The sequence below is a fragment of the Podarcis cretensis genome (genome assembly GCF_951804945.1).
Source record: "Podarcis cretensis genome assembly, chromosome: 2".
Classification (NCBI taxonomy): Eukaryota; Metazoa; Chordata; class Lepidosauria; order Squamata; family Lacertidae; genus Podarcis; species Podarcis cretensis.
Window position 1 is genome coordinate 54,647,333 of NC_137171.1, and position 144,179 is coordinate 54,791,511.

The window sequence follows — 144,179 nt, forward strand, 5'->3', positions numbered from 1 at the left end:
CATTATGCGTGTGGATGGACTTAATCTCTCTCTTTCTTCCCCACCTCCTGCACCACCACCAAATCTGTTCCAGAGGGATGAGGAAAACCCAGAGGAGATTTTGGGGAGAGCATATGTGAGAGAAGGAAAGGGAGAGGAAGTTCCACTGTGCTAGCACAAATAATTTTGTATGCGCCATTTAGTTGCACAGTTGGACCCTGCTAGAGTCACCAGTTTTAGGCTCCTAGCTCTTTACGTAATGCTGGTGTTAATCATCATCAACAAAACAAAACAAAACAAAACAAAACAAAACAAAACAAAACAAAACAAAACAAAACAAAACAAAACAAAAACAACAAAGCAAATTACAGTAGCGGACTGCAACAGCAGGAGGTTCAAAATATATATTATGTACAGGAAGCACCCATTTTAATGTGTCTGACAGCAGACTTGGATAAATTAGTAGATGACTGCATTAGCTGGTTAACAATAGACCAGAAATGAAAATGTAAATTTTCATCAGAGCTGTCATCTGTAAAAGGACATTCATTGCTGATAGCATGGATGTAAACCAAATGCTTGTAACATTTAAGCCAGGCAAGGTGTTTTCTTCAAATGCTTTTCCAGAAAAGTGACTGTCAGTGCAAATTAGTCAAATTACAGTGCAAATTAGTCAAGAAATTCTGGTATCTCCAAAAAAATTAGTCTTTTTATCTCACCGCTTCCCAAAGGAACTCAGAGCAGTGCATGCGTTTTTTCTTTCCTTTGCCCACACAACAAACTTGCGAGGTGGGTTGTAGCCACAAAGTGTCTGCTTTGTGGCTGAATGATGATGCAGGGGTTACATTCCAAGACACTGCACATTTACCGGTAAGTGAAATTGCGTATATTTGAAACACCATGGAGAAAGCCTGCAAACACCCCTTTCCACCCCTGCTCCATCTCATCCCTTTTTGTGATGTTTTTGGGTCACCTCTGGGTTTGGCATGATGCACATGTGCCTAAAATGGCTACTGCCTATACTTATTTCAAACAGTCAATTAGTTGACAAACGCAAGGTATAAATTTTCATTAACTATCACGGAGGCACAGAAATCAACCAAATCAATCAATAACAATTAAGAGTGCACTAAGGAAGTACCACCCTTGGTGGTACTTGTTGCCATGCAATGGTCAGGATCATCCCTGCCCAACTCTGAGGCTTCAAAGTTGGAAGGAAGGCTGGGCACTTGCCAAACGTGCTAGAGCCTGGGAGCACAAGCTGCGTTGATGTCAAAGCTCGGCTCTCATTGAACCCCACTAAGCACCAAAGGCTCTTCACACATCAAATTTTAGGTGTAATATTTGGAAATCTAAGGGCGGACCTGAGAATACAATGTATGAATGTCACAATCTGGTGTTTTTGAAAATGTGTGTGTTATCCAGCTACACTAATGAGAGAGCCAGGATTGTCTCGGGCTCCTTGCTTATGTGTACTCTTAATCTATATTTATTTCTGTGCAGCCTGTGAAAGGGCCTTTGGACATACATCAGAAATTGTATTTGGTTGTTGTAGTTTTGGAGTGTGGGGAGCTTCTTAGCACCTCCTGTAACTTACGATTCTTAATTCAGATTTTTTTTTTTTAAATAAAAAAGGCAGCCATGACAGTAAAATTTGTGGTGCAGACATGCTCCCTCTTTTTGTCCTTCTCTACCCTCCCCATAAACTTTCAACATATATATATATATATGTGAGAAGGATGGTATGTATATCAAACAGTTTGGACTGAAACCATGTATGGCTTTAAAGGATAAAACCAACACTTTAAATTCAGCTTGGATGCGCACTGGAAGCCAGCATAGCTGATATAATGCAGGTGCATTATACATATATTTATTTGTTATTTCAATTTCTAGGCTGCCCTTCATCAATTTATTGATCCTAGGGTGCATTACAATATAAAACAAAACAAACAACAAAGTCATTCTGCACCTTAAACAAACTTGTTCGCATTTGAAAGCATACATATTGAATTTCAGAGCAGATAAACAATTGATTAACGGAATCCAGTCTCAGTTACATTGCTTCACTGAAAAGGCCTAAGGAAATAGGTTTGTCTTCAGCTAGCCTTTCAGTCTGCCCCAAGAACATTTAAAGTGCCGTCCCATTGGCAGGTCTCCGTCTCTCCCGATTGAGTATCATTTATGCAGTTACCTGCAGTCTTTTGTTAAAGGTGCTGGAAACTGGATTTCTGTGAGGGGTGAACTACAGCTCCCTCAGTTCTTTGCGGGAAGCAATGTGCTTTAAATATGTTTAAAATGTCGTGATTTAAATGTACACAACATTTCTCTTTCTGTTGGTGGTAAAATCAAGATTTTCTTTAAACTGGAGGTGAACCTTTCTTCTTGATGTTCTGCCACTTATTTCTGTGATTCATTAAGGCGAAATGGCTCAACTCAGCTGCCAAATAATGACAAAACCCAGTGCAGGTTCTGTGCATTTGAAACGATTCATGTCACTATGAATTGTGCACACATCTATATGCCTATTTCCTTTGCCTCTGATGATAAATCCACTTTAACCTTTTCCTTCAAAGACAACACAATTTTACGTCTTACAAACCCACCCCGTCACCATTTTACTTCAGCAACTTTCCCATTACATTTCATCGCAGCAATTGTTGCTTCTCATGAGGCGCTATCAATGTTTCATATCAAGGTGTCCTCTTAAACTGTAATGTGAGAGAGCCAACTAGAACTGTTGAATTATACATTGCCTAGCTGAATGTAAGCAGCCTTTTTTTGTAAGTCCAAAGCTATCCCTTGCTGAACTAATTTCTGGGAAGCACCGTGAAAAACCCCTATCTATGGATGAGCTTCAGATGAAATTGAGCCCCAGGCATGATGCAAGATCCCGAAAAGTCAGATTCAAAATCTCCTCTGCCTACAGTGGTCGAGTCTTAAAGCAGGTATACGAAGATGGACAGGAACTTGAAATCCCGCAGGAGAAATATCCTCATAGTTTTCGGCACTGCAGCATTGAACCCAAAGACGACTTCTTTGGGCTTGGTGAAGCCCCAGGATCTGGGTTTTGTCCATCAGCTAAAATGAATGCGCAGAGGATCAGCGTATTCAGAGAAGGGAACAAATACACCCTCACGGGGAGCCCTTCCCTCTTAAATGACCACCAGGCAGAGGAGAGCCATATGGTAAGTAATGTTTGTTTAATAATGACCCATTATGGAAATAATTGTAAAATGGCAAATGCGGTAGTCAGAAGCAGAACCTAGTTCTCATGTTGGCCAAGAAATTATCCTTTTAAAATGCTAGTCTTCCTATGCCTTGGTGCTTAGACCCAGGTGAGCAACAATGTAGAGTTGCCATACTTCAAAAAGTGAAAATGTGGACAGAAAAGTTGTTGAGCTTTTCTTTTCTTTTCTGCCAAAGTCGTTAAGCAGCCCTAGCAACAATGGGATGTACAGTATGAAGTGCAACCTGTGTAAAATAGCTGGGAAAGGCTACAGAATACATAGGAAACAAACAAACAAACAAACAAACAAACATCAGCCAGAAAACCACTGAGAGCTTTAAAATCAATATCACTGAAGAAAATGGCAGGATTTATGGAGCACTTTATTCAGTTTCATTCCTTATGGTGAAAAGTGAAATCCAATAGGACACAGACAATGCTTTTAGGTTCTGCAGCACTTTTTCTTCAATGAAAGAAAGCATTTTGTAAAACATGAATGATGAACGAAACAGCTCAACTACCTTTTTGCCTTCTCCTTCCTACAACACAGGTGTGTTTCAATGTCCATTTACATACATGGGAATGAAGGTGCAACAGACCTAATGCTGGGAATTTAAAATGGCTTTTGATTCTCACTGACTCTGAGCCACCAGGTACTCAGAACCACTGCAGAATTAAAGACGATGGTTTTGACCATCAAAATCTTACCTGACCCAAATACCTGAAGAAGTACCTCACCCTGACCTGTATTAGCCAGCCTGTTTTCTTAGATCTGGTGGGCAGTTCCTTCTCATTGTCCCACCACCAGGAACAGTACATTATATGGTGGTATGGGACAGGGCTTTTTCTGCGGTGACAGCCTGGCCTATGGAATCTCTCCCCCCGCCCCCAGCCTGCTTTTGCTGTTTCAACACCAGGCGAACTCTTTTTTCATCCATTTTCCTGGACTTTGGGAGGTTATTAGTAGTTTTGTCCCCGCTATGAATGAGAAGCCCAGGTTGTGGTTCCTTGGCCTTCTTAAGGATCTGCTGTGTTTTTGCTGCTATAATAAGTTATGATGAATTGGTTTTATTGTAATGTTCCTTTTGTTCTTGTATTAGCACCTGCCCTGGAATCATCTAATGAAGGGTGGGTAGAAATATTCTTATAAGAAATAAAAAAATAAAATAAAATAAAATAAAAATAAAATAAAATAAAATAAAATAAAATAAAATAAAATAAAATAAATAAAATAAAATAAAATAGTAAAATAAAATAAAATAAAATAAGATGCATCCATAAGTAAAACCTACAAAAATGAATGATTTGAAGCACACCAAGAATACTGACCCAATGGAGCATGTAAGCATTGTAGAAATTCCAAGGAACAGGCGGATACAGGTGATACAGATACCTGAGAGCTTGCTCCAGCTGCACTCCCCATCCCAAGGCACACGGGGCAATCTACTATTCCGGGTCCTGTGCGACTCTCGTTATAGGTGGATATTGTCCACAGTGGTTTTTAAAACTGTGTTTTAATGTTACTTTTAAGTTGCCTTAGGAAGAATTGCACCCTGCAAGACAGAAATAATGTTAAAAGATGAAAGAATGAATGTCTCCTTGCAGGCCCAGGACCCGCACTCTCCCCACCTCACCAACCGGGCTAGAAATGAAGGACACCACACCATCAGAATGGGATCGAATCAGGCCACAACTTTACTGACTACAGATGAAGAGGTTTGGCATAGGCAATGGGTAACCCTTTACTTCTGGCCTGCCTGCCAGAAATGACATCAAGGGTCAACCCGACAGTGGGGATTCATATGACTTATGTCAAATAGGGGGATCCCCGCAGGGATCACTGCCTTGAGGAGTGCTGAGGCCCAGGCCCCTGTCTGGGCATATGGACAGAAGCAATTCCTCCAGAGATACCCTCCCCTCCATACAAGACTAAGGTTACCCAGTGCCTAAACTGCCAAATTTGTGATGATTGCTATGAGGTAGGCCAAACCCTCAGGCCAAAGCCAATTTGCCTGATAAGCAAATTCCTACCTGGCTCTCAATACAGCAACCATCATTGCCACAACAAGGCCAAAGCAGCTGCGAAATGCATTGTTGAAGGAGTGCGTGTGTTGATGGGACGAAGTGAGCTGAGTGTCGAGGGCTGGTGCAGGTCGGCTTAAATTCCCCCAGAGTGGACCTGAGGGAAGCCTAAATGTTCCGTCAGGCTCGCCCCTGGGAGCGGATCCAGCTCTCTGAGCTGGCTAGCCATTGGCCAGTTCAGCAGGCTGGCACGGAGCCGGCTTCCATGCCAGGAGGATGTGAGCCAGAGTTGACATGACGGCTGGGGAAAAGTCCTCTGGCACTAATGACTCTCATTGTGTTCAGGGAAGGAGGTGTCACCCAGCCCGCAAGGCCGCTGCGCCCATGAAGGGGTAAGCAGACTTATTTGGACCATTCCCACTTCACCATTTCTGCTTCCCATATGCAGGAGCCACTCACTAGAGGAAGTACCAGTCACTGTTGCTGGTTCTGGGAGTCATCAAAGTTTCCAGGCAAGGATGGGGAAGCTGAGAAATGTTAGGAGACCCCTATTCCCCTCACAAAATTAAAAATTCCCAGTGTGGTATACAGTGGTACCTCGGGATGCGAATGGGATCCGTTCCGGAGCCCCGTTCGCATCCTGATCAGAACACAAGACGTGACGGCGTGTCTGCGCGTGCTTGGGTAGCGTTTCGCCACTTCCGCACATGCGCGTGACAGCATTTTCAGCGTCTGCGCATGCGCGAGTGGCGAAACCCAGAAGTAACGTGCTCCGTTACTTCCAGGTTGCTGTGGAGTGCAACTTGAACACGCACAACCTGAAGCGCATTCAACTCAAGGTATGACTGTAACAATCAATCCCTCTTCCCAGGGAACTCTGGAATTATAGCTCTGTGAAGGAAGTAGGGATCTCCTAACAACTCTCAGCACCCTTAACAAATTACAGTTCCTGGGAATCTGTGGGGAGAAGACATGACTGTTTTAAGTGGTATGACATTGCTTCAAATGTGTACTGTACAGCAGATGGGGACCTAAGAGAGCTGTTGGACTTTCAACTTACATGTTCCCTGCTTCATTTCAGAATCCCCCTGTTCTAGATATTGGGAAGATTATCATCTACACTAGCAATCTGAAAATCATTCGATCACCACTAACTAAGAAGGAACTGGTGAGAAAAATAATACAGGATGAAGGACTCGAAGACTGGTCCTTCACATACCACGAAGGAAGAGGAGAAACGTGCAGTAACCCAAGTGATGAGAACATAAAGGAGACTGAATGTGAGCTTGTTCACAACGAGCATATGCAGGTAACATGCATGGTACATTTGGGAGCAGATGCAGGCATTAAGACGTAAGGTAGTAGCGTCTCCCTGCTCTAGAGATGTAAAAGTATATGCTTGTGAATTAAAAGAAAAAGGGAAACAATGACATTCTCCAAATGTTGTGATACGAAACCTGTCAGTTCCAGGACTTATGGCAGAGGTGGGGAACCTCAGATCCAGTGGCTGAATGTAGCTCTCTGTTACACATACAGTGGTACCTTTGGTTACGAACTTAATTCGTTCCGGAGGTCCAGTCTTAACCTGAAACCGTTCTTAACCTGAGGTACCACTTTAGCTAAGGGGGCCTCCTGCTGCCGCCATGCGATTTCTGTTCTTATCCTGAGGTAAAGTTCTCAACCCAAGGTACTACTTCCATGTTAGCGGAGTCTGTAACCCAAAGTGTTTGTAACCTGAGCTGTTTGTAACCTGAGGTACCACTGTAATTGAAAAGTAATGCAATGGGACTTTATAGCATGCTAATGAATAAAATCAGTAAACAAACTGATCCTCTAATTCAGAATGCCACGGCTTTAAAGCTTATGGGATATCCAGTTGGGGAATCCATTGTGCTTAAATTAAATCAACGGCAAGAGATTGCTTTGCAGCTTCAAAATTGTATAAAAAGAGTCTTTGCCTCATTGATAAAGTGAACATTTCTAAAGAATTTCTATTTAAAAACAAGGCATCAGGATTTGAAACAATGGACTGACTTATGGGACTTGAGTGGACATGCAAGAAGGTACCAAAGGGATGTTTCAGGATGGGGGGCCTTTGGTCCAAAACAAGGTACATAAATGAGCCGTAACATTGTGGGTGGTGCTCAGCTATGTGTTGCTTGCAGTAGACCCATATAAATCAATGATCATGACTAAGTTAAGTCATGTGTGACTAGTCATTAAAATTCCGAAATCAGACCTGTGCAAATTGAGGAAATGTGTGCGCATTTATTTTGCGTAACTTGTACAAGAAACAAGGGAGCATTAGCAAGGAACTAGAATCACAGGGAGGAATAGATATTAGTATTCCCACTAATATTTATCAAGCAAACAGAAAAGCGAGATGTTCAAAAACCATAAGAGCCATACACATCTTAGAGGGATTTAGCCTGCCGATTGGATTTACTTTAGGTAAAGGATTCTGTGAACTGGTGTTAAGGAAGCTTATTTGATCAGTCCCTTTGTATTTCAGGAAGCAAATGGTGATATCAGTTGCTCCCAGTGTAAGGGATCAGGCTCTGCACCCTGCTCTGTGTGCCACGGAAGCAAGTTTTCAATGTTGGCGAACCGATTTAAAGAGTCCTACAGAGCTCTGCGATGTCCAGCTTGTAATGAAAATGGTCGGCAACCCTGCCGGACCTGTGTTCAATGACTGTATCTAATCTCTGGCTTCCTTTTACTTCCCTTGTTTGCTTGTTTTGTGTAGAAAAAGAATCCTTCAAGTTTTTATGTCTATTGTATTTACCTCTTTGCACTCAGGTTACACCTGCAGGTATAAAAGTGTTTGTATGCAATGTTAATATGTTACATAAGGTGGTACCCATTTAAAAATAGCAATTCCCTTCCATGACATTAAAAGTGCTATGGCTTGCTATCAGCTTGTTAACAAATTGGGCCATGATCCAGCCAAGTCTCATTGATTTCAGTGGATGAGATTTAAGATTAACTCTCCAAGTGAAATCATTTCTAAAGGGCTTAAGTTTGGCTGAATCATGTCCTGGGTTCTTTTATTTGACTCTCCTGTTCCAATTGAGAAACTCTAATTTGTGTCCCCGAAGTAGCAGCATTGAATAAGTACCATGCTAACAGCAGCAGCAGCAGCAGAACTCAAATGAGGAAGCCAATTGAGAGGGAAGCTTTTCCTTGTTGCATAAATTGGGTTATTTTTCATAGAAATAGTCTCACCTCCTCCTAGCCCCTTTCCCACAAGAGATATTGAAGTTTTGCACCCATTGATAACTATATCACAACTCTTGAACACATGTTTACCCTAACTTTGCATATGTTTAGGCTAATGGTATTCCTCGTAATCTGATTTCCTGGTTTCAGGTATCGTAGGACAGAAATGAACACTCCTTTTGCAGCTTGCTAGAATAAGGATCCTTCTAGATGCAATCAACAGCAGAAGTGTCTACACCTCAACTGATAAAATAAATCATAACATGTTATATGATTTATAATTTCATTTGCCCTTTTACTTTACCATTTCTGAGCTTTTTCAATCCACACCCCATTTTGCATATAGCTGCACATTTATCCCTCCTGAGGTGCATGCCGTTTTCTGAAGATCTAGCTCATTTCAATTTTATTGTTATTAGAGCACACTGTGTTCTTTTGCTGTATGATTTAGGCAGCACCTCCCAGTTCTAAACACTACCATAGAGAAGGAGGGAGGGAAATACCAGTGCAATGGGGGGAAAGAGAGAGAAAATGTGTATTTTATGGCCTTATTCAGAGAGATGCTGCCACTGATGTTAATGGGGGAAGTTCTGCCTCTCTCAGGATTCACTTGTTAACAAATAGAGCTTGTGTTGTTTAAAATGTGTCCCCAGTTGTAATTTCTAATTAGTTTAGATGAAGAAGCAGTGCTGAATACTTAGCATGCTACCACTTGCAGCGCCAAAACCACTACAAGTAAGGAAGTAAATGAAAGTGCTTTCTACTGTTACTCTGTTAATGTCAAGGCTGGCTTTGCTTACATATGAGATCTAAGGCTCTTGATGAGCCAAGAGATCTCTCACATTGTTTGCCTGCTGAGTTTGCAAGGATAGCCAGTGTAATTTATGGTCAACTGTGTACTTTGGGATGTGTATGTTAGAAGATTTCTCTGAAAACAGCTGTATTAGTAGCACTAATGCCATCATATTTCTAAGACCTGACTGAATTCTCTTAATGTTGAAATTCTGAAGTACGAATCCCATTCTGCTTTGAAGATTATCTTTGCAAATGTATAACTACTGCTAAGACTTTTCTCAGTTCTAAAAATGCCTTGAATTTTAATGGAAGGATGGCTAGTGCACAAAATGGGGGGTGTTTCAGATGTTATCCTTCCATCCACATAGAACTTATGACCCCTGCTGTATTTCATTTCTGAATCATTCCATGTCAGTTTCGCTTCACTGCTGATTCTAAGACTGAAGCCTACCTCAAATATGGCCTGTGACTTGTGAAAAGCCAGAATAGCACATGTTTACAATGGGGGGGGGGGGCAGGGGGACGGACAGCTACGTATACCCTGTGTGTATGGAAACCTTGCCTTTCCATAAGCAAAACAGGAGTCCTGTGTGCAGCGTTGATTCCCAGCCAATGGCCAGGACGCTCAAAACACTCAAACAAACAAACCACTCAAAAATCATTTTCCTTCAGGACTCCAAAAAGATTAAGTGCTGCACTGGATTGCATCAGCTTCAGGTTACCACATTCTGAAATGGGCATGGCAGCAGCTCAGCTTTAGGCCTTTCAGTGTGGCTATACGTCTTACAAGCCATGCAAATGCCATGAAATGAAAACTTCACATCAGTTCCGCTCTGAATAGATGCTCTAAAAAACGTGGGAGCTCAGCTCAGCACCTCAAATGCAAATTACATGTCTGAGCAACAGACCTCAGTCTTCAAATGTGGGTCTAAAATAGAGGGATATATAGTATTTGATCCAAGGCACTGAACTGTCCGTTGCCTGGTGCAGAACCCTTTACAGCCAGCTATTTCCCGCTTTGCAGTCACCCTCATCCCCAGGGACTCCTCACACCCCACTTAGGCTCACTTCCTGAAAAGGATGCCAGCTGGGGAACAAAGGATATTGGGGAACAGACTGAAGGGCTAACAGCAGTGATTCAGTCCCACCATGTGTTCCACTGCTGGTGCTTTTAATCACACCCCCATCCTCTATTGTTACCTATAGGTGTCATTGGGGCATCTCTGCTTTTGAAGATAGAGGTCCATTGCTGTCACATCTGCTGAGAACCTCAGAGGCAAAATTCACATTTGGCAGCATTCTGGCCTTTGAACGCCACTCTAAAAGGCAGCTTCATCATTATGACTATTAAATAATAAGGCTAAGGCATTGGCTAAGAGGTTCTAAATACAGTAGTGAGTAAATTCTAGGAGTATCACTGGGATTGCCTTAGAGAAACAAATTTGGGTCAGGCTTTGGCTGTGATCTAAAAGGTTTGTAGAAGCACTGGCATCCACAAGAGCTTTCCACTCAATTCAATGGGAATAGTTCTGCATGCATAGTTTGGAGATTCACAGTAAAGTTCTCACATGAAAATACTCCATGCTCAGGTAGGAACACCATCTTCACACAGCATCATGTATGTCTAAGGAATTTTTCAATCAGGACTCAGATATGTAATTGCCTTTGGTCAGATTCCTTAATCATTGCTTAGATTGTGATTTTCTCAAAATTTCCAAATGTATTATTTGGAAATACATCCCACTGAAATAAATGGGACACACCACCAAGAAATGTGTTTATGATTGACATGTTAGTGATTTTGTGAATGTTTTTGTTGTTTTGTCGTTTAGTCATGTCCAACTCTTCATGACCCCATGGACCAGAGCACTCCAGGCACTCCTGTCTTCCACTGCCTCCTGCAGTTTGGTCAAACTCATGGTGGTAGCTTCGAGAACACTGTCCAACCATCTCGTCCTCTGTCATCCCCTTCTCCTTGTGCCCTCCATCTTTCCCAACATCAGGGTCTTTTCAAGGGAGTCTTCTCTTCTTATGAGGTGGCCAAAGTATTGGAACCTCAGCTTCAGGATCTGTCCTTCCAGTGAGCACTCAGTGCTGATTTCCTTCAGAATGGATAGGTTAGATCTTCTTGCAATCCATGGGACTCTCAAGAGTCTTCTCCAGCACCATAATTCAAAAGCATCAATTCTTCGGCGATCAGCCTTCTTTATGGTCCAGCTTTCACTTCCATACATCACTACTGGGAAAACCATAGCTTTAACTATACAGACCTTTGTTGGCAAGGTGAATGTTACTCTATTGGATAAAAATAATAAAACTGCAAGGTTTCATGTGAACCTTTTTAAAGCTCTCTTTTTTGTTCTATGGTAATATCAAGCCTTTCATGCTTCTCTGTGGCAAGCATATGACCCAGTGAACTACCCTGGGGACTTTTCACAGGGTGGAGTAAGAAATGCATAAAACCAATAAAACAATACAGCATTGAGACAGAGACAAGTACTGCCTAAGTGCCATTATTATTCATATAAGTAAACACGAACAAAATATTTCAACATATATTTGCCTATCACAGCCAAGCTACCTGTGACAGAAATACTGAGCCTAGCATTTGCACAAAAGGAAATGTTTTACCAGGCTCATAAATATAAAAAAGACTGGTTCCTGGTTTTCATCTCTTGGTCACATTGCAACAGGATCAAAAGACACAGCATAGCTCTGTACCTGAAGCACACTGAAATGCATAATTTCTTCCTGTGGGGTTATTATTATTATTTTCCAGAGATGTCAGATGGCACAAGATGGTAGGAGCACTTCCCACAGGCCCTGGAAAAGATCTTGTCCAGCAACAGGGGCATCCTGGATTGGGAAGCGGGTAGCTTGTGCCCGTCAACTTGTCACTCATGTCACTGGAGAGACATAACAACAGGCCATGGACCCATTTCCGCAGGTCCAGCCACAAGCCTTAACCCAGTGGTTCTCAAACTGTTTTCTAGCACCACACTGATTTTTTTGTTGATAAGAAATACAATGGGAAACAACAAGAAACAACTCCTAGCAGTGCTTGATTTATAACATAGAACACAACTACTTTATACTATGAAAGTATAAAGTATAAAAGTATAAAGTATAAAACTATCCAGAAAGTATAAAGCAATGAAGCTACTTAAGTACATGAATCATTCCCAAAATATAATTATAAATGAGCCTCTTGCATATTACCTTAAGTATGTATACAACTCAACGAGACGTGCAAGCTTACTTTTGCTGGGTAATCTCGTTTATATTAAGTCTAATTTGGGAAAAACTATCATTTCCTCATCAACACAAAGACGCCTTTCTCTTTTCTGATCTTATATTTGTCAGAAAAGATATCCATCCTAACTGTTCGATCTAAAGCAGAACATTGTGAGCCCTCCATCCCATCTCTCTCCCTCGCTCCCCACCCCCTTTCACATCGAAAGCCAGTGGTAATACTTTGTTGTTGTTGTTGTTGTTTAGTCGTTTAGTCGTGTCCGACTCTTCGTGACCCCATGGACCAGAGCACGCCAGGCACTTCTGTCTTCCACTGCCTCCCGGAGTTTGGTCAGACTCATGTTTGTAGCTTCGAAGACACTATCCAACCATCTCGTCCTCTGCCGTCCCCTTCTCCTTGTGCCCTCCATCTTTCCCAACATCAGGGTCTTTTCCAGGGAGTCTTCTCTTCTCATGAGGTGGCCAAAGTATTGGAGCCTCAGCTTCACGATCTGTCCTTCCAGTGAGCACTCAGGGCTGATTTCCTTAAGAATGGATTGGTTTGTTCTTCTTGCAGTCCATGGGACTCTCAAGAGTCTCCTCCAGCACCCTAATTCAAAAGAATCAATTCTTCGGCGATCTGCCTTCTTTATGGTCCAGCTCTCACTTCCATACATCACTACTGGGAAAACCATAGCTTTTACTATACGGACCTTTGTTGGCAAGGTGATGTCTCTACTTTTTAAGATGCTGTCTAGGTTTGTCATTGCTTTCCTCCCAAGAAGCAGGCGTCTCTTAATTTCGTGGCTGCTGTCACCATCTGCAGTGATCATGGAGCCCAAGAAAGTAAAATCTCTCACTGCCTCCATTTCTTCTCCTTCTATTTGCCAGGAGGTGATGGGACCAGTGGCCATGATCTTCGTTTTTTTGATGTTGAGCTTCAGACCATATTTTGCGCTCTCCTCTTTCACCCTCAATAAAAGGTTCTTTAATTCCTCCTCACTTTCTGCCATCAATGTTGTGTCGTCTGCATATCTGAGGTTGTTGATATTTCTTCCGGCAATCTTAATTCCGGCTTCGGATTCATCCAGCCCAGCCTTTCGCATGATGAATTCTGCATATAAGTTAAATAAGCAGGGAGACAATATACAGCCTTGTCGTACTCCTTTCCCAATTTTGAACCAATCAGTTGTTCCATATCCAGTTCTAACTGTAGCTTCTTGTCCCACATAGAGATTTCTCAGGAGACAGATGAGGTGATCAGGCACTCCCATTTCTTTAAGAGCTTGCCATAGTTTGCTGTGGTCGACACAGTCAAAGGCTTTTGCATAGTCAATGAAGCAGAAGTAGATGTCTTTCTGGAACTCTCTAGCTTTCTCCATAATCCAGCGCATGTTTGCAATTTGGTCTCTGGTTCCTCTGCCTCTTCTAAATCCAGCTTGCACTTCTGGGAGTTCTCGGTCCACATACTGCTTGAGCCTTCCTTGTAGAATTTTAAGCATAACCTTGCTAGCATGTGAAATGAGTGAAATTGTGCGGTAGTTGGAGCATTCTTTGGCACTGCCCTTCTTTGGGATTGGGATGTAGACTGATCTTCTCCAATCCTCTGGCCACTGCTGAGTTTTCCAAACTTGCTGGCATATTGAGTGTAGCACCTTAACAGCATCATCTTTTAAAATTTTAAATAGTTCAGCTGGAATACCATCACTTCCACTGGCCTTGTTATTTGCAGTGCTTTCTAAGGCCCATTTGACTTCACTCTCCAGGATGTCTGGCTCAAGGTCAGCAACCCCACTACCTGGGGTGTACGAGACATCCATATCTTTCTGGTATAATTCCTCTGTGTATTCTTGCCACCTCTTATTGATGTCTTCTGCTTCTGTTAGGTCCTTAGCACTTTTGTCCTTTATTATGGTAATCTTTGAATGAAATGTTCCTTTCATATCTCCAATTTTCTTGAACAGATCTCTGGTTCTTCCCATTCTGTTGTTTTCCTCTATTTCTTTGCATTGCTCATTTAAGAAGGCCTTCTTATCTCTCCTTGCTATTTTTTGGAAATCTGCATTCAATTTCCTGTATCTTTCTCTATCTCCCTCGCATTTTGCTTGCCTTCTCTCCCCCGCTATTTGTAAGGCCTCGTTGGACAGCCACTTTGCTTTCTTGCATTTCCTTTTCATTGGGATGGTTTTCGTTGCTGCCTCCTGTATAATGTTGCGAGCCTCCATCCATAGTTCTTCAGGCACTCTGTCCAGCAGATCTAAATCCTTAAACCTGTTCCTCACTTCCACTGTGTATTCATAAGAGATTTGATTTAGATTGTATCTTACCGGCCCAGTGGTTTTTCCTACTTTCTTCAGTTTAAGCTTGAATTTTGCTATAAGAAGCTGATGATCTGAGCCACAGTCAGCTCCAGGTCTTGTTTTTGCTGACTGTATCGAGCTTCTCCATCTTTGGCTGCAGAGAATATAATCAATCTGATTTCGATGCTGCCCATCTGGTGATGTCCACGTGTAGAGTCATCTCTTGTGTTGTTGGAAAAGTGTGTTTGTGATGACCAGCTTGTTCTCTTGACAGAACTCTATTAGCCTTTGCCCTGCTTCATTTTGCTCTCCAAGGCCAAACTTGCCAGTTGTTCCTTTTATCTCTTGGTTCCCTACTTTAGCATTCCAATCTCCTATAATGAGAAGAACATCCTTCTTTGGTGTCACTTCTATAAGGTGTTGTAAGTCTTCACAGAATTGGTCAATTTCAGTTTCTTCCGCACCAGTAGTTGGTGCATAAACTTGGATTACTGTTATGTTAAAAGGTCTGCCTTGGATTCGTATCGAGATCATTCTATCATTTTTGAGATTGCAACCCAGTACTGCTTTCGCAACTCTTTTGTTAACTATGAGGGCCACTCCATTTCTTTTGCGGGTTTCTTGCCCACAGTAGTAGATATGATGGTCATCCGAACTGAATTCGTCCATTCCCATCCATTTTAGCTCACTGATGCCCAGGATGTCAATATTTATTCTTGCCATCTCATTTTTGACCACATCCAACTTACCCAGGTTCATGGTTCTTACATTCCAGGTTCCTATGCAATATTTTTCTTTACAGCATTGGACTTTCCTTTCGCTTCCAGGCATATCCGCAACTGAACGTCCTTTCGGCTTTAGCCCAGCCGCTTCATCAGCTCTGGATCTACTTGTACTTGTCCTCCGCTCTTCCCCAGTAGCATGTTGGACGCCTTCCGACCTGAGGGGCTCATCTTCCAGCGTCATAACTTTTATATGCCTGTTGTCTTTGTCCATGGAGTTTTCTTGGCAGGGATACTGAAGTGGCTTGCCGGTTCCTCCTCCAGGTGGATCACGTTTGGTCAAAACTCTCCACTATGACCTGTTCATCTTGGGTGCCCTGCTCGGCATAGTTCATAGCTTCTCTGAGTTCTTCAAGCCCCTTCGCCACGGCAAGGCAGTGATCCATGAAGGGTAATACTTTATCACACACTAATGTGACCAAGAATTAGAATTCAGGGTGGCTGAAAGGGAAGAGAGATAGGGTTACATAGGTAGGAACAGGATAGGGGGTCCCCAGGGACAGGAAGCAAATTAAACCCTGGTCATAATGGTGTCCCTGAGTGTGTCCCATTAATTTCTCCATGTATGCGAAGGGCTGCCATTCAATTCCAAGATCTGCACTTAGGGTTTGACTGCAGCAAATGTGAAAGCTGCCTCCCATTGTCACTGGATGGCTCTCACTGATTAGTCTTCTCTCCAAGAAAGTGCAGCATCCTCTCCTCTCCTCTCCTCATCTACCTACATTGCTGCAGTATAGAAGCTCTCTCTCTCTCTCTCTCTGACCAGTCATGACAAGGAGCATTTTGCAGGCTCTATAAAATTAACAAAGTGTGACAACTATCTAGTCATTAGGGAGGTCCAAAAATTTGAGGCTAGTTACAAATGACAGCGTTTGGACTAATGTGGGTGAGAGTTGAAGCTATGACTATATTATGATCTAAGTGCTTTAACTAAACTTCTAGATTTTTGGGGGGGAGAATATCCATTTCCGTTTTTAGAAAACACTAAGGTTTTGCACAAGAGTGCACAAGATCTTCCTATTAGTGTTATATTATAAGCCTGATGTATGTACTGAGATTGGTCTCCCAGGTAATCCCCAGCATTTACTGTGAGAATATCTCCTCCAAACTGGGCATGTGGCAATTGGTGGAAATAGGTTTCTTTCTTTGGTATTGGAGGCCACTGGAAACAAAATGGCTAGGCAGGGGTCACAAACTTTTCCAGCAGGGGGCTGGTCCACTGTCCCTCAGACCTTATGGGGGGCCGGACTATTTTTTTTGGGGGGGGGGGATGAACGATTCCTGTGCCCCACAAATAACCCAGAGATGCATTTTAAATAAAAGGACACATTCTACTCGTGTAAAAACACGCTGATTCCCAGACTGTCCGCAGGCCGGATTTAGAAGGCAATTGGGCTGGATCCGGCCCCCATGCCTTAGTTTGCCTACCCATGGGCTAGGCTGTGTTTGGGTGGGAACACAAAGAAGTTGGAGTGCTGAAATAGAGCTCATCCACTGAAATGTCACCATGCCCACAAAAGGGGGGGGGGGAGTGTTCCACACTAGCAGTGGCTGCATACTGTATAACAAGTTATTTTTTCATTTATCAGATCCATTTTAAATGTGAAAAGGGGGCTGGCATTATGATGAAAGCAATGTTATGTGGATACTGCAGAAAACTTCTGGGCCTGACCAGGACTGACTTGACAATAAAATCCTGCCTGGAAATGCCCTTTAAGGTGGCAAGAGACTTAACTCTCTGAAAACTGTCGCCTCACCAGAATCCTTTTCCTTGTACACCCTCTAAGGGCAACAGAACGCATCTGCATAGGCAGCCCCGTCCTAAGGAAGTTTATTCTTTGTGTGACGTGCTTCCAAGTTAAATGTGCACAGGGTATACGCACAGGGTATACGCACTCTTACCCGAAAGTTAAATCCTACTAAAGTCAACAGGGATCTACTTCTGAGTAGACACGCAAAGGATTGCAGTTGGGTTTCTCTCTTGGCGTGGTGATTCTTCCCATGCCCGTGGAAAATGCGGTACTATGGCTATTTTTAGGAGTATATTTCTGTTTTCAGAAAGCCCGGGGTATTGTTACATTTTCTCTCAAGCATTTCCGCAAACTTTGACCCTCTGAACAAGAATCAGAGAGAGAGGGGGGGAGGGGGCGTGGCTTCTAGCACACGTGGGGGAATTGGGCTACGTAATTGGATTCCGGAGGGGGCTTCTCTCCACTTCGAACGTCATTAAGGTTCTACAGAGAATGCACCTTCCCCCGCGAGGCAGGAACGTAAAGGAAGTAAAGGAACGTGGGAGCGGCCACGCGCCAGCGCCGAACACGTGTCGTTGTGTTCCCGCGTTATGAAGTCCCCAGAACAAAAAACAAAAAGCCCAGTTTGGTTCAAAACAACAGCGCAACGGTCCAATGACTTCGTAACCGTAGCGAACTTTTCTTTTCCCTGCCCACAACCTCCAGAGAGGCCTAAGCCGCTCAGCCCCGTCTCGGCGCGCGTTGGCATTGTGACCTAGGGAGGTGTTACTCGGAAGGCAACGCTGCGGCCCGTTGCAAAACGACGTAGCTGGAGAGCGGGTGTTTGTGCAGAGAGGGGGGGGGGGAGAGAGGGAGGGGGCTGCCGGAGCCTGCGCGGGGAAGGGAGCGGCCTGGCCCTCCAGCGAGCGCCGCCGGCGTTGGGGAGCAAGCTGGCAGGAGGGGGCCCGCACGAAGGGCGGCGGCGGCGGCAGCAGCTGCTCGGCTCCCGCCATGGGGGTGACCGTGGAGGCGCGCAAGGTTTACAGATACCCCTTCGAGCAGGTAGTGGCCAGCTATCTCCGCAAGGTAAAGAAGAGGAGCTCCTTTTCTTTCTTCCCCCTTCCCCGAAGCTGTGTGTCAGGCCCCGTTTCCTTGGGCTCAATGGGGTTCATTCACAAGTGTGTGGGGACGGGGGGGGGGGAGAGAGAGGATAAGGAGGAGAAATGGCGGCAACGGTGCGCCCCAGGCCAGTCTTTATATTTTCCGATTTTCTCCTTTGGTTGTCAGCTGAGCCCCGACTTCAGTGTCCCCTTGCAGTTTTCTGTTGCTGGCCACGTAACACGCGGTGAGGCCGAGCCTTTGGGGTATTTTGGGGGTGCGTTTTGTGTCGCGGGTGGAGGCCGTGCTATCTAACCCAGCTTCCATCCTCCTGGCTGAGGCAGAGGCTCCCCGTGTTTATCGGATGGGGGTGTGAACGCGCCTCTGGATCTCTCCTTCCCACTGCTGCGTTTCGCACGTGCTCTCTCTCCGGCACGTTTTTCGCCCTGGCGATTGCTGGTGGGCGCTGCTGCTTTTCTCGCTTAGTTCTCACGAAAGTTCTACTTAAAAATACCAAGGCGCTCCTGCCCACTCCTTTGAATTGAGACATGGTTTTTTGTGTCTTGCAGGGTGTACTCAGGATTTTTATTAAGGGGAGGCCTTCTGTTTTTTCGAAGGGGGGGCAGAACCTCAGTTAACTTACTTACTTACTTACTTACTTACTTACTTTATTGATTGATTGGGTTAATTGTAATTTTTTATTGGAAAACAAATATACAACTTGGAATGGATTTGAGGCTAGTTGTGCCATAAGCAGATTCTTTTGAAAGTAAGTGGCTGAACAAAAGTTTTAAAAGCATAGTAACCATAGAATAAAAGGTCTTCTGGTACAGGACCAGCAGTACAAAAAATAGTGTACGAATACCTGGATAATACACCCGTTTTGCAATAGTGCAAACTTTTTAAGTTCCATATTGTTGACTGTCCATAGTCCACACAGAGTTAAGACTACATTGCAACAACATGCTAAGTTTCCTAAAAGAAACATGTGGCTTACTCTGGATATTTAAGCCCTTCCACACTTCTAAAGCTAGATGATGTGTTGGTCAAATGAGGGAACATCTAGGTTATGCCTGTTTTAAAATTAGTTCTTTTAGGAAACTTAACATGTTGTTGAAATGTAGTCTTAACTATGTATATTTATGTATTTTTATTGATTGGGGGGGGGGCAGCTGCCCCTTCCCTCCAGCATGGTGTCTTGTATAGTTTCCAAAGTGCTTGTTTTCATCTCCTTAGTGGAGCAGCCAGGATGAATTCAGAGTCAGCATTCAAGATGCCCTTCACAGATTGGAGAACGGGGCCAAAACTAACAAGGAATGTCAATAGGAGCAAATGTAAGGTTTTGTGCTTAGGCAGGAAGAACCAGCTGCTCAAATGTAAGATGGGGTACACGTGGCTTACTGGTAACACACGTGCAAAGGATCTAGGGGTCTTAGTGGACCACAAACTAAACATGAGATTTCAACTAAATATCAGGAAGAACTTTTTGGCAGTAAGAGCCAACTGTGGAACGTACTCCCTTGGAAGGTGGCGAACTCTCCTTCCTAGGGTGTTTTTAAGCAGAGGTTGGGTAGCCATTTGCCACGGATGCCTTAGCTGAGATTCTTGCATTGTAGGGGGTTGGACTAGATTGCCCTTGGGGTTCCTTGCAGCTCTACAACTGTATGATTTTATGCTCATCCAAATACCCTTAAAGGGAAGCCACACATGTGATGTATCAACAGCAATCAAATGTGGGAGTTACAAAAACATGGATGATGGTCCCCAAATCTTAGTACTGTACTGCAACTTGTATGGTTTTATGCTGGTTTTACACAGACTTTTGTACTGGTGCTACTTTCATATTGATTGTATTTAGTTGTTAATTGCATCTGTGTTTTATTGTTTTTAATTTGCGAACTGCCCAGGGGACATGGTTAATTAGGCGATATATAAATGCCACAAATATCTAAATAAATAAAGCAATGAAAATATGGAGCTGATAAAATGCACTTGTGCCTTTGGCTATAATCTGGCAGCAGGCCATGGCCCAAGAGAATGCTAGCCTGTAAAAAAATATTCACAAAGGGGAGCAAATAATATCCATGCATCTTGTGTAGAGTGTAGACCCTGTCCAGCTTCATCTACCTGCCACAGGTGGCCAAACATGGTTGGAGAAGAAGCTGTTGTGTAATAGGGCACAATGATACCCAAGTCTGTATTCTTGTTCATATTATGGGGGTAAGGTTTATCCCTTTTATGTTATTGTAGTCAATTAACATTCTTCTATCTTTTTGATGTATTTTATATTTTGTTTCATGTATGCTTTTACAGATGTAAGTCACTTTGAGACTTTTTGTTGTTGCAAGTGATGAATATGTGCGATCAATACTACTACTACTACTAATTAATACTGATGTGGTTAGGATTACATGGCATTCACATCTGGTTCCGGTTTGAAACCTTGGCTCAAATGAAACCCTTATCTTGGGTTACTTAAAAACAAGAATGCCAGAGGTGGGATCTGAAAATGACCTATTTTTTGTATTTCCAAAGTGGGATTATTGGAGCTCACATCTGGAAGCAAGCAAGCAAGCCCTATTGAAATTAATGAGTTTATTTTTAAGAAGGAATGCACAGGATCGTATATTAATTTGCTGCTTTTGTCAAACTGTTTTGCTACCATTTAATAATGTGCTACCATTAGTACAGTGGCCAGTGAACACATTGCCTTCAGCTCCCAGAGGAAACCTCAGTGGCCTCGTGTGAACAGTTGGGGTAGCCTTACTTCAACCATTCCTGGGGATGCTTAAGACTTAGGTGCCCCAAGGAAAAGCAGAAGATAGGAATCGGAGGCCGGGAGCTAGTGCCATCTGCTTCTGAAGTTGGCCTGAGAATATTTGGTATCATTTGTGTGTTAATGTTTTGAACTGTAAACAGCCTTGGATGCCTTGGCAATTAATGTGGTGTATAAATGCAATAAATAAGTAAATAATAAAATGAATACTGTACTGTTATGTTACTGTTTATTGATACATTGTATAACCATATTGATAAGATGTAACTATAAAAGCATAGTTTTTTGCACTGTCATCTTAAGACTGAAACAGACTGCAGGATGTGCGAGAAACATCTGTATTCCCCTATTTAACTGCAACCAGTCCTGAGGATAGAGTGGCTGCAAACCCCCGTCCTGGCTGGGTGGTGGTTTCAGCCCCTCGTGCTGCCGCCATGCCCAGGCAGCCAGAATGTGCAGGGGCAGCTGGGGGTTGACGTCCACTCCTGGCTGGCTGCATCACAGGACAGGATTGCCCGCCAAACAGTGTTAGAAACAGATATGAAAGCCGAAAGCTAAACCTATGAAAAAAAAGACAGTCACGGAACCAAGAAATTACACGAAACAAAAGAATTGCTGTGAAAATCCCTGAAACGAGAAGTAATCGACTATAGAATTGAATTAAATTAACAAAAATAAAAAACAAAAACAAAAAATTAACCTAAAATTAAACAAAGACTTAACGAGATGCCGGCTACAAAACTCGTTTCACTGAACTAATCAGTTTCCTTAGAAGGAAATAAAGAAATTCTAAACCTTAAATGATTTTAAGTGATATCAAACAAGTTTCACTTTTTTATAACAAGAATAGAAAGCTGAAAATGAATGAACTGCACCTATGTTCATTTTTCACATGGCCTAGTCTTTCCCCTGCCCACTCCCCCTAATATTCTTTGGAGGGTCTCTTCTCTAGTCTTCAGAGAGTGGCTGGAAGTGGAGAGGCAGAGAAAGGTCCTCCTTTCCTTCCACTCTGCAGTTTTACTCTGAAATTTTAGGTGCAATACTGCAGCCAGAGCTCAGAAACCGCTCGCGCCAGTGAAATTCTCTGTCGCAAAATGCACCCAGAACAATAAGAGTTTCAAACACTGCCGCCAAAATGCCTATGTTCAAACTAACCCAAAAAATGTTTCAGGTATGCCAAAATGGTATGTGTGCTATGCATTCAAATAATTTAGGGCATGCATGCACTCCTCACTAGAGCTCCATCAGTTCACAAGTCATTACTAATGTAACATAAATGAAAAATGGGTGTCATCAGCATACTGGGGGAATTATCTTGAGTGCAAATAATATAAGACTGTCATTCCCAAGCCTTTGATGCTTGTTGTGGAGCTTTAGGGGGAAGCAAAGTCTTTATGGTGTGTGTGGTTTTTAGATGACAAAAACCAGAGGTAGAGACCTTTATTATTTTTACCTTTCCCAAACCTCCTAGATAAGAGATAAGGCAATACCTCTACCTTGGGACTCAAGGGAGTAGTTTCTCTGTGTCTTTTTTACTTCTTCATAAGCCCATTGCAAGTGGTAGAGATCCCAGCCTCTCCTCGAAGCTTCAAGCGCACACAGAAGAACACTAGATTGACTCTTGGGGGCAAGCTTCAGGTTACACACAGATGCCTAATTCTCCCCTGCCAATCTTTTAAAATGAAAAAGGAGCCTTAGGGAGTTGTCATCTTCCTTTTGAGCGCTCCCCCTTACATGCTGGTCTTACCTGATAGCAGCTGGTTAGAAAGGGCTATTTTCATTTAAGAAAAAAAGAGAGAGGTTACATGCATCTGTGTTTGATGTCTGGCTTTGGTGTTCAATTCCTATGTGTATTTTCCTACTCTTTTATTGTTAATCTGAATAGAAGTACTGTATAGAAACTGTTTAATTATAGATGGTGACTTTATTGCCCTCTAGCTGTGGCTTTTGAGAAATGAAACTGAAATTTAAAAGTACCTGTAATTGCTATTTCTTTGCCAGGTTTTTAATCGGCATACTAAGGTCAGATGACCCTGCTCAATACTATCTCTCCTCTGCTCAAGGGGTACAAAAGGACAACTTTTTGAGCAACCCAGTACTTTTCATTCAGTGGAATGACTTCACTGGCAGGCTTGTAGTTTTTGCACCATACTGTCTCTTCCTACTTTCTGTTGATGCTGAATGTAAGAGAACAGAGAGCCACTGCCATTGAGGTGTTCTTCCACCTTATTTCTAGCAATGTAAGTTTTATTGCAAACTCTTCTGTTACCAGTTTCATTTTTACCTAGTTTTGCTTCTCAGCATGTGCATTTCTCTTGTAATTAATGTGACCCCCATCTTTACAGATCATCATTGCATCTAGTAACAGTGCAATTTTTGCTCAGTGCAATTCTTCATGCGTGTATTTTGCTTTTTAATTTAATCTAAATCTTTGTCTGAGGTATTGAGTCAAACAATTCCTATTAGTTTGGGTCATGCCTTTCCACTGTAAGCTGCAAACCTGCTCAGTTAAAATCAATGAGGTGGTTATTTATTTATTTATTTTTTTTAAAAAGGACTGATTTCACCCTTGATTCAGAATTGTCCAGGATTTGTAAATGCTATATATGTCAGCTGATTTCATGCAGTGTGCCACTGTTGCCTACACCAGATAGGTCATTTATTTCTGCATGATCTGTTGTTGTTGGGCATACATTTACCGGTAATTGTTCTTTCTCTAGTGATCGCCAATTTCCTTGGTTCATTTGGGTTGTTGCTTGCAACCCTGAGATGGTGTTGGCTCTACTACTCCAGTCCAGTATATTAACAAATCTTTTTCCTTTTTGACTGCCTAAATACTTAGTAAAATCCCTTCTCATTTTCACTAGGATGCAGCTGTGTTGTGACCATTTTAAAGTTTTTCATTTTCTGTCTCTGACAGCAGCAAAATATTAGTTTGGATTATTCGTTTTCTAAAAAACTACAAACTCTGAAGGTGAATCTAGACAGGCATCATCTTAGCACATAAAAAAACCCAAGGGTAGCCATGTGATCCTTAAGAAAATAAAAATCCAGAAATCCATAGTTGGATAATACCTTTATTAGGACCAAACAGAAAATGTGTCAAGCTGTTATCCAAGATTGTTGATAGAAAAAGGACTGTGGTTCACCTGAAGCATGCTTCAGGTGGCCAAAAAGGAAGGTTCACTTGGTATTTGATTCAGAAGCTGTATGTGTGTGTTTGAGGAGTGGATGCAAGGGAAAGTAGCATTTACTCCACAGTAAAAACTGAACTTCTGTGTGCAATATGTATCTGCAAATAGCCTGAGAGGTATGATTGTGTGGGAAGGCTGTCACTCCATAACCGAACATTTTGACCTGATCTTGAACACCAGATTGCACTGAGACAGACCTGTAGTTTTAAACTTAAAAGTAACTAGGTAAAGGTAAGGTAAAGGGACCCCTGACCATTAGGTCCAGTCGTGGACGACTCTGGGGTTGCGGCGCTCATCTCGCTTTATTGGCTGAGGGAGCTGGCGTACAGCTTCCGGGTCATGTGGCCAGCATGACTAAGCTGCTTCTGGTGAACCAGAGCAGCGCACGGAAACGCCGTTTACCTTTCTGCCAGAGTGGTACCTATTTATCTACTTGCACTTTGATGTGCTTTCGAACTGCTAGGTTGGCAGGAGCAGGGACTGATCAACGGGAGCTCACCCCGTCGCGGGGATTCAAACCGCCAACCTGGTTTAACCCACAGCGCCACCTGCGTCCCTTAAAAGTAACTAACAATATTGAAAACAGAAAGCATTTTAGTTTCGCTGCCCAAGAAAAGGTGAAACATGTCTGTGCTTGGTCATGGGAATGTGAGAAATGCTTTTGAAGGGTTGAGGCAACTAATTTCTGAGGAATGCTAACTTAATCCTTGTGAGTAAACTGCATTTCCCCCCTAAATTCTGGTTGCTAGTGTGTGTGTGGGGGGGGCTTCTCTGTCCATCGCATCCACGTAAACATGTTGTGTGGCAGCCATTGGCAGCCAATGTCCCCACTGTGGAAGGACATGTGGATCCAGAATTGGCCTCCACAGTCACTTACGGACTCATTATTAAAACCGTGTTTATGGAAGACAATCTTTCTTGGCTACGTGTGATCGCCGAAGAAGAAGATTACTAATTGAGGAAACCTCCCACACCGATGATGCTCCTACAATTTTTGTACCTAATTTAGGTGTGTTTGTTTGTGTGTGTGTATGAGTTGCTCCTGAGTGTTGACATTTGTTCTGCACCTTTCTTTCCCAACATGCCTTTCTTCAGCAGACAAAGTTTTTTGTTTTTTTTTAAAAGGGTGAGCAGTCTTTCCTCTCATGACAAGCCGTTGCATAATTCTATGATTCTATATCTTCACTGTCACCACACTCCTTTGGCTACTGTAAGGACAGCAACATAAAGGGAGCTGCTTCAATTGCTCAAAAGTATGCACAAGGACCCCGTGGAATCTCATCTTTGCTCTGTGCCATAACTACTAACGTAGAAGGAATGAGATCTGAAGCGGGTGGATGCTTCACTTTGACTAAAATAAAATAGCCACTTTAGATAGATTTTGAAAATAGCAACTTGGTTTCTAACTTCTACTGGTTTGTTTGTTTTTTGGTCTTGTCAACCCCTTACTGTGTTTGATATGTGTTCTTTTACTAGCTGTGCTACGCATTTACTAGAGTTTACTTTATGATACATTTATTTGCTGTGATATCCTGGAAGCCTGAAATCGTTGGAACTGATTTCTTTCCCACTGGGATTTAAAAGAGAATCCTTCAAATATATTTTGCAGTCCTGTGATGCTTCCATTTTTTTTAGTTGCATTTGAGCATGTGTACTTACATATCAACTCAGTTCTTGCGTTGAAGGATTTTGGTTATCATTACAAATTATATTAAACCATGCTGAATTCTCTGTGCAGTCAACTAGAAGACTAGGTCTTCTCTTGCTATGATTTCATTTAAGCCATTTATGTGTTTCTGAATGTTTTATAGCGCACTTGCATTGTATTTTGGTTTGCATCATATTCTAAGGATTGTGTCTTCTCTTAACCTGGTTGGAAGCCCCATTTGAAAAGTGAATTCATGCTGACTTTTGTGATACTTACTTTATTTTCTCTTTGTGGAAGGTTTGTATGGAAAACAAATGTTTTTCAGAAAAAGCAGTACATAAAGCAAAAACAATATTAATCAATAATCACATACTATGCAAACACAGTGCTTCAAAAGTAATCCATCTTTTTCAACAGAGCAGGAAAATCACCATTATAGCTCATCATATGTCAGAATTCAGTGATGAGCACTACTTGATCTTCACACCAAGAAGTGCTTTCATCTCCCTCTCAAAACAGCCTCTCGCTGTATAATAAGCAAACGTCTTTATAGTGTCATTGGAGTGGAGTTTCAAAAGCAGTTGTGACCTGGTGCTTTGTAGAGGGTGGTAGAAGGGGAGAGAAAGAATTACAGTCCCAATAAGTAATCCCAAAGTCTTCTCCACATGCAAAGCTTGCTGAATTGTTGGCCTCTTCTTAATGTAGCATGGCATCTGTTAAATTTTCAGGAAAATTGAATCTTTTTAATATGTCTAATTAATATATTGGAGCACCCAGCAAAGTGAATCACATAATTGCAATAAATCATAGAGATTGCTGTGACCTGTGAGTGATCTTAAAAATGAATAATATATCTAATGTATGCTCATTATATACTGTATACTATTCTGCAGGCAGGCAGAAACGGGGCCACTTGTGTGGTTCTGACACAAGAGACATTATACCACAGAGAAGTAGCTCCTATGCCTCTGTGATAAACATGTGATCCTAACCTTTTCTTGGGTCACTGTAAAACCTTTTGTATCTTTGGTCTCTGATGGAAGAAGGTTGTGCTGTCTAACTTTAAAACAAAGTTTCCAGCTTGGTGATATAACACACTAGTATTCAATATGGGTCCAACCTGGGATGCTTGTGATTGGTACCTAATTCGTAGCAGGTTTACAAGACACCTCATAAGGATGCCACTTTCTCATTCAAGTGTGAAATCTGCTAAGCAGTCAGTTTGGAAGCTTTGGAAGACTGGATGAGCATCAGTTAATCTGTAGGGATTCCAGGAATAAATAGCCACCGTGCATGTTTTTCACATTACACACACCCCTTGCTGATTGCTGTTTCCTACTTGCAAATTGGATGCACTTGAACAGTTGACCACGAGATGGCATCATATCATTTTTGAAGGCTGTGGTCTAGTTGAAGAAGTTTTTTGTTTTTGGAAAGAAATGTTAACTGCTCACCAGTAAAACAGAACTTTCAGCTAAGCTCACTCATCCATATATTTCACCTGTGCAAAGCAAATGCCCACCAAGCAGTGAAGAATGCTACCATTCTACATTTCTCTGGGACTACCTCCTCCTCCCTCTCTTTATACATGTAACTGATAGCTATATGTAAGCTAAATTGTTTTCACATGTAGGGTTTATATGGTAATCATCATCTCCAACTGTTACATGGTACAACTGTATGGAATGGAAATGTGATCTCTTTCTTGCTTTCTCTTTTCCTTGCTCAGGTGATTGTGTCATACACACATAACTCACCAGTTTAGAATGCAACTTAAGATGCTAGCATCCATGAAAGTAGCTGATATCATGGTAGAATCAAAGGATTGTAGAGTTAGGAAGGGACCACAAGGTCACCTGGCCCAACTCCCTGTAAGGCAGGGGGGATCTTTTTACCCAATGTGGGGTTGCCACTTTTTGCCCTCTACCCTGAGATTAAGAGTCTCTTGCTTTACTGATTGAGCTATCCCATCACGAGCACATCACCTATATATCCAACAGAGAGTTTATTCAGCTTGATCATGTTGAATTTGCAGTGTCCCAAGCACAGCGGAATGATGAGGAGTACGTGCCACATACTCTATATTACTTTATTCACACTTCAAAGCTGGTAGATTACAGAAAAACATCTTGCCTCTGCCGGAGCAGAGAAAGCATCCTCTCTCCTCTAAAGCACGGAGAGAACACTGTGTGAACAGTGAAAAACAGGAAACCAGTGTACGTCACATCCAGTCTCCTTTCCCGTGAGAAACTCCAACAGCAACTCTGACTGGAATGTAAACATTGTCTCGTGACAAGCACTTTCGTTGCACAGTGAAGAGAGCAGAAACCAACATCCTCCCCCTTTCTGTGAACATCACTGGGCAGCGTGAAACCAACAGATCAATCAATGCATTTCTTCCTTTTGGGTTTTCTGCATTCTGTTTATAAACAAGGTATTATGGACTTGGGGAAAGCTGTGGTGCTGCTAATAGTTAAACCATCCACATGCTCATAAGCTTTTAACTCATCTCCCTTATATTAAGCTGTGCACAAAATTGAGTCTATTCCTAGTTAAATACTTGGGTAATAGAGTCTGCTATTTAGTGGAAGACTTATGCAAATGGCTTTTTTGTTTCACACGAATGGGTCTTATAGACTGTAAGTTTCATTGATAATGTAATTAGACTGTTACTTACCATTTGAAAGCAGCAAGCTGCATGGGAGCATCAGATTTAACTGCCATATACTTCACTTAATGAAACTTCTTACAGTGAACATAGTTCAGTTAGTATCTCCTCCTTGAGTTTTACCGTGTTTTCTCATATGGCATTTATATTTACTTGTATACCTGGCTTTTATCATCACTGTACAACCCATTTACTACTACTATCTTTTATCTAATATCAGTTTTGTGCTGTCTTTCTGTCCCCCGCTTCCTGGTTCAATTTCCAGAGAAGGAGATTGGAATATTGTTCATTTTGAACACATTTGGGGAGCTGTGGGTTTTCTTTCTTTCTTTTTTAAAAGCCATATCATGGTTTCACTTTGTGGTCTCAAAACACAGTTGGAAACAAATCACTGAGCCCCAGCTTCATGTGTTATGGGAAAACACTGTTGGTTTATATTGAAAGTGGGCCCCTTTTTTGGCATGCAACAAGTCTCTTCTGTGCATTAGCCCGAGGTTTGCTGCAGCTTGTGTATGTGAAAAGAAACTATGGTTTCTAGCTGTACTTTAACCTGGCCAATGTGTTAAGAATGAGAGATTTAAAATATACCCTGTGATGATATTGACACTTTACCCTGTCAAATAGACACACTACTACTCCAACATCCCACATAAAATGAAATGCCTAGGGTGGTGGCAGAGGGGGGAGTTGAAGTATAATTACTATTCAAATTGTATCCTAAAATGGAAAGAGGTGGATTCTGAGTTTTGATACAGAAATTCAAAGGCCGGGTTTTCTATTTTTTCTATTTCAAAATTGATTATTGGTTGTGTAGGGAAGAGAATGATGTTGGCTTCTTTTAAGATGAGCTTTAAGGCTGTTAAAATGGATTGAGCATGCAAGAGTATGCATTTCAAATTCCCCCATGCAACTCTTAGGGTAGGTTCACCCAGTTGTTTTCCTCACACCACAAAGGGTTTTAAGTCCTTAAATCCACCCTGGTGTGTTTCCAGTTTTTCATCACAGCTCACAGATGTGCATAGCCTTCATCTGAAAAGCCTGGGTTCATTTGATGTGGGTAGTGGGTGGAGTTTGGAAGATATCACACTAGTTTAAAATTACCATCTCATTCATTTTATTGTTTTGAAGGCACCTTGTAACCTAGATCACAATTTTAAAATATGTGCTTAATGTGTTTTGCGTGGCAATAGTGAAGAGAGTTAACTGACCATTTAAAGAAGTTTGTTGTTTTCCTGAGGGAAAATTTCTTGATTGGCTTAAACAATCACAGCAAACTCCTAGCATAAATCAGCCACCACACTCAGCTCTGTTGAGAAATACCATGCAAATTCTAATAGGATTTTATCAATGAGTAGGAAATTTCCTTTTATGTACCTACTTACTGATGTAATTAACGTATACATCACTTTTCAGGAAAAACGTTTCCCAAAGTGTTTAACACATAATAAATTGTGATGTGTACTCTCTTGCCTTTTTCTTTAGTATCCAAGTCCCATGGAGAAGCATGTCACGGCTGTAAAAACAGTAGAAGAAAAAACAGGTAAGTTGGACACTTCACTGTTGCTTAGAAGGCTCCAGAAAGTTTTCAGTAATTTACAGGTACGTGAGAGCAGTAACTAAGGTTACTCAGAGGTTTGGGGTGAAATGTCATCAGTATGTTGTGACCCTTGGCTCTGCCTTGGAGCTAAATGGAGGGGGAAAGCACACTGAAACTAAATCTAGCTAGAAGGGGTGGTTTTGGCTAGGGGTTCTTCCAGCTGGGGGATAGGCGCACAAGCTTATTCTGTGTGATTTGCACTCTTGATGCAGCTTGGAGGTGCTGCTTTATCTTTTCTGAATGTAATGGAAATTATTCCTTGTCTAGAACTCACCTCACACATTGCTTGAGACAGCTGGCACAAATCATGCCCTGACTTAAAGGGCCTCCGGTTTAGACAGATGATACTGAGCCAGTAGGGTTCTTTTTCTGCCTTCTAGTCCTCTATGCTTGTGCTGCTAAGGTTGTGAGGTAAAGGGAGATAGGAGGGAAGGTCTCCCTTGCCTACCCCAGAATACCTTCATCTTCTTTGCCTGCCTGGAGTACATGTCTGGGTAGGTTTGCTTAAACAGAAAAGATTTTAGCAGGCACTGAAAAGAATACAGTGAAAAGGCCTGCCTAATGGTGAGGGAGTTTGAGTGTAAAAGCTGCCACACTAAAACACCAATTCCTAACAAGTTCAGAATAAATGTTATGGGGCAGCTGTAAAAATGCCACTTCCAGAGATTGAAGTGGTTTTGTGCCACTCATAGGGTGAGCTGATCCATTGATATATAGATGTGGGTGATTATTGAGAGATAATTTTTAAGCTGCCCTTGGACCACTTCACTACAATTTGGCAGTAGTTACTGAATTGCTTGCACCTTAATTTGGGAGCTGTGGATCAGGTGATTTCGGATTGAACCTCCTGAATTCCTCCCCACACCCAACCCTTACCCATTACTAAAGTTGCAGTCAGAATCCATAAATATTCATCCCTGTTTCTGAGATTCAGCCTCTGTGGCTCAGAGCACTTTGGAGACAGCAATTTGCGGACTATCTCCCTGGCTCTTGTTCTTTCTGTGCATTGCCCTCATGCCTCAACTGGCTCTTGAAGACAAATTGCCCAGTTGCCCACCATTAGGAAGCGATTGCAGACCGAGTTTATTGCAGCCAGACTGCTTTTTGTGTTCTCCCAGAAGAACCCTCTTCTCAGCCAAGTCTCTCATACTGAGATGGCAGAAGAACAGAAAGTAGGAGCAGCCCGGGTGGAGGAAAGGAATTAGTGTTGTTTCCCCTCCCCAATGCAGATGCTGCAGAAGGACTACATAAAAGGTGATCTCTGCTGCAAGAAGCTGAAGCTGAGGCAGGCAGGGCTCTCAGCACAAATCTCCCCTTTCCCATTTTTCACACCATTCACTTCAGTCTTTTGAGAGGTCTGGGGTGGGGAGTTTAGTTATTCTCCCCCACCACTGAAAAAAAAGAGAGGCTCAAATTCTGGATTTTCCATTGCATATTATATATAATAATAGTTTTAGCCATCCCTTTCTCTTGGGAAATACCAGTTTATGACCCCTTGTAAATGTGTCACATTGGGAAAGACAAATATACTGCCAGCATGGTTATTTAAAGCCTACTGCAAAATGCTGCCTCCCAGGAACAAAACCAGGGGAAGAAAAAACACAGATAAACTTTGTACGGGAGAGATTTGTCTCTTCCTGAGAACTCCTTTTCCACCGGGCTGTGTGCCTAGTCAGATCATCAATTAACATCATCCTGAGGCTTCTGGACTTGATTGGGATCATTAAATATTAACATGCAAAGTGAGTTTGGAAGCCAGTCACGTTCTTATTGTAGCTCAATAACTATAATTTGTGAAGGGTTTTAGAGGCGGTGGGGCTTTTCTTTCTTTCTTTGGTAGGGAGCTTTGTTCTTGTCACTGGCCTAACTCATTATAAAAATAAATTCTAATTGTCAGAGAATTGCTTTAGGCCTCAAACATTGACAATGGTGGGTGGAGAGGTATTTTGTACTCTTAGGATGTATTTCAGAATGCAGAGTGAGCAGAACAAGCCATTTTTGATCTGAAGTGCTGACCCAGGAAGATATTTGAAGCTTGTAGCTAGCAACACGAGAGCCTCGAAAATTAACTCCCCAACTGCTACCAGCTAAATTGTAGAGCAATTCCATTGCAGTTCTAGCCAAATCTGTGAAGCTCGGATTTGGAATTGTGTGATGCTTTGTCATTGCCAGCATAGATGCCAATAAAATGTTTGAACCACACCCTCTGTCCCCTGCCCAGTAGGGTTTTTTGTATGTGTTGAGGTGGGCAAACATACTATAGTTTTTGGACTAAGCATATAACCCTTTAAACGTTTTCATCATGGTCCATCTGGCAACTGGGCTGGAATCCTTTGGCTGCTGAGAAGAAGGGACATTGAATCCCTCTACCACATTTAGGCTTCCTTGCCTTCCTCCTTGCATCTATAGTGCAAGCATTTGGTTTTGTTTTCTTACTATAAACAAAATCTCTATTTTCCAAAATAGCACTAAGTTGGTTTGTTCTTTTATGCTCAGATTTGTCTACAGGAATCATATACCGGAGGAGGATTGCAACATGCCAGAATGTAATTCCACACTTCTTAAGACAGGTAATTAATGTCAGTCAAGGTTGATGCATTCTGGTTTCTAAGGATATAGGGGGAACGGTGCAGGTTTGCAGCCACAAAGACTGAACTGTCCACTTGAACTAGGAAGGTTCTAAGTATCCTGGGTGGACCACGTGAGGATAGGCAACAGCAGCTCATGTGGGCGAGGCGAGGAGGGTGTGGGGAAGTGGCCTTGTCCTGGGTGGAAGCACTGTGCTCGGATGGGGGTGGGGTGCAAGTCAGAGAGGCTTCTGCAGGGCCTCTGCCACCAACACTCAGAGCCCCCTTGACCTTGCTGCTACCAATTTGCCCTCTCCTTGTACTAACAAGCACAGCAATGCTGCCCAGAGGATGCTGTTGCTCCGCCCGCCCATATGAGCCACTACTGAGGATGGGACTGTGTTTGAAATCCTGTATCCTTCCCTTAGTTCCTAAAAGAGCATTTTCCAAAAACAACTCTTATCTGCCATTTTGGGAGCTTGAAAAGGAAATCAAAACAATGTCCTTATAATCTAGGACTCTGAAAAAATAAACATAACATGATAGTGATTTCTTCTGTTTAAACTTTCTGTGTCCTAAAGTTGAAGCTTGGCAACTCTTTGGATTTACATTCTGCTATGTATCACCTTCCATTTTGTGAACTGTTTACTTGCAATCTTTATTCTGTCTGTCAAAACACAAATGATTTCTCTCTGTCACATTTCTGTTTGCCTTTTTTTTCCATGCCTCATCCAGATGGGGAAACATAAAAATTCCAGGTACCAAACAGAATGTAAAATGAACCAAATGTTTTGGCTGTTTATGTCGTGAGTGCAACAGTCGACAAATGTCTTCTGTTAGAATCCATTACTTTAAGCAGGACATGTAGGCAACTAAAATGTCACATAAATTAAGCTGATGCTTAAGATGCAGCAGTTGGCAAAATCTAACTAGGCACCGAGCCGTGAGAACAAGTCCCTAAATGTTTGCATGGTTTCATCACTAACAGCTAAAAGTTTTTAATTTCTGTATTAGCGTCAAGAGATAAATGTTATGGGTGGCTTCAGTCCTTAATCGTTTTATTGTGTGAGGATGGAAACAAATGCTAAGTATAAACATTCTTTTTTCAACCACCTTGATGTTATTTAAACATGTAATCATTATGTCTAACAGATCAGTGTCCTGAAAGTGCCCGAGGTCTACCTAGAAGAAGAATCTTGGCTTAATAAGCAGGATAGAATTATGTCTATGAAGACTCGGTGCCTCACATGGACACAGTATGCTACTCTAAAGGAAGAGTCAGTCTTCAGGGAAAGTTCAGAGAATCCAAACTGGTAAGGTGTAACTTATTTATATGCACATTGTTGTAAATGGCCTTCTAGTTATTTTCTATTTATTCTGTTTACCAGGCAACACCAGAAGGATCTGATGGTTGCTGTTTAGATAATGTAGGCAGCCACATTGTAGCAAGTAGCTTTCAAGCCAGAATTTCACAGCTGATACTGAAATTAGGTCTGCACAACTTGTGACCCACCAAGCCAAGTGCAGGCTGGCGGCTGGGCATGCATAACCGAAGGCTTACTGAACTTCTTCCAGTGGCCTGCCTTAGACTTCCAAAACAGGCTCTTTCTGTGTGTTAGCCGAGCCATGAAAATACATGGCTCCTGTGCTATGTCAGAAGTTGTACAGGTAAAACTTGCATAGGCCAAACATAGGGGGAAATATAAAAATATGAGTAAGCATTAGGTACATGGTTGCCATTGTCCTTAGAGTCAAGTCTTTATATTTTTCCTACTGCAGTTTTGATATGGTAGGAAACAGAAGGGTTGCAAACTTGGTTGTGCGTACTTTCGCTATTAAAAAAAAAAGATATTCTGTGCCAAAGTAGTTGTGAGTCTGTCTCCAGTATAACTTACAGAAATTTGCATATTATATTTACCTTATTGATGGGCAGCAAGTGTATTCTGCATGGTTGGATGCATTTAGCTCTGTTGTGAGTAAGAACTCCAACTATAAAAGCATAGTTTGTTTTGGATAGAATAGGTCTGAGGCCTTACTTTACACAATGAGATGTGAAAGCTCAGGAAAACCCCAGAAAAATCAGGGGACTGCCCCCCATTTTTCCAGTCCCCCCCAGGCCTTCACACCTTTATATTCACCCTGTGCTTGCCTGCTAGATCACTCTACCCAGATTGAGAGTAGGTTGGACCAATTTAAGTCCAGAAAGTTAAAGGGCTGTTTAGTGGAGGCAGCTGAGACAATGAATGAAGTACTTGGTGACAGTGGTGAAGTTAAGGAGGAGGGATTGGTTTGGCAGGTTTGCTTCCCTCTGCTTTTTCTCATGATGCCAGTATATATATATATATCTAATTTTCAGGTAGAGATCTGTTCTGCCAATGCTGGCTGGATGTTTTAGGGCAACTGAACTATATTTATTGAATTTGTTCTGGTAAAAAGCAACAAATGTAATGAACCCTCAGTAAGAGTAGAAATGGCACCCGTGAATAATTGGGCTGTAATAAGAAGAAATATGTGATGGAGCGTAAAATGATACTGAATGACACGATCCACTGCAAATTCTTCTACTGGCGCACTGCAATAAAGCCTCAAATAGAAAACAACAACAACAACCCAGGAAGTAAAAATAAAACTAAGCAATCTCCCCAAGTTAATAAAAAGGATCAATAAAAAATATTGCAATTGGAAGTGTGAAGACATATGGGACGTATTTTGGATAGCTGTTCTTATGTGTACTCAGTTTTATTTTAGGAATCTCTTCAACAGCTTATTTAAATCTAAAGCAAGTCTTAGTCACTTCTGCTCATTTATTCCTGTATACATATAACTAGGGCCCCTTTCATCAGTGCACACCCTCAAAAAGTGAACTCCACCCTTCTACTCCAGGCCAGCTTCTACACAAACACTCTCACATACGCTCTATCTTCCATCCATGCAAGCAGGAAGCATCATCTGGGTTCAAAGATGCAAAAACCCTCAAGGAGTGTGCATAGCAGGGCCACCTAGGGGGTGTAGTTCTGGGGAGAGGAGATGAGGCTTGGGGGGAGTCCCTTGGGCCAGGCAGAGATGTCTGGGGGACTACAGTTGACCACTTGGCCTGAGGTTCCCCATCCCTGTTCTAACCAGTGGGTTGGGGCCAATTGCTTGGGGTGACAATTGGCTTGGAAGACATGCAGTTGGCTTCACCTGTGTGCTTGGAATATGACAGGAAGGCATTTCCCACAATGCTCATGAGATGAACTATTGAAGGCCATTTCTGGCCGTTAGAGAGGCCTTTAGGGCAGCTTCTCACTAGATAGTGGTGTAAGCCTTGCAGGGAAAAGTATATGAGTTTTGCCCCAGGTGAACTTGTTTTGAATTCTGAGCTACCCTTTCCCATTGACATCCTACTATTTTTGCCTGGAAATTTATACTAACTCCTTAATAAAGTATATAAACAGTAAGCTATGGGGTTATGAAAGAGTGCAGAGTGCCACCAAATATGTAATTGCTTTATGAGTTCAGATTTTATGCAAAAAAGAAAAGGAATAAGGTAATGTAATACTTGTCCTTCAAAATGGTACCAGGAATGGTTCTGAAATTTTCATTTCACTTTTAGGAAGAATGACGTAAGTTCTGAGTACTGTCAGGAAAGTGGTCTTTGTGAATTTTATAAACAGAATTTGTGCCTCATCAATCAAGTGGAATATCTAAGCATACTCCTAGGATCTGATCCAGAAGATGGAATCTGAAGGACTGGACAGATCCAAAGGATCTTGTGACACTAGCACAATGGGCAAAAAATATAGCAGACTGAAGTCTAGTGTTAACATAATGCTTGTACACATTGGAAAAAAACAACTCTGGTATCAAACAGTAACTGCTCCGGTATACATGACTTTAAGCTTTGCTCTCTCATCCCTGGAGACCAGAAGAAGCAAAACATGCTCCTTTTATTCAAAATCCCTTGTAGATTTTCTCTTTATAGGGAGTCTCACATCTCACAGTGTGTTTCATCTAGCTCACTTCCTTCTTGTTGATAACTTTGCATCAGCCCATGTGATTTTAACACACAGCATTTGATGAGCATGTTGGATTATCTGTTACCGTACTTTATCTATGTTTTAATAGTTTTAATTCATTTTTAGTCTTAGCGTATTGGGGTTCCTGTACACAACTTACAGGTGGCTGCAAGTGGCATACAAATTATTAAAATAAGTAATAAAAATATAACCGGGGGGGGGGGGGGGGCTAAGTAGAGATGGGAAGGCCTGGGAAAAAAAACAGAAAAATTTGGGGGGGACGGACCAGGTTTTCCCCCGAAGCCGTCCCCCCAGAAAAAATGAAGGAAAAAAAAAAAGTTTGATATTGTTTGAATATTCCCCACACTCCCCGCCCCCCATTTTTCCTGAAAAAATGGCTTTGGGGAAAAACAGGAATAAAAAACTTGTATTACCCCCCCCCCCCCATTTTTCCATTCCCCCCCCCAGGCGTTCCAGCACCCACACTTTGGAGCTCCCTGCCGGCTGCCACCAGGAAGGTGCTTTCACTGTACTCTTTCTGGCAACTGCTCAAAACATTTTCGTTAGGGCCAGCCCAGCTGAACACGTAGAAGCTGCATGCGATTTACTTCCTTTTAACCACTGCTGACTTTAATCATCTTTTGAATACTCTTAAATACCTGCTTCTAACTGTGTTTTATCAATCATTTTAATATTCTGTTGTATATTTTTGTAAACTGTTTAGAAGCTCTCTTACCATCATGCTGTTTATAATATATAATAACAAATTCAGTTTAAAAAACCACACACACTCCTTTTCCTTTCAAACAGAGTTTGAGCCTTAGCACAACATACTATTCAGGAACTGGATGTTGGTTCCTTCTGGGCCTGGCATGCAAAAAAATTTCCTTACGCTTTGCCCTGGCTGTCCTCAAGTAGAGATGGGAAGACCTCGGAAAAAACTGAAAAAAATTGGGGGAACAGATTCCCCCCCGTTTCCCCCCAAAGCCGTTTTTTAGAAGTCCATGAGAAAAATGACAAACAGGAAGAGGAAGAATAAATGGAAAATGATAGTAGTAGTTCAGAAAATGAGATAGAATAAACTGCATGTATATGTAGTGTCTTCTGGTTGTTGTTTTTTTAAAGCACTACTCAAAGGGTAGACCTTCTGTGGAGCTTAAATATTGAGGTGGACCTTAACTTTATTTGCTGTTGGTGCTAAGGGGCAAATCTGATTATAATTTACTGTATGTTGATGGTTTCTTGGTTTTTTTGTTGCTTTTGAGGGAAAGGGGCGTGGTTACCTGTTTTATTGCAAGCATAATACATACACTGCGTTTCACGCAATTTGTAAAACTACTCCACACTGAACTTTTTTTCAATTTTTCCAAAATTTCATTTTTCCCCCAGAAAGAAATGGGGGGGGGGGGAGAACGTTTTCCCCCCATGGCTTCAAAATTTTACATCTCTAACCCTAAGTGATTCCATGAACCACCAAGTTGTATTGCAATGTGGAAATAAAAGCACCACTGACAAATTTACCCTTTGATTTGTAAAAAGTATAAGGGACCCATGCCCAGGTGCAGCAATATATCACTATTTCTCAGCATATGCTGCACTGACAGTATATATTCAGTGTAAGCATCAAAGGGTTATTAATTAAGGTACTTCAGGTTGTGTAAGCTAGTGGCCAGCTGGGCTGAAGAGGAAACCTCTTCAATGTTACTGCAGAACACAAATGGCCAGGTGTATATTTCTCTTTTCAGCCTTTTCGGAAACATCTGGTATATGTCATTATTGAAATGTGGTATGTGTGGAAGGAGACAACAAATGCTCTCCTAGTTTCTTCCAAAATCTGGTGTTCCTATGAAACACAAGTGAAGCACATGAATTCACTGATGATAGTCAATGGGTAATATTATTATCAATGGGGCAGAGCAGGAAAACGTTGCAGTGTATTCTCGTCTTCTTACAGAAGTGCTTCTGTCCTTGGTACTTAACTCTTTAATAAGTCTCAATATTTGGCCTTAAAAACTATTACAAATATAAAGTAATCTATGATAGGATATAACCAAACCTACTGTATCTTTTTGGAAAGTTGCTTATTTGGTTGCTATGCATCTTAAAATATTGTAACCAAATATTGCATAGTTTTTCCTAAGCTCAGGGAGCAGGTTTTTGTCTGTATTAGGATAAAATTGAGCTCCTTTTTCAATCAAGATAGCAGTCTGAACCTTTCATTGATTTTAACCAGTGATTCCAAAACTGCTCCGATTTATTATTTCTTAGAATTCCTAAGCAATGCTGGGTATGAGGCTGCTATCTGTATCCTTGCACAAACATGAGAAAATAACAACGGTACAGCAAAAGTTACAAGCCTGTAATATATATTGGTAGCCTTAATACTTACTACTGAATTGAAAAACAGCTTTTTAGAAAATTAGATCTTATCAACAGTTCTGGCAGCTAGGTTACTTGGTGGTGATGGATTTGATGATGGGTTCTGGGGTGGAAACACCCATGCATTTAGAAAGAATAAATTTGTGACAATTTCCAGTTCCTGTTATGTTGTTTTAATGCATGTTTGCCTGGTGTCTAAGGTTATTTTGTTTATTGTATATCAGTCAATGTTGCACTATGTCTTATACATTTTTTGGGGGGGAGGGGTGAGTTTTTTACAGTGTGAATTTTGCTCCCCCTCTATTCTTCTCACTCATCCTGTTTTTTAAAAAATACTCTGTCAAAAGTGATGCCAGAATATATGAAAGGCAGTCCTTGAAATTACAGCAGCAGCACTTGTTCCATTTGAAATTACAGCTTGCTGAAGCTTTGTTCTATATCATTAAATTCGACTGAACCTTGCCCCTAATCTGCATTGCACAAAGGAATGTGTTTTTCTCAGAAGTCATAGAAAAACAGTATGTGGAAAGACAAACTTGGTGTGCTCTCTGCTACTAAAGCTCTCCATATACCTGTTTATGAAACTGGAAATATGCTTGGTAGGAAGATCAGACAATTTGGTCTTTGATTCTTGTTGGAAAGAAGAGTTTCTAGACCTTCTAGAAATCTCAGGTGGGAAATCTGGCTTTAAAAGGCCAACTTGAGAAACAATTTGAATGTTGTAGATCCATGACTATAGAAGATTGGCTTATTTGTTAGGCTGATATAACAATGAGTTGTTTATTATTATTATTGAGAACCAAACTTTGGTTCACTGCCACTGGGTATTGGACACTGGTATTTGGACAAGTCTGATTTATCTCCAGATTTTGTAATTTGTGAAGCATGCCATCTCAGCAGATGTTAAATGCTCAGTTATAGCCAACACTATCCACTACAGTTCTACAGATGTACAAATTGTGATATATTGGAAGCAGAATCCAGCTTCCTAAGATTAATAGGCTTTTTTAAAAAAAGAAAATTGCTAGTCATTATGATTGTGAAGATATGCTTTAGTTTGTGGGTAGTTCTTGACAAAATCCCCAAAGCTATAGGGGAATGTGGTGGGGAATGTGTGGCCTTCCAGGTGTTTTGGTCTCCAATTCCCACCATTCCTGTGTTCACTGTGGCTGATGGAAGTTAGAGTCCAACAGCATCTGGAGGGCTACAAGTTTGCAAAACATGCTATAGGAGTTGCTAAGATTTCCAGGGAGCTGAGGTTCAGTGCCTTGCCTATTCACATCACTAAAAGAAGCAAAATACAGTGGTATCTCGGTTTACGAACTTAATCCATTCCAGAAGTCTGTTCTTAAACCAAAACTGTTCTTAAACCGAGGTGCCCTTTCCCTAATGAGGCCTCCTGCCGCCGGTGCCCTTCCATTGTTCGGCTTCCGTTCTTAGACCAAAGTAAAATTTGCAAACTGGGACACTACTTCCTCTTTTGCGGAGTTCGTGAACCAAATAGTTCGTAAACAGGGCTGTTCTTAAACCGAGGTACCACTGTAAATGATAGAAAATAGGGTGTGTGTGCTGAAGGACACATTTTGCAGGAGAAACAATGCAGACTTTCATAATTATGCAGGTGCAGAATTTGGATTCTTCTTTTTTAGCACAAGTATACAGTGAGCATGATTCTTTGCTGGATGAGAAACCTATTTCTCCAGTGACTGTGCATAAAATTGCACTGTTTCCTTCATCACATTTTCATGAAGGCACCCTCAATTTCCTGTTCGTCTGACTGAAATTTTCCTTCAAGTCTCATGCATTGCACACCTTGAAATGCCATTTGCCACCATAAAAATTATAATATGCCAGAAAAGATCTGTAAGATTCTAACGGTTGAGCATTTCCCCAAATGCCAGTCTTGTCCATCTCTTTTTATTTAGAGTTCTCATACTGCTGGGTTGATTCTTCTTATGAAATTATCCTGCTCTGAATGAGTAACAGTGTGTCAAACAGTCTGCTCACATGAACAGTGCAATATGGGGGAAACAATCTGTGGGACAGAAAGTGGAAACTTGCTTGAGCAGATGCCTCCCCCCACCCCAGTTTTGCACATGAAACCAGTGAGATGCTTCAGTTATCAGAGCAGTTTCATGACATGAAAAGAAGAGGGACTGCTAGTGACAGAAGAGACGGGGGTTTGTTCAGAACCCCCACTGAATATTTTATCAAGAACTTCTCAGTTGATAAAGTTTCAAAACTTTTCCTTTAAAGGCATCTATGGTAAGAAATCTTATCTGAACTAAAACATCAAGACTTTAATTAAAGGATCTTTAGTATAAAACTCCAATCACAAAAACAATTAAGCCAAATTTGCTATACTTTTAACTAGTCAATAATTCAGTAGTTGGATCTTGCTAATAGACTTCTTTCTGCCACTGTGTTGTTGTAATGATGGCGCATCACCCAGCTCTGCGTTGCAAGGATCAATCTGAGATCAATATTTTCTGTGAGCTTTTCGTGTCTTTCAGAGGCTGTGAAAAAAAGAAAAAAAGAAATAGCAACATTGGGCTTCTTCTCACAATTACTTTATCAGGTTTAATAACCCCCCAAATGCCATTTGCCTTTTGTTGCCGCCTCTCTTAGGAAAAACCTCACCCACTAGTTGCTTGCATTGATGGAATATTATTGGTTATTTCTACAGCACATTGCGTATGCAAAGAGCTTTCTTCTAATGCAACCATGTGAGTTTGGATCTTTAATGCTTCCACTTATAGGGATGCTGGGTCTTTGAACCACTTCAGATGCAGAAGGGAATAAGGATCAAGCTATTTAAGCGTAGGAAGGGCTGTTATCTGTCAGGGATGTTGTAGTTGCCTCCGCTATTGTAGATTGGGGTGATACTCAACTCCCCTTTGAGCTCAAGTATTTCTGCTTGCACAACAGGACTCCCCCCCCCCCGACTTGCCCCATTCCCTCCCCAAATTGGGGAGAACCTTTAGAACAGATTTAGGGGGCACACAGATTGAGAAGAGGGGGAGAATGTTCCATTTCGCAGGGGGAAATCCTTGTGCTGATGGGACAAGAGTCTTAGTGCTGTGCTGGATTCCACCCCCTGCACTGACCAGATGGTTGGGCTAGGTTACTTCCAGGGTCCCTTCCAACGCTGTGATTCTTATTTCATGATGTGCAGCATCCCTTTCCTATGAAATAGGCCATAGGATGTCTTCCTGCCTTTAAAATAGTCCAACTACTCCTCTTTTTGGAACAAGGCGGAATGGGGCCAATGTGTTGCATGTGCTGATAACTTTTCATTTATATACTTCTGTACTGCACTCTAGATGAGCCTGGCCTGGAATGATTCAGAAACTTCACAAGGATGGAGACAGTTTGATTACCAGTGTTTGGTTACAGGAAACATAACATCAGTACTTTATGAGCTCCGGCGGCTGCGAGTTTGTCTTTCCACAATCAGATTTAGTAGCAGCAATTTACTGCAATTGCATGCATACTGGAAAATCAGTGGTGACATGCAAGAAGACTTGTTCTGTTCTGGCCCTGAGATTTTGAAACAAGCACCCCGCCCCTCTCTCTCTCTCTCTCTGTGTGTGTGTGTTCAAATATGGTCTTTATTCCTTTTACAGGGTGAAATTTTATTACAGAACCACAGTATCTATTGGGAGGGAAAGAAAATGTTTAATTGCATTTCTGTTTTGTAGGACAGAGTTCATTCAGAATGGCAAAGTATCAATAAGAGGATCAGGTCTACTGAACTGTTTCTTGGAAGTTTTTGCACGGACCTTTTTAAATCAAGGAGTGAAAAGGGTAAGCTCTTTAATTTAATTTTATTTTGGAAAAAAAAGTTTTTTCTTTGTTATTGATACATTATGCGTCACCCTTAGTGAATGTGCATTATGACTTTTCCCCCAACTCCTTCCTTAGTAATTTCAGTTGATGGTGTTTGGCAGCTTCCTGTGCAAAATAACTCCCATTATGTATTAATTTAGATTCATAGCCTACATCTACTTCTGGGCTCCTGTCTGTGTTCCATTTCTTTGTAATTTCATTCAGATGGGGATGTGGCAAATGTGTGAAACACAGGTGCTGAACTAAGTGAGAATGTTTATGAGCTAAGCGAGGATGGTCCAGCTTTTCATGCCAAGTGGGCCACAAGAGTACTTCGACATGGAGCCGTGCTTCTAATTTTGGGGCCAATCACAGCTGTAATTTTTACAGTATTCCCTAGTCTCTGCTAGTCAAAGACATGAAAAATCACATCCAAATCCAGCTGCATGTAGTTGCTAAATACTACTAGAACATGGGTAGGCAAACTAAGGTCCGGGGGCTGGATCTGGCCCAGTTGCCTTCTAAATCCGGCCCATGGGTGGTCTGGGAATTAGCGTGTTTTTACATGGATAGAATGTGTTCTTTTATTTAAAATGCATCTCTGGGTTATTTGTGGGGCCTGCCTGGTGTTTTTACATGAGTAGAATGTGTCCTTTTATTTAAAATGCATCTCTGGGTTATTTGTGGGGCATAGGAATTCATTCATTTCCCCCTCAAAATATAGTCTGCCCCCCCCACAAGGTCTGAGGGACAGTGGACTGGCCTCCTGCTGAAAAAGTTTGCTGACCCCTGTACTAGAATGTCTACTCCAGGGTAGCAAGGTTTATAAGTGCTGTATCTCCATGACTTTATCCAACCTGCAATCTGCATCAGCCACGTGGTGTGAAAGTTTTAAATAGTTCAACAATGTTATTGGGGAAAATAGTTCCCAAATATAGCTGACATGAATGAAGGGCACTATAGACATGAATGAAGGGCACTATTCCTAGAGTGTCATGACATGGACATGGAATTCAGGAGCATTTGGGCAGAGGAGGGTCCTCAGGGCAGGGGACTGAACTATGCAAATATGTTAAAGTGAAAAAACAACAAAAACCTCTTTCCTCTTTCTTTCTCTGTGTATTCCCCAACTTTACTTCTCCATAATCTTGTAGATTTCATTCAGCCATGTGGTAGCTGATAAGATAGTTATATGAATAATTTAAAAATCTTGGCACAATTATTCTGAGAAAAGAAAACAATTGATTTCTGGCACCTTTTTGGCATTCTCCAGGATAAATGTCAGAACTTTTTAAGATCATGCAGATAGAACTGCATCACATCATGAGAGGAAGTGATGGATGCCACATGAGCTCTTCTTTCTATACCTTTTCTAAATAAAGAGAATCATTGATTTTTGTTAAACCCCTCTAGTCTGCAGGCATTCAGACTTCTGCTGTTTATTCTGCCAGATAAACCTGGAAAGTCATTTTGTCTGAATGGATGCTTGACATTTTTGTTGTGGCTATAGGTGGCTCAAATCTTCTTACAGCTGTAAGTATTTTCTGTTGCTGTTCTTTGGGAGAAAGCTTTGCTTTCTGACCTTTCCATTATGTCTATACACAGCACAAGCAAGGCAAGGAATTCATCAGCAACCCACAGTACACACAGTTTAGGAAGAAATAGATGGATGCACTGTACTTACGAGGGACATGCTTTAGATTTTGAAACAGTCACCTGATAGACCTCAATAGGGAGAATTACCTGTATTGTTATAGAGGTTGGAAAACATATATTGTAACATTTAAACGGTGCTATAAGTATATATTTATTCATCACGGATGGATATACTCTTCAAATCAGGTAGTGTTGCCACATAATTTAGAACCATTCGCCAGATTTGCACATAGCCCCCTGGCTTATTTTGCCAAAGTGTGAGTGGTTTGAAAATCCAAACCAGCCCAGTAACCTTAGTTTTGTTTCTGGCAAACCACCTTGTGAAGCCATGACTTGTTGGTTTATGAGCCACAGTTTGTTTCAGCTGATTTGGAGCTAAGTCTGAACCCAGTAGCCTTGCTTAACCATGGTTTATTTGGCTACCTGACCTCAGATGCTTGCCCAAACTACAGAAGCATGAAACAAGGGCAGTTAGAAAACAAGCCAAGCTTGGAGAAACAAGTTGTAGCTTATTTACTTCTCTGTGAGACAACTCACGTTTTCTGAAACAATCCATGGTTAAACAAACCCTGGTTTAGCCACTGTTTCTAAAAACCCACTGTTTCTAAAACACGTAGTTAGGATTCATTATCATGTGACTCATTTAGAGGATCCCCTGAGTACTTTGGCCTTCCCTGGCAAGTACGACCATACTTGCTAAGGATTCTTAGGAAAGGCATTGAAAATAAAGCTGCCAGAGTTGTAGTTCTCTTATCCAGATCTATGGATCTGGTACATTTGGAATAGTGTGTGTAGCAATTCTGGGCATTCCCAGAAAGAATATAGTAGAGCTGGAGAAAGTCCTGTAAAGGTCATCCGAAATGATTGAGGGGCCAGAGGACCTTCCCCACAAGGCAAAGCTAAAGCGTTTGGGTCTCTCTTTTTTGTTTAGACTATGGAGTGAGGGGCATAATAGAGGCTCATAAAATTTATGTGTGGCATGGGTAATAGAGAGAAGCTTTTCTCCATTTCATAATAGCTAGAACTTGAGATCGCCCAAGTTAAATTGATTTGGAGTAGATTTTAGGACAGACCAATGAATAAATAATTTATGGGACGTGCTGCAACGAGATGTGATGGCCACGAACTAAGCTGGGTTTAAAAGAGGATTAGTCGAACGCATGGTAGATTGGTGTGTCGGTGGTTATTAGTCATGAGAGCTATAGAAGACCTTCGCATTCAGCGGCGGTGTGCCACTGAATACCAGATGCTGAGAAACAGCAATAGAAAGCTCTGATGGAAGGAGGGAATTGGACAGCTCAGGAGGCATCTTGGAGGTGGTGGCAGGGAGGGGACACATGTAATATAAATTTTGGGCTGCAGGTTGCCCACCTCTGCTTTGGCATCTGAGCCAGGAAGTATTTGAGGGGAGTGAATCTTGTGTGTGTGTTTGTTCTGTGACTTGTCAATCAGAAAAGCTTTTAGTGACATGAATAAATAACAGCTCAAATCCAAGAGAAGTATAAAAAGATTGGGTTTTTTTATTATCAAATTGGTCAAAAACATAAGATGGAAATGGAGTATAGTTGGACCCACAATGTCACTAATGGCTTTTGTAATAGATGACCTATAATTGAATATACAGCAAGGAAAATTTGAGATTGTGAGGAGAAGGGATATATAAATATTAGAATTTAAATGACCATGACAGGGTGATCTGCTTTACTCTTTAAGATCAAACTGATAAGTATAATCAGTTTTTTTTTTGGGGGGGGGGAACTATATTTGAAAAACTGCAAGATTTTTTTCGAATATGACTCAATGAGTTTCAACAAGTCAAGATTATATGGCAGAATACCTTGAGTTATTTCAGGAAAAATCCTTAGATAATTAGGGAATATTTTCAGATAAATTATTATAATTTTTACCTGAACATGTATACTAGAGAAACGTTTTAAAATGTTGTCTAGATTGTACATTACATATATGTAATGGTGAGAATTTTAAGATCAGTTTAACTACTTGACCTATTATGTCTTTTAACATATGTGTTAAAAAGTGTACTTTTTGGAGACATGTTGAGAGTAACCCTATGCATGTTTATGAAGAATCCCACTTTCTTTAATAGGACCTGCTCCCATGTGTCAGTTGTCATAGGAGTACAGCCAGTACCAATTTGCTAGGCAGCGAGTCCCATTTAACTCAGTGAGATACACTTTTAAGCAAGGTAACTTAGGATCATGTTGTTGCTAGGCCTTCGTGTACCAGCTAACAGGGAACCAATGAATATCTGTGCAAAAAATATATGTGAGAAAGGATTGTAAAAAAAAAGAGCACACATGGACACCCTTTGTTAGATTTTGTGATAACCCATCATTTTATGTCAAATACTGTTTTAATATGTATTGTGTATAATTCAATATGTAATGAATTCAGTGGCTGTGTCCAGGAGGCAGAGGGCAGTGGGGTTCCATTGCCACGGAAGTCCAAACTGCACCTACTGAAAGTGCAGACAGTTGTGGAGGTACAGCCTGTTTTTTCCCTGCCAGAGGTAGGAAGTGTAAGTCCTTGAAACAAGCCATTTCAGAGGCAAAGCAGTGCAAGGCAACAATCTGCTTGATCCTAAGCTTGTCCATTTGCTGCAGAGAGCCATGGTGCAGTGCTTGCCTGGAGCTGGTGCAGCAAAAACTAAGAAACACCCACCAACCCACTGTTTTCTGCCCTGACCAGCAGAGATTTGGATACAGTGCTTGGCTCCACCTCTCTAAGCAACCTTGGGGCAGCATTAGGATTGCCCTGCCCATTAGTGGATATTCAGTTGCACTGAAATAAGTGGGAACCTTACATAACTAACTGGGTCTGAATCGAACACATAACTATGCTGTGAAGTTAGTAATCTGATGAGTTTTTGAATTAAAAGAAGAAAAAGTTTAAAAAGTAAAGAAAAGGGCTTTTAAAAGATGGTTTAAAGAAAATATTAAACAGAATATATATCATTTTAATAGGTAGGAATAGGTTCCTTTACATTTCAAGTGCATCATGTTGTAAGGTTAACATTCTGAAGCTTGATCTCATGTGTCAAGATTTAAGCACAAGAGCTTTAGTTTAAAGGGATATATTGATCAGACTTTGATTGAGCCTCGTCTAATCGAAAAGAACAGTGGTGCTTACTAATAGCTGTCATTTAATGTTTCGTCTTCATTTCATAAATCTCCCTTCTCTGCTTCCTTAAGCCCCTCTGTCAAACAATTTCCCGCAAAACTGCTGTGCTAAGATGAGAAATGAAAAAGCAACTGTCACAGTGTGAACATAATTGATTCAATAAATAACATTTTTAAATTCCAAAGGCAAACCTCGGGGTTTTCACTTATGTCAATTAACTACTTAGTAAATGGTGGTAAACTTAATTTGGACAGATGGGCTGTGCTAGCCCATTCTCACTTCCTCTGGAAATGAAAGAAAGAGAAAGCATTTTCCCTGATTTTTTTTTTAAAAGTAATGTTTGGCTTGAATTTGGAAAGCATCACTTTGAAAACCTTTGCATTACTTGATGATGAAACAAACTGAATGGTGGTCTCTTCAGGTTATTGCTGTTTGGAAGTGATTCATATTTGTCATGATATTGCACTATGGGACAGGAAACCTGCTGTGTCTTTTTTTGAGGGGGGCATTCTTCACTATGTTGGTAGAAGCTTCCCTTTTGCTAAAAGGGAACAGAGAGATCCTGTGGCTGCAGAGCTTTCACTCATGGTCATTGTTCAACGCTTGCCCAGGTCTGTGATGACAGCTGCAAAACAAGTAGCATGTAGTTAATTACCACAACCAATCTGCCAAGTTGTGGTTTGCATATTGCCAGCATACTTCTCATAGTTGTAACAGACTTAGTCCAGGGCTGAAATAATATTCTGCACCATGTAGATGTGCAGGTAAAGAGGAGATTCCCCATCTATACAACCCACAAATGACAACAAGGCAAAATGATGCTCCAGCTCTAGTTTCACTGTACTTAAAATAGCATGTATGAGTTGTGAGTAGGCACACAAATCTGGAGTGTCCAAAAGTGTGACCCGATGATCACCAGAACCTAGAATCCCCATTTCTATATGCAAGGCATGAACTCCACTGCTGAGATATTGCTGTCCCCCAACCATGTGATGCATTCTCCTTCCTTCCTTCAGATTCGTTGATGTGAGCTTCAGTGCACTGCTCTGTCATCAGGTTGCCAGTATCTTTGAGTTAAGGAGGACGAAACAGTAGGGAATGAAATGGAGGACAAGCTATCCCTGGAGAGGTTACCTGTTTGGTCCCCTGTCACTGAAGCAGAAATCAAAAGTCTTATTGAGAGAATTCCCCTAGACAAACCTCCAGGATGGGATATGTTGCCCCACCCCAATCTTTCGTATGGACCCAGAGTGGTGGGTACCAATCTTGTCATCACAGTAAAGACTGATATATTTCCTTAGTGATATTGGTCTTGATCTGCTTAGATGATCTCTAAACAGAGAGATTCAATTTGTAAAGCTATCGTGCGCTGGTAAAATGTTCAGGCGGTTCAAAATTACTGTCTGTGTTCTTTTTACAGGGTGTTACGATAATGGAGAAACTTCTACAAGAACAGTTTGGGAGCCCCTTTTTGTAATGAGGAAATGTGAGTGTGTTTATACTGTTTCTTTTATAAGAATGTGATAATCAAATTCAGTAGTTTTCATAAATGTAATCCCCCCCTCATATATTTTTCATGAAGGACAATGTATGTATTCTTCAAGTAGTTCTAGAAACAAGAGCAAATGGCTATTGATTGGTTTGTTATAAATGTTCTCCTAAGACACACTTTTTTGTACCTTACAGGAGGAGAAATCTCCATGTGTCTAAAGTGGAACCACAGCAATATGTCCTCATTACCAGGCCTGCTTCTTGCTGAAGTTAACTTTATGGGTTAGATTAACAAATAAGGAAAGACTGAGTTGAAGGAAGACAATTGCCTACAAACTAAGCAGCCATGTGGAATGGCACAACTTAAAATCTGTGAATCAGTGTGATCATGGCGAACGAAAGTATGGTTTGGAAAAATACATCACTGTGTAGTAGCTCTTTGATCTCCCATAGACTAATCTTCAAAAAGATTCCCACCCACCCCCTCAAAAAAACCCCCACACATTGGCACTATGGAAAGACTATCAGCCAAAAGAAACAAGATTTTACTCTTGTTTTAATACATGGTCCTTTGTTCGGGGCAGAGAATCTATTCCACAGCAGTGCAACTGAAATTGAGACATTTTATTAACAGGTACTGTGAATCTATTCTCATGAAGGCTCTACATGAACTGCAAGATTATTTTAGTTTCAAAATTCTTGTATTATGCAAATACCATTCTTTAAAACCTCCAAAATGCTATTAATGCATCTCCAGTTTGCCAATGTATCCCTCTAAAATGTGAACTGTTGCCAAACCTTGCTAGTTTTTCAAGCCTACAAAAGCTTCTCAGAATCTTTATTAACTTAATGCTGAATTCCAGTGGTAGCCCTCTTTAAAAAGCTGGAAAACTTGTTTAGTCTTTCAGTGCTTGTAACTAGGTAATTGACATCTAATTAAGTGGTAAGTTGACATAAGGGCTCAGGTTTTCGTTTCTTTCTTGAACATTTTTGGTGATGTTGTTTTTTTAAAAAATGTGTGTGTACACCATTCTATCCAGATATGAAATGCTACTTGAATGCCCTTTTCTGAAATAAAGGAGAACTAACGCTAGATTTGCAAATTACTAATAATGCATAATGTGTGCCACAATGCTAATAAGAAGTACTTAAATGTCTGCATATATAAAAAAATTCATTTTTATTTGCACAAAATGTTGTCAGCGTTATACATTAGATGAAGTGCTGGGAGGACAATTAATAACCGCGATCTGGTAACTCCTCTGCACCGGATAGATATTGTAAACATGATATGGTCTGCTGGGTGATGCTTAGGTACACATTCAGTGTTAGAAATTTTTAAGTCTTGGTTAAATAAAATATGTTTTGGAGCAGTAGGGAGGATTATGTTGTTTTGACATAAAACCATGTCCTTTTCAACCTTGTCACCTGGAGTTTTATGGCTGAGATTGCTGGAGCAGTCTGGATTAAATTTAGATTTACCCGGCACAGCAGTTATGTCAGGTCATTTTTAATTCATTTCCTTTAGCAATGAGCCAGCCTAACCAGTCATTTGAACAGCTATTTGACAGCTGGCTAATGGGACTGAAAAGTGTGCCAACTGCCCTGCTGGCTGCCTCCCTTTCTTGCTCCCTCGTGCTAAGCACGTTGAAAGCAAGAAAAGGAAAAATAGACACGTGTTTCCAAGCCTTCTCAGTGCTGAGAAGCAACTGAGCCCTTAAGAAGGAAGGATCTAAGGATCTGTGATTTAAGTGTTAAAATAGGAATGCAACAAACAGGTAAGCTGGATGTGCATTTGATCTGAACTGGAAGCAGGGTTATGGTATGAACATTGCCAGTGACAGTATCTCATAAAGTACTGCAAGCGCAGCACTTGGGCACTAAGCAGATTTGCTTTTGCCCTTTAAGTGCTCAGATGGGTCCATAGCACTGTTGTGAAATAGCATTTGTTTTGTCTGGGAGTTCCCCCAGAATTCATCTGCACCAGCTACCTAGAACATACTACCTGTTAACCTAATACCTGCTGACCGGTGCAATTGCCTTGGCTCCAGATGAGCCCCTTGTTCAGCACCCTACTACTCTCGGGCCATTTGGAAGAGGACAGGATCTTGTGCAGTAGAAATCTTGCACTATTTAATGCAAGAGTTGTCAACCTGGTCCCTACCACCCACTAGTGGGCGTTTCAGGATTCTAGGTGGGCAGTAGGGAGTTCTATAGCACAAGCTGAATCCTCCCTCCATCAAGCACTGGTGGGCGGTAAGGACATTTTACCATCAAGAAAGATGCATTAGTGGGCGGTAGGTATAAAAAGGGTGACTACCCCTGGTTTAATGAGTAACAGTCTTCCAGCTGGAGAGGTTTGAGATCCAAATAATGCTGTTGCAATCTTGTTTCAGGGAGTGTATATGTAGTCTCTGCAACTATATTAAGGTCAGCCTTCTTGTATTTTTTAATTTTTTAAAAAAATAAGGCAAGAGAGATAATTACTTTCTTGAAATTTTTTTATAGTCCTCCTTGAACACTATTGTATGTCGGGCTCATTAGATTCTTCCTCACATTATGTCTCTGACTTGCTAAGTTGTAGGCAACACCTGCTTTACATGTACTCATTGCATTCCAGGAAGCTAGAAATTTTCATTTTTATATAATATCAGGTCTTACAGAGTTTGGAGGAGCTCATCTGCTTTTTTCCAAGCAGTTCACAGATCCTCTCCTTTTCCCATGTGGAGATTAATCTCAGCGTTTAAAAAGGGAGCATCTTGTACTGTTGACGGATGGCGCAAATACATTTGTATGTCAGGTGGTGCAAATATGGCGATGTATCAGAAAGCAGCTTTTCTAAGGCCCTGTCTAAACAGTACAATAATCTTAAAGTGCCCTCTGTGTGGCTGTTGTGTGGAGCAGTGTACCATACGGACTCCTGACATCCTATTGGCAGTTGCAGGAGGATGTAGTGGAGGCACAGCAATGTGAAGGCATGGGAATTCTTCTTGCAACAGGTGTGACTTGCATGGCAAGCCACTGTGTGTCTCTGTGGAGACTGTAAATGTATAGATAGGTCTACCTCAAGTCACACTGCATGCACCACAAAACCTTTGGGCATGTATGTTCTCTAATAGCAAGGCCAACGCAATATCACAGATTGTTTCAGTTAACCACAGGCAAGGTTGTTGGGTGCCTTGTCAACTGCATGTTTGTTTGCAGATTACAGTGCCTGCTACTGGCTGCTGAATGCTTGGATATAGCCCTCAGCTTTGTAAACTACAAAACAGCATTGAAATGTAAGAATGCCTAAACACTATACTTGATGCCTAAAAGCAACCAACTTCATGAAGTGCCTTTGATGTCTGTGCCTTGAAAATGTCATCTAGAAAGAAATACAGAATCGTCCCCACCCCCAGATGTTAAACATTAAAAATGTTTTAAGAACTTAATTTTTAGCCCATAATCATTTGCAATATTTTTACATTAACAGCTATCTTTCTTTATCCCAGAACTTGCTTTGCGGTGTATATGTGTTGCGAATCTATTGTTAAGGGAATGGGTTAATGAAATTATAAATGATGTTTTTCACATCCATTTCTATAATAATTGTACAACTCATTAAAAAAGGTGTTCTGATCATTCACAATGTTTGCCCTTCAGATATTCTTATTGATATTCCATACACTCTGTTTCTCTCCTAAAACGTATAACGAAAACACACACACCAAACCAGATTTCAAAATGAGTTCCTTAGAAATTATAGGCAAAACAGCATAAAGGATGACTCCTGTGCAAAAAGCAGGAAGGGTGGAGAATAACAAGATGGCCACAAGGTTATTCTAACTTGTCAGGATTGTGAGTTGAATATATTAATGAGGAAAGAATGCCTTCCTCAAAAATTTTGCCGTTTTTCATTCAATGTCTTAATACTGCACACAAAATTGCTTTGAAATATGCAGCAGAAAAGTCACGAGCTGACATCTGGGGCTGTCGTTCTCAAGGGTTTGGTAAAGTAATAAAATGGATTAGCTTTCTCTTTTTTTAAAAAAATATATATTTCCTGGTGAAATATCTCCCAAAATCAACCATTTTGAGGACAACTAATGCTTAGACACCCTGATAAGTTAAGATTTCAAAATCTGAGTGTCTGACTTCAACAGACTGATTCTACACATATAACCCCAAGACAGGTCTTGGTGAATTTCATAGTAAATACAGTTATGCATATATTCCTGGGAGTAAGCCCCATTCAGCTACTGGGGTTTACTTCTGTGTTAAGGTGTCTAGCACTGTAGTACTCTGGACTATTGTTCCAGGAAATGCAGCATGTTTTAACTTTTAGAGACAGGCAGACACCCCTTTCTACCTGTGGCATGTATGTAGAAATGCAAGGGACTGTAGAGGGAGGGACTATGAACAAGTTAGGCCACATGGAATCTAGCCACAATCCAGGATTTTAACTTGAGGCTTTAACTCCATCTAGCATTTATCGCTTACCATTCTTGTGGGGCTTCACTGCATTGTATATGTGGTTGTGCCCTATAAGAACTTCAGTAATTGCAGTTGAGCATGACAAACATCACTGTTGCTAATAATGAATTCAAGTGGCGAGTGCCAACAGATGTGGAGCCAAAATAGGGCCTCTGACAAACAAGAGGGATGTTTCAGCATTCTTGGCCAGGCTGGTGTATGCAGAAGTACAAAAAAAAAAAAATCTTTAAAAAGAAGCACTTCCCCAGTAATGGCCCAGTGACGACTGGGCATGCTTAGTAGCCACAGAGAAGGAGGAATGAATTGACCCACTTGATTACCATTACAGCTTATGGTATCCCTGGAGGAGGGGATGGCGGTTTGGCACCTTGAAAAGGAGCATTCCTGTTTGGGGATGAGAATACCTAGCGACATTTTGTGCTAGATTCCGTTGCTCTTTACTCAGATACATAAATCTGACTGATATCTAACACATTTCAATGCAGTATGTCAGAACTAGCGATGGTCTGCTCCACTGAAATAAAGTACCTTTCACAGTCATATATTTCCTAGAAATGGTGAATAGAAATGCAGAATGACCTGTTCTGAAACTGTCACTTGTTTCGTTTTCTAAGTGAAGTAGCAAATACAAAGCCTTCTGTTTATCACACAATTAGACTGTGTACCTTTTTGCAATAATTTAATCTGGCGGTTCTCTGCAACCCACATAAGCATTCATTCCAGCCCTCTTTTTCCTGCCCCCCATTCCTTCCATGCACATGGTAGAAATATGCTGGTAACCGCACATGTCTCTGATACACAAAATATGAGTATGCACAGCCGATGAACCCAGGCAGGGTGAAACAAGGTATTATTCCGGGAATCCTTGTCTTGAGTTCTTTTGCCTGATACCTGCATACAGCAACTATATTTTGAAAAGGCATATGTTAAGATCTTTTGTATTCTTCGTCTGATACCTGCATACAGCAGTTGCACACAACAACTATACTTTGCAAAGGCAGATGTGGAACATTACAAAGAAAAGTTCATCTTTTGAAAGTACCGCTCCTTAAAGTTGTGTTTGACACCTGTATTTGCAAAGACATACGTGGAACACAAAAAGCTTCTGTTTGGACATTACGTATATAAAAACTGATCTATTTGTATTTCCTCTTTTATATGTTGGTCTTTAATTGCTTCTACTCAATTAGATAATGTGAAAAGAGTTGTGTTTATATGGTGTATAAAGAATTCATAAACACAGCCAGTTCCATTGTGGGTATATTTGTTAGTTGGATTTACTATAGGTTTGATAGTGTTGGGTAACCACACATCGCCTGTACAACCTATGCTCCACCAAAGGGAAAAGGGAAAGCAGTCCATCAGCATTGCAGGTGCTGTAGCCATTGTCTGGTCTGTTTCATTGTCTGCAGCTCCTTAGCAGGTCATGGAGCTTTGTGGGCACTGCAGTGCTGGAAAGGGCATGAAGGAGCGATCATATCGGCACACCTCATCTTGTCATTCCACAAGAGGAGAGATTCTTGACAATATCCCCTCTATCTACTGGGAAGCCCCCTGGAGCATTAAGGGATCCTTCTGTAAGTTTCCTTGGGTTCACCATTTTAGTCATTCCGCCATCTCTGTGGAGGTGATAGCTGCCATGAATCCAAATATCACCAGCAAGTGATAACAGGGTCTCAGAGACGCTCATTTCCAGATCACCCCCCCTCCACTTCAAGCAGAAAACAAGTCAAAGGTGTACAATGCACACCTAAGCATGTATACTCAGAAGTAAGCATGTTCAGTGGGGCTTACCACCAGGAAAACATGCATTAGATTGTAGTCAATTCTTTCTCTCTTCTTTTCCAATGAACTCTTCTTTCAGGAAACAATATGTTCTTATGCAGCCGGTTTCTCAAAAGCAGTATACAGATCTTTTTGGCAGGGACCTTGATGTACGATCAGTTTTAGCTGTAGAGGTTAAGGCGGTAGCACACAGTTAAATTAGTGTGCAATGTTACAGAAGGAAATGACAGCCTGTCATGTAATGGAGCCAAATGAGAAAATGAGTGGATCCTGCCCATCATTGAAAATAGTAACTGAGCACTTTATGGACAAACAAGAAAAGAGGTGCACGTAAAAGAATTCTGAAGACAGGATTTGCCAGGTTCTTCAAAATTAAAGAAAGGTGGCGTGTGTTGTCAGAAATGTCTTGTCTCACAGAGGACAAGGAGTATATTACTGTATTTGGGAATTGAAATGGGCATCTGAAGAGGAGAGTGAAAACGTGGAAAATTTAGGGAGAACAGTATGACAAGCAAATTGAAGCACACTGGTAAAACTGGAAGACGGAATATGAACAGTAAGTTTGCAACGAGGCCTTTCCATATGTTCACCTTTAAATTACAGCCTGCAGATTAGAAAAACATTCTGTATTCTTATATTTCTATGAGAGCTGCTATAAACAGTATCCATCTTGGGGCATTGCACCATGAGCCTCTCCTAAGGGGTCCACAAGAAGGGCCTCATTTGCAGATCTCTTGGAGGAGGGAAATGGCACCAGCCAACATGAAAAAGTGTAGAAAGGAGAAATCCTGAGAAAATATAAAGGCACAACACTAGAATATAAATTGGGGGGGGGGGGGCGGGATCCAGTCTCACTAAATGTCTTTGATTCAGTGTAGTCTGTCTTATACTCTTTGCATGGCCTAACTTTTAACAAGCAAAAAATTGAGGTAAATTAGGTTTTAGGATCCATATGACTGCAAGCGCCTTTCATTTATTGGTCCAAATCAATTGCCTGCAACGGCAAACGGCATGATTGCTTTGTCCTTCAGTGAGCAACCTAAATTGCTTTCCTGTTTTAACTGTACCTTTTTGCATTTGAGCAAATGGCATGGAAATCAAAGAAATTCTAGTCAACAAGGGCAGAAGGAGTCCCTGAGGATGCTGCAAAGTGAGTTTAACAGAAAACAGGAGATCTGACAGATGAATTCCTGAGGGGAAGTAAGTTACAAAGGAGATAGGAGGTTGGTGGAAAGAGAAAGTTAAATTTGTCACAATATTGTTTAGACTCTAAACTTTAGAGTGGTTGCTTTTAAAGCCATCCGCCTGTATTCTTTTCACAGTTAAAAGTGTGGTGAGTAATGGGGAGGGTTTCTTGGGACACACTAACCTGAGAGCAAACCTCAAATGCTATAATGTACAGTGGTACCTCGAGTTACAAACACTTCAGGTTACAGACTCTGCAAACCCGGAAGTAGTACCTCTGGTTAAGAACTTTACCACAGGATGAGAACAGAAATTGTGTGGCAGTGGCGGTGTGGTGGCAGTCATGGATGAGGAAATATTCTTGAGCATGCCATCTGAATTAAAATTCTGTATAGTTTAAACAATTGACTGCATAGGGATAAACAAAAAGAACAGCTGGAGGTGAATCAAACCAGTAGTGTACCATCTGTTCACCCCTTTATTTAGACTGCAGCCCTGTACTACATAACTTGGGAATAAGCCCCACAGAACTCAACAGGACTTTTGAGTAGATATGATTGCACTGTTAGTATATTATGGCTACCTAAGTTTCTGAAGCTGTTGAAACTGGAGCAACATTCTATGGTTGGATAGTTTGATATCACTTAAATTAATTAATATAGACTCCGCATTGTTACCTTGTGTATCAGTTTTATATTAGCACTCTTGTCATGGCTTCACCATACAGCCAGTGTGGTGTAATGGCTAAAGTGTCGGACTAGGACCTAGGACCTGCGTTTGAAGATCAAATGCATCCATTCTTAAGGAAATTAGCCCTGAGTGCTCACTGGAAGGACAAATCGTGAAGCTGAGGCCCCAATACAATAGCCCTGAGTGCTCACTGGAAGGACAGATTGTGAAGCTGAGGCTCCAATACTTTGGCCACCTCATGAGAAGAGAAGACTCCCTGGAAAAGACCCTGATGTTGGGAAAGATGGAGGGCACAAGGAGAAGGGGACGACAGAGGACGAGATGGTTGGACAGTGTTCTCGAAGCTACAAACACAAGTCTGACCAAACTGCAGGAGACAGTGGAAGACAGAAGTGCCTGGCGTGCTCTGGTCCATGGGGTCATTCAGAGTCGGACACAACTGAACGACTAAACAACAACAACAACAGGACCTAGGAGACCAGGGTTCAAATCCCCCCTCAGCCATGAAACTCGCTGGTCTTGTGCCAGTCACTGCCACTCAGCCTAACCTACATCACAGAATTGTTGTGGGGATTAAGCAAGGAGAAACAGAGCCATGTAAGAGCCACCTTGAGCTCCTTGAGGAAAATGGTGGGATAAACACAGATAACTGGGACAAGGGTGAACAAAAATATGAAGGTAAAATGTGTTTGTCCGTACTAGTTTCTCCTGTAGGATCCAACTTCCTAATTACTGTAACTTCTTTCCCATCACAGAGCCCTCGCTGTCCCATTTTCTCAGCTACGTCCTATTCTCTGCCTCCACAGATGGACATGTTATGCGTGCCGTAAGATATGACTAATTCAAATGAAAGTTTAACACAGAACACTTTGAAATGATGAAAGCTTGCATCAAATTCTCTGAGAAGGAATGACAAAATTAAATATAACCAGAAAGCACAAACCTAAGATATACAAAGTTGCAGTAGCAGAGATTTAGGAATGGTAGAAAGAGAAAATAATGCATAAGGGCTGTGGCCTAAACCCCGGCTGAGGAATGGTAGGGTTAAACAGGCCAGCTGTGGTGGAAGGCAGGCAAACAGCAATAATCAAGCATGAATTGGCCTCCACACTGTCATAAAATCATAGAGTTGGAAGGGATCCCAAGGGTCGTTTAGTCCAACCCCCTGCAATGTATGTCACTTCCTGCCCTTGGAACACCAAGTTTCAGGGCTTTCCATGGTCTGCCCTGCTGGCAGACGTTCTGCCTATCTGTTCAGCAAACAATGGGGAGCTCTGTGTTGGAGGAGCAATGCTGGTGTCGCTGGAGGCCAGAAGGGCTGGGCAAAGTGATGTCAGCACCAAATCCAGGGCCGCTACCCTCCAGCCTGGTGAAAAGGGTGTTTGGATTTCAACCTTAAATACTTACTTCGTGCCCAAATGATTTCATAACATATATCCAGATTCCAAATGTCACAGGAGTTGCTTCTATTTATCCAGTGCATTTAATTTAATTGCCATTTTTCCTGTTTACATAATGGAAGACAGATTTGGCCTTCCCAAATCCAGCGATTGTTTTTACACTGGCAGTCTGAACCATACAAATGAATTAAAACTCCCAGGTGCTTTACAGGAGGCCAGGTGACAGCCAGCATTTAAAGTGTGTATGTGCTCCTCCATCTCTCCATCATGTGTGGTCTATTTAATTTTGCAAAGTGTGTGTGTGTGTGTTTTGCTATACAAACATCCCAGCAAGAAGTTAAGATGGATCATTTTAATATTAATGATCCCTTACCTAAACTAAGATCATGGCCACTGGTCCCATCACCTCCTGGCAAATAGAAGGGGAAGAAATGGAGGCAGTGAGAGATTTTGCTTTCTTGGTCTCCATGATCACTGCAGATGGTGATAGCAGTCATGAAATTAAAAGATGCCTGCTTCTTGGGAGAAAAGCGATTACAAATCTAGACACACCTTAAAAAGCAGAGACATCACCTTGCTGACAAAGGTCCATATAGTTAAAGCTATGATTTTCCCAGTATCAGGAGACTCTTGAGAGTCCCATGGACTACAAGAAGATCAAACCTATCCATTCTTAAGGAAATCAGCCCGGAGTGCTCACTGGAAGGACAGATCCTGAAGCTGAGGCTCCAATACTTTGGCCACCTCAAGAGAAGTGAAGACTCCCTGGAAAAGACCCTGATGCTGGGAAAGATTGAGGGCACTAGGAGAAGGGGATGACAGAGGACAAGATGGTTGGACAGTGTTCTCGAAGCTACCAGCATAAGTTTGACCAAACTGCGGGAGGCAGTGGAAGACAGGAGTGCCTGGAGTGCTATGGTCCATGGGGTCATGAAGAGTTGGACGTCTAAACAACGCTAAACAACAACACCTAATGAGGCATTTGAGCTGACCTGAGGTTATTGGATTTTCAGCTATCCTTATGGCCTTGAAGAATTTTCTGTCCTCAGGGAAGGAATACAGATAAGAAACAAGCCACTTGGCCTATTTTCATGCTCAGTGAACTCATCAGCCTGAGCACCAGCCCGTGTAGCCTGGTTTCACTCCCATATCATCTCACTGGGAGCTTCCAGGTGGAGAATTTTTCAGGAGTGTGGTTCACTGATTCTATGTGCCTGAGCCCTGCAGGATCTCATAGGAAGAGTGCAAATCCCCAGGCTGATTTGTCACTGTCGACCAATCGGACACCAGCAGTGTTCCTCTGCTTATTTATGTACATAATGCCAAAATAGGATCCTAAACAGTTTACAAAATATAAGAACAGTTTAGAGAACATTGTGCACAGTAGTTAAATTACACAGCAAAACAATCCCATTAAAACAAAAATGCTCAGAATGAAAATGTAATTAAGATTTAAAGCATTTATGCTCTGCTTTTTTCCGTAAAAGGCTAAAATGATAAAGCCACCATTTAACAACTTAAAATAAAACCACCAGCCTTCTATCAACCCAAAGACGTCTTTTTGTTTTGTTTTTACTGTCTTCTGAAAGTCCATTAAAGGTGTGTGGGTGGGTGTGGGTGAGAAATGTGAGGAGAGGGCCCTAATCCAATCCTGCTTTTCGAATCTGCGTGCTTCCTCTACTCCAGCCTAAAGGGGGTTAACAGAACTGCCAGCTTCTTTCTGTTCATTCCCCCACCCCATCTCCACAAAAGCCAGTTTGAAAATGTGGGTGGACAGTAGCAACTGAAGCCTCTTTCTTTCAGACAAAACAAAAAAAGTTCTACATTTCAGAAACTTGCCATGCATAATTATGGTTGATCTTGGAAGAAAACAGAATTATACTTGCTTTAAAAGAAGCCAATTATCAAGGCTTGATCAAAAGGAGACAGTGCTATCAAGATACACTTTTGAAGCACTCTGAAGTGATTTTTTAAAAATAAATAAATAAATCACATTCCTTGCTACCTTGTAAACAAAAAAAAAACGCTTTAAAAAGTTACAGCTATTGGAGGGGACACCAACGAAAGCGCAGGTCACTAATACTGTCTTTGAAGTGAAGAGGCTGTAAATTTCCACCATTTTGTTTTACCTTTTTTTTTTATTGCTACCTGCCAGGTATCTGAAATACAATCTCTTTCAAAAGCTCTTACTTTATGTCTCATGAAGCAAATTCCACCCCCTTCCCCTTGAATGTGCAAGTAGGGTGCTATTAGCTGTGGTGAAGAGCATTTTTATCCAAGGATTGTAAGACCCAAGTAGCATTGCAAAGGTGGCCTTACTTGCTACCGTCTCCTTATCCTGTTAATGCCCTCCTCTCACTTTTTCTCCCAAGCCTCCCCTCCCCACTCATTTTCAGGTTAGAAGTCAGTTCCTTTCCACTCTTTCAGTTTGTTGTGTTTAGGAAAGGGCAGTATGAAATATAAACTGAGGAAACATATAGCATTACCAGCTTTTTTCTGGGCACCTTTTACCTTGGGTTGCCAGCTTTTCTACTGGTCCTCCAAGGACTCAGCTATACAGCTGCAAATAAAACATTTTAAGTGTGTTGTAAAGTGCACTATACAAATGTGTCTAGACGGCAATTGTGAGCCATGGCAAATTCAAAATGTTTTTCAAAACGTTTTTTACAACAGCATTTTCACAACGTTTTTTTATATGTGTGTAGATTCAACCTAAGTGTCCTTATTTCCCAAGGACAGTCTTGGATTTACAGAAGCCATCCCAGTTTCTGATTTGATCCCAGAATGTCCTGCTTTTCCTTAGGACATTCCTATTTTCATCAGAGTAATGTTGGAGGTTATGGAGCTATGCGACCCCTGAGCCAAGGAGATAACTATGCAACCTTAAGAAAACATCCGAAGGCAGCCCTGTATAGGGAAGTTTTTAAATGTTTAATGATCTCCTTAGCTTTTACCACAAGCAGAATTTGAGTGGTTGCAGCTTTCCTTAACAAAGCATCTCCATGAGAGATGACTTCACCTGTTCATATGTGCACTTGCTCATCGAACTGCTGGTCAAGGGACAGGAATGCTGCCCAAGAAAAAGGTGGTCTCTCTGCTTGTTTTGGTTATAAAATCAAGTTCACTCATGATGATTTAAAATGCTGGCCTCAGTAAGCCAGCCATATAAAAGCACTGGCCTTATAGGCCACAGTTTAGCCTAAGATAATTACAACAATGAGTGCTTAATGTTCACCAGAGTTGTAGCTTCCTAAAGCCACTCCTTTAAACATTCCATAGGAGATGCTGTTTCACTGTTCCAACAATCCTGCCAAAGAGTCGCCCTTTTCAACTTGATTCTATGCTATTTTGAAAACCAGGGTAGAGTTGTTCCAGGAAACATCAAATGAAAAAAGTGCTCCTAGGTGAGCTAAGTGCACCTTTAATCCTCGCTGGCTCTAATGATCCATTTGCAGCTGGAAGCCAGAAGCAAGCCCCTTTCGCCATAACCTTCCACATGTTACCTTGATGATAGCGAAACTCTTTTCTTGTACACTTAGAAGGAACAGACTACCTCCTTAAAACCATTCTTGTGTTTGCAAACCAAGTTCAGCCCAGGCCTCTCTGATGGCTTTGACAAGGACAAGAACGCCGTCATAGGTAACCTTTTCTTCCAAATAGGGCCACCTCATGGGACACAGGTGGCCATTTTTAAGTGGATTGTTTGCCATGACTAAATTCCCTCTTTCCCCCCATCTCTGAATCTGGTTCAAGTATTATTAGTATGAAAGCATTTATCAAATGCAGACACTTATCATAAATTTTATTCTAAGAAATTCTGATGGTGAAAACATACCTGTTATCTCAGGTGTCTGGAGATACTTGATTTATTGTGGTTTCCACTTCTACCTAAGGTCTTTGGGCTGTCAGTTTTATATTGCATGTTAGTTTATTAGTACTATATGGTTTGTTTGATGATGATAATGTTTCTTACTTGCTTTTTACTGTAAAGCTCCAGTGTTATGACAGTATAAAAACACATTATAATCAGTCAACATAATTTACAATCAGCTGATAAAGAGGTGAATGTTTTACACTGGAAGCCATACAACGAGGGTGCTAAATGCACCGCTGTGGGGCAGGAATTCTACACTTTTTAAGAAATCATCCTGTGATTCCTACGTAATGAAGAGTCACCTATAAATTGGGTTGACAAACACATTGATAATCAGGTTGGAATGCCCGTCTCTTAGCCACTATACTAGCTCTTTGCTAGCTTTTGTACCTGTAGTGCTCTGTCCTCTGTATTTATTTACAGTGGTGCCTTGGTTGTCGAACAGCTTGACTCCCAAACAAATCGGCTCCCGAATGCCGCAAACCTGGAAGTGAATGTTCTGGTTTGTGAATGTTTTTTGGAAATCGAACGTCCAACGCTGCTTCTGCGGCATACTATTGAGTGCAGGAAGCTCCTGCACTTAGTTGGAAGCCATGCCTTGGTTTTCAAACCATTCCAGGAGTCGAACAGACTGTATTTACTTAAATTGTTTTTTATTAAATATTCTCTTGTGCTATAAAACAAGCAAATAAATGGGGGAAAGTACATCTCCACTTTTCACAGTTTGTTTACATTTAGGGAGAGACACTTTTGTGCACAACAAGGCAATGACATATCTTCCACAACGGCATACAAATTAATATGGCTAACCTGACCAAGGAATCCACCCCATAGCTGTCAACTTACAGATTTGAAAATAAGGGACCAGCAGCCCAAATAAGGGACCTGCAGCCTCACCTGTTCCAGGCACTCCAGTCTTCCTGCAGTCTGGTCAAACTCATGCTGGGTAGCTTTGTGAACACTGTCCAACCAACTTTGTAACCAGAGGTTCAACTGAATAGAATTTGAATCACATGCACCACAAGGCCTATGCAGCCTCAACTTAAGATGGCTCCCCGGCCTGGCTTTGCACTGCAAAGTTTGCAGCAGCACGTGCAACAAAATGGCGTCCAGCATTCAAAAAACCCCTCAGCTTGCATTAACTAGCCACACACAAGGCATGCAAGCTCCACCCCCCAGTCATTCTTAGACTTCTTATTGGGTGAGCAATACAGCCAAGCAACACAGTTGGAACCTCCCTCCTCCCTGGCTGGCAGGGAGGGAGGGAGAGGAGCTGCTTCCTTTGAAATTTAAGGGACATCATTTAAGGGACATTTAAGGGACATCCATCAGTAAGGGACAGCAGTGGGACATGGCGCTGGAATAAGGGACTGTCCCTTCAAATAAGGGACACTTGACAGCTATGATCCACCGCCTCCTACATGTAAACAAGCCACACTGCAGACAACTGAATGCAACCAAGCAAGCTCTGGACTCTCAACCTCCGCCCTCCAGATGTTTTGAGACTACAATTCCCATCATCCCTGACCACTGGTCCTGCTAGCTAGGGATCATGGTAGTTGTAGGCCAAAAATATCTGGAAAGCTGAGGTTGAGGAAGCCTGCTCTAATCTCTCACAATCTCTGTCTACACACACACACACACACACACACGTGTGTGTGTGTGTGTGAGAGAGAGAGAGAGAGCGAGAGCAAAGGACTTATCCATGTGCTGCTGACACAAACCCCTACACTAACACTATGTCTTCTGTATTTATTGGGAACATAGGAAGCTGCCTAATACTGAGTCAGACTCATTGGTCCATCTGCGGTTTACCTGACTGGCTGTGGCTCCCCAGGGTCTCGGGGAGGGATCTCTCCCAGCCAGAGCCATCTTTCCCATTGGTCTTAGTGGTTCATTGCACCAGGGCGCCGGCCTCCCAGGGGCACCCTAGCGAGTGGGGTAGCTGTGCGGCTTTGCCAGCAGCCTCCCTTTTCCCTGCATGCCCGCCAGCTGCGCCCCGCCAACTATATGGCTGGCAGGCATGCAGCTTCCTTCCCAAGCCTCCGCAGGAGGAGAGCAATCCCCGAAGAGGGAAGGTGGCGCGCAGCCTTCCTGGGCTGCCTTCTCTGGCGCCCTGACGCCGGAGAGCATGTCTGCTAGCACGTTTTCTTGCTTGGTCGCCGCCACCACGCCGGGGCTCGGGGAATTGGGGGAGGCAGAGGACATTTTCCACCGCCCCCTCCCTTTTTTTGGAGTTGCCGGGGTGGCACTGGAGGGATCTTTGCACCGCGGCGCCGGATATGCTTAAGACAGCCCTGCTCCCAGCCCTACCTGGCGAGGCTATGGATTGAACCTGGGACCTTCTACATGCAAGGCTGATGTCCTACAACTGCTCTACAGCTAGCTTATGTTCTTAACCTCCCCCACCCAATAAGATCGATATTTCCTAAAGATTCCTTTAAGAAAAAGTTTACCCTTCTTGCATGATACACAGATCATAATAGAATGGGCCTTACTTGTGTACCGGCCAGTCTTGGATACAATTAACACTTCCTCTTTTTTACTCTTCCCACTTTGTTTCCTTTTTTTCTTCCAAAGAAGTCTTCCAAAGGCAGCCTTTTGACTGAGACAATTGGACTGGAACCCCTGAACCCTTTTCCGCATTGCAGCGACGCAGGAGGAGCCATTAAGGGCCAGCCATTTGCGCTTTGTCTGCAGCCCTCTCCTGGAAGAGTCCCTCGATGCGGTCACAGTGCCACATTCCTCTATTCTCATTAGTGTCCTTGAATTATGTATGTACAGGAATAAAGGGCACGGTTTTATGTTCTGGTGCTGCTTTATCTCGACAAAATTACATTCAGCAGAAAGTTCGAAATGGAAAAGCTTTTAACCTTTGGAAGTGGCGGGTGATCTTTGTCCATCTGCATTAGTACAGAGTGACATGCTAATGGAACAAATGCCACACGTCGCAGGAGACTCCTGCTGCTCTGGGCTCTGTTCCCCTGCTTCTCTTAGTGATCAGGGGAACTAATGGGAGCCCACAGACAGTGGCAGTATCTAGGAACAAGTTGTTGCCTTAATTGTATGAGACATGGGAAGTTAGGAGAGACCACTACACTGTTTGGAGGCTTCTGAATACCCATTGCAGGAGAAAGAAGAAGAAGAAGAAGAAGAAGAAGAAGAAGAAGAAGAAGAAGAAGAAGAAGAAGAAGAGGAAGAAGAGGAGCAGGAGGAGGAGTTTGGATTTGATATCCCGCCTTTCACTCCCTTTAAGGAGTCTCAAAGCAGCTAACATTCTCCTTTCCCTTCCTCCCCCACAACAAACACTCTGTGAGGTGAGTGGGGCTGAGAGACTTCAAAGAAGTGTGACTAGCCCAAGGTCACCCAGCAGCTGCATGTGGAGGAGTGGAGACACGAACCCGGTTCCCCAGATTACGAGACTACCACTCTTAACCACTACACCACAAGGAATGCTGTTGCTCTCGGGTGCTGTTTGTGGCTTCTCACAGGAGTCTAGTTGACCCCTGTGTGAAAAGGATGCTGGACTAGATGAGCCACTGGCCTGATCCAGTAGGCTCCTATGAAGAGGAACAAGTTCAGATAAATTGCCTCCACAAGTCTTGAGATGCTACACAAGGGGACAACCTACAGGGGTAGCCATGCCCTGTTTGTGAACTTCCTAGACCAGGAACACAGAAGTTGTGGCTTCCAGGTGTTGTTAAACTGCAACCCCCATCATCCCTGACCATTGGCTATGCTTGCTGGGACTAGTGAGAGTTGGAGTGTGGCAGCCTCTGGAGGACCATAGGGTTCCTTATCTCTCTCTGAGAGGCATCTGCTTGGCCACTGTTGGAATGTTAGGGTAGAAAAATCATGGTCTGATCTTGTTGGAAACATTAGAAGAGGACGGCCAAATTAAATTTAGAAAATATGAGGAGATAAAAGACCAGCTTTCTGGTTGGTTGGAACACCATCAAATATACGAAATATTTAAACAAGATAAAAAGATTGGATTTGATAATCAGCCCTCTAAACTTGAAACAGAATTAATAAATAATAAAATCAGGGTAATTTTGAGAATATATAGACTCCTCCTGGAATGGGAAGTTAAGGAGGAGGAGGTTAAGGCAACAGTGATTCGATGGGCACAGGACATTGGACGTTCAATAATGATGGCCGAATGGGAAGAGCTTTGGAAAACAAATATGAAATTTATGGTGTGTTATAACATCAAAGAAAATATGTTAAAGCTGCAGCACAGATGGTATCTCACCCCCTCAAGACTATTGAAGATGTATAAAAACTTAGGAAATAGCGTATTTTTCGCCCCATAGGACGCACCAGCCCATAGGACGCACCTAGTTTTTTTTTTGGGGGGGGAAATAAAGAAAAAAAAATTATTTCCCCCCCAGGTGCGGGGCTGGGGCGGGGGAAGCCCGAGCTTCCCCCGACCCCAGCCCCCAGAACAGGCTGCTATCCGCAAGCCGTGGGAGAGCTGCGCGAAGTTGTGCAGCGCTTCCACGGCTAGCGGAGGACTGCGCGAAACCCGAAGCTTGGGGCGTGCTAAGCTCAGCGCGCTCCAAGCTTCTGGGTGCCGGCAAGCTCTCCGCTAGCTGTGGGAGAGCTGCGTCTCCCACGGCTAGTGGATAGCTTCCTGAAGCCTGCATTCGCCCCATAGGACGCACACACATTGCCCCTTCATTTTTGGAGGAGAAAAAGTGTGTCCTATAGGGCGAAAAATATGGTACTTGTTGCAGGTGTGGGAGTAATGGCGACATGTATCATATGTGGTGGACATGTAGGAAGATCAAAGTGTTCTGGGGCTTAATTTACGAGGAGTTGCAAAAAATGTTTGGAATAACTTTTTTTAAAAGACCAGAGGCATTTCTGTTAAGCATTGTTGGCAGGGACATCCCAAAGGCCTTTAGGGAGGTATTCTTATATGCAGTGGCCGCAGCTCGGACTTTGGTGGCAAAGGGGTGGAAGGAACAAGAAGCCTCGACAATAACGGACTGGCATTAAAAGCTAAAAGAATTTGCTGAAATGGCGCAGTTAACAAATACCCTGAGAGGCAATTCAAAGCAAAAAATTATGGAAAAGTGGGATAGATATAAAACATATGTTCAAAAATACAGTAAAGGTTCGCTATCTATGCTAGCATTTGATCGACGTTGGAGTGAGACTGAGTTGAGAAATAAGACTAAGAGCACAAATTGATATAGGAATGTATTAGATAATATGTAAAGAAATATACAATAATAAGAGTACATTCATTTGTAAAAAAGGAATATACAACGGGAAATACAGGAAGTCTAGTGTGTTGGTATGTATATCATTTTTTTTGGGGGGGGATTGTTTTTCTTTTTTCTTTTTGTTCTTTCTTTTTTGTTTCATTTTCTTTCTAGGTATATAAAATTTGTATATAATTTTTGCATACATGTTGGAAATTATAGTAAGTCCTGTAATGTAATATGACAATGTTTACCAATGTAATATAAGAATGTTAACAAATAAATGAAATACAAATTCAAAAAAAAAAGGGGGGGGCAGCAGCTACAGCACACAACTGTGAATTATCCTCTCCCTTAAAGATGAACAACTCATACATTTACACATGCAGTTGTAAATGTTTATCAGTCCTTCTAGACTTTGGGGTGCAGCGATATACATCCCCCCAGGATTGGGTGCAGGATTGGATGGGCCATTGGTCTGCTCAGCAGGACCTTTCTTATGTTCTCATGTGCTCCCTGTAGTAGGTTGTGGAGGAAGGTAGAGAAAAGGTGGAAGCACCAGAGGATAACAGAGTCTCATCATTCATTTCAGCAGACATTAGTCTCTGGCTGCACAGCCAGGAGACCCAATTTCATTTACTTTCTGATCGAAAAGAATGTGTGGATTTACAACTGACTGGTAATATAAAAGCAATGACCTTAAAAGGGGCAAAGTGGATGATTGAAATCTAATAGTGTTAGAACATACAAAAATGACAGCATTGTGGAATAAAAAATAACAATGCAGTATCTGAATCCAATGATGCATTCAATCAAATGAGTCTATAGTTATCTGGTAAATAGCCACCAATCCTGTTTAAAATGACAGTGCCTATTGTCTGTTCTTGCATTACCTAATAGTAGTAATTGACAGGGAGGAAACAAGACATAGCAATAATCCAAGTAAAGTATTTTATTATTATTATATTATTATGAGTCTGACTATTAGACATTTAACACCCCCACCCAACCATTAAACACCAACTTTCTGCATTAGTTTTGGTGCTGGGCTAAAGAAGAGTTTGGATTTGATATCCCGCTTTATCTCTACCCGAAGGAGTCTCAAAGCGGCTAACATTCTCCTTTCCCTTCCTCTCCCACAACAAACACTCTGTGAGGTGAGTGGGGCTGAGAGACTTCAGAGAAGCGTGACTGGCCCAATGTCACCCAGCAGCTGCATGTGGAGGAGCGGAGACGCGAACCCGGTTCCCCAGATTACGAGTCTATCGCTCTTAACCACTAGATGCTGTCGGTGTATCTCTCGGACGGAGGTGGTCTCACTGCCCTTTGCACAGCAGACTCTGCAAACAGATGCTGAGCAAGATATTGGACCTGCGACCCACAGCTCCAAGAGAAAGCCAAACAAGGTTCCTCCTAGTGGATAAGGACAAGGACATTACTGCCTCAGTGGCGTCCTTTTCAATCTCCATCTTACCCAAAAGGCTTCTTAATGAATCATCTCTCTAGGGAATAGACAGGGTGAAGCAGAACAATCGAGTACCTCATGATCCTCGACAGCCTCACTCCTGTCCCTTTTAAATTTATCCCAGTCTTTTGAAATGTTTTAACTCATAATGCCAATAAAGGTTATTGTATTGTATTGTATTGTATTGTATTGTATTGTATTGTATTGTATTGTATTGTATTGTATTGTATTGTATTGTGGTGGTCTCAGGAGTGGTTTTGAGTGGCTTCAACATCCATCCTGGTCTGGGTCAGGAATTCATGGCTTCCATGGATACCATGCACCTGTTTGAAATCATCACCAGTTCAAAGCACAAAGCAGTGCACCTTGAATTAGGCGGAGAGAGGTGGGGTCTGGAAACAGGAGTGTGTATGGATGTCACTCCACTGCCATGGTCAGACCACTTCCTGGTGAGGTATGCAGCAACTACCGTATTCTCCCCTGCAAGGATGGGAGACCAGTTAGGACGAGGACTGAAACATAGCCTTCCTTCAAAATGAGCTCACCAAAAGTCCAAGGAGCTGAATGGCAAACCCAACTGTCATTTGCTCTGACTGTGCACTAAAGAGCAGTTTTTAAATTAAACTTTGTACACTCTTAGGGATTTGGTTGTTTCTTGTTGTCTTTGGGGTATTGCCCTTTTGCTGTGGGTATTTTATTATATCAAGATCATACGAGGCAGCTCCCTACACTGGATAAGAAATAGAGTCTTAGGTTTGACATATAAGCACCCAAACACCAAACTTTCCCATTGCCACAATAATTCCTGCAAGTTTGTGTCTCATTGAATGCAAGCTATGATGACTGGCTTAAATTTGTCACCCAGATTTTTTGCTATTTTCTGTGTGGCCTCGGCATCTTTTTGGGGTTTTTTTTTTATTTAGCCACCCACCTAACAGCACCCTCTGCTTAAATTCAGCCACTTCAGTTAATCTTTAGCCAGTGCCAGCTCCTCCTATTGTTGCTCTCTTGCTCTTTTCATAGTAAGTCTTGTCATGGTGTGGGTGGCAGTTTCCGTAATGGGGTTCTGTGTCTCATTACTTGATCCAAACTGCTGGATCCAAAGTAAGCTGAGAGACTTCCTCCATCTTTTTTTAAAAATGCTTTTTTTCTTCTTTAGCTTCTAAGATGACAATTTATCCTAAGATAACAGAACAGACGGTGGGAGGGGGGGGACTTAGGAGAATTAGTCAATTCCATTAATACCATACAGATGCTTTTGTGTTATTGTGAAGTACTTTTTTTGTAAAAACTAGAGGACAGTGAACAAAAAGTGTCAGTTCAGTTCTTCAAAAATACTTATTTTAAAAGCAGAGAAACACTGTGTACTTTATGTTTGCTTATTCATTTTCTTGGTATTAATTTTGAAAGCTTATAGAAAGCACATATAGTGCATGGGAAAATTTTGCTTTTACATTGAGGAGAGTTTTTTTTTTAAAAAATATAAATAATCTTAAAGGAACCAGGCATTTTATTACATCTCAAGATCTCTGGATTCTTTTTTAAATTAAACTTTGGACACTCTTAGGAATTTGATTGTTTCTTGTGGACTTTGGGGTATTGGCCTTTTGCTGTGGGTATTTTATTATACTGAGATCATATGAGGCAGCTCCCTGCACTGAATAAGAAATGGGGTCACAGCAAAGGGGTTAAGGAGCTAGAGTGTAGTGACCATTATCTCTAATTTGTTCTGAATTGGACATATCCGGGACACTCTAGAAACCACTATAGATTGAGTATTCCTTCATAGGTCTATTTTTGCCTTCTTTTTAGGGATGCATTATGATTCCAGCACTGATCTGGACAGTGCATATTAATAACCCTTGTTCTATATCCTTCAATACGGCAGCAGTAGCGAACCTTTCTACTTCCTGTTGCTCAATCATTATAAAATTATGATTAGGTTTTGGCCCACTCTTCTAGAGTGGGTTTTGATCAAGGTCTCCTTGAGGGAGCCCAGCCATATGGTGGGAGGGAAGGGAGTTATTTTTATTGACCACAGCAAGAATTCCCACACAACTGGACATTCGTCTCTTAAAATGTCTGGCTCCCAGCTGTTCAATTGGTCTTCAATTATGGTATCTGTGTCACTCCTAGCAATCAGTAGGCCAAATGGAGGACACATTATCCCCGAGGCTGAGATTCTTCATCCCTGCTATACATCTTTATTTTGAAGTAAGTCCTGATGCATTCAGTGGGGCTTTCTCTCATGTGTCTAGGGCTGCAGCGTGACATAACTGCATAACTTCCTTTAAAGTTCATTGATGTTAATTGCAGCAAATAAGCAGCGCTTGGTGAATGCAGTTAGTATATGGGCGTTGTGACAGAAACATAAAAGGAGCAGGGCCTTGGCAAATCTTTCAGTACCTTCTAGAACTACCAACTGTGGCAAGTAACAAAGTTTGTTATCAAGATACTTGCAACCCTGGAAGTTTCTGCTTTTTTAAAAAATATATCCTGAAGTTATTCCTGCTAGGAATGTTATTCTTTAGGGTGGGGATTTTGATCAAGAGCTTTAGGCATTCTATTGTTGGAACAATTCTATAAATAGCCAAACTGAGCCAGGTGCACAAAATACATAAGAACATTTTTATCGATCAACTTTTGTTCTGGAGAGTGTGCAAGCATTTTATTGTTCACAGTTTAGTTCCTGTAGAACTGGGAAGCTGGTCTAGGGGTGGGGGTGGGTTGGCTCAAAACAGCAGAGCACAGTGAGGTCCCTGGTTTAGGGGAGGGAGAGACAGATGCACTACCTTCTCTTGCATGCTCCATTTAGGATTAAAAAACCCCAAACCAACCACTCACACTTTATAACCAGCTAGGTAAGTGTATGTTTAATTCAGCTAGAGCATGTGTAGGCAAACTAAGGGCCAGGGCCCGGATCCGGCCCAATTGCCTTCTAAATCTGGCCCACAGATGGTCTGGGAATCAGCATGTTTTTACATGAGTAGAATGTGTCCTTTTATTTAAAATGCATCTCTGGGTTATTTGTGGGGCCTGCCTGGTGTTTTTACATGAGTAGAATGTGTGCTTTAATTTAAAATGCATCTCTGGGTTATTTGTGGGGCATAGGAATTCATTCATCCACCCCCAATATAGTCCGGCCCCTCACAAGGTCTGAGGGACAGTGGACTGAAAAAATTTGCTGACCCCTGAGCTAGATCACCATTAACAATGGAGGATGCAGCATAAGTTCTTAAGAACATATTTCAAAGGCGCTGTGTAATTTCACCTCTCATTTTTGCTCCGAACACCAACACTTGAGAAAGAATGCATGATGTGAAAACTTGCATTATTTTACACAAACCATTGGCTAGGTCATGGAAGTCATTCCATCTTCCAGGTGAGATAGCATTTACCACCTAGCAACCAAGATATTGACACCTGTAGGCTTGGACCCTACAGTAAGTTAATTTAAGGAAGTTCACAGAAGGGAATGTGCCATACTCTCATTCCTCTTGCAGCTACTGGATCGCTGCCCACCCCCCAAGTCTCTCTGGAGGTCAGGAGGTCCTCTTAAACATTGTGGGACAGGACACAGGGTCTGCTAGGAGGTCAGGGGAGGGGAAACCTTTTCTTTTGTGAACTTTCTTAAGCTATTTTAGTTTACAAGCCTGCAAGATTGAGGAATATGGAGGAGGGCCTCAGATGACGATTGGAGCATGTGGAGAAGAATGTACAGAAGGAGGCGGTCCTTAAAGTATAGCCAGGTTCCAAGCCATTTTGAGCTTTAATGATTAGCACCTTGACTTGAGCTCAGAAGCAAACTGGCAGCCAGTGCTAAATTGTGCATGACCCAGTCAATCTGCCCAGCACCCAGGTGGAGACAAATTGGTTACTATGGGGACTGCCAGCTAGACAGTTTTCCTAGCATTCAGCACACAGGTGCAGCACACCTGGAAGCCTCATGGCTGCTTGCAGGTCATCCAAAGGCAGATGGCTCAATATACCAGCTTTCTCTTCTTTTGACAGCCAGAGTAATATGGTGGATGCAGTTTTGGAAACAGGAGTGGGAATCAGGATTGAAACCTATGCTTATCTTTGAAGGTTGCAGCATGACCTTTGGGAAGTTGATGTGAGGACATGTTGGCCAGGTGTTCTTTGGTGGAAGAGTGGTATACAGATGTGATGTGATAATTTGCTTATATTTGCATGTGACAATTTTTCTATTGAGTAAGCAGCTTCAGAGTTGCAGACCACAGGAGAGATGTGTAGAGCTGCCATATTTTTAAGAGCAAAAAAGAGGATGCTATGATGGCCATTCAAAGCAAATAAATGCAATTTGTCTCAGATTTTACCCCGGAAACAGAGGACATGTGGATGCTCATGTGCAATGATGTCTATGTGCATCTCTCCTGCTGAATGCTCAGCGCAACCCAAAAGACACACAAGCAATTACTGCTTTGTGCTTTTCATGCCTTTCCCTGCAAAGAAGTGCTTTCCATGTGGGGAAGTTGAAATGCTCAGTCTGAAGCAGCCTTAAGTGAATGCCTGTCTATAACATACCATCCTGACAAGCACAGCATGGGAGTGGAAATCTGAAATCAAGAGCAATCATCAACAGTCTGTGCCTAGGCATCATGCAGAGGTATCGTTTGTTACCAAACATGGAATATTTATTCTGCGCATGGTGGTGCACAGAGTGCTCAAAATGAGCCATTTCCAGGCGCACGTTAGTTTTCATTGAAGAGACATGCTGTGCTAATAAACCATTTCACTCTCCCTTCCCAGTTTATTTTATTTTGGCCTGGGGCATTTCTCCCACATTTAGTACAAATAATGAACTTCAGAAGCGAGGGGTAGCATTTAGAATGAGAAAATATGAACGTCACAAATCTATGGCTGCAAGAAATTCCTCTGCTATGATGCTCATTGACACATTTTCCTACATATCTCCTCTTGACATGCACAGTACTGCTCTGGACACCCAAAGGAACAAAGGAATATACTTTACATCCCTCCTTGAGAGGTTCAGAGGGTCGCAACACGATAACGGGCCTTCTATGCAGTTGCTCCCCATCTGTGGAATGCTTTCCCCGGGGAAGTTCGCCTGGCGCCTTCATCATACACCTTTAGGCACCAGGCAAAAACGTTCCTTTTTAACCAGGCCTTGGTTGATCCAATCTACATCCTATGCCCTTTTAAAATGTGTTTTTTTGTAGGGTAGGGGCTATTGGGTTGTTGTTTTTATTTTTATTAGGTATTTTGTGGCTTTTATATCTTGATTTTATTCTGTGAACTGCCCCGAGACCCCCAGGTATAAAGTGGTGTATAAATTCAATTAATGATAATAATAATAATAATAATAATAATAATAATAATAATAATAATAATACTGGGTCAGACTATTGATCTCTCTTGCTCAGTACTGCCTACACTGACTGGAAGCAGTTCTCCAGGGATTGAACCTGAGACCAGCTGTATGCAAAGCAGATGCTCTCCTACTGAGCCATGGCCCTTTCCCATAGCCACAAATTGTTTTGTCGCAGGGCAATTTCCATCAGACTTATCTTGTGTCCTCCATGCCTTGACACATAACTTCAAGCTGCATCTGTTGTGAGCCTTTGAGTTAGATTTCCAAGCAAGCAATTATTTTGTTGACCTTTGTGTTGATTGAAATGCATCTATTCATGGACCACATGCCAGTTCACAAGCATCCTATACCAAGTAATCAATTTGCATTGGATGCAAATCATTAGGCTTAAAAGTAAGTCATGCTGAGAGCTGGTCTACGCAAAAGAATTTCTCGACCTTCCCTGGCCTTCCCTGGGGAAGAGTAACTTCATACCAATATGGAAAATAAATATCCATGAAAGAATCAACCAATACACATTTTGTCATTATTTTGCTCAGAGTCTAGACACTATTGCGATCAGCTGGTCATTAAGTGGTTTGAAGGACAGCAACACCCAGGTAAAAAAAGGATGTGAATGCATTTGCAACTGATGTGGTCTCAAGCAATAAAGTAATGAACAAATTCAAGCCAACCAGCGAAAGTGACAACTTAGAAATTGCTGTTGTTGCCCCGGCGACTGACAACCCCTTTCTTTATATCTGCAGAACTGAAAGTGCCAGTCTCCAATCAATTCAATCATACAAATCGGCATTAAAAAAACAAAAACAAAGAATATGCTATTCAGAACACAGTGAAAAACAACGAAGACTGTAATGTGTAATATCTTGAGGGCTGCTTTTTCCAATCCCCATCCATTAGGCATGAGGGAATTTGTGGCATGCTGTTAATTAACATAAAAATTAGTCATTTGAAATGCTGAGTATAATTTGATGTTACACCACAAGAAACAGCCAAGGGCCAAACTGCATGTTACATTATTTGTGCTCCCCCCCTTCTTTTTTCTTTAGTGCTTAAAACGGGCACTTTTATTCTCAAGAAAAGGCAGCTGCAGGGCCCTAATCTGAAACACCCTGAAATCACCTTTCCCTGGCTGCTTTTTATCCCCAAAGGTGCTGCTTGAAAACCTTATGGACTACTATTTATCATTGGATACCATCAGCTAAGTTGTGAAGCTAACTATCTATTTCAGGTCTTGATCTTGAACCCCAGATTTGTTGCAGTCCAGATGTAAGTACCCTCTTGAACTGATAAGGGTCTCTGACAGATTTGTTTCCTACCCACGGTTGTTGTTTATTTAGTTTGTACAAGGACCTTTTCTCAAGCCCTTTTCCCTTAAGTACTTTTGTCAGTGCAAAACCTGTTAGAACCATAGTTCAGACTAAACAGGTTCATTTTCTTCAAGGCAGATTTTATACAACCTAGTTAGCCCCAAACCTAGTGCTTATCTAGTCATATGGATGCCAGGCATATGGAACTCTCCTAAGAAGGGCTGTTAGTTCATTTGCATCAGGAGTGGGGAGCTTTTCGCCCTCCAGATTATGCTGCACTATGACTAGATGGAGCAAATCCCCTGTGGGGCAAGTGTTTGAGATTTTTTATTTGACGGAAAAGGCAGGTAAGAGGTGACATGATAGAAGTCTATAAAATTGTGCATGCTATGGAGGAAGTGGTAGAGAAATGGGATCTGTTTATAATACCAGAACTCCTGGATATCCATTGAAACTGGATGTCCAAAGATTCAAGAATGTGGCAGCTAGACTGGTGACTGGGAGCGGTTGCCGAGACCAGTCTTGAAAGACCTACACCAGTCTTGAAAGACCTACCCTGGCTCCCATTACGTTTCCGAGCACAATTCAAAGTGTTGGTGCTGACCTTTAAAGGCCTAAACGGCCTCGGTCTAGTATACCTGAAGGAGTGTCTCCACCCCCATTGCTCTACCCGGACACTGAGGTCCAGTGCCGAGGGCCTTCTGGTGGTTCCCTCGCTGTGAGAAGTGAGGTTACAGGAAACCAGGCAGAGGGCCTTCTCGCCTGCCCTATGGAACGCCCTCCACCAGATGTCAAAGAGAAAAACAACTACCAGACTTTTAGAAGACATCTGAAGGCAGCCCTGTTTAGGGAAGCTTTTAATGTTTAATAGACTATTGTATTTTAATATTTTGTTGGAAGCCGCCCAGAGTGGCTGGGGAAACCCAGCCAGATGGGCGGGGTATAAATAAATTATTATTATTATTATTATTATTATTATTATTATTATTATTATTGATAAAGGAAAGTACTTCTTCACACAGCGCATTGATAAACTATAGCCCTCCCACAGGAGGCAGAGATGGCCACCAACTTGGATGGATTTAAAAGAAGATTAGACAAATTCATAGAGGGTATGGCTGTCCATGGCTGCTAGCCACCATGGCTACGTTCTGCCTCCGTGGTTGGAGCAGTATGCCTTTGAATACCGCTTGCTGGAAGCTGTGGGAGGGGAGAGGGTTCTTGTGCTCAGGTTCTGCTTGCAGGTTTCCCACAGGCATCTGGTTGGCCACTGTAAGAATAGGATGCTGAATTAGATGGGCCTTTAGCCTGATCCATCAGGTTCTTCTGATGTTCTTAACTCCCATCAGCCCTAGCCTTGGAGACTAGTTGAGAAACAACTGAGTCGTAGGGAGGAGGCCATGTAGGCTTCCCCAAAACTTGGCCCTCCAGCTGTTTTGAGACTACAATTCCCATCAGCCCTGACCACTGGTCCTGCTAGCTAGGAATCATGGGAGTTGTAGGCCAAAATCATCAGGAGGGCCCGAGTTTGAGGAAGCCTGGTGTAGTTGAATGGTGCATGTGTGCTGGCCACACCTACATTTTTATTGGTCATGCCCACTGCTGGAGTGTGCCCTTCCTCACAAGGATTGGCCAAGAGGGAATGCAGCCCTCAGGGTTGAAAAGGTCCCCCACTCCTGATGTAGACAAGAGTGCACCAATGGTCTGACTTGCTGCATGGCAGCTTCCTATATTTCTATGGATGTCACATTCTTGCCTCCTTATCCCAAATATGTGGATGTTAGCTGTGGCTGCTCCGGGGGCAGAGGGAGCATCAAACATCAGTGGCCCATTAGGGGAAATGGGGCACTGCCCCACCAACATCAGTCTTGATTCCTTCCCCCTGCCTTCTTACAACCAGTCCAGAGTGTGGTCCTGGCTGTCTGCTTCCTCCTCAGCATGAAGCCAGTGGAAAAAAGATAGTCATGGAACCAGAATTCCTCCTCAGCATGAATCTTGCCCTAGCATAACTCACCAGGGAGGGAAACGGGGGGCAGAAGTAGGATTCCTTGGCTCGACCTTTCATAGTCTCCAGCACCACCTACTGTTTGCCTCCCTGCATGCTTCCTATCAGTCCCAACGGGCATCAGTCACCATTGCAGATCATCCTGAATATATGGGAAGCAATGTTTCATAGCCCTACAGATCTTAAATGGTTGGCGGCCTTATCTAGAAGCTGCAATGATTTGAATACATCAGCCACTCTGTACTTCCTTTTGCCACCTTTCACAATTTCAGTCCATTATTTGTTTTAGTTTTAGCTGTTTTCATTTGCCCTCCTGCTCTTTGACTGTTGGCCACGCTAATGCAGTTATGAACTGTTGGCTTCTGCTTTACTTGGCACCCCCCCCCAGCCCTGCTAGTGAAAGATTAAGGGGTGGGAACGGAGACTATTAAGGTTTCACTGTGGTGTTGCAGCTTCCTGGCTTCACTTCAGAGGTTCATGGCAGCAAACATATAAATCTGTCTTGAGCATGATTTATGACTTAGCATTGAAATAGTATAATGTAGAGATGCAGAAGAACTATTATGAGGCCATCTAGTCAATTCCTAGCCAGCACAGAGAATTGCATTCCTCCTGAAAATATATCTTGTAGTATTTAGTCACTGTCTGGTGAATTGGAACAGTGTTTTCACAGAACTTGAGTCTGATTAGGTTGCTGTGAGTGCGTTCTTTTCATCAATGTTGCAGAAGCATGAACAAAAGCATAGTTTTTTCAGAAAGATTCCATTACCTGTTTGGATTTTTAAAAAATAACAGAATATTAGCAATGCTAGAATTAATCACTAGATGAATCAATTAATGTTTTTATTGCAGATTTAATCACCCTGCCTTCCCCCATTAATCGGTGGGCCTTCATATTGCAGTTTTGATGGGGAAGCTACTTGAATACAGGGTTTCACTCTGGAACAAGCTTCCACTATTTCATTTCTTCCTGTCATGCAGCTATGAAAAGGATAGGAGACTAACCATAAAGGTGGCAACTCTAGTGAAAAATGGCTTTTCCTTCCTTGTGTTATCCAAAGCCAGCAGATAATGCTGAATTCCGTGATGAAGCCACAATGGCTTTCTTGACTTGACCTGAAATCTGTAAACTAAAAATCTACAGGGTGTTGTCAAGGGATGCGGAATCTGTGGCCTTCCAAATGCTGTTGGACTCCAACTCCCATGTGCTGTGGCTAATATGGCCAATGGACAGGGATGATGAAAGTTGTAGTCCAACAACATCTCAAACCAAAGATGGAGAACCTGTGGCTCACCAGATGTTGTGACCAACTTCCACCATCTCTGACCATTGACCATGCTACCTGGGGCTCCTGAGAGTTGGAGCCTGATAACATATTGAAGGGTGTAGGTTTTCCAATCCTGGTTTGAACAACAACAACAAAAATACAGCCTGATGTAGTACAGTACTGTACTATGAAGGTGAACATGGTCACTAAGCAGTTTGAAAATGGTGGACTTTTTTTCCTTTCCCCAAACCTTCTCTCCTCCCTTCTTATTCTTGAAATGCATTATGTGCTGCTACGAAGCCCTTTTTTTTGTCCTTTTGCTTTTGTGTGAACCTGATTGCGCTACAAATCATTCCCAACTTTCTATAGCCATCACAAAGCCCTCAATTTTTCAGAAATACATAGCACTTAGGAGTCTTGGGTGTCTTGGCACTCAATTCTGATAATGGCATTATTAAAAACCCCATTGAGCAGGAATACAAATACATGACTCCCCAGGACAGCTGTGTAAAAGAGGCTGAAATTAAACTTCACAGGATTAATATGATCTTTGTTGGTGTTCATCAGTCAAAAACGGGAAAAGGGGAGTGTAGGGGTGTCGGTGGGTGAAAGAGAGAGAATCAGGATGGGAATGATAGTTGGCGGAATACCTGAAATCTTTCCATAACTCGACAAATAAAACCATTTTCTTGGATCTTTTTGTTCACACCATCTGTTCATCCTTGGCAGCACATTCAAGAAAATATGTTTGGAGAAGCAGCTCGTTTTAAATATAGTGTTAAGTAACAGTTGTCAAAAGCGGGATGGATGCATAAACTCTGTGGCTCGCTGCAAGTCTGGTCCAATTGGGTGCTGGGAGGTGCTGCAGGTCAGGGGTATAGAACGTGTGCTGTATATGGAAACCCCCTGGTCTGGCTGAATGTATCTCCAGCTGTTGGGCTGGAAAAGAGCTAGTCAGAGGCTGGAGAGATGCTGCCAGTTTGAGTGCACATTGGGCTAGAACAGGGACATCCAACATGGTGCCCTCCAGGTCTTGTTGGAGTACAAGCCTGCCCCTCCCTGCCCCTTGGCAGTACTGCCTGAGATCATTGGAGATGATCTAGAGAGCACCACGTTGCATAGCTGTCAACTTACAGATTTGAAAATAAGGGACCAGCAGCCTTGAAAATAAGGGACCAGCAGCCAAAATAAGGGACCTGCAGCCTCACCTGTTCCAGGCACTCCAGTCTTCCTGTCCTCCTGCAGTCTGGTCAAACTCATGCTGGTAGCTTCAAGAACACTGTCCAACCAACTTTGTAACCAGAGGTTCAACTGAATAGAATCTGAATCACATGCACCACAAGGCCTATGCAGCCTCAACTTAAGATGGCTCCCCGGCCTGGCTTTGCACTGCAAAGTTTGCAGCAGCACGTGCAACATTAACTAGCCACACACAAGGCATGCAAGCTCCACCCCCCAGTCGTTCTTAGACTTCTTATTGGGTGAGCAACACAGCCAAGGAACACAGTTGGAGCCTCCCTCCTCCCTGGCCGGCAGGGAGGGAGGGAGAGGAGCTGCTCCCTTTGAAATTTAAGTGACATCATTTAAGGGACATTTAAGGGACATCTATCAATAAGGGACAGCAGCGGGACATGGCGCTGGAATAAGGGACTGTCCCTTCAAATAAGGGACACTTGACAGCTATGCCACGTTGTCTACCCTGGCTTAGAGGACAAACCAGTGGTTTGGCTCTGACTTGGCATAAGACAGCTTTGCATGTTCAACTTAACTAATCATGGAACAGAAAGAAACACAACACAGTGGCTAGCTCAGTATAACTGCTGGCAGCCGCTGTCTGTTTAAGGAGAGAAAGGAATCCTCATATTTCAGTGCTAGGATGGTGGTGGAGGTGTGGGGTGCTTCAGCCAACACTGTGCAAGTTCCCTGGCATGGGCTGTGGCTTCTGATGTCAGCAAGGCTGACTATCCAGTCACCAACCTTAAATTTACATGATCTTGTCTGTGGCAACCCCTGACCCCCACTGCCACACCTCCCCATAGCAGTTCCCCTCCCTTTGATATCATGACACAGTGTTTGCTTGTAGAATTGCCTAGCAAATCATTTCTCTAGCCGCTGCTGAATATAATGAGGTTCGAAGATTATTTTTCCAGTCACAGCTTTGTTGGAAGGCTTAGCAAGACAGGTGTGTTTTCCAAGAGCACACCCCCACTATCCCTCTAGATAGCCAGTCATTTAAAGTACACTGTGCAGTCCATTTACTGTTATTATTATTTAAATATACATCCTATTCTTCCTCCAGGAAACTCACAGCAGCAGTTCCCAGGAAGTTCTTAACCCAGGCATTCAATGAGCTGAGGCCATCTTAGCTTTAATGTAACATGGGCATTAAATATCAAAGCCAACACCTTAAAGTGTGATCAAGGAGCCAATGGATAGTCTGTTCATGTGTGGTACTTCACTATAATCAAGGACTGAGCCACCATATCCTGCAATATCTGAAATTTCTAGACAGTCCTATGGGCAGTATGTTGCAGTAGCCAATGTTACTAGTAAGCCTCATTTTTTTATCTCAGTTAATTTTTATTTTTAATCTAAAATTAAGGCTTTATCCTACTGAGAGTGATCCATAATGTCTTGAGCAGGGGGTAATAATGAAGATTAAGCATGTTTAAATTTAAATAACATATTTCAACGTATTCATTAAATTAACAGAACAAAATTAACAATAGCTTACATTGTTTTGCAATTATTACATGTAAATGAATAATTAGCTTTACTAGGAATAGTTTGATAGAAGCAGGCTGTGGTGGTAGAGAAAAGGCTGTTTTGTTGTTTTCTCCCAGTGTTGTGAGCTTCAAAATTAGAATCAGATATAGAGATTCAAACAATGCATCAAGAATGTACAACAAGCAATATAATGTCCATGACAGAGAGAAACCCCCAAAAGCAAGAAATTATAAATAAAACTAAAGCAAGCAGAATAAAGCTATATTGTCGGGAGCAAAACAATGGAAAATACTATATTGAAAATGCTCTTGGTTGTCTTACGCCAAGTCAGAAGACTATTTTATTTTATTATCTTTATGACTTTGCCAGCCTTCTCTTGTCCTAATCAATTTGGTCAGTTTAATCATTTTGTCAGTGTGCTGTACTTTCATCAGCCAGCCCCCAATTAGTTGTGGGAAGTTTGCACTTTCCTCATTTGTCAATGCTAACTTGTTTGTGGTGAATTCCAATCCATAGATTGGATATTCCCCATGAAAATAACATCAAAAGGCCAAAAGGGACCCAAATATCCCTGAAGAACATCTGCATGGACAGGAGACCATGTAAGCATCTCACATATGTGTTTGGGTGATTTCAATGAGAGTTGGGTTTACACATGTGTCAGTGGGAGAGCATCTAAAAGACAGTTGCTTTTTAAAGAAGAACTGGACAGTGTGTTTCATGTCAGATAGAGAATCAAAGATGGCTGGTGGGGGAACTGACACTGTTAGTCCCCTGTACCAACCTGAGCCCCCAGTGATGCCCCCCACCCATTCCAGTTTCATCTTCTTGAAGTGCTGCAGCCAGCAACCACACCTTCCCCCCGGATAGCCTTACCTTGTAGCAATGGTGGTGTAATAAAATGGGAACAAAGTGGACAAGCCAAAGTGCCTTGGCTCCCATCCCATGACTGCACCACTGCTGATGTTAGGGAGAGGATAATTGGTGTCTCTAGTGCTGCCAGGCACCTGAAGAGGTGGCAGATCTCAGTGGCGATACCAGAAGGGTACGTCACTCCCTTTGAGCCATGGAGTGGTGTGTGGGCCCCTGCAGCTGCCCAGGTATGTCAGGTGTGATGCTGGACTTGCTAACAATACAGATACCTTCTGGGATGGGTCATTCATGCACACAGCCATCAAATGAGGGACATGCTAGTGTGAATCAGACCATAAGGCCTGGCAGCAGGACATGGGATTGACTTCATTCAAAAACATGCATTTGAGCCAATGTAAGGAAGCATTAATGTTCTGTCCGTAGTGTTAATTCTTTGGTGTCTGTTCACATATGTAAGTCATATACTGCTTATGCAGTCAAGTGACAAACATGGATGTATGAACCTGCTTCCAGAGAGAATCTGCAATATGGGGCCAAAGTGATGCAGCTCCATTCCATAAAAACAAATGTGGGTATAGATCTGAATACAGCTACTTTTATCATTTGATAACCAACAACCTGTCTTCTTTCCTTGTAACAACATCATTTGTGGTGGTGGTGGTGGTAATTAGTTCGGCCATTTTGCTGGATTACTGCTGTAAGCCTTGAAGTGAAAATCTCCATATGTCATCATTTATTGCCCAAACCATTCACTATTTATTTTATTCCTAAAGTATGTTAACTGTGATGTATCTAACCAATTTATTCTTATCACAGAGAGAAAACAATTAGAGCTAATTAGACCAAGTTATTCAAGTCATCAAGACTCATCAGATTAAAAAAAAAAGAGGTCTTCGACTGCTGTGAGCTTATTACAAGCTGAGAGTTAATATACTGAGTAACATAAAGGGAAACAAGAATATCAGCAATCAAATGCAGAGGTATTTAGCAGAGCTGACAGTAGTATTTACCAAAGGTAGAGTAATGATAAATTACACGGAACATTGTTTGGTGGAGCATTTGTTCACTGAACATTCACACAATGTAGGAACACAAAATGTTACTGTTTTTATTGACAGACACCTTAAAGTTGGTTTTGAAGTCACTGATTTTGTAATAGAATCTGCATTGAAATTTTTACATGGAAGTCAGTAAGGCAATGAAGTGTTGAAAATGCATTTGAAAACATGTTTTCTTTGCCTAATAACAATGCTGTTAAACTCACAGTATACTTTTCATAATAAAGGTGCAGAAACCATTTAGCAGATCATATTTTAAAGTTTCTGGCACTTATGCCCCCAATTTACTAGCATATGAATTATTTTACGGAGTGCAGTTGGTGACAGTTACAGCTGAAACCCTACAATCAGCATTCAGTTGGCTGAAGGCTTATAGGATGTGGCATAAAATGCTGTCCTGCCAGTGGGGAAGCACTTACAGTGACAGGACACAGGACACAGGAACAGTACACAGGACACAGGCACAGTACACCTGCAGAAAGCTCTGCATGTGTAGATGTACTGCCAGCAGTGGAGGCCAAAAGAGGATGCTCTGCTAGACACAAAGGTTCCTAATTTTCCTCATTCTTCTGTTATGTTTCCAAATAGGATGTGACGGTACAGCAGCTTTGGAGTCTCCCCATCACCACACACACACACACACACACACACACACACACACTGCTTTGCCCAGGTGTAACCCTTTCTACGAGTCCCTGGAAGTAAGCTTATTGAACACAGTCATACTTTTACTTCTAAGTAAACACACAAAGATGGCCCAGTTTGAGAAGGTACCAAATTATCATCTTGAAATCCTGTGTTTCAAGGGGTAGTTGTCTATATAGCCGTATGCCTGAGTTTTCTCTGTTTCAGATGTTTCCGAACAGTTCCTTATCAGCTTGTGTTTAAGACATTTGTCCTTAGCAGTTGAAAGAGAGAAGGGAGGAGGGTGAGAAAAGGGGGGGGGCTTGTTCAAAATGTGACTGGATGATATGGGTAAAGAACTCTTTAAGAATTAAATGAATCTATTCTTCTTGGACAAAGCAGGGAATGTAAAGCATGGTCACCATTCTAAGCCAAGTGTAACTCTTGGTTTCACTTCCTAGTCCTCTCCCTTTTCTTCCTTTTTGATTGAGATGTATAAATATGGACTATTTTATTCATGATGTGGGACAGTTTCTTTTCTTCCACTTCCATGGGAAAGAAAGTCCCAGAGAACTTTGCATTCATTCATTTTTTTTTGTTCATTGTTGTTACTGTCTCTGAAATGAAATCATTCACATCCTGAAGATACTGTGCTAAAGATGAAAGAGAATTGCTACAACCATTTCCACATTTAGAAAATTTTGGCCAGTGCCCAATAGTCCTACTCCCCTAAATCTGAGTGAGGAATATTGGGACACTATAAGATGCAGTTTATTGAAAAGCCTCATTTCATGCAGTGACATGTATTGATCCAGGAAGATCCATCAGGTGAAATGTCCAGAATAGAGACTGTTATGGAATTTCCTAAAATGCCTTTGTAGACTACCTACCATCCATTCTGTCCCAGATCAATACATATTATGCTTTTAAAAAATAAATCCTATATATGCTCATTGCCCTTCTTTCCATAACGTAATCCGTTCTTTCATGCTTTCCCTAAAATTTATAGTCACTAAATTTGAACACACAAAAGTTTGATAAGGGAGAGAGGGCCTGTGGTGGTGAAACTTCAGAATATTTTCATTTTTATTCTGAAAAAACAAAAAGGGAGGAGGAATGAGAGATGTTGAATTAGCTTCAGAAGAACCATCCCCACCATCATGCATATGTTCATTTATGTCCACATCAGCAAGTTTCTGAAAAAGAGAGAGGCAAAATAGCCTTTCTGGTCCTGTATAATCCTACGCTGCTGTTTGTGTGCAGCACACATATGCAAAGGTTGGTGCAAGACTGATTTGTTGTGAGGACACATGGCAGCTTACCATGCTAATCAACAGACTTGAGCACTTCCATGTGGCTGCTCTCTGCTGTAAATTAGTACAATCAATCAATCAATCAATCAATAAACGGATGGACGGACGTCTGGATTAAATGTCAAAGCCTCAAAGTGGTGAATGGCATGGTTGGCTTGTAGACTTTTGTTCATGAATGCCGTCTAGAAGGTGACTTTGTGCTCACACCTCATTTTTGTTCCAAATCTGCTTTTTATTTTAATCCTACACATCACCTTGGAGAACTTTGGCTTTTCAAAATTGCAATTTGGAGGCAGGTGGAGCGCATCTACCAGCTTTGGTGATATAAGGAATATCAGGTCAGCTGAAATGAGTTCAAGGCTCTTGCATCTTCCTACGCTCTGATGAATAAAACATAGCGATTAAAGGCTGACTCCAACTCCCACTGAAGCCAGTGGGAATGTTCTGATTGATTTCAACTGACACGAAGTAGAACAAACCCTGGATGTGCCAACAATAGAAGATGCAGGGTAGTGTTCATCCAAGTTAAAGTAGCTCAGAGTGAGCCCCAAAGAAAGCCAACCCGTGTCAATTTTCAGAGCCAGACAATGGAGCTAAATTAAATATCCTTGGTGTATGCCAGACCTCTGTAACCCCAGAGAGAGTGCCCGTGGGACTGATTCACTATATTCCCAGTTTTGAATATAACATCCCTCAGCCCAGATTTCAGCTGCTAATATTAAATTCATTTTTGTGATCCATGTGTAGCAATGCATATAAATAAAAATGCAGTGGTACCTCGGGTTACAGACGCTTCAGGTTATAGACTCCGCTAACCCAGAAATAGTACCTCGGGTTAAGAACTTTGCTTCAGGATGAGAACAGAAATCGTGCTCCAGTGGCGCGGCAGCAGCAGGAGGCTCCATTAGCTAAAGTGGTGCTTCAGGTTAATAACAGTTTCAGGTTAAGAACAGACCTCCAGAACGAATTAAGTTCTTAACCCGAGGTACCACTGCAATGGAAAGGAGTTGCCATGTATAATTCTGATGGGTGTATTTCTCTCTCGCTCAGCCTTCAGAAGTTACTGTATATAACCAGCCTCGCCTTCTGTTACATAAGATTGTCCATACTATTTCTAGAAATATTTCCTGTCCCTTTACTTGCTTGTTCCATCAGAATTTTCTTTAGGCAGGTCTGTCTGAGGCCATTTACTTTTCTAAGCATCAGTGTGTCAGCCAGTTTTTAACACATGGGCATTTTCACTTGCCATCTGCCAGGAACTCAATGCAGAAATAGTCTAGTTCTGTGGCAACCAGGTAAGGTAAAGGTAACCCCTGACCATTAGGTCCAGTCGTGACTGACTCTGGGGTTGTGGCACTCATCTCGCTTTATTGGCCAAGGGAGCTGGCGTACAGTCATGTGGCCAGCATGACTAAGCCACTTCTGGTGAACCAGAGCAGCACATGGAAACTTTGACGTGCTTTCGAACTGCTAGGTTGGCAGGAGCAGGGACTGAGCAACGGGAGCTCACCCCGTTGTGGGGATTCGAACCGTTGACCTTCTGATCAGCAAGTCCTAGGCTCTGTGGTTTAACCCACAGCGCCACCCGCGTCCCTTATACCGCGGCAACCAGGTACTTGACTCTTAATAGCAATCTCTGAGACCATATAACTATTCCAACCAGTGTTTGGAATAGTTACCAAAATGTGCATGTATACATCTTATGTCCTGTGAGCTTTCCCCCATCAAAAAAAGAAGGAAAGGATAACAGAAAGTACATTTATTTGTTGGTTAAAAACAGTAACAACAGCACTAAATAATCTATATAAGATAAAATCCTAAAACAGTGCTTTGGAAGAGTACTGGGCATATACAGATACATGTGCAGATGCAGGAATGTCCAACCTGGTATCTCCAGATACTGTTAGACTACAAAAGCCATCATCCCTGACCACTGACCATGCTGCGTGGTGATGGTGGGAACTGGAGTCCACAAGATCTAGAGGATGCCACCTGGGCTACCCCTGTTCTGAGGCATACATGACAAAATAAATGTGAGGGAGAGGCGAAAGCCATATACATGAACCCACACCTGTATGATTCTTCTATACACTGGGTCCTGGTTTGAGAAGTATATGGCTCATAGCCAGGACAAAGATATGGGGATCCTTGGAAATACAGTGGTACCTCAGGTTAAGAACTTAATTCGTTCTGGAGGTCCGTTCTTAACCAGAAACTGTTCTTAACCTGAGGTACCACTTTAGCTAATGGGGCCTCCCACTGCCGCCGCGCTGCCACCGCATGATTTCTGTTCTCATCCTGAAGCAAAGTTCTTAACCCAAGGTACTATTTCTGGATTAGCAGAGACTATAACCTGAAGCGTCTGTAACTCAAGGTACCACTGTAATGTTAGACCCATTCTGAAAAATGCTCAAAATGGATAACATTTTAAATCCGGGGATGGGGGACTTGTTGTTCTCCAGGTGTTCTTGGAGTCCCCACTCCCACAAGCCCCAGATAGTGTTGCCAACAATCAGGGATGATGGGAGTTATAGTCAGTTTACATCTGTTGGGCCACAAATTCCTCATTCCTGCTTTACTTCACAAATGGTGAGGAGGCTGTGGCATTTGTTTCTTTATGACTGGGATTTATAACCCATTTCCCAGCTGAAACTCCCAAATCACTATTTTTTAAATATGGCACGTATCAAGTAATATATCAGATCATTCATGTTTGATCCAGGTAACTTTGACATTCTTTCTTTCTTTCTTTCTTTCTTTCTTTCTTTCTTTCTTTCTTTCGCATGTTAAGGAGGTTCTTCATCCTTTTATCCTGTCAATGTGGAACAAAGTTGTTTAAGGATGCTTGTATTACTATCCAGGTTACTTTTAAGAATAGCTGAAAGGGAGCTTACGGAAAATCTGTTATTGTCAGTGAATGGTTGAATATGTGAATATCACCACACATTCAATTTCTATGTATGAAATCAGTTTATTTTATGGTCATATTCATTTACAAATCTGTTCATGTTTATAGACAGAAGCAGTGCAAACGCAAAGGGGATCATGCACGTGGTTTTCCAGATGCTTAGGAATGAAAGGACTCATGATTAAACTAGAATTATGTGACAGACAGTCTCTTTCACCTTGATGGTGGACTTCAGTAGCACATTTTCTCTTCATCCCTGCCCACAGTGGTGTTCTATCACTGTGTGTGAGAAAAGGGAATACTGCAACAGGTATAGGATGGGATAGGTCCTGCTGAGCTTTTGTCAAACCCAGAGGGACAGAGAATCCCTACTAGGCTAACCCAGTGACCATAAAAATATTATCAATGCCTTTGGATAGTCTGTCTCTAATACTGATGAGCTGATATTGCATGCAGAGTGCCCAAACCTGCAAAATAATGTTTCTTTTACTTTGGATATCTTTCTATCTACTAATCCAGTTTTGAACTTTATGTTCATTATGGAATGACTGTAGTATATTATTATTATTATTATTATTATTATTATTATTATTATTATTATTATTATTATTTCACCTTATACATATGCTTCAAGGCGATTTAAAGACATGCTATAAAAACAGCCAAAAATAGTTTTACTTTTTTTTACATCACCCCCACCCCTGAAAATAAGCTTAAAAGCAGTACAAAACAAACACCTACAGCATAGGCCTTTTCATCCAGCTGGAAAAGCTTATCGAAACAAAAATGTCTTCAATTGTTTCCGGTAAGTACAGATAGCAGGTGCCTATTTTATCTCAACAGGAATGCTGTTCCACAGAACATGTTGTTGGTATTTCACTTCCAGAAAACCCTGCACCTTATAGTTTTGCTCAGAACCCGTGCTAGACACTGTGCTTCTTCACAAAGACATGCAGTGAAGCTAACAGCCCTTCTGGCTTTATCTCTGAAATAACAGGAGCACTAAAGGTCACTGAGGATTAAGAAATTGTTAAGGATTAAGTGCCTATTACCTCTCCTTGTCCGTGTCTACACACCAGCTGGGATGGTGTGACAGATGTGCTACTTAGATACACTCCTCCTCCAAAGCCTAATGATTTCAGCCTCAAAGGCCTGATGCCCACCATCAGATTCCTGGTGGCTATAGAGATCCAGAGGTGACATCAGAAAAAGAATAAGGTGGATAAAGAACAACGTAGATAAGAGGGGCAAGGGTAGAGTCCGTGTGGTATAGAGGTTAGAACGTTGCACTACAGCCTGGGGGACCAGGGCTTCAATCCCCACTCAGCTATGAAGTTCACTGGGTGACCATGGGCCAGTCACCATCTCTCAGCCTAACCTTTGTCACAAGGTTGAGGTGAAAATAAAAATGGGGAGGGGGAGAACCAGGTATGCCATCTTGCGCTCCTTGGAATAGAGGTGTGATACCAATGTAATCCATTACTAAAGAACCAAGCGAGCACAGTCTTCCTCACAATGGTGTAGCGTGGGTTGCCGGTGCCCAGGGCAAGGCAGGGCAAGTGTCTTTTTTTTTAAAAAAAAATAATATTTATTACTTTTAAAGCTTACAAATAAGAAAAAGAAGAAAGAAGACAAAAGAAAAAAAAGAACAAAAAAGAGAAAAAACAATACAATACAATATATAAACAATACAAAACACAACCTTAACACATTAAACTAAACACAATAAACAAAACAAAACAAAACAAAAACAATTTAAAAGCATACATCATACCTTTTCCATATTCTATCTTTCATTCCTTTGTTTCATCGACCTCCTCTCACCTCCCTTTTTGTATTCCACTTCTATTAGTTGTCTCAGCAATTCCTTTCCATCTTTCTCTATTTTCTGTCATATAAATGTCTTAACATATTTTTAATCTTATTTTCCATTAAAACTAGTATACTTATTTAAGCTTAACTCCTTAAAACATTTCCACTAAGGCCATAAAATTTCATTCCAACATTTTTCTATCACTCATTAATTTTACAATATTTCTATATATAAACTTTAAATTTTCCAATCTTCTTCCACCATCTCCTCTCCCCGGTCTCGGACTCTGCCAGTCACTTCCATCAACTCCATACAGTCCATCAACATGGAGATCTTATGTCCGAGGCTCTTAACTCTTTTCCACATCCCTTCTGCGGGTCTTCTTCATATTCTTTGATGCTAAAGAGCAGATCTCGGGGAAACTCCGACCTAACGATGCTTTTATTCCTTCTCGACAGGTCAGCCAAATTTCCATAGTTAAAGCTAAGATCCATAAAGTATTTCAGGGCATGTTTCAAGATTCCTCCAAATCCAAAGGCCCCCAGAACTCCAATCTCCTCCTGACCCAAGTCCATGTCCCAAAAGTCAGTTAATCCCTGCATGGAGGGATCTTTCCAATTTTCCTTTTCCAGTCCAGGCCAGGCTCCGATCCTCAAAATCTGACTTTTTCTAGTTTCAATCATAAAAGGCCTCAACTTATAGTCCTCAATTTGCCTCTGTAAGGCTAAGGCTCCCACTTGTATTACTTTAGGTTCGACAACAACAACTTTCTCCTCCTTTTCCACAATTTGTCCTGCTAAAGTAAATTCCTGTACCAAATCCTGAATAATTTCTGTATTGGTGCTCACTTTTTGTCCCAAATTAATCACTTTTTGTCCCAAGTTATCAATTTTAGTAGTCATAACATCGGTCTTCTTGTGCAGCTGTTCCAACAAATAGCTTATCTTACATAATGCAGTCACTAAGGCTTCTCCTGTCAACATTCTTAAATGGTCCAAGGTCAATCCCTGATTCTCACAGTTCTTATCATGCAGCTGGAGATTCCCCAGCTCCACTCTTGTAACAGTTTCAAAAACTCCCTCTAGAGGGAAACAGTCTCCACTTGTATCAATCCTTTCAAGCACAGTTCCAAAAGTAAAGTTAGCGTCAATTTTCAGTTACTTTTCCTCCTTTTTAAACACAGAAGAGGACAATGGAAACAATATATTTCTATTATTTAACTAACTGACAACATACATTCTCTTCACTGTCAATGAACTCTCCCAAAACGTCAGTCTACTGGCAGCCCGTTTCCAGGTTCAGAGCAGTGGTAATTTAATTTTTATCACTCTCTCCTGCAGGCTACACGATCCAAAACTTCCCCCCTCTTCTCCTGCTTCCAAGGGGGGTTTAATGATTTCAATCCATGGAAGTTTAATCCTTTACATAAGGCTTTCCAAGACCTTAGCTTGCAGCTTCTTTGCTTCAATCTATTTACAAAAGGGGAAGGCGGACTTCCTGTTTGAAACCTTCCCGTTTCGGTACCAAAGTAAAACGTTTGTAAATGGAATTTTCTGTTCTACTCACGGGTAGTTGTTTGAAGTCAAATTGTCCACAGGAAAAAGTCAGCGCTCTCCGGCAACAGCAATGCAGCTTCACTCCGTGAAAAAAGCAATCAATTCGAAGCACCGCGCCACTCACCCCACGTCGCTCCGGATCCCCAAATCTGGGTTTCCCCATGAGCAGGGGAGGCGCAAAGGGTGCCAGCTGAATCCCACGTTCATAAGCTTCTCCCGCCTGTGATTTTAGTGGGTCTCCGCCTTTGCCGTGGCGGTTAGACCCTGATTTCCACGGAGCAAATTCCTCCCGATCGGAGGAACTCCGCCATTGCCGGAGGCGCCAACCCGGAAGTCAAGGCAGGGCAAGTGTCGCGTCCCCTGGTGGACTGGGCAGCTGGGGTGGAGGCATGCACCTGCAGGATGTGTGCAGAGCCTGCACAAAGGGTGAACAGAGCCCGCCTCCATCAGACTCCTCACCTGTTGCCTCTGTCCACCTGCCCATTAGATCAATCTGCCTTCCGCTGCTCCATGGTGGAGCCACAACCCCGAGGAATGAGGCTGCCCTTCTGCCTCCTGCCTCTCTCCCTTCTGATCCAGGTGGAGCCTCTTGCCTCTCCTTGGTTGTTGGTGCTAGTGGCGGCATCCTCCTTGCGGCAATGCGGAGGAGGCACCGCTGCCCGCCCCAAAGCCTCGTGAGCCCAGACAGGGCACAGTTTGGCTTGCCTCCCTACAGTTCTGGCCTCAATGAGGGAGCCTGTCATGGGGGGCGCCTGGTAGTGCCCCCCTCAGAAATGTGTACCTGGGGCCACGGCCCCCCTAGCTGCCCCCCATGCTACGGTGCTGCTTCCCCAACAGAGCCAAATGCCATAGCCTCTATTTCTTAACCAGACAGGGCAGGCAGGCAATTTTTAGAGTGAGTGTTCCTTTCCTCTGGCACTCTCTATGTAAAATTCCCTTCTAGCATAATACTACAGGATGTCAGGTCAGGGTTTGCTCCAGAGAGCAATCCTAGGGAGGATACTTGTTTCTGCTTGCAGCTAGTTTCATTCGTAATGTGCAGAGAGGGAGAGTCGTTTTCAACAAGGCCTATGTCAGACCAGTGCATGAACATTCATTTTTCTACTTTCTTGTTGAATCGAAGCAAAGGCACTTAGTTTGGGCTGCTGTCAAAAAATAACACAGCTTAATTTTAGGGCTAAGATTGCAATGAATTCTCTCTCTCTCTCTCTCTCTCTCTCTCTCTCTCTCTCTCTCTGCAATTTGACTGGGTTGTTTTCTGCACCCATCTATGACTTCCACTGGAAACCTAAATAAGCTGTTGGGAAGAGATGGTACTTAAATAGCTCTAATGAAGCAGAGGCTCTAGTTTAAGTTCTTACAATGCAGGTAATTTATACAAAATACTGGCAGCACTTTGGACGCATTAGCTTGATGGGGAGGAAAAGCAGGTCAGTATTCACTTGAAATATGCCTGTTATTAGCAGCACTTCTCAGCGTCTCTGCAAGGCATCATTTAAAAACAATTTTTTTCTGAATTGCACCATCTGGAAGGGGGAAAAATCAATAATATATTTACATGTGGCTCAGCAGCTCCAACTGACTATAACTTGAGTATATGTAATGTATATTGCTTTGCCATTTGCAGATATGGATCCAGATAACATACCGTCTTGGCACAGGGACAAAAAACCAAAACCAGTCTGTATTTGAGTACAGCCACCCAGGGAAGTAGTGAAGCCATCAGCCTCTGTGAAGGGAAAGTTTGCTTCCTGTAGCATCTTTGTCTTGTGTTAACCCCATTGATATCTAGGCAGTGGTGGAGGAGGGTCAACGCTTGAAGTGAGGATGGCAACAAGAACACGCTCAGCTCCAGTAGTGAAAAATCAGGAATAGGGAAGAGCAGATCTGTCAATGTAGGCTTCTCTCTAGTTCGCTTTTTTCTAATCTTAAATTCAGTTCTTCACATTTCCATGAAGGGTGCGCGCTCTCTCTCTCTCTCTCATCTATCTATCATCTATCTATCTATCTATCTATCTATCTATCTATCTATCTATCTATCTATCTATCATCTATCTATCATCATCTATCTATCAATCATCTATCTATCAATCATCTATCTATATCTATCTATCATCTATCTATCTATCTATCTATCTATCTATCTATCTATCTATCATCTATCTATCTATCTATCTATCTATCTATCTATCTATCTATCATCTATCTATCTATCTATCATCTATTGATCTATCTATCTATCATCTATCTATCTATCTATCTATCTATCTATCTATCTATCATCATCTATCTATCTATCATCTATCTATCATCTCCCAGGATTCCTTGGGGGAAGCCATGACTGTTCAAAGTGGTATGAAACTGCTTTAAATATATAGTGCAGATGAGGCCTAAGTTTTACTTAGAGTAAACCCACTGAAATTAAGTTAGTTATGCTCATTAATTTCAATGAGTCTGTTCTGAATATGACCAACAATGAATACAATCCAAACTTTTCTTTGTAAAAAAAAATACTACAATAACTTAAAATGTATCAACATATGTCACTGAAAATATATGTAACAAAAGCAAATTAAAAATGGAATCCAAAAATGAGACAGCCCCTACTCAAACCTGCCTTCAGGCAGATGCCTTTCATAATCCTACTAGCCAAGGTTCTTCAATAAGAGATGCCATGGACCAGTCCTAGCATCTTGCCCCAGTGCAAAGCAGGTGCACTTGTCCTCTCCATACAGATGCAGCCTACTTCCCACAAGGCAGCCTGAACCAATTACCTTCTGAGCTGGAACCAATTACCTTCTGAGTGACATCACCATCCAACAAAGCAACCACAGCATATAGATGCTCACAAAACCCATAGGGAAATAGCATAAGCTACTTGAGACTGTCTTGCCAAAGACCTCTCAGCATGTGTCATGTGTCATGGCTAACTGTTGATCTGAAAGTATTGCATGCAAAGTCAGTCCTCTGCCTTTGTACCCTGTTTTCCTATTTCTGTGTTTTGCTTCCCATTTTCTTTCTTTCTACTTCAAGACTCATAACCCTTGGAAAGCACGGGGAATTGTTTTCTTGCTCTCCATCAACTGACAAGCTGTATTCACGGTTGATTATATTATGATACATTCACTCTTTACAAGCAGTGATTCAGTAGACTCCAAACCCTATTGACAGTTAACCCTATTGACAGTTGCCATAGTGAACATATTAATAAGCATCGTCAAGGAGCTATTGCAGTCCTGCACGGGTGCTAATGGTAACAGAAATGTAGAGAGCACATGGGGATCGGGAAAACCATAACCCCTTCAAGCTGGTTTCCTACCACCAATCAGTTTTTGCTTCAGCATCTGTGCTGGGATGTTTTGTACGGTCCCATTTATTATGTTGTCAAATGCTGAAAGTGGCTGAAAAACTGGGAGACGTGCAATCTGATGTCTGCGGAGAAGAGAGGAGTTTGACAGGTTTGTAATAGGGGGAACGTTGGGCTATAACAAGCCAGCAGAGCAGTAGTTGAAAGGTTGGCTGTGCCTTGGCATGGCATTTCTTCATGAGTTGGGAAGGAGGAAATGCAGCAGTTGCAGAACTTAGTTGTTATGTAGCTAAGAAGCTTTGACAGGACAATGATAGATTAAATCATCAAGAGGACATTTTTATGAGAGGCCTCCAGATGGCAGAAGTAATGCATTGTTGTATGTCTTAGATTCATGGCTTTGCTACAGCTATTCTCTCTCCCCCCCTACCTCCCCCCCCTTCATTAACAAGATATGTTTTCCTTTCTCTGCAATAAGACTTATAACAAGTTTAAAGAAAAAAGGGTTTGGAAAGAAACCTGAGAAACCAACTCTCAATAATGCTGGGCAACTGGGATTTTCAAACCACATTCCATTGTACACAGGTTGAATTTCTTTTCTTTCTTTCTTTCTTTCTTTCTTTCTTTCTTTCTTTCTTTCTTTCTTTCGACATATTTCTGCAGTAAATCTGTTCTAATTAATGCCAATTTTCCCTGCAAATATTAGGCAAAAACTCAGGTGATCTCTAAAGCCTCATTTGACTCTGAATTTCTCCCTGAACTATGCACTCAGTAAGAAGTTCTGTTTTCCACTCTGCAGCAATCTATTTTCTCCTCTTCTCTCTGCTGATACATCCCATTTTCTTGTCATAGGAGAAATCGCTGTTGTATAATCTTTCCCAACAAGGAGCACATATCTTGTTTGAGCCTGATTACGTTGAAACGTTGAGACTGGCTTCTTTCTCCACTCCTGTGCTGAGCTTAAACTGCAGCTGTTCAGCATCTGGTTGCTACTTTGGAACAATATTGTGAATTCCAAGGGTGCTTGAAGATGTCATTTCAGTTCTACCTGTAATAAAATATATTAGGAGGGAAATGTGTCTTCTGTATAACACTGCTATGATCAATGTGTAAAAGCCAGAAGGACATGGTGAGAACAGCCACATATTTTTTTAACTTTTGTTATTTTTTTTATTCCCCATTCAGCAGCTGTTTATATGGTGGGACGGAGCCACGGTGCCCCCGTCCTGAAATTGACATTGCTGCTGCTTACCTGAATGAGACTGGGCAATGGCAAGGTCAAGGCCACAACGTTGCACCAATGGGAGTACTGCTGCCCATCTGGTGCTCTGGCCTAGTTGTCAGTACAACCTTGCTGCTGCCCCTCCTCAGCATCACCCAGGTAAGCAGTGCTGAAGTTCAGAGGGAAGCTCAATGCTTCCACAGTGCCACATATGCTACTGCTGCAAGTCAACCAATTTCCAAAGGAATGTACGTGTCAGGCTTTGGGGATTCGGATCCCTCCCGCGGTGGCAGTAAATAAGCAAATCAAATGAAAGGAGCGTTCTTACCAGATAAGTTATTTAATAATTACAGCGAGAGACAAAGGAATGCATATCTCTCTAAAACCGGTGTTTCTCCCAGTAAAGGTTCACCCCCTCTGTCCCCATTAACTTACATCTTTCCTACATCGGGTAATCTGAGCTTGTTGTCAATGTGCTTTCCCGTTCTATCACTTTCAAAGCCCGTCTAGTCTTAGGCGAGGGGGGGGGGGGTCAGGAATGCTGTCCAAGGAGACTGAATCTGCCAGCTCTCTCTCTCTCTCCTGGTGTTTCCTCTTCTAGCTGTTCCTCACCCAGTTTTTCCCCTCTGGACTATGCCCCTCTGCAAACCACTGTTCTAAATCAATATTGTACTGTCCTCCTGCCCTTGGGAAGGTTTAGAAAAGGGGGGGGGGCTCCCACCATTCCTCCTCAGTCCAGTCCCTGACAGGACATCACAGTCAAAATGACTAAAAATGTGAAAAAGTACAGATAGTAATACAAATCTAAAAAAAATAAAAAATCACAGCATATTAAAACAGCACACAAAACATCTAATTCAGCCACAGACGAAACAGTGTAAATTAGTAAATAAAACAGGATCTTGTGAGGTGTGAGTTTTATGGAGAATGTGGTGCAGGGTAAAAGGGTCAACCACCCACTTTGCCTGCTGTTGTCCCAATCCTGACTGAGCTCTCCACATGGCTGTGTTTAAAACAAAAACAAAAAACCCCCAGACATGCTAAATGTGATTGTATGTAACATGTAGTTTGTCCCTCGGTCTGCCAGACTACGTTGACTCCAGAGTACAACCACCCCATGGGAACAGTAGAAAGATGCTTTCAAATTCCCAAATACTAACAAAATAAATCATTCTTCACTGCACCAGACCTCATCTATAAAGATGCCAGTATTTATAGCGAACAAATATCTGGCTAATGTTCTGACATGCATGGGTAACCATAAGGAATTTGCGTGAAACTCCCAAGCAAAAAAGACTTTTAACTCTGTTTATAGGGTTGGCATCGGCTGTAGAGAGACACAAGGGCACCTAAACAAGAGTGGTTTCTGTCCTGTTTGTGCAGCACCTCAAGTTGTCCGGGGACAAAGATGTGAGAATTTTACCCCAGATCTTACCTTTTACGTTCTCACCTGTGCATGCACACTGAACATATAGCCATCTCTGCAATAACATCTTTAAGAAAGAGTTTATGCCACCCCTGTTTATACACAGCTAAAGGAGATTTATTTTGCGAGGATTTGGAAATTCAGAAGAGTCTACAACTTTCCCATGGGATAGTTGTGGTCTGGATGAACATACAGTGGTACCTCAAGTTACAAACACCTCAGGTTACAAATGCTTCAGGTTACAAACTCCGCTAACCTGGAAGAGTTACCTCAAATTGAGAACTTTGCCCCAGGATGGGAATGGAAATCGTGTGCCAGTGGCGCAGTGGCAACAAGAGGCCCCATTACAAATAGCATGCCTCTAGTTAAGAACAGTTTCAGTTTAAGAACAGATCTCTGGAACGAATTAAGTTCGTAACTAGAGGTACCACTGTAGTTTGATAGGCTGAGAAGACTGTGGAGTAGGGAAGTCTGGAATTTGTAATTCTGTGCTACAAAGCCTGTATAATATTTACTTCTTATCTCACTGTGCCTCCCACCCAAACCTCAATAAGAACATTAGTTTGCCTGTTTGTTAGATTTGTAATTGGCAATAAAAGAAGACACATTTATTATTCTACACCATCATGCTCATGTTAAATGCTATGGGAAGGCTCTCCTGCACGGCTGAAGGCAAAAGAAATTACAAAAACAAGTTGTTCATAGCATTTATATGGCAAAACAACACTAGTGACTACAGGCAGAGAGCAAACAGCATCCATTCCTGGGAATTATAGCCAATCCTGCAGATTTGATAGCCATTGAATGTACTGGAGAGAGCACAGAGCATGGCTTTTCAGATCTCTCTTATAGATAGCTTTGTGACTGCATGTTGTTGAGCATCTTTGTCAGTCAGAGCAGCCATGAGGATTTGTGGGAGAAGATTTGAAATGCCTCTCTCAATGTTCCTGGAACATCATTTCTGTTTTCTTGTCAGGGATTTCCATTTGGCTGGAATTGTAGATAAACTTAAGGTGAACAAAGGAAGGATTTGGCAGAGACTAAATCCAGCTTTACCTTTTGCTGGCTTTCTGCACATTTTTTTTTTTAAAAAAATATCTAGCTATTAATATGAAATGGACCATTATTACCCGTTTCTTAGAATCTGGAGACTGTTAACTTAGTGTTGAACGGAGAAAGAAAGCATGTCACATGTACATTTTCACAAAAGGAATGCTTAACAAAGTGAGCAAAACTGAAATGTGTTAGCATTCAACCCTTGTTTTACATTTGACTGCCACGCAAATTGCAAGTTGGGATGGTGGAAGAACTAGGCATCCAAAGTAAAGATGAATTTGTTTTTGCTTTCAAAAATATGTACTGCTGAATGTCATACAGCAAGTATTAAAAAAATTGGCACCAGTTGCTTTGTATTTTGGTCAACATTCTTAACTCCCTATTTTATGCCATATTTGACTATATAAGTGATATGTGGTGAGCCATCCCCATTCATTAATGTGGCCTGTTGTCGCTGTTGCAGCTCTAAATTGGCAACTCAGGTAGCCAGGCTAGGATATACAGTGGTACCTTGGGTTAAGAACTTAATTCGTTCTGGAGGTCCGTTCTTAACCTGAAACTGTTCTGAACCTGAGGTACCACTTTAGCTAATAGGGCCTCCCTCTGCCACTACGTGATTTCTGTTCTCATCCTGAAGAAAAGTTCTTAACCTGAGGTACTATTTCTGGGTTAGCGGAGTCTGTAACCTGAAGTGTCTGTAACCTGAAGCACCTGTAACCCAAGGTACCACTGTACAGTAGGTGGACATATCTTTAGGAAGCCCACTTCCTGTCCCTCCCTCTGTGAAGGGAGGGAAGCGAGTGGGCTTTGTCTGCCATCTTCTAAGCTTTGTTGTTCTGGCTGAAAATGTATTGTAGGATGGCACAACTGTAAATGCAATAACAGCATCGTGTACCAGTTGCCTTCCTTAACCTCAGCTAACCTCCATGCGACGGTCACCTCCAGACTGGATTATTGTAACTCGCTCTATGTGGGGCTGCCCTTGAGACTGACCCAGAAACTCCAGTGGGTGCAGAATGCCGCGGCGAGACTCCTTATGGGGTCTTCGCTGCGAGATCACATTCATCCGGTACTATACCAGCTGCACTGGCTCCCGGTGGAGTACAGGATCAGGTTTAAGGTGCTGGTTTTAACCTTTAAAGCCCTATACGGCCTAGGACCCTCATACCTACGGGACCGCCTCTCCTGGTATGCCCCACAGAGAAACCTACGGTCTGCAAATAATAACATCCTCAAGGTCCCAGGCCTCAGAGAGGTTAGGCTGGCCTCAACTAGAGCCAGGGCCTTCTCGGCTGCGGCTCCAATCTGGTGGAACGCTCTGTCACAAGAGACTAGGGCCCTGCGGGACCTGACATCCTTCCGCAGGGCCTGCAAGACAGAGTTGTTCCACCAGGCCTTTGGTCAGGGCGCAGCCTGACTCCCTCCTCTGGCAACCTGCACAGAATCTTGCTTAATCAGTTGCCATTAATTTGATTTTAATTGATTTTTATAATGAAATATTTTTAGAATGTGCGATTATCTGATTGTTTGATTGTTTGATTGTTGTTAGCCGCCCTGAGCTTGGCTTCGGCTGGGGAGGGCGGGATATAAATAAAATTTATTATTATTATTATTATTATTATTATTATTATTATTATTATTGATTATTATTGATTATTATTGCAACTCACTGGGAAAACTTCGATTGTAGAAAGAAAGCAAAAACAAGTGCAACTCATCTGAAAATTGACCCTAGGGAGTGACCCATACAGGCTCAGGATTTTCCTCTTGAGGATATCATGCAGCCCCACATACAGATGTCTGACACAAAAGTGAAACTGTGTATTCTGGTTCACTCACATGGCCTGCTTGTGCTGATGCCTTCTAGGCTCACAACAGAAAGCAAAGTTTGGCACTCTACCCAGAAGCTGTTACAATGGGAGTGAGACTGTTGCATGACATCTTCCAGTTAAAAGTCAAGAGAGAGAGAGTGCCTCTTCTCCACACTTCTCTGCCTTTCAGCCAACTCTGAGCTGTGCTGCTCAGAAACTCATACTTGCTCTGAGAAAATAAAAGCCTGTGGATGGGACCAATTCCTGATACTCATAATTTATTTTAATTTAATTTTATTTTATTTTTAAATAATCACAGCAATCCCAAAATAAGGTTTCTACATTATTCCCCCACCCCTGCCTCTACAACACAAACACACACACAGTAGATAGATGACAGATAGATAGATGATGATGATAGCTAGATAGATAGATGTAGATTCTCACCACTATATCAAAAAAAGAGAAAAATATCAAAGTGCTTTATTGCAATAATACATAAAACATAGAATAAAAAGTATACAAAAAGTTAACTGACATCAATCAACATCAGACATTAATTGTGGGAAGATGTATTCTTAATTGCCTGCATAGCCCTGGCAGAATAGAAAAGTTTTCAGCAGGTGTTTTAAAATTGACACAGAAGGTGCCTGCTGAATTATGTCAATATCCACATTGGTGCACAAGCAAATTTTATGCAAATTCATGCCCTCTTCACAATTACTATTATAGTGGTTGTGTTTCTCCTTTTTTGACTATCGTAAATAGCCACTCTAGATTAGTGTGTCATTAACAGCTACAAAACAGGCAGAAATTCAGATTCCCCAAGGGATCTGAGTAAAAGCCAGATCCAGCAGAATTATTCTGAGTCTTTTAAAAGCACATAGACCTGAAAGAGGATGTGGGGAAGAGTGTCACTCTTCCAGCTTCTTCCTTCAGCTTCAGTTCTTTTCAAGAGAGAAACAACCCTTACCACCTGATAGCTAAGGAGGAAATAGGGGGGCACATGCCCCAGAGGCTTTTCAGGCACTGGGCAGAGACTTCAAGGGCATCTTTGCACCCTTAGATGCTATGTTGGTGAATGCTGAGGGAGCATACATGCAGAATCACTTGCATTTATTTAAATGTTTACTTGCTGGGCAGCTGTGTCATGCCCAGGAGGAATAAAAGTTGTAGCCATTGATAGCAAGTTATTATCTTTTCTACTGCAAATAGTGGGAACCTGATCATGAAACCATAATTAGATTTAAAACAATGGTTTTTATTCTGTACCAGGCAAGAAACATACCCAAGCACAACACTGTAGCATTTCCTCTTGCCATCTCATTTCCGAAATGCTTTGGTCTTTTTGCAGGTAATGAGGAACTCATTACTAGGCTCTCTTGAAAGCTTTCCAGTCACTTTGAAATGATTACATATTACTGAAAGATTACACTCTGCTTTAATATCATTTTAATTGAGGGGCATAGGTCATTATTTTAATAATGGTCTCCCCCCTGTTCTTCAAGATTTCTCTTTACCTGTACAAAACATTTCTACAATGGCCAGCATTCATATAGCATCCTCTAAGAACAGAGGTCTGTCCAAGGCAGCCTGTGATCAAGGGGATATTTTTAGTGGTAGAAGGTGATAATTCACAATGCTATTAGGCACGCAATTTCAGGGCATGTTCATGGCTCAGGAGTAACGGAAAAGCACCAGATAGAGGATATTTCTTTGTCTCACACTCAGCAAAAACATCTCCAGAGAGCACTACAGAATGTGAGTTGCACTTCCTTAGCAGATCAGCTGATGGGATTTCGTTGACCATGTTAACATTGAAGGGACGTGCAAGATATAGAATGTGATTTCTTTCCCCTTGTTCTTTGGAATTCTATATCCAGAAGGGGCTATGTTTCCAGTGAAATGAATGTGTATCTTTATTACTATCTGGGGATTACTGGTTTTAAAAGAAAAGAAAGGGAGGGTGTGCTAAACTCAGATCTTCTGAAGCTTATACAGTGGTACCTCGGGTTAAGTACTTAATTCGTTCCAGAGGTCCATTCTTAACCTGAAACTGTTCTTAACTTGAAGCACCACTTTAGCTAATGGGGCCTCCCGCTGCCGCCACGCTGCTGGAGCATGATTTCTGTTCTCATCCTGAAGCAAAGTTCTTAACCCGAGGTACTATTTCTGGGTTAGTGAAGTCTGTAACCTGAAGTGTATGTAACCCGAGGTACCACTGTATGCCCTTTAATTTCTTGCAGATTTGTTGCACACTATAGATAATTTATCTGAAAATAGTATGGAAGAGAGAGAGAGTGCACTGTTGACCATTAGGCTAGGGAGAGTCCACATAAGCAGTGAGATTTGGATGAATAAAATGGCTATGAGGCCATTTGAAAACTATGAAGTCTTAGGGACATTGAGTGGGGCAGTAGAATCAAAGGGTTTTAAATACTTTGGGAATAAAGGCTCCCTACTATTCTCATGATTTCCCCCCAACTCCCTTTCCTTTCATCCATTAGCCTTTCTTGTGAGATTTCAAATTCAGAGATTTCATCTCCTATTGGAAGTTTCTACTTCCTGTCTTAGTGTACACCGCTGTGCAATTGCTACCCTAGCTGCTAGCTACTACTACACATCACCTCCTGTGCATAGATTAAGGGCATTATTAGTCTTCCACACAAATTACTCCTATACACTCTAGGCCTGGGACAGGGAGCCTGGTGCCCTCCAGATGTTGTTTTACTACAGTCCCATTGTCCCAGAGCATTGGCCATACCAGCTGGGGCTGGTGGGAGTTGGAGTCCAACAGAGGTGCCAGCTTCTCCAGACAACTGAGGGAGCCTGACGCAACACCCTAATGTCACGTGTGGCCCTCTGAACCTTGAGGGGGCCTGGCTTCCTAAAAACAACAACCATCAGCAGGACCCAAAGTACTACCAAAGTTGTGTACTAAAAGTGTTCTGGTGTTTGGTTGAGCCATTTTAATACATTGTTTCCCCATCAGCCAGACTTTCCTCCTGCTGATGTTGCACTATGCAGGGATACGGATATCATAGCAGAAGGTGAGCCAAAGCTCTGTGCTAACCCTCTGCAGCATTGCTACCAGAGGCAGGCTTGGAAGAACCCTGGGGGCATGTTGTGATAGGCCTTATTGAGTAGCCTGGGAGTGCATTTTCAGAACTGTTGTTCCCTGTTCTGCAGATATGTGTAGTACCACAAGCTCATGTGGCTGTCAGGAGCCAACGTGAGCTGTATACAGTCTAGCCTGTTCCTGTCTTCTTGGGTTTTGTGCAACGGTATCTTGCACTATATTTTGGAACTTGACTGGGAGATTATCAATTCAAAGGCATGTCTAGCATTTTTTAGATGTTGGGAATGTCTTGAAGGAACTAGGGCTGCCATACATCCAGGGTTTCCTGGACATACTTGGGATTCCACTCCTGAAAATGGTGTCCGGGGAGAATTTTTGGAACTCAGCAAAATGTCCGTATAGGAGCGGGGGTGATTTCTTGCCGAAATGCTGATTTCTTTCTCAGCACAGGGCTGGCCCATGCCAGCTGCCTCCCTCCCCAGTGCCCTTCAACATTGTTGTCTCTCTTCTCCTCTCTCCCTTCCTTCCATCCCATCTATCTCTCTCAGCGCAGAGCTGGCTCACGTCAGTTGCCTGATGGTGATGCGCGATAGTAGTAGTGGGGTGCCCTGATGCTGGTAGTGGTGTGGGTTTCTGGGTTTTTGCTCTTTGGAATATGGCGACCCTAGAAGGAACTCTTGCTATTTCTGAAGATCTGGGAGGTAAGTTTCTTATTAGCTGCTTAAAAAACCTTTTAGCATCTTTTATGAATCTTTTCTTCCCTTTTACAATTTCAACGACATGTCTTTCCTGTATTGGTATCTACATCCACAGCAGGCGCTGTAACTCTCCAACGGTTTGACTTCACCCCTGAAGGCACACACTTCCATTATCTCCCAAGACAGGCTGATGCCAACAACATTACTATTACAACATCAATACATTCTTTATGGCAAATTAAACATAAAAGCAAGTCATTCTAATACATACATCTAACAATATATACAGCAAAGGTCTGGCCATTCTGTCCTAGACATTACTAAACACTAAATTCATTTAAATTGTTCTTAAGGGTGCATATTGTCCTATGTTTTATTGTTTTGATATATGCTTCATTTCTTATATGAATCTTTTCAAAGGACTGTTAATTTGTGCCCACCATATACTAACTAAATTGTTACATTGAATAAGCTGAAGAGAAAATTACATTGACTTATGTGTAAGTTTGACAAACTGAGAAACATTTTTGAGCTTTTTAAAAGATATAATAAATATGTAAAAAGAACTTTGTAATTTTCTTCTTTAAAATATCCAACTACCTGGGAGGAAGTCCCATTAAACTTTATAGGTTAGAAATCTAAGTGGGCATGCATATTAAGGCTCAATTAAAATATTAAGTGTGATTATGAATTGTTTTCTTTGTGGTTGCATCTATAGGAGCAAGCAAACAACTTTTGAGAAACTGCCTGTGCCTTGGAAGTGGTCTTGGGAGCGAAGTCCTACACACACACACACACACACACACACACACACACACACACACTCACTCACTTATTGTTTTATTTTAGGATGCTGGTTTTGCGAACTGTGTGGTCAGCACATGGATTCGTACCTGGATTTTTTGATTTTCTTATGCAGTGAACTAATTTTTTGGTGAAGCACATTTATAATCTTTGCTTCTATGTAAAATCTGCAACCAACCCAGCATCCATAGCAAAGCACACTGTGATCAGTTTCTCTGTGTCTGCCATTTTCTTTTGCCTCCAGCCTATGGTCATGCCATTTGATTTCTCCCTCAGTCTGTTTTTTTTAACTGTTGAAGTGACACCACTCTGAGTCAGCGCTTTAAGCCATGTTTTAAAAATAACAGTTACATTGAATGGAAACGACATAATTATTATTGCCTACTTTGCTTTCTGCATTCCCGCCCCCCTCCCCACTAAACTGTGAAGATTTTCATCAGCACATCTGTGACACATTTGGAGGTAATATGCAGCACTATCAGTGGGGTGCTATAGGATATAAATGGTTACTTTGGTAGCAGTGTGCTTTGGGGTTTGTTATAGATCAATTAAGGCAACTGCTAATTGTGTTTACATTTCTCTAAGCTGCGCTGTGATAAATAACTGAATTTTAGGAGAGAGATACACAAACAAGTTTCCCCCAGTGGTAAACTGGATAGATTAAGTCTCTGTATGCCTGACACACTCTCCTTCTGAAGGCCAGAGCAAACAGCCTGTGCACTCTGAATAACCCATATCTGCAGCTGTATCTGCCACAGTGTGTGTTAGAATTTCCACAAGACAACAAAACTAATGTGGTCACATCATAGACATTCACCACATTATGGCAGTGATTCAGCTGGAGACTGATTTGGGCCTGCAAGGATGCTGTTCTCCATGACCTCCATGTGGAAGTTGTAATGTGCAGATTGCTTCTTGTTGTAAACGTAACTCACTAACCCTGCAATACTATGTGTGCCGTCTTCTCAGAAGTAAGCACCATTGGGTTCAAGCAGACTCACTCCCAGGAAGTATATAAACCCTGCAAGCCATTGACAGCCTCAATTCAGAAATGAATTTTCTGACTACCATCCAGTATTAGGGATATTTAGCTTGCCTCACCTCTACAGTCTAGTAAATGCAGGTTCCATTGTATGTTCCATGGAAATAAGCAGGGGCCATAAGAACACAACCGGAATCTCCTGCTTTGGTTGTCGTTTAAAATTTGTTAACTGTTAAGCTGATTTAATGGACTTGTTCATTATATATTTTAATTATGGCTGCTTCAGTGAAGTTGTTTGCTATGAATTTTAAGGTAGCTGTATTTTTATAATTGGTTCGTTTTTCATATTTTGCTGTTGGCTTTTTTTTGCTTGTGAACTTCCTTGACATTTTTTCTTGAAATGAAAGGCAGTATATAAATTCTTAATAATGATGATGATGATAGAGAATGTCTAAACCACAAGCTTAAGATGAGTCAACAGTGTGATATAGCAGCAAAAGAAGCTAATGATATTCTAGGCTGCATCAACAAAAGTATAGTCTCCAAGGGAAGTAATAGTCCCACTGTATTCTGCCTTGGTCAGACCACACCTGGAGTACTGTGTCCAATTCTCAGCACAATTTAAGAAGGATGTTGACAAGCTGGAACGTGTGCAGATGAGGGCAACCAAGAAGATAAAGAGTCTGGAAACAAAGCCTTATGAGGAGCGGTTGAAGTAGTTGGGTAGGTTTAGCCTGGTAAAGAGGAGATGGAGGAGATATGATAGCCATTTTCAAATTTCTATAGGTCAAGATAGAGCAAGCTCAGAAGGTGGTGGACTATCCTTCCTTGGAGGTCTTTAAGCAGAGGTTGGATGGTCACCTGTCATGGATTCTTTAGTTGAGATTCTGCATTGCAGGGGCTTGGACCAGATGACCCTCAGGAGTACTATTCAATTCTACAATTCTATTATGTAGTAATTTAAACCACCTTTCCCAGTATATTTGTTTATATGAATAAATCTAAGATAACCAGTTAAATTAAAATTGTAATTGTTTAAAGCTTTTTGTAAACCTGTTGACCTTTACTGGCATTTCAATATTTAGCATGAAAAATCAGTTTTATTTTGACTGAAGCACAGCAGAATTGTTCATATTTATGTTAAACTCTGATATTCTTTGGAAGAAAAAACACATTGCATCCTTAATTCAGGTCATTTATTGTATAACATGCAATAATAAACTATAGTTTTGTTGCTTCTTTCCTGCTTAAGTTGTTGCATGTGAAACCTAAGTTTTAACTTTCTTCCACACAAGTTATGAAAATAAAACAGGGTTCATTTCTAAGCCTAAAATCCTTCCATAAGTAATACTGGGAAAAGATCTGAATATGTGGACAGAATTCTGGGAGTTGAGAATAGTTGAAGAAGAGTATTGGGCTCATCCACATTTTCACTTGAACTGTATTTTGATCATATTGTGTACCCATTAATTACCCCTGATATGAAAGCTTTTCTCATTGTTCTGTGGCTGTGCCTTGCAAAATTTCAATCTTGCCTGCTGAATCAGCTCTTATCAGATGTGCGGAAAATCCAAAGAGAAATTTTGCTTAATCAAACCAGTTCAAGTGGCTAAGATCAGATTTTTGCAAGGCACAACCACTGAACAACGAGAAAAGCTATTGGACGTGGGAGAATAAATCGGTACACAATACGATCAAAATATGGGTTAAGCAAAAGTGTGGTTGAGCCCCAAGTTTTAGCAGCACTGTGCAAATTTTAGTTCTATGAGGGTCAAATGCCCATTTTGGCTTGCATGGCATGATTCTCCATTCCGATGGAAAACATTACTTTTTGATATTCGTAGATGTTCACACTCAATTTTTAATTAAGTCATTCCATGCTTCCCTTTGAAGGACCTTGCTTGATTTTTGTAAGGTTGAGTCTGTACATGTGAGATGCTTTCAGTAAAAACAAGGGTTATGCTCCTCAATCAAGTACCATGTGAGATTTTTCTAGCTGCCCAGCCTTTTTACGATTTGTTCTATGCCAGCCATCGGGGGACCTATTTGTTTTCTGACTCAAAAACCCATGTCTTGCGTTCTGTTACACTTTTTTTAAAAAAAAAAAAATATTAGGGATTTCAACATAGCAATTTGTCAAAAAAAAAATCATCCTCATTCCCCCCCATTTCCCACCTCCCCCCTAAAGAGAACCCCCCCTCCCACCACTCCCCAAACTTCCCTCAGCTCCTCTTTCTGGTTTCTCAGCATGCATTATTCTCTGCATGTTGTAAAATTGTAAAAATCCTCAGTTTGTCTATCAGTATATTAGCAATAAAGAGTTTGTGAATTCAAAACCTGCCAAGGAGTCCAGTTCATTTTGTTGTTTCTTTAAGTACTTCGTAAAAGGTTCCCATTCTTCTTTTAAGTCACAGTTATCCTTGTCACATAGTTTATGTGTCAGTTTTGCCAATTCCGCGTAGTCCATCAGTATCTCTTGCCACAGTTCTTTAGTCGGGATTTTCTCATTCTTCCATCCTTGTGCTATTAAGACTCTTGCCGCTGTTGTCTCATGCATGAAAATGTTTTTTAATTTCCTTGGCAGGTCTTTTCCTACAATCCCTGTGGTCTGTTACACTTAATGCAAATCAACAGACAAGACCTTCCAAAAAATCTACACATATTTTCTTTACAGTTCATTCCCTGCCCCTCAATCAGCTTTACCACAACAACGTGAATGGAGGGTTTTATGCTATGTAGCCCTGATCACAAACTGACTTAACTGAAAGTCTTCTCTTATGAAATACTGGAGGATGGTGGGGCTCAATCAAGAAACCTCCCCTACGAGCACTTGGGATTTGAAAACAGATATTTTTGATGCCCAAATGTCAGTGTTGAATGTCACAGCAGTGGATGGTGTCATGGGGCAGTGGCACTTATCTGACCTCCTGACAGCTGAGTTGCTGGAGTTGCTGCTGTTTACTTGGCGGTGTGAGGTGGCAAGGAAGTCAGTGCAATGCAATGCAAATGCCCCAGTAGGGGCACTAGACTGAAGCTGATGAAAGTCCAACATTTGGTCCAATTTGGGCAGTCATGTGAGTGGGACAGGTGGGGTGGACCTCTGTACACAAAGCAGGAAGAGAGAAGAGGGTAAGACGCCCGCTGAATAGATCGAGGAAACAGAAGCAGCATGTGGAAGCATTTTTAATGAATCAATGGCCTCCTCCCTTAGCATTACCTAAGACAGGGAAGAGAAAATATAGAGAGAAGGTCTTAGCAAAAAAAATAAACATCCTACTTAATGTAGGAACTGCATGAAACATTAGTGAAAATGTATTTTCATGATTTATTTACCCATGATATGTTTTATTTAAGAGAATGATGAAGTCAGCCCCATTTACTTCTTGTGTTTTGGCTAGAACATTTCTAACCCTGCCCTACAAAAGAAATTTGGGGGGATGGGACAGCTAACACATTTTACAAAAGTACATATAAGAAAAATAATAAGTTTACTAAAGTTCTAATAATGCCGAATTACAAAGGCATCTTATATAAATTACATTGGGTGGAATTCAGTGTTGCGCTGAGGTGATTTTTCTGCCAGTATCAACTTTTCTGCTCACCAGATGGCTCCATCGCCCCTCTTCTCCCCTAGCACTCTGATCTGGGGGGCTCTCTTGACTCTCATGAGCTGATATAGGGAGGGCATGGGTCAGGGGGAGCAATGCTTCAATGCCTTCCACATGCGGTGCGTCAGAAAGATTTTGGGCAACACGTGGCAAGGCAGAGCCTCAAAGAAAGATATGCTCTCTCAAGCCCACATTCTCAGCATGTTTGCAGTCCCGTCTCAGTGACATCTAAGCTGGCTTAGTCATGTCCACAGAATGGAAGATGGCAGGATCCCCAAGGATGTGATCTATGGGGATCTGGCTTCAGGCACCAGGCCCGTTGGCAGGCCAACTCTGCATTACAAAGATTTCTGCAAGAGTGACATGAAAGCTGGCAACATTGACCCTGCAATGTGGGAATCCCTTGCTGACGACTTCAGTGCTTGGAGAGAGGCTGTCTGGTCATGCATCCATAGCAGTGACCAGAGGAGGATTGACTGATGGAAAGAGTGCAGTGAGAATAAATGCCATGGTGCATCTGCATCAGCACAACCAGACACCTTCATCTGCCCCAGCTGCAACAAAACATGTCTCTCCTGTATCAGTCTCTATAGTCACAGCAGATGCTGTAACCTTCCAACAGTTTGACTTCACCCCCAAAGGCACACTCCTCCATTGTTCCAAAGACAGATGGGTGCTAGAAGTTTGTAGCTATGCAATGTGGCACTTTATCTCTATTTGACAGCTTTGAAAGCCTCAGGTGAAGCATTCATGATCTGACTCACGATGTGAAATGTGATTGTTGGGTGCTGTTTATACATGGTGATGTAAGTCATGTCCCCCCCCCCTGAAATAAGCTACCAGTGTTTGTTCCCTGCACTGGTGTGGGTGTGTGCAGGAAGCTCATGTGAAACTTAATAGGTTGCACTCAGGAAGTCATTTTGCTTTCTAGCAGTTAGAATAAAGTATCAGCCACCAGGGAGTGCAAATCATGCATCCCATGTAGCATAACCCCACATCCTTACTTTCTCTGTGACCCTGATCCTTCCCTATGAGCGATAACGTCTATTGCCATCTACACAATGATTCCCACCTGACTTAAGCATAAATGAAGCTAGCTGGCTGCACCACAAGTCCATGCTTCTAAGGCTGGATAATTATTTATGAGTCAGGCCAGCCAGGCGAATGTTCTGAAAACACAACAACAATAAACAGGGCCTTTATTTTTATTTTATTTAAAGAAAACTTCTTGTGTGGAAACTGCTGCCTCTTGAAAGCCCTAAAACCACTGCTTTCTGGTTATTGCAATACTGCTATTGTATCATTATGAGGGAGAAATGCCATATATAATTTGCTATTCACACATCCAGAAGTTGAATTTTAAACAAACAATCTGGGCAAATGATTGGTGATAATTTATTCAAATGCCTAGGACCGAAGCCTTGCGTGTGTGTTTGAACAAGACTTTGGGTGACACAATAGCAGGTCCTTAATGCTGATTTTGCAATTGGCAATTTCTCCTGGGGTAGGAATATTTTCAGTGAAAGGCCATCAGACAAAGATGACAAGTTCCCCCTGGCCCAGCCTTCACTTCTGCCTGGCTTTATGGTTGCCTCTTTAATGTTTGTTTAATTTTAACTGTCACTTCTTACATAACCACTTTTTTCCCTGCCTGCAGTCTTTAAGGTCAGACAAAGGTTTCACTTGAATAAAGTATTCAGCATCTGCATATGAAGCATGCCAGCTCCTGGAATATATTATTATTAATGATTTAATAGGCACTTACATTTGTCAGCTTTGACTACTTTGCCAGTTTGGAAATCCTCAATATCAAGTTTAGGCTTTCAAGAGTTCTCACGATGCTGCTGCAAACATTTTAGTATTTTAGCTGTTCCAGAGTTCTGCTACATTGGTGCAGCTTCAAGTAAGGAACAGTGGTGTAATGGAGGGGGAACACAGAGGAGTGCCGGGAAATTTATGGATCCTCCTTACTCAAGTAACTGAACAAAGTGATAGTGAGGCTTTCAAGTTTGTTATAGATTAGCATAGAGGATCTTCAGAGAATGAGGAAAACAATCAAGCAGAGGTTGCATATGTCTTTGGTGGGGTTCCTATTTCATACCCAGTTAAAATGTGAGCACACTTCTTCGTGAAATTGTTTGCATTTCAGCTAGCTGGGTTTTTGAAATTGGACTTAAGCAGTCAGAAATAAGCACAATGGAGGTTACTTCCAGGAAAGTGTGTTTAGGATTGCTGTCTAAAGGATTGCAAATTTCCGCATGAGACCAGTGGGTAGAAACCAAGTCAAGCCAATTTGAGCTGTGGCTAAATCCTCAGCTGATGTAAAGACGTCATAGCAGAGAAGCACTTCGAGGCAACAACAAAGGTATAGTTCACTCATCTTATATGGCTGGAAGGCGGGAAGGGGGGATCTGTAGGGAAATACAGTCTAAACATATTAATTGACCACAGCAATAAATTAAGAAAAGACTAAAATCCATCAGGTTAAGCAAGTCCCCTCATAGGTACAGGTCTATCTCACTTTGAAACATGCTTCTAACAGGAAGCGAATTCCAAGTGGAAATGATGAAAGTGCTTTCCCCCCAGATGTACATTAGTTTTCAAGTGAGCCTGACTCTCTCAAGAAACGTCAGCGCAGTAAGTGAACTAATGGACGAATATTCAGGAAAGCTCAGCTGAGACCTTATTTACCAGCTGCAGCACTTTTTTTTTTTTTTTTTTTTAGTAATGAACATGTTCTCCAAAAGGTAGCAGATGATGGGTGAGAGCTCTGCCTTGGACAGCGGAATGATGCTTCCAGCCAGAGAGACATCACTGGGCTCTGTGGACCAATATAATTTGACTCGGTATAAGGTGACTTCCTGTCTTTCTAGGAGTTGAGCTGCAGTCCTGGAAGTATTGCTAGCCCTTGACTAGAGAAGTCACATATGTTGAAAAAAACACGTTTGATGGATTCCCCCCACCCACTGCCTTCCTTCCAAGGTGTCTGTTTGTAATTCTCCTGCTTGCCTTCAGTATCACTGTAATGAGTGGTTTTAAATTCTCCCAGCTGAAATGAATTCATATATACAAATGGGCATCCCACACATCATTTCTCCTAATCAAATCTTTTGACCCAGTGCATTAAAGAGATGTGTGTCAATATTTAGATAGTGTGTATGTGTGCGCGCATCAGCTTTTTAGCTCCAAATATTACAGTATTTGTGGATTCCAAGCCGGAAAGTAAATAGACACAAAAGGTAACATCTGAAGTGCTGAACTCTGTGCTTCATCCATAATACTGGAGCTGATAGCTTTCTGTTTTCAATAATATAAACAGTGGCATTATAGAATTTCAATCACGCTGTATCTCGCCAAGAGTTTGCAAATAACTTGGAGGAATTGGCCCAGCCATACTTTTTCATGTTTCCCAAATGAGCAGTGCGGTGTTATGAAAATTAAGGTAGAAATGAGAAAGAGGAATGCCTTTCTAAGGCACTGAAGGTCAAAAGACATGTTTTCACTTAAAGAGTCCCCCCTCCTGCTGCCGCCACGTGCACAAACTACTTGTAAACAAGGTCAGAGGAAAATACAATTAGCTGAGAGCAAACCTGGTTTTCATTTTTTTTTTCTGTCTTAAAGGGCCTGAGTGCCTTTTTTTTAACAGAAATTTGAGCCGTTGTTGAAGAGCTGTGTGATGCTTGAATTTCAAGAATAACACTAGGAAATTAGTTCAAAACCACGTCTGAACCAGTTTGCCTTTCTATGCCATGAAATCTTTTCTAAGTCTATGTGAATGAATGTTGAGAAATATTTTTCAGTTTTCCTAACCCCTTGCCACAAAAAAGCTATACTTTAACAACATGTTGGTTCATGCAACTGCTGGGTTCTTTGCACACATACAGCCAGCCTTGGCCAAAGTTCTGTGTTTTGAGATGTAGTGTGAAAATGAGGCCAATCTAAAAGGACATTCTAAGATTAAGAAGAAGAAAAGTAGCAAGACGCTACTTTTGCCACCATTTTTGCCACCAATTTGCTTTTTCTGGAAAGGCCTATGATATTCACCAAGGGTTTGTGCTAACTGGTGGTTTGCAGCAACAGCTAATCCTTTGATTCCCCTCCCACCCTTTTAAAAATAACCTCTTTTTTAAAAATGTACATATTGTGCAAGGAAGGAGCTGTAGCTCAGTGGCAGAGCATCTGCTGTGCATTCAGAAGATCCCAGGCACCTCCCAGGCTTGAGATGGCTGTCTAAAACCTTAGAGAGCCACTGCCTGTCAGTGCAGGCAATACTGAATGAGCACACAGAATAATAAGACATAAGCCATCTTCCTATGTTTCTGTGCTTCTGGTAGCAATTATCAGGGGGGTGGAGTCAGTGAGTCACCATTTGCTTCCACAACAGCATTCCTGGAATGTCATAACACTGTGATATAGCCCCATTAGAAGGGGTTTTTGGGAAGTGGGGGTCTTATTTTTAGTGTTCTGTCAAACTGCAGAGAAAGAAGAGGGGAGATGAAAGAATAAGGCCAAGTGTGGGATCTTGGAGGCTAAACTGCAACGTTCAAAGCAAAAAACAACAACTCACCATTATTAAGCTAGGAAATGCCTTTGAGAAACAGATGGTATTTTACAGCCACTCTTGTCTTTCATTTTCAAGCGCCAAAACCTTTAGCCCAAACAGCTGAAAGTTCAGTGGCAGAACACTGGTTTATGCATACAGAAGGTCCAAGTTCAATCTCTAGTTATCTCCAGTTTATTTTAGTGTTTTTTTTAAAAAAAAAAGGATCCCAGGCAAAGAACTTGGCAGCAGCTCAACTTGACACCCCAGAGAGTTGTTTTCAGACAAGAGTACACAGGCAATTGTGGGCTATGTAGGACGGTAGTCTTAAACTTGGCTTCATGAGTTGTGGTAATGGGGACAAAAGGATAAGAAGACTCTGCTTTCAGGCACTTCAAAAAGTTGCAAGGTAAAAATGTTTGTTGTGGCCTTTGTCAAAGCCTTCATGCAGCTCTCACATGTTTCCCATTGCAGTTCAAGAGCCAGCAAAAATCTCCAAGCTGCTTGTGTGTTTTTCAGCATTTGCTTAGAAACCACATTCCCAAAGCCTTTAAAACATAGGCTGTTCAGCAGCTTTGGCTTATTAGTGCATTTGTGACTTGGTGAAAGAAGCTACCTCCAGCTTTTAGGCTAGAGACCCTTTAGAATATAAATGCATGACAGGGTTTTATTTGATAAAAGCCAGAAATATTTATGCCCTAATTCTCCCCTGCCCCTTATAGATCACATAACAGAAAAAGCACACCGCTTCTGATCTTCCCAGAATATATTCTGTTGCTGTTGTTGTTTGTTTAGTCATTTAGTTCTGTCCGACTCTTCGTGACCCCATGGACCAGAGCACGCCAGGCACTCCTGTCTTCCACTGCCTCCCACAGTTTGGTCAAACTCATGCTGGTAGCTTCGAGAACACTATCCAACCATCTCGCCCTCTGTCATCCCTTTCTCCTTGTGCCCTCCATCTTTTCCAACATCAGGGTCTTTTCCAAGGAGTCTTCTCTTCTCATGAGGTGGCCAAAGTATTGGAGCCTCAGCTTCAAGATCTGTCCTTCCAGTGAGCACTCAGGGCTGATTTCCTTCAGAATGGATAGGTTTGATCTTCTTGCAGTCCATGGGACTCTCAAGAGTCTCCTCCAGACCATAATTCAAAAGCATCAATTCTTCGGTGATCAGCTTTCTTTATGGTCCAGCTCTCACTTCAATACATCACTACTGGGAAAAACATAGCTTTAACTATACGGACCTTTGTTGGCAAGGTGATGTCTCTGCTTTTTAAGATGCTGTCTAGGTTTGTCATTGCTTTTCTCCCAAGAAGCAGGTGTCTTTTAATTTTGGGGCTGCTGTTACCATCTGCAGTGATCATGGAGCCCAAGAAAGTAAAATCTCTCACTGCCTCCATTTCTTCCCCTTCTATGGATCACTGCCTTGCCATGGCGAAGGGGCTTGAATAACTCAAAGAAGCTATGAACTATGCCGTGCAGGGCCACCCAAGATGGACAGGTCATAGTGGAGAGTTTTGACCAAACGTGATCCACCTGGAGCAGGAACCGGCAAGCCACTCCAGTATCCCTGCCAAGAAATCTCCATGGACAAAGACAACAGTCATATTCTGTTACTTCTGTGAAAAAAAAGAAAAAAAGATTAAGACTTTTCATAACATGTTACGGGGGGGGGGGGACTAATCTAAACAAAAACAAAGGATTAAGAGAGAGAGAGTAAAAGATTATAAAGTTCTCCTTCACAGGTAAATCTTAGCTTTTCCCACACAGAGAAAGGCCAACCCTACCAGCTCTCACCTGGGAGCTTTCTTTTTTTCTCCCAGCCTTCCAACCAGGGAGATCTTCCCTTCCTTGCCTCTCACACTTCATCAACTAAGCATCTGTTCTTTCTCATAATGCAAGTGAAGTTACTTTCTGAACGTTACACCTAGAGTAGGATGCATCTATTTGCAAAACCCCTTTTCTGTGCTAGCTGTAAACTGTACCTACTTGTCATGACCGAAGGACTTTAAACTTCCCCGAGATGTGCTTTGCTAATTAAAATTTAGCTGCACTGTTAAATGAAATTGCTAATAATACTAAAATAGTCCTGGGGCGGGGTTTATTTCTGCAGTTGTGGTCCAAACTACGCCCACTTTACACAACATTTCTGTAGCTGCTTCTTCTTCTTCTCCCCCCCCTCTTTTTATTTAATTTTTTATTTTCAATGCAAAATGACAACAAAAATTGAATCCAAAACAAAACAGTACAAACAAGAAAAAAAAACCACAAGAGAAAAAACACACGAGCAAACAAAAAACAAAACAAAAAACAAAAACACACATCTACAAATAAAACTATATCATCATTCTAATCATTACGTACATATACACATATTGACTTCCTTCCTTTGTTCTAAGACCTCGAAATTTTTACTCTTTCTAAATTGTTGTGTCTAATGTAGGTTACCTCTTTATACTTTTATACTTTTCGCACCATTTTTCTCTTTCTTTAACCCTGCAAAGCTTCATTCGTTACATACCAATATGCTTATTCCAGAACAATGTTTTTTCATATACTCTTTAGCACATCCCCATTCTTTTAATTATTTTTGGTCCGCGTGTCCCCTTATGAATGCTGTGAGTCTTGCCAGATGTATATATTCACAAAATTTAATTTGCCATTCTTTCATTGATGGAATTTTTCTCCCTTTCCAATTATTTGCTATAAGCATCCTGGCAGCTGTTGCTGCATAGAGGAATACTTTCCTTTGATTGTCAGGAATATCGTTTGTGATTAAGCCTAAAAGGAATGCCGGAGGGTTTTTTACTAAAAGATATTTTAAACATCTTTTTGATTTCTTCATATATTTCATTCCAAAATTGTTAAATAGGTCGGCATTACCACCACATGTGAAACATTGTTCCTATTTCTTTCTTGCATCTCCAACAGGTATTTGATTTTAATTTGTAAATTTTAGCCCATTTTACCAGAGTTAAGTACCATTGGTACACCATTTTCATCAATTTTTCTCTGATTGTATAACATGCTGTAAATTTAATATCACATTTCCATAATTTCTCCCATTGATCCAGCCGAATTGCATAACCTATATCACATGCCCATTTAGTCATAACTTCTTTTACTTCTTCATCCTTTAACTCCCATTCTAATAATAAATTATACATTTTGGATATACTCTTTTTTCGAGTTTTGTAATAATACTTTTTGTAATTTTGATTCTTCTTTTTCAAATCCTATTGCTTTGTCCTGATTAAATATTTGGGCAATTTTATGATATTGTAACCATGTGGTGCAGTATTGGGTCACCTCTTTGTATGGGCTTAATTTTAACTGGCCCTGTTCCTCCTTTCGGAACTGCTGGTATGTCGCCAGCCTTCCTGTCGTATTTTTCTTTTTGACCAATATCACTTCTAACGGTGATACCCACCATGGGATTTTCGGTTCTAACAGCCTTCTATGTCTCACCCATACCTTATATAATGAATTTCTGATTACATGACTTAGAAATTCTTTATGCACCAAATTTCTAGGTGCATGTAGCTGCTTCTTCTTTGTAGACCACTTGTAGCCGAGTTAGATTGTCTTCCATGAATATGGTCTTTTTGTATCTGAAGAAGTGTGCATGCACACAAAAGCTTATATCAGAACAAACTTAGTTGGTCTATAAGGTGCTACTGGACATTTTTTTATTTTTTATTTATTTTTATTTCAACTGCATCAGACCAACACGGCTGCATACCTGAATCTATGGTCTTAACAGTGAAGCCATAAATGACTGTGGAGGCCAATTCACATCCTTCCACAGTGGGGACATAGGTTTCCAGGCGGGAATTGATCACAGTGAGGATTTGCCAAATGTGCCTTCCCCTTAGCTCATTTCTCCCTTTCATCCTGAGTTTGAGTGTCTTCAAAGCCTATGACACCTTTGGTAGAGACTGTTCTCCAACTGGAGCACTTGCAGGCCAGTGTTGAAGAAGAAGAAGAAGAAGAAGAAGAAGAAGAAGAAGAAGGAGAAGGAGAAGAAGAGGAGGAGTTTGGATTTGATATCCCGCCTTTCACTCCCCTTCAGGAGTCTCAAAGCGGCTAACATTCTCCTTTCCCTTCCTCCCCCACAACAAACACTCTGTGAGGTGAGTGGGGCAGAGAGACTTCAAAGAAGTGTTTCTGGCCCAAGGTCACCCAGCAGCTGCATATGGAGGAGCGGAGACGTGAACCCGGTTCCCCAGATTACAAGACTACCGCTCTTAACCACTACACCACACTGGCTCCAAATTATTTGTGCTTATGCTGCATTTTTTGAGATTTGACTTAAGAGTGTATTTAAACCTCTTTTGTTGTCCACCAGAATTTCGCTTTCCATTCTTAAGCTGGGAATAAAGTAGATACTTTGGAAGATGATAATCAGGCACATCTACTGTCACAAAACCACTTTCTGTGATTCACTTCTTTTTGTTAGTAAAGGGAGAAGGGGCATTCTTGGCCTTCCTGGTGTTGCTGAACTACAATGCCCATCTGCTCCAATAAGCATTACCAGGGGAGTTGTAATTCAGCAACATTCGGAGAGCTAAAGGTCCCCCATACCTTGTGCATGACTTGCAATGGAGAAAATATGGGATAGAACAACACTATCTCCATTTTGAATGCTGAAAATAAATAAATCAAGCCTTCTGTGTGTCAGGTGTTTCCAAATTGGCCTCCTGCCTTTGATATGGAAAGCATGCTACTTAACACATTGAAAGAAAGCTGGCTATAAAGGGGCACTGTTGAGAAAAATGTCAGGGTTTTATTTTTTCCTCTCATGAAAGAATTTTGCAATATATCAGGAGACAGGCTGAAAGACCCTGTGACTGAGGAACTAGCAGGTAATGCATTTCTGAATACTAACATTTTCATTGCACACGTCCATGGTGTGAATGGGAACAAAGAGACGGCCAGCCCCATCACTTAAGGGTTTGGTTTTTTTTAATGTTCTGGGGGTTATAGAAAGGCAACACTGCTTTTTCCCTAAATGATATGAAGGGGTCTTGCCACTAGAGTATGTTTCTACAGCAATTAGCTGAAAACTCTGGCATTTTAGTGCTCAGTTGGAAATCTAGTTAGCAGGCATGTTTGGTTATTATAGCCCCAGAATTCGGTGCGGGTAGCCTCTGGATGGTTTTGGGAATGTCCTTGGGCTGGACTTGTAATGAGGAGTCCTAACTTGAATTGGCTGTAAATTTGTGACACTTGGGGCCCCTTCCAACTCTACAACTCTACAATTATATGATTCCATGTGGCCACATGTAATGGCATCCTGGAAAATGGGGGCACTTGGAGGGTCTGGATTTGTGGCAGGGAGTGAGGGGTGTCTGCTCAGTATGTTGTGGCCATGGGGAAAGAGTAGTGGCCACTCCCCCCCCCCAAGATCCAGGGTCCTGGTTGGCTCAGTCTACTTATAAACTAGAAAATTGGAAGTTAAGAGCAAAGCCTGCATGTGTTGTTGTAAATAATGGCAGTGGCACTAGTTCACAATTCCTTTTCTGTTGCTCTGAAACGAGAGGAAACCATAGCCCTGGTTTTCAGAATGTTAGCAACATGATCTTGTTTTTATATTCCACTTTTCCTCTTTATAAACATACATGCATACGTTATAAACTTTTTTCATTATAAATATACATTTGGTGTTGTTGGCGGGATGGAAAGGGGCAAAGCTGAATTAGAAATGGTGGGAGAAGATAGACTGCTTGAACGTCCCTTGCCCATTGTCAAAGGTATCCTTTACAGGTGTATGGGGCTTCTAATTTATAATAGATAAGGCCTATTTGCATCCATTTTATAGATAATTGCTCAAGCACTTCCAAGATTGTATCCAAGCATGACTTTTATAACCTTGTGAAAATTGCAGTGATAAAGGATTCTCTAGGCTTCTGCACTTTCAGTCCCATTTATTTGTGAAAGCAGTTCATCAGTATCAGTCCAGAAATAACAAATGAAAGGGGAAAAAAGCCAGAGAAAAAACTCCAATCAGGTTAATCTAGTATAACAGATAAGAGCCAGACTTAACATGTTCACATCATTTACTGAATATCTAGATGATAACATGGTCAAACATCAAGATCAACAGCTTTTCATTTTTTAATCCACTTGCTTCGGAGTGGAAAGCAATTATTTTATGGGATAAAAGTCCCGTTACATATTCAGCAAGCATAAACCGGTGAGCTCCCTGATGTTCTGTGTTGCAAGCCTATGAAGACTAATGGAATAAACATAAATACAGAATAACTAGAAGCAAGCACTGAGAAAGATAACAACATAATATATCCAAATATGTCTTAGCAGTGATGGTTCTAGACATTTTGCTGCCAGAAGCGGAATACCAAATGGTGTGTTGCTTCCATTTTTTCTGAAGCAAGTCAAATCCCAAGGTATTGGAAACAGGAATAAAATAATACGGCTCAACTAGGAGAATGATCTCCCTCCACACTTTTGTGTTCCTCTTTGTGCAAGCACAAATTCTGAATATACCTTTTGCTTTTCTCTCTATATGCATTTTTTCTCCCACACAACTTAACCTTCCAATTTTCTTCTTCCAATTTTCTTCCACCCAAATGTCTATGCAATTATTTTCTCTCTTTACAGAACTTTATTTGCACCATTCATATTTGTCTATCATTCCTTCCTCCCCATCACCACCATGCCCCTCTCCCTCTTGCAGATTCCCTCTTCTAAGCACAGTACTGGATCCTCATGAAACTGCACCTTGGGAAAGAGTTTGAAAGAAAATGGGGAAAGAAAAAAGATATATGCCTTCATGTGTTCAAGCAATAATGGGGGGTGGGCATGCATGCTGCTCCTGCTCCCAGTGTCACTGTCCCCATCAGACTGGTGCATTGGGCAGGAGGTCTGAAGGGGGGGGGACATATGCACATTGTGCTAAACCTCAATATGACCCCCCAATTTCCCCACTCATTGCATTCTTTGAACACATAGAAGCTAATTTCTAAAGTGCGTCATAATCTTGAACCGTCCTGCAAGTGGCTTCACTCCAGGGTTGTGGTGAAGGGGACAATATATTCTGGAAGGTCATCACCACCCCCGCCATAAAACGTCCCAGAGGATGGACTCCACAAGACTCCAGGGGGTCAAGGAGCAGAGCTGAGCACTACTTTCCATCCCAAGCAACAGCTTCTGGCTGGGATGGAAAAGGTGGAATAGGCTGGAGGCTTATTTAGGATATCAAAGTGGAAAATTTTTAGATAGCAGTGGGAAACCTGTGGCACAGCAGATGCTGTTGGACTCCAGCCCTCATCAGCTTCAGCCAGGATGGCCAAAGGACAAGGAGGCTAAGAGCTGTACTGCGACAACATATGGAAGGCCAGTGGCTCCCCAGCCCTGCTTTAGATGCTTATTTTTCTGTGTATTAGCTATGCTTAAGGGATTCCACCTTTGCAATCCCTTCCAACTCAACAATTCTATAAATACTACAACACTGTGTCTTGTGAACAGCACCCCCCTAATTAATAGAATCATAAATGTCAAGTGAAACAAACCTCTCATTCATTTCGTTTTGATTGGACCTTGTGGTCTTTTTGTCACATGCTTTCCAGCAATATTTATGTGTTTGAGGTTTTATTAAGTTGGAAACTAATGAAAATACAAGTTTGGAGTAGGATGTAATTTGGTGAACTTGCTTATGGAAAATACAGGCGGCTGCCACATGTTTGGGTTGCTTAAATTCAGCTGACATCAGTGGGATTGAAGCAAAGCAGCTGGGTGCAGTCAAAATGTTTATCATGTTGCTGGGAAGGTGACAAAGAAAGCATGCTGAACTTCTTGGCGTGGGGCAGGTTCAAAATAATGTAGTGAGAATAAAAGGTTTGATCACCATACCTATGTTACTCAGGGCTGGTGCCAGACTTGAGGAGACACTCAACATGGTTCTGCTTATTGATACTCCTCCCTCCAATCATTGCCACAACTATATAATAATCTCTTCTTTTCAGCAGTACCACTCATGGTCCTCCCCTGCTAACCCCCCCCTCCAAGCATTTTAGCAGTGGGCGGGCAGCAACGTCACTTTTCTATGGGACCCAGGTTTGACTCCCATCTGTGGTGTCCGTCTACCATTTTACTTTACCCAAAATGCAATGCTCTGGCCTATAGATTTGTGGAATATGTGGATTGGATTAGACATTAAGGCACTGTGCATTGCATTTTGGATGAATTAAGATGGTGGGCAGATGCTGCAGATGGGAGCCAACCTCACCTCTTATTCAAAACTGGCACTGCCACCTGCCCACTGCTAAATTGGCCATCCAGGGAAGATGGCAAGTGGTGACATGGTCAGGTCAGCCTGAGGAGGGGCCTCTTCTAAGGCCCTGGTGCCCTTGGCATGTTCCTACTGGCACCAGGCCTGACTTTACTACAGTTGTATTAACACATATTAGAGTTGCATTTCAGCCAACCTGCTTAGCTTGTTTGCAGCTGTGGAGTTACACCTTCATTTCATTGGTGGTTGTGGCTGGAGGAATTTTGAACATTATACTGTACAACCCCTCTTGTCCTCACTCAGTTTATTATTTCTTTAGAGTATTTGTACCCCACAAAAAAAGCTCCCCAAGTGATTTACAATCAATTAAACAAGACAGTCTTTACCCGCAGGCTTACAAGCTAAAAAATCCAGTTTATTTACTGATTTCTAATGTGGCGCTGTGGGTAAAAGCCTCAGTGCCTAGGGCTTGCTGATCGAAAGGTCGGTGGTTCGAATCCCTGCGGCGGGGTGCGCTCCCGTCGTTTGGTCCCAGCGCCTGCCAACCTAGCAGTTCGAAAGCACCCCCGGGTGCAAGTAGATAAATAGGGACCGCTTACTAGCGGGAAGGTAAACGGCGTTTCCGTGTGCGGCTCTGGCTCTGGCTCCGGCCAGAGCAGCGATGTCACGCTGGCCACGTGACCCGGAAGTGTCTCCGGACAGCGCTGGCCCCTGGCCTCTTGAGTGAGATGGGTGCACCAACCCCAGAGTCTGGCAAGACTGGCCCGTACGGGCAGGGGTACCTTTACCTTTACCTTTAATGTGTCTGTTCATAGCTACAATGATTACTGCTATTTTTTTTTTAGTGCTGTTCTATACAGCGTAGTACCATAATATTGCCTAGGCAACAGGAGGTCCTTCCTAAGTGGCGATGCTGCACATTCTCCCTGTTCTGTACTTCAGAGCACAGCCCTAGAAGACAGGATACAGTTCCACATTGCCGGGATAACTTGGCCACTTTTGTAAAATGGTAGCAACTCTTGCGGCTGTGAACTACAGAAGAATAAATTGATATTCTTTTTTTAGTTGTGGGTGGGGTTTCACACCTTGTACATTCCCAAATTCACCCCTGACTTCCTGCTGAGAGATACTCTGCCTCAGCCCTAGTTTATATCAGATGTGAGTACTGCAGAGGGAGAAACTGTAAATTTTATGAAGGTTGTATATGTGAAACAGGAGAAATTATCCTTTAAGTAAACTAGTTAGTTCAGTCCATTGTGAAGTATTTGTTGTTGTTACTGTTGTATTTGTATAATTTTTATTTTATTCTTAGTATATTCATATTTATATCATTTATATCCTGTTACTAAATAGGTACCACTCTGGCGGGAAGGTAAATGGTGTTTCACCAGAAGTGGCTTAGTCATGCTGGCCGCATGACCCAGAAAAACTGTCTGCGGACATACATTGGCTCCCTCAGCCAGTAAAGTGAGATGAGCGTCGCAACCCGAGTCTTTTATGACTGGACTTAACTGTCAGGGGTCCCTTTACCTTTACATTTACTACAGTATATGGATCTTAAATCAGCTTAAAGTTAATTAAATATGAAAAATAAAGAAGCACCACATTCTATTTATTTATTTTAAAGTAAGCTGCGGGGGGCAGTGGAGGACAGGAGTGCCTGGCGTTCTCTGGTCCATGGGGTCACGAAGAGTCGGACACGACTAAACGACTAAACAACAACAACAACATCAAGAACCTGTGGGCCACATTTTATCATCCTGTCGGGATGACTGTGTCCTCCTAGCTTCTGAGTGCCTGACTGGATCCTGCCCGTGGAACCTTTTCTTTCCCCTGAGTTGATAAATGTGGTCAGTTGCCAGAGAATGCTTATTCAGAAGGGCCATTATCTTAGGATGGCCACACACCCCACTTCAGATGTAATAAGAGCAGCCATTCAAACTCCATCTAGGACTTGATTGACACTTATATCATAACTGGGAGCCTTCTAACTGAAGTCTTCCCCGGCAGCATCTGGTCAGTTCTTGGATCATCTTTGACTTTGTGTGGTAGGATAGTCACAGCCTTCCCTCTCCCCAGATGGACTATGGATTCCTAGATTCAGGGTCATGGGTTCAAGACCCATATAAGGCAAAATATACTTGCATTGCTGGGGTTTGGACTAGATGGCCCTTGTGGTCCCTTCCAACTCTACAATTGTATGGTTCTAAATGTATGGTCAGCTACCTCCCTGGACTTCAGCCCTTGCAGGATAAAGCCAATCATTGAAGGATGATAGCCATCCCTAAGCCAGGCTCTTGGTTATAGAAGTCAGTCCACCACAGGCAACCCAAATAGTTAAACCTGTACTGATAAAACAAAAAGCTGAATGGATATTTTTCCTTTCCTTTCCTTTTTTTAAAAAAACCAATGACACATTTAGTGCCAGCACTTTATATAGGCCATAATTCAGAACACTCATCCTTCCTATATACTTCACGACTACAACACCCCTCACTATAATTCCAAGAGGCTAGGTTGTTCTCTTGTTCTTCTAAAGTGGCTATTACTCCATTCCCTTCCTATTGCTCTTTAAATATTTACTGCTAACTAAAAGTCTCTAAACCGTTTTGCTGCTCTTCTATTAAAGGTTGCTCTTTTGACTTCTGCTCCATGCTAACAGGGAATGGAGATCCATTTAGAAGCCCCTCACTTGGAATGACAGTAGCACGTGTGGTTTGATCTCTAGCCTAATGGAAGCTGATGGGAGCAAAACCTAGGCATGGGGAGTTCTATTTGGATTCCCCTCTGCTGTTGTACACAGCTGACTCAAAACACATTAAGCACAGTATTTACAAGACAGCAGGAACCCCCTAAGTCCACATTACTTCAATATATTTAATAGACACTTTGCAGTAGGAGTGAGGAACCTTTGGTCCTCCAGATGTAGCTCTAGCAAACATGGCCAATGGCCAAGAGTGATGGGAGTTGTAGTTCAGCAACATCTGGAGTGTCTAATGTTTCTCACACCTGCATTAGAGAAAAGGGCCTGGGTCACTATTTTGCATGCAGAAGGTCCCAGGTTCAAACCCCAGCCTCTCTATGTGGGCCTGGAGGCCCTGTCTGAAACCCTGGAGAGCCTATCACCTCCTGGCAAATAGAAGGGGAAGAAATGGAGGCAGTGAGAGATTTTACTTTCTTGGGCTCCATGATCACTGCAGATGGTGACAGCAGTCACGAAATTAAAAGATGCCTGCTCCTTGGGAGAAAGGCGATGGCAAAAATAGACAGCATCTTAAAAAGCAGAGACATCACCTTGCCAACAAAGGTCCATATAGTTAAGGCCATGGTTTTCCCAGTAGTGATGTATGGAAGTGGGAGCTGGACCATAAAGAAGGCTGATCGCCGAAGAATTGATGCTTTTGAATTATGGTGCTGGAGGAGACTCTTGAGAGTCCCATGGACTGCAAGAAGATCAAACCTATCCATTCTGAAGGAAATCAGCCCTGAGTGCTCACTGGAAGGACAGATCCTGAAGCTGAGAATCCAGTACTTTGGCCACCTCATGAGAAGAGAAGACTCCCTGGAAAAGACCCTGATGTTGGGAAAGATTGAGGGCACAAGAAGAAGGGGATGACAGAGGATGAGATGGTTGGACAGTGTTCTCAAAGCTACAAACATGAGTCTGACCAAACTGCGGGAGGCAGTGGAAGACAGGAGTGCCTGGCGTGCTCTGGTCCATGGGGTCACGAAGAGTTGGACACGACTAAACGACTAAACAACAACAAGATCAAGATCAAGGCAGTCCAACATGTTCCTCAAGGCCTTTTTTGGCAGCCCTTGGCAACATTTGATGCCTTGCCCTGCCTCCCTGAGGTAAGTGAGATGGTTGGCATACATCTTTCATTTTGGGGATTGCAAGTGTACCCCATGCTGTATGTTTTCCCCATTATCTGATGGATCTAATGTCATACCTTGGTTCTTGAACGCCTTGTGACTCAAACATTTTGGCTCCTGAATGCCACAAACCCAGAAGTGAGTGTTCCAGTTTGCGAACGTTTTTTGGAAGCCGAACATCCAACACAGCTTCCACGGCTTCTGATTGAGTGCAGGAAACTCCTGCCGCCAATTGGAAGCCGTGCCTTGGTTTTTGAACATTTTCAGAAGTCAAACAGATTCCGTTCAAGAACCAAGGTACGACTGTATTGGTTTCTATGAACACATCATAATGTGTTGAAAACTGTGCATGGGTGTAAGTACATTAACAGAGACTGCATTTTGAAAGTCTTTCTTCGGCACTGTAAGATGTACAACACAACTTTGTTCAACATCACATCTTGGCATTTGGCATGGTAGTGCTTCGAGAATGATTGTACTTAAGCGGTACATATTAGGAATGTAGTTTGATATTGCAAAATCTGGCAGCATATTTTGCTTGTATCATTGTGACTGACACATACAAGCACTTTATCTTTAGTGTTTCCATGGGACTTCAATTGTAATTCAGAAGGGCACATGACATTCTGCCCCTCTTGTTCTAAATAATATATAAACATGTGAAATAAATCCATGATGAAATGGTTTGGCGCATCCAATTAATGTTAATGATATGTTGGTTTCAGCCTAATTGGATCAGAGCCTGGGAATTGAGAAGTAGTTCAGCTCCACTGTTTCTTTTTAAATAAACACTTGGAAATCTTGTTCTGTGTAATGATCTTGATTTATTGGATACATGGCAAAGAAGAACTCATCAGATCAGTCTACCCTTGTGTCTTCTGTGTGAGCTCATATGGAGAGCAACCATGAGAAAAGCAAAAGGCTGCTGTTGTGAATTAACTTTTCTGAAACAAACTGATATTACTGTGACACTGAGGATATGTGCCATCAGAAGGTTGTCTTAGGGAACATTTTTTTTTAATAGGGTCTGAGACAGGTGAGTCTTTTTGTCCTGCTAATGCTGCTTCTTGCTTGCTTGTAATGCACACAACTGAAGGAATTTAATTTTAGGAGGATTTTCAGACCTCCGGGTTACCTCAGAATGGCGGTAGACGGCGAACTTTGTTCTTCATGAATGGCTTGCTCATCACAAGAGCCTAGGGGGAAACACAAAGGCACTGTGCATTCCTAAAGAAGCCCAAAAATATTTTTTGGGTTCCAAGAGGTCCAGCAGCACAAAACTGCGAGTTCTGTTGTCCCTCTTGCCGTTCTGAAAAGAGCGGGGTGTGTGAGAGATTGAGCCAGGGACTTCCGGGTTAGTGCCATCGGCGAATGGCTGAGTTCCTCCGACTGGAGGAACTAGCTCCATGGAAACTGGGTCTTCCCGCCGTGGCGAAGGCGGGGACCCACTAGAAATCCCAGGTGGAGGAAGCCTGGGAACGTGGGGTTTGGCAGAGCACCAGGAGCGCCTCCCCTACTCGTGGGGAACCCCATTTTGGGGCTCCGGAGCGAAGTAGGGTGAGCGGCGTGGTGCTGCGAACTGATTGCTACTTTCATGGAGGGAAGCCGCATAGCCATTGCCGGAGAGTGCTGACTTTTTCCTGTTGACAATTGGACTCTAAAAAAGTACCCGTGAGTAGAAACGGAAAATTGGATCAAGAAACATCCTAATTTGGCATCGAAGCAGGAAGGTTCAAAACAGGAAGTCCGCCTTCCGCTTTTTGTAAATAGACTGAAGCAAAAACCGTGTAAGCTAATAGCCTGGAAAACTGTTTTGTAAAGGTCGAAATTTCCTTCATTTATAACCACTAAAATCCCCAACTTGACTGTTTAAGCCTGCAGGAGAGGGAGTAAAGAAAAATAAGTTTCCACCGTCTCAAACCTGGGAACGGGGGTCAGAGACAGAAATTGTTTGAGACGTCCATTGACTGTGAATGGAACATTTTGACAGATAGCTAAAAAAGAGAAACAAATTGATTCCAATGTTTCCTTTTGCATTCTAAAGAAACAAAATACTTGAAAATTGAAAGTAACTTTCTTTTGTTGGATATGCTTTAAAAAGACGGTTACAAATAGAAATTGTCTCCTCTAGAGGGAGCTTGTCAAATTGTTGCTGCAGTTTACTTGGGGACTTCACAGCTGCGAGATTAAGATCGTGGAAACAGACTGCGACCTTGAATAAAAATGTGTTTGGAGGAAGTTTTGGTGCTTGCTTTCTACAAGACAAGCGCTTTGTTGGAGCAGCTGCATGAGAAGATGGATTTGATGAATAAGAAGTTGGATTTGATGACTGTTGTAGTCAGGGAATGTGAACAAATAGGGAATACTGATTCAGAAATTATACAGGGACCAACTCAGGAAACTGGTTCGACTGTGCAAATGCAAGGGCAGATGATAATGGAGGAGGTTGCGATTGTACCTCAAGCAATACAAATGGAGAGACCCGAGGCCCTGCAGGAGCATAAGCCGTTGTTTTGGAAGACTGAATTTGGAATGGGCCAGAGGGAGTCTGGAGCTGAGGAGGATCTTAAACTTGGAGGGACTTTGAAATATGTTGTTAAATATTTTTTGGATTATATTGATGACTGTGGGGAGTGGGACTGTGGGGAATGGGCTGGTTTGATGAGGGGAGATGGAGATAATTATGGGTTGAAATCCCCCAGAGACCTACTCCTCAATGAGTATAAACAAGAGGAAGAAGATCTGCAGTAAGGGCATGGAAGAGATTTAAGAGCTTCAGACATAAGACTACCAGGTTGATGGACTAGATGGAATGGACAGTAAGGACTGACCTAACCTGAGACTAGGAAAAAGGGACGTTGGATGAAAATTGGAAAGTCTATAAAGAAAAAATTTTAATTTGGGGAACTAGTGTAAAATTAATGAATATTAGGGAAAATGTTGGAATGAAACTGTCTGGCTTTAGTAGAAATGATATAAGGAGTTATGTATAAATAAGCATTAAGTTTTAAGTTTCAAGGTGTTCTACGGTAAGATAAGGTTAAACAAAGTAACGCAAATTTTTAGCAATAATGTTATAGAATTAGGTAAAATTAGATTATGAATAGGTGAGAATGTAAAGTTACAATATATTAAGATAAATTATTAAGATAAAAGCAAAAATGGAAAGGATTTGCTGAAACTGCTAATTGAATTAGAATACAAAAAAGGGAGGTGTGAGGAGGTCAGGGAAACAAGTAAATGAAAAACAAGACATGGAAAGATTGAAATGTTTTTAATTGTTTTTATTTCTCTGTATTTTGTATTTTTCTTATTTTCTTTTCCTTTTTCATTTTTGTAACATTTTCGAAACTTTAATAAATATTATTAAAAAAAAGAGAGAGAGATATTGAGCCAAAAGCTCAAGGCTCCATCAGAACTCCGTGATGGAAAGCCCCAACTCCGTGCATCAAAGTGGTAAGTTTTCCGACATTTCAAAGCAAGAATTAACGAACTGTAAAGGGAACGTTGTTTTTTTTTTAAAAAATGTTTCTTTTCGTTTAATTCAACAATGATTTGGGGTGTAAAAAAGAGGTCTGCCCCAGTCGTGGGGTTTCTTTATTTGCATGGGAACAATCTACAAGGGAATTGAATGAAAAGAGGGGGGAGGCTTTTGATTTATGCTCAACAAGGAATTTAACAAGGTTTTACTATGCCCCCCTACCTTGACTGAGGCTGAATGGACTTTATTTTAAATTATTCTTGGATTGCTGTTGGAGGAATGCAGTTGTGGGCGGGGGGTGGAGAAAGAATGAACTGCTGCTGAACAGATGCGGTAAAGAGGCTGAATTTGAGAAAAGATCTTGCTTTTAACTGTGTGCTGAGGAAGAACTCCAGTGTGGAATTTTAATGGCAGGCTTTGGATACATACTCTGTAAGTTATTTGTGGCTGCAGCTTGTATGCTAGTCTGTAAATAGAGGAAGGAATGGAATGAGACCATGTGCCATCCAGATAAACTGATGAGGGGGGCTCCTCTTCCCCCTCCTCTCCGCAGCCAGCCAGTCACCCTTTTCCATGAGGAGGGGCTTGGACTCGGAGGCAGAGAGATTCTGCCTCCATGTCTGAGTCCCCCTCCCCCTTGAAAAGGGTTCCTCGCTGGCTGGCTGGCTGGCTGCTTCTCTCTCAGATGTAGCGCTGCAGAGGCTGGCTGGCTGGCTCTCTCTGGCTTTGCCCATTGACTTTATGTGTGCCCGGCCCCCACAATTATATTAGTGTGGGTTCTCAAGCACCCACGGCCTCCTGTCAAGGGGTAGAATAAAAAGAAAGGCATCAATGCAGATAAAGATTTCTGAATGGCAACCTCTTTAATATCTGCTCTAAGTTAAAATCTGGCTTGTATGTGTATAATGCGCACCTCTCCTTATAGATTTTTTAAAAAATGATGGAAAATGGGATTCCTCTCCTGACTTCTTAGAAAAGATCCAGTTATTATGTTTTCCTGACATAAATGGAGCACTCATATTTAACTGCTTCTTAAATGGTAGCAAAATAAAATTCCGCAGAGTCTATACAAATGGTAAAATGGTGCGATACTGCTGCCTGAGCCCTTGTCTGTGTGATGTGAAAAGGAGAAGGTCACCCCAACTTTCTCTTTGCATTTCCTTAAGATGTCTTTTACCCAGGTACTCAACCAGCCTCTCAGATCTCTCCGTGGAATCTTAGCACAAAGCATTATGTCTCCAGGCAGGTAATTAGCAGAAGCAGCACAGCGAGTAATTAGTAAAGACAGCTAACTTCCAAACTAGCAGAAGTGAAAGCTAGACACTGATGACCAGGTAATGTGCACTCAATTTGAGTTTGCCTGCATTGCTGACGTATGAGATGCTTGCCCTGTTGATATGGATTTGAATCTGGCTGTAGCTGTGCTGGAATAACATTAGAATTTGCAGCATCTGTTTCTCGGCGATATTATTATTATTACTTTCCGGCTTTCATCCCACGAGTCACATTCAGTGTTCTGCCAGTTTTTCATACATGCTTTATTCACACCTGCTCCCTGGTTTAGAGCTTCTCAGCAAAGCTGGGAAACGCACAGTGATAATATGCCTGTGGGCTACAAAACCAACCTGCATCTACTAATCTGTACTGCAGCTCCCTAAATGGCAAAAAGCACATCGGTGTGTAGCTTTTTCCGCTGCTAGTTTAAAATGGCAACAATTTCCTGTGTACTTCAAATGTAAATTTATGTTGGTTTAGAGGGAAATGTGTTCAGAATGGCAGCCCTGCATCCATTTATCAGCATTTCAGAAGGTGTCCCATAATCCCACGGTCTTCTTTACAAACCAGGATTATGCCCTAACAGTTTTAAGATTATTGCTTGATAGGGTTGTACGAAGCCAGGCAAATGTATTCAGAAAGCAATTGCTTGTGTTCTCTGGCAATTGCTTATCCAAAGCAATAGCTTTTTTTAAAAAAAAAATGTGCTGGAGGAATTAAATTCTGACTAAAAATATGAAATAGGGATCCAGAAAACTATTAAAACCTACACCCAGCTATTTATTTTGTAGTTTGACACCCACCTAAGTGTATCTAAGCGTTTATGTGCAAAGTCAAACAAACTTCCAGAAATATTAAAGTAAAACAACAGACAAGAAAGCTAGCGCTGCCTCACACTCTTTGCTGCTTTCCCCCACAGTACTGGAAATTCACATTTAGCAAAATGAGGAGCATGGTTTCAAATAAATATTATCAATAGCCAGTGTGTTATAGTGGTTAAGAGTTTGGGGTCAGGACAGGAAAGACTCAGGTTCAAATTCCCATTCAGTGATGAAGCCCAGTCATTATATTGCTAAGCTACCTCACAGGGTTGTTATGTGTACACTCTGAAATATAATCAACAGGACTCAAGGAAAGGTGAAGTTTTAATTTTACTGTCCAATTTATAGATGTTCATTTGATGTTCTATTTCTGTTAGAAGTGACATTTAGTAACACCCTTTTTTGTCCACATGGGATGGGATCTGTGGTGGAAAATCAGAGATCATAGAAGAGATATAACTGTTTGGTGTTCTGACAATACCATTGCATCTCATTCAGTGACCACACATACCACACTGAATGGGGAATGGAATAATCCCTCTAGGTCAAGGGTCAGCAAACTCTTTCAGCAGGGGCTGGTCCACTGTCGCTCAGACCTTGTGGGGGGGGGAGACTATATTTTTGGGGGAAAAAAATCCTATGCCCCACAAATAACCCAGAGATACATTTTAAATAAAAGGACACATTCTACTTGTGTAAAAACACGCTGATTCCTGGACCATCCATGGGGCGGATTGAGAAGGCGATTGGGCTGCATCTGGCCCCCGAGCCTTAGTTTGCCTACCCATTCTCTAGGTCACTGTATGGAACACACAGAGGAATCTTGCATCAAACCTTGTCTGTGAAAAGGTTGCCTGATTCCATCTCGGACAGGTTACCCATATTCTAAGTCCTTACAGCAGGGATGCAGAATCTGTGGCCCTCCAGACGTTGACGTTTGTCTATGCCTCCTGAGGCTGATGGGAGTTGTAGTCTGGCAGCAACTGGAGAGCCACAGCTTCCTCATACTCACCCTGGACTCATTCCTGTGCATGAAATTACATATAATGTGGGGATCAGGCTACTGACATATATAATACATAATGGAAGAAGTAGGTCTTTGGGCCTAGTTAAGACCCAGAATTATGCTAAGTGAAGGGCAGGGTAGGGGAAACCTGATGATGGTGAGGCTGGTATTAGAAGAAATGTGCATCTATACTTCCTCAGAATAAAAGCATAAAGTATGTTCAGATCACTGAAATAGCAAAATAGGTTTACCATTCTATGGAGGATCAGGATCAGACAGGCTTTCATTTCTCAGCCTCGGGATCAAAGCATTACATCTCTTAAACTTCCAGACATCTTTAAGGTTGCAGTCTTTTGCACATTTACTTGGGAGCTGGTCCCTGTGCGGATTGCTTCTGGGGGAAAAGCCCATTCATGGGAACAAGCTGTAGAAGTGTTAATGTGTCCCCCCACCCTGCAAGAGCAAGGGAAATAGAATTCTCTTTTCTCTGTTGTTTTCAGTGTATGATTCAGTGTGCGATTAGTTTGATTTCTTTCTGGGTCCAAGATCATCACAGTTCCCCATTTCCCAAGAACTGAACAGATGGGAGCTTTTCAGAAAGGACGCATTTCATTAGAAGTATTGTTAAGTAATGCTGTAATATTTTCACAAGATACAGTTAAAACGTCTGATGATCAAAGCCTACAACAAATGACAAGTTTGGGCTTGTGCCAAAAAACTACCGTATACTGTTAAGATCCTAGGGAATTTTAATATGCAGTTAGTGCTCTGTGGGATTTACGATTTAATGTTCATCCTAGTAATTCTGATTAAGCGACAAGATGGAATCTAGTTTTGGTGAGATTTAGAATCTGGATTAAGCTGGCACTGTACTTTCTCCTCTTTTCATTGTGAAAACTCAGTGCCAGATTAAATTACACCATGTGGAGTTCTCTAGGCAGTCAAAATCTTGGGGACCCTCTCACAAATTATCTCCTAATATGTTTTTTATTCTACGAACCAAAAATTTTAATAAACCAATTTTGATCCATTGTCATGGGGCCCCTAAAAGGCATGGGGCCCATAGGCTGGTGCCTACTCTGCATATTTGGTAATCTGGCACTGTGGGAACTTGTTGTTGTTGTTGTTTTAATGCTAATAAATACATTGGAAATGACTGCCAGATGTCAGCCACTTGAACGGGACAAAGGATGTGAATCAGAGTCAGCAGTGATAGTCAGAACAGCATGCCTTCAAAATGGCCTTCATTTCAATTATTGCAATTGTTTTGGATATCTATTTTTTCATATATATTCCATCAAAATTCTAAAAATGCCCTTCATTATTACACAGTGTATTATGCAAGCAGGTCAATGGTCCTCCACTTTGACTGTGGAGTGTTTTGGTGAAATAATGAGGTAAGAGAGACCTGAACTTAAAGTCTACTGCTTTTGCTTTGTTCTGATTAAACAGTACATTTATTAATAAGACATATTCATCAAGGAGGCCTGTCTCGAATATATATTCCCAGTACATAACATCTCAGTTTAACTCCACTGTTTGAGCAGGCAGAAAAAAGTCAGTCCTCAGGGAATGTGCAGGCGACCTTGGAACGGACAGCTCACGGAAGAACCCCGACCAAACCTAAGAGGAGGCGTGTAGTGGTGATAGGGGATTCCCTACTGAGGGGAACAGAAGCAGTGATCTGTGGGCCTGACAAGATGTCTCGGGAAGTGTGCTGTCTCCCCGGGGCTAAGATCCAAGATGTAACTGAACGACTGCAAGGAATCATAAAACCCACTGACAAATACCCCTTCCTCTTGGTTCATGTGGGAACCAATGACACTGCAAGCAATAGCCTCCAGAAGATCAAAAGAGACTATGAGGCTCTGGGCAGGAAATTGAAGCAATTAAATGCACAAATTGTCATCTCATCTGTCCTCCCAGTTGAACGACGTGGCCCAGGGAGAGAGAGAAAAATAGTGGAAGTGAACAGCTGGCTTCGCAAATGGTGTAAACAGGAACGGTTTGGATTCTTAGATCACGGACTGCAGTTTCTTGAAGATGGACTTCTGGCAAGCGATGGGCTGCACCTCACAATGGTTGGGAGGAATGTTTTTGCCAAAAATCTCAGAAACCTCATCAGGAGGGCTTTAAACTGACTAATGTGGGGAGGAAGACAGTGCTCCTGAAGGTAGGAGTCTATCAATTGATGAAGATGATCATCCAAATGTCATAGACCAAATGGAGCAAACAGCACGCAGACCTAGTGGTAGGAGGAAAAAATCCTTAAATAAGAGACATGGGGGAATGATTAATGGACTTCAATGTCTGTACACTAATGCGCAAAGCATGGGAAATAAACAAGATGAGCTTGAGCTCTTGGTACAGCAAACTAAATATGACATAATAGGCATCACTGAAACCTGGTGGGATAAGTCCCACGACTGGAATGTAATAATGGAGGGATACAATCTATTTCAGAGAAACAGACCAGACAAGAAAGGAGGAGGAGTGGCGTTATATTTCAGGGATGTGTATACCTGTGAAGAGATCCAAGATTTAGAACCTCAAAGCCAAAGTGAGAGCATTTGGGTCAAAATTAAGGGAGAGAAGAATAACAGGGACCTCATTGTGGGAGTTTACTATAGATCCCCAAGCCAAACGGAGGACATAGATGATGCCTTCCTGGAACAGATGGCCAAGCATGCAAAAGGAAGGGAGATAGTAGTAATGGGGGACTTCAATTACCCGGATATTTGCTGGATGTCAAACTCAGCCAAGAGCATAAGGTCAAACAGATTCCTCACTGGCCTTGCAGACAACTTCGTTGTCCAGAAAGTGGGAGAAGCAACAAGAGGAACAGCCATTTTAGATCTGGTCCTAACCAATGTTGATGACCTGGTTAGTGGGGTAGAAGTGGAAGGATCATTAGGCGCGAGTGATCATGCTCTTCTGAAGTTTACTATACAGCGGAAAGGAGCAGCCAAGCATACTAGGACTCAATTTCTTGACTTTAAGAAAGCCGACTTCATAAAACTTAGGGAAGTGCTGGGTGAGATCCCATGGACAGTAATACTAAAGGGAAAGGGAGTTCATGATGGCTGGGAGTTTGTTAAGAGGGAGATAGTAAAAGCACAACTTCAGGCAATACCAATGAGATGGAAACATGGAAGGTGCCTAAAGAAGCCAGGGTGGCTATCTAAAGAACTTTTAACTGAGTTAAGATTAAAAAAGGATGTGTACAAAAAATGGAAAAGGGGGGAAACCACCAAAGAGGAATTCAAACAAATAGCCAGCACGGGTAGACACAAAGTCAGAAAAGCTAAAGCACAGAATGAACTCAGGCTTGCTAGAGAGGTTAAAAGCAACAAAAAAGGCTTTTATGGGCATGTTCGTAGCAAAAGGAAGAACAAAGAAACAGTGGGGTCACTCAGAGGAGAAGATGGTGAAATGCAAACAGGGGACACAGAAAGGGCTGAACTCCTCAATGCCTTCTTTGCCTCAGTCTTCTCCGATAAAGAAAACAATGCCCGACCTGAAGAATTTGGAGCAAATGATTCAGCAGAGGAAACACAGCCCAGAATAACTAAGGAGATAGTACAAGAATACTTGGCTAGTTTAGATGTATTCAAGTCTCCAGGGCCAGATGAACTGCATCCAAGAGTATTAAAAGAACTGGCAGATGTGATCTCAGAACCACTGGCAGTCATCTTTGAGAATTCCTGGAGAACAGGCGAAGTCCCGGCAGACTGGAGGAGGGCAAATGTTGTCCCTATTTTCAAAAAGGGGAAAAGAGAGGACCCAAATAATTACCGCCCAGTCAGTCTGACATCAATACCGGGGAAGATTCTGGAGCAGATCATTAAGCAAACAGTCTGTGAGCACCTAGAAAGGAATACTGTGATCACCAATAGTCAGCATGGATTTCTGAAAAACAAGTCATGTCAGACTAACCTGATCTCATTTTTTGACAGAATTACAAGCCTGGTAGATGAAGGGAACGCAGTGGATGTAGTGTTATTCTAAAGCAGCAATGCAGCAGCAAGCAAAGGCTATAGCAGCCAAGTCAGCTGCTTGTGGCTGGAAAGCCAAACAGGAAGTTTGTGACTGTTGCCATGGGAACAAAGGGGCAGTCCATTCTGTACTGAGCACCGGATGTTAGCTCAGTGTGTGTGTGTCATATGACCTGTACTGGAAGTACATGGGTGGAGTTTATTCTTACTGCTGTTGAGTGCAGACATGTTTTCTCTGTACTGATGTGAGAGACAGAATAAAGGATGTAAATAGTTTTCTGTCTGCTTCTTTCCCCTCCCTGGGGACACCAAAGGGGAGAGAGGAAGGAACGGTGTGTTTTTCTCACAGCCTGAGAAAAATCGCCGAGACCTCGCCTGCTTATCAGCAGAGTGGCGCAGGAGGGAGGTAAAAGGAATTCAGCCGGTGCCTGGAAGAGGTAGGCACATCCCTCTGACCGAGGCAGAATTCCAACATGTAGCCTACCTTGATTTCAGCAAGGCATTTGACAAGGTGCCCCATGATATTCTTGTAAAGAAGCTGGTAAAATGTGGACTTGACTATGCTACCACTCAGTGGATTTGTAACTGGCTGACTGACCGAACCCAAAGGGTGCTCATCAATGGTTCCTCTTCATCCTGGAGAAGAGTGACTAGTGGGGTGCCACAGGGTTCTGTCTTGGGCCCGGTCTTATTCAACATCTTTATCAACTGCTTGGATGATGGACTCAAGGGCATCCTGATCAAATTTGCAGATGACACCAAACTGGGAGGGGTGGCTAACACCCCAGAGGACAGGATCACACTTCAAAACGACCTTGACAGCTTAGAGAACTGGGCCAAAACAAACAAGATGAATTTTAACAGGGAGAAATGTAAAGTATTGCACTTGAGCAAAAAAAATGAGAGGCACAAATACAAGATGGGTGACACCTGGCTTGAGAGCAGTACATGTGAAAAGGATCTAGGAGTCTTGGTTGACCACAAACTTGACATGAGCCAACAGTGTGGCGCGGCAGCTAAAAAAGCCAATGCAATTCTGGGCTGCATCAATAGGAGTATAGCATCTAGATCAAGGGAAGTAATAGTGCCACTGTATTCTGCTCTGGTCAGACCTCACCTGGAGTACTGTGTCCAGTTCTGGGCACCACAGTTCAAGAAGGACACTGACAAACTGGAACGTGTCCAGTGGAGGGCAACCAAAATGGTCAAAGGCCTGGAAACGATGCCTTATGAGGAACGGCTAAGGTAGCTGGGCATGTTTAGCCTGGAGAAGAGGAGGTTAAGGGGTGATATGATAGCCATGTTCAAATATATAAAAGGATGTCACATAGAGGAGGGAGAAAGGTTGTTTTCTGCTGCTCCAGAGAAGCGGACACGGAGCAATGGTTCCAAACTACAAGAAAGAAGATTCCACCTAAACATTAGGAAGAACTTCCTGACAGTAAGAGCTGTTCGACAGTGGAATTTACTGCCAAGGAGTGTGGTGGAGTCTCCTTCTTTGGAGGTCTTTAAGCAGAGGCTTGACAACCATATGTCAGGAGTGCTCTGATGGTGTTTCCTGCTTGGCAGGGTGTTGGACTCGATGGCCCTTGTGGTCTCTTCCAATTCTATGATTCTATGATTCTATGAAAACTGAATTCAAGAATTAATCTACTTCTACATCTTATTTAAAAGCTTTGGGCCTCATTCACAACATAATAAACAAAGTGGGTGGAGAGAAATCATTCCTAAAGGATACCAAAGCCAATCTGGAGACTGTTGCTGCACATTTGAATGGCCTTTGCTCAGTGTCAATGGGTTGGGCCGAGTTAACAAACTACTTATATGCCTACTTAATGCTAAATACATGAGTCGCCTTAACTAGAACTAGAAAACATGTTGCCTGGACTGGTGGAAGGAGCTTGATTAATCAATGACTTGCTGCAAAACACCCAAAGGCTACTGTGAATGAATCAATAGAACTCTGTTAAAACTTCAGTGGAAAGGGCAATGCTCCCTAATATTAAGTGGAAAGGAAGCAGTTTTCTGACTACTTGATTGCCTTGGCAGTCGGGACACGCACTCATACACACAGATTTAGAGATCAGAATCTGTACGCATTTTCTTCTCTGTAATGTTTAAGCTTTGAGGATGGGTAAAAGCTTAAGATGATCCTATTAGCCTGAAGAATGTAGGTAATAATTCCCTCGGTGGCAGGGCAATAAGGAAGACTAGGGATTAGAGAACAGGATGAGAACGAAGGCGCTCTGCGGGTCTTAATGAGAATAACCAGGGGAGGGGAGGAGAGACATTGCTCATCTTCTGTCTATATTTCAAGTTGCAGTTGAAACAAATGATGCAGGGGTATATACCTGGAAATAACAGCAAACAGGCAGGGAGGAATAAATTTGGGGTGTTCCCCATTGTGTTTGTACAAGAGCCGAATGAGAAAGGAATCCTGTGCATTTAAACTAGAAAGTAAGGCTTCTGTCTAGGGATCCCATAAGTGGAAATGTTGGGGGCAGGAACCTAGAAAGTTCTGCTTAAGGGGTGTACCCACTGTCACAGTGGAGGTGGTGATTTTTGCCCTCTGCCCCGTTTTGGAAAGTTGGAGGACTCTCTGAAACAGCATAGGAGGTGTTGCTAAGGCCTGCAGGGGGATAGCAAGGTTGATGAAAATAGCCAGCGCTTTCTCCCTATGGTAGCCTCTGGAATGGTGCCAGTAAAGGGCGAGGTTGTGGTAAAGTTGGTGCAGTGCAATCAACTGGTGCAGTGCCTTTAGAAGCCCATAGCCCTTAAAAGATTTTGGTCCCCCCACATATATCTAATTCAAAATATAAACAATAATAAATGGTACAACAAAATTTTATTTTTCAAAATGAAAAGATTGAAAATAACGTTCATTTTTCCATACAGTTGTATCTCAGGTTACAAACACCTTGGGTCACAAACACTTTGGGTTACAGACTCTGCTAACCCGGAAGTAGTACCTCGAGTTAAGAACTTCACCTCAGGGTGAGAACAGAAATCGCGTGGTCGCTGCAGTGGGAGGCCCCGTTAGCTAAAGTGGTACCTCAGGTTAAGAATGGTTTCAGGTTAGGAATGGACCTTCAGAATGAATTAAGTTCGTAACCAGAGGTACCACTGTACTTGTATAAATAATGCTTATTTTTGTTCAGCTGACCATTTGGTAAATCCAGCAATAGAACATTTCTGTGGCGCCCCTCTTCCCTTGATTCCCTAAGTACATGCTTATTTTGTTTAATGGTTAATCCAGCCCTGCACTTGTGGAACCAATCCAAGGCTCCTGCCAGCATATTTGCACCATGCTGACCTTGGCACTGCCTCACCCACCCCACCATCCATTGCTGAATGCAGCAGCAGCAGCAGCAGCAGCAGCAACAACACCACAGCAGAAGGGAGATCAGGTGAGCAGCAGAAGTCCACCATGCCATCCACTACTGCAGGAGCAAACTCAAGGAAAGAGACAGAGTGCTTCAAATGAAGCATATTTTTCTTGCGACTTTGAACACAACAAGTTCTTTTTTCTTAGAACAGTTTTGACTCGGACTTAAAATAAAGTTTAATCTACCTTGAAATATAGAACAGAGATGCTTTGGGGTGAAGGAGCAGAGAGGTATATCTGGCAGACTTCAAACAAATGCTGTGGTGAGAAAATCCATATCAAATCCACGTAAAATTGAGTTGGTTAGCAAGCTTTTGATGTCATTCAAGTGCTTCACAAAACTGCTTTGACTGAAAGATTATCTATTAAGATTTTTAGCTATTTGGTGACAAAAAGCCTCCCTTTGTCTTGTCTACGGAGTACTATGCATAATAGCTGTAAAATGTGCTAAAGCATACTTTTTTTTCCTTAATAGAAAACTGATACATTTCTCTCTCAAGCCATCCCTTCCTTTCTCAACAACACCAAGTTGCTAAGATTAAATTCAATCACTTTATAAGCCAGATACTATTGGACATTATCCTTGTACATTCACGTGAGAGGTAATCATGCCTTTGCTGCTTCCAGATTCACAGCATTTTCTGGAACGGAAGGTTTTTTAATGGACCAAATTCTGATAAAACTAGTTTCTGAATTTTCAACAAAGCCTCATGAAAGAGTTGGCAACATATTGTAAGAATGCAAGAAGGGCCCTGCTGTATTACTTCAAAGGCCCAGCTAGTCCAGCATAATGCTTCTGACCAAGCAGATACCTCTGAGAAACACACATGCAGGACATGAGCACAATAGCATACTCTTGTTCATGACCCCCAACGACTGCCATCCTGAGGCATAGTTCTCTAATGCTGGAGGTAGCACACAAATAGCTACAAATAACTAGTAGAATGGGACACGGGTGGTACTGTGGGTAAAACCTCAGTGCCTAGGACTTGCCGATCGTCAGGTCGGCGGTTCGAATCCCCGCGGCGGGGTGTGCTCCCGTTGCTCGGTCCCAGCGCATGCCAACCTAGCAGTTCGAAAGCACCCTCGGGTGCAAGTAGATAAATAGGGACCGCTTACTAGTGGGAAGGTAAACAGTGTTTCCGTGTGCTGCGCTGGCTCACCAGATGCAGCTTGTCAAGCTGGCCACGTGACCCGGAAGTGTCTTCGGACAGCGCTGGCCCCCGGCCTCTTAAGCGAGATGGACGTGCAACCCCAGAGTCGGACACGACTGGCCCGTACGGGCAGGTGTACCTTTACCTTTACCTTTAACTAGTAGAATAGACAGTCACCCTCCATGAATGCGTGCAACACTCCTTTAAAGCCATCTAATTTGGTGGCCATCACCACATCCTGAGGAAGCAAATTCCATAACTGCATGCTATATGAAGGCAATGGATCTGTTCAGGGCTTTTTTTTCAGCCGGAACTCACCATGACTCAGTTCTGGCACTTCTCGGGTGTGCACGACTGCCGTTATAAGAGAACAAGGGAGGCATTCGTGGTGAGTCCTGGCACCTCTTTTTCTAGAAAACTAGCACTGGATCTGTTAGCTCCAAACTCCAGGACGTACGTAAGCCTGAGGTGGGGTTGTATGAACTGCCAGACAGCTGGCAGCAGTGATGAGTAGGCAGTGCCACATAACCAAGGCTCCAGCCGCCATTTATTGTTTTCATTTAACGATCAAAATTTCCAGGAAAGGAGAGTGGCAGTGAGCTCAGCTACTCAGATGCTGCTTTTGAGGTTGCTAAGGAGGCTGCTGCACTTCAGGTATTCAGCTGATAGGTGTTTTTTCCCCAAAAGATGTGGAGGAGGAAAAACAAGAGCAAGGAGGAAGGCACATTAATGCTTTGCCTCCTTGCTTGCTTGCCCGCTCCTGGCTGCCCCCTCAGAAAGAATGGCCTCACAGCCAAAAACCTGAGGTGTTGCAACTTCCCCTCAGGCGACAGGCTACAGGAGGAGAGAAAATGGCTGCTATGGAGGGCGACAGACTAGTGGCAGCACTATACACCATGACTCAAATCATGTTTTGTTTGGCGTCCAGCCTGGCCCGTATACATATCCACCCTTCCTGTCAGTATCCACAAGATTCTATGGTAAAGGACAATACAGGAATAAATACCAGCTCTCTTGCTCAGTATATGTAATGGTTATAAGGGGTTACTTGTGCGTAAGTTGCCGTTACCTTCAGCTAGATTGCCTGGCAAACATGCCTCGGCTGACAGCCCTCACTCCGTGGCCGTTCAGTCGCTTGCAGAATCCGTCAGTGGGCGTTTCTTGAACCTCTTCCAGCATAGAAGCTGTTTGATGCCAAGTCTCCGCCTACTCTGCCTGCGCGGGACTCTCCTGCGCGAGGAAGGAGTGGGCAGAGGCATGCCCGTGCTCTCTCCACTAGTCTCGGGCGAAGAGTCTTGGAGACCCCTCTCCGAATCCTCCATCTCCCTCCCTTCTCTACTGGTGTTGCGCTGAATTCCTTCCCCCCTGCTGGTCCCCTCTCCTGCATCGCTCGGGAGCCTTGCCTCCACCTCTCACTCCGATGTCAGTTCCCTGACAGTATATAATGCAAATTCTATTAAGTGATAGAGTTCTGCTCATTTTTGAAGTGAAGATGTGCAGTTAAATACATGTCTCTTCCGGAAACCATTTGAAATAAAGATAGGACAAAGTATGAGAATTTAAGCTAGATAGTGATTCTCAGAGCTAGCAAAAGAAAAAGATAAAGAAAGAAAGCTTAAATTCCCTAATGTGATACTGTTTTCTAAGTGATGTTTGGTTGTCTTAGTAGAGTCCCCCCAAATTAATCTATACTCTTTTCTTTTCTTTTTTTGTGGTAATTCCATACAGAAAGCACTCCTCAGAACAGCTGCTCTTTGTTTGGGGGAAGGCAGGGATGGTGCTGTTACTTTTCCTCATCCTCTTGATTGAATTCATATCCAAATCCTCTGGGAAAGCATTTGGGCTGCTGTTGTTTGTGACAGTTCTCTCTGCCATTTGTCTGTGCACCTCGTTAGCTTGGTTACATGGGCTGGTGCCTGTGCTATGTTACCTAAAAGTCACGAATAAAGGCTTCGAGTGAGCTCATAGGATGTAATTAAAAGCCAGTGAGCAAGATAAGCACACATGTCCTAAGACTTAAAAATACTCAACTCTGTGCCCAAATCCAATTTATCCTTAATGGTGCTTAAATGTGCTTTTTATATTTAAAAAAAACCCTGCATTTCCTCTGCGTATATTTTATAATAAGCCAACCAGATTTTCAGTGTGACCATGCATGCAATTCCATGCAAGGGAACTGCAA

The 144,179-nt window shown here is 42.1% G+C and overlaps 2 protein-coding genes and 1 long non-coding RNA gene across 5 annotated transcripts; 2 read left to right on the forward strand and 1 right to left on the reverse strand.

Annotated features, from left to right (window-relative positions):
• The first annotated feature begins 2,188 nt into the window (after positions 1-2,188).
• On the forward strand, positions 2,189-9,892 carry GRXCR2 (glutaredoxin and cysteine rich domain containing 2). The gene is made up of 4 exons (XM_079965760.1): positions 2,189-3,210; positions 4,740-4,942; positions 6,312-6,539; positions 7,743-9,892. The coding sequence occupies exons 1-4, from the start codon at positions 2,826-2,828 to the stop codon at positions 7,920-7,922; spliced, it is 996 nt and encodes a 331-aa protein (XP_079821886.1). The 5' UTR covers positions 2,189-2,825; the 3' UTR covers positions 7,923-9,892.
• Positions 9,893-18,150: 8,258 nt separating this feature from the next.
• Positions 18,151-75,724, forward strand: PRELID2 (PRELI domain containing 2). Of its 3 annotated transcripts, none has more exons than XM_079968013.1 (7): positions 18,160-18,373; positions 30,154-30,211; positions 32,765-32,838; positions 33,988-34,148; positions 42,914-43,019; positions 49,258-49,323; positions 75,516-75,724. In XM_079968013.1, the coding sequence occupies exons 1-6, from the start codon at positions 18,299-18,301 to the stop codon at positions 49,312-49,314; spliced, it is 531 nt and encodes a 176-aa protein (XP_079824139.1). In that variant the 5' UTR covers positions 18,160-18,298; the 3' UTR covers positions 49,315-49,323; positions 75,516-75,724. The 3 variants fall into 3 exon arrangements, with proteins under 3 accessions (XP_079824140.1, XP_079824139.1, XP_079824141.1); XM_079968015.1 differs by lacking the exon at positions 75,516-75,724 and adding an exon at positions 49,524-49,747 and having other exon boundaries at positions 18,162-18,373; XM_079968014.1 differs by lacking the exons at positions 42,914-43,019; positions 49,258-49,323; positions 75,516-75,724 and adding an exon at positions 36,431-36,774 and having other exon boundaries at positions 18,151-18,373.
• Positions 40,225-42,907, reverse strand: LOC307211425. Its single transcript, XR_013836445.1, has 2 exons — positions 41,309-42,907; positions 40,225-41,272 (listed from the first exon to the last, which is right to left on the reverse strand). It is a non-coding gene; the product is annotated as an uncharacterized lncRNA (long non-coding RNA).
• Positions 75,725-144,179: the final 68,455 nt, after the last annotated feature.

Coding starts and splice junctions, on each gene's coding strand:
- PRELID2 (XM_079968013.1), top strand. CDS start 18,299: ATGGGGGTGACCGTGGAGGCGCGCAAGGTTTACAGATACCCCTTCGAG. Junction 32,839..33,987: donor TTCCACACTTCTTAAGACAG/GTAATTAATGTC, acceptor TATGTCTAACAG/ATCAGTGTCCTGAAAGTGCC. Junction 43,020..49,257: donor TAAATCAAGGAGTGAAAAGG/GTAAGCTCTTTA, acceptor TTCTTTTTACAG/GGTGTTACGATAATGGAGAA.
- GRXCR2 (XM_079965760.1), top strand. CDS start 2,826: ATGGATGAGCTTCAGATGAAATTGAGCCCCAGGCATGATGCAAGATCC. Junction 4,943..6,311: donor AGGTTTGGCATAGGCAATGG/GTAACCCTTTAC, acceptor GCTTCATTTCAG/AATCCCCCTGTTCTAGATAT. Junction 6,540..7,742: donor TTCACAACGAGCATATGCAG/GTAACATGCATG, acceptor TTTGTATTTCAG/GAAGCAAATGGTGATATCAG.